Below are 124,743 nucleotides of genomic sequence, written 5' to 3'. Positions count from 1 at the left end.
CCAGGACCCTACCCCCTTCTTCTTAGCTCAGAAAGGCACCTAAGCCTCAATTGTCTGTCAGAAGCCTCTCATTGATTTTGTGGGGGTCCTATACATACGTAATTAAATTTGTTTATCTCCTATTAATCTCTCTTATGGTAATTTAACTAATAGAGCAGCCAGAAGAACCTAGAAGGGTAGAGGAAAAGTTTTCTCCCTTACAAATCTTCTGCTGAAACTTTGAGATAACAGGAAAAGTTCATTTAATATCCAATTCCCAAGGTATATTATAATATTAAATAAACTTTAAAAATGAATATTTTCTCTCAGAGATTCCTAAATACTACTTCCAGGGGCAGTGCCCATCCCCCATGTAGTTGAGGAAGATCACTGTTTGTTTTTGTTTTTGTTTTTGTTTTAGCTGTGCCAAGGCTTGTGGTATCTTAGTTCCCCGACCAGGGATAGAACCCCTGGGCTCTGCACTGAAGCGTGGAGTCTTAACCACTGGATGGCCAGGGAAGTCCAGAACACTGTTTTATACATAAAAAATATTAAATCTTCTTGAGCTTTTTCTTGGGGCCCCAGGCATCTTTGAATCCACCCAAATTTGGTACCTGGGATCAAGGATCTGTAGGGACCTCTACCCAGATAGAGGTAGATTACTTTTAATTTGTAAATTTATTTGGACATTTGGACATTCCTTTTTTGCCTGTATATATACGTGGTTTTTTTTTGTAACTTCGGTGAGTTCTAACTGGTGGTTGCATTTGACAAGGTTTACAGCAAAAACTGAAAATGCTGAGACTCTTCGGCCATGCTACAGTTACAGTTCCCTAGGTCATTAGAACTGGAAAGGCTCTGTCTGTCTAAGGGGTCAATATGACCTGAGCTTTGAGAGATCATTTCAGCCACTTGTTTGCTTTCCTTATGATCAGGAGCAGCTTGGGGTTGGAATGCTCATATAAGGCCACGAAGTAGAGTCAAAATGACTGCACCCTGGAGATCTGAACATACAACTTTAGCCTCACTGGCCCTATTCTCATGGCAACTGAGCTCACATTGCAGAGAGCAGTGAGTAATACAGTAGCTGTCCCTAGAATGCTGTTTCTCCCTTTGCCGAGAATGGTTCTAAAATATTTGCAGCTCTCCTCTTGACTAGATCATCAATCTAAGAGTCTGGATTTTCCCATAAAGTCTATATCAATATGATTCTGGGTTTTAAAAGGATTTTAAAGGCCCAAGGAGATATATAAAGGAAAAAATATTCTACCAAGAAGGCTGTAACTCTCAGAGTACCACTCCACAGGACATGATGCTATCAAAGTGTTTTGTTACCAAGGTATCTCTGCTAACCCCAGGTGGCAGCCCAGTAATAGAATAGACACAGTAGATGTGGCATTTCCTCATTGGAGGAATCAGTTCATTTCCCAGATCTTAACAAGTCCTGATGGATTTGGGAATTGGTTTGAAATCTCCTCTAGGAGTTTCTACAAAATTCTACTCTGGATAGGAGCATGTATGAAGTGGTTTCTATTTCTTAAAAGCCCTGAAGAGCAGGAGCAGCATTAATTCTGTGAGTTACGGCTCCTATTAGAGCAGTGCTCTTAATCTTCCAAGGTGGTTGTCAACCGGGAGAAGAGGTAGTATCTCCTTCTGAGACGCTAAATGCCACAGTGCAGCAACTCTTTGTCTTAAGGTTGTACATCTCAGAGTCTGGCCACAGAGAGGGGGCACAGGATTCATGAAAATGCAAATGAGACTTCTTTTGATCAGAGGTTAAGGGTGGGTGATAAATGAAAATGATTTCTATTGCCTAACCTGTAATGATAAGTAATTTGGAGATGATTAATCTATTTTTCTTTCCTATTCTTAGGTAAGTCTCATCACTCCTGGCTGCCCCCCCCAAACTCCAAAACACACACACACACACAGTTAATGGCTATTTACAAGTGAATGTCAACCTCAAGTCATGTATGCCCTAGATTGCACTCCACCATGTTGCCTACGAAGATAATAGACCTAAGAGTGGAAGCAAATCTGATTGTCTCAAGTATTATTCAACTTGAGCCCTGACAAGTACAGAGTGTCAGTGTAACAGCAGCTGAACTTTGAAAAATTCACGTTTTTCTCTTTTGCCTTTCCTAGTCATAACCTTCTCTTTAAAGAGTTAAAGCACCCATCTTTGGGGAAGGGTGGTAATTAGGAATGAAAGAAATAACAGGCAGCTTCTGACATGTAAACTAGGATTTTACAACGAGAAACAGTCAAGGGGAAGGAGATTTATTTTCTACATCTCTCTGGCTCCCACTTAACATGTTAGGAGCTAGACTTGGCAAACAAAATCATAGAGCTTTTCCTCTTTCACTTAAACACTATGCCAAGAAACTTCCTACTCTGTAGGTGTGTAGAAAGAGGATGGATAGAGAAGTAAAAGAAAACCTTCCTCTGTGGTCTCTGGGATGGTGAGAAGGAAAAGAGGGATCAGAGGAAGGGAAAGTGGACAATGAAAAACTCATGCTCCGGGCTTCCCTGGTGGCGCAGTGGTTGGGAGTCCGCCTGCCGATGCAGGGGACGCGGGTTCGTGTCCTGGTCTGGGAAGATCCCACATGCCGCGGGGTGGCTGGGTCCATGAGCCATGGCCGCTGAGCCTTGCGCGTCCGGAGCCTGTGCTCCGCAACGGGAGAGGCCACAACAGTGAGAGGCCCGCGTACCACCAAAAAAAAAAAAAAAAAAAAAAAAAAAACCTCATGCTCCAAGGTAGTCATCTTGTCCTTGTGGGATTCCGGGAGACTTATGCTGAGTGGCTTCACTTCACCATGTAATGCCCTAGTATGATTAGAAGACTGCAGTGCTGAGGTCCCTCCCTGAGAGAAAGAGAGAGAGAATGAGAGAGAGAACATAATTTGCACTCCAAAGCCTACCTTGGTACCCATGTAACATGGACACAGAATTGGCAGCCAGAAGCTTGCCATGGGACCTGTTGTGGCAATGGAAGAGATGATCCCACTGTGTTTTCAGGATGGACAGCCTGGCCGGGGGCTGGACGGGGGAGAGAACCAGAGGGTCTGCAGCCAGAGAGAGTTGAAGGAGGGCCAAGGAAACAAGGAAGGCATGACCAAGCCCTGATTAAAGCAGGAAAAAATAGACAACTTTAGGAGCAACTGAAGTCTGTAGCCAAAACTTGGATGAACTGACCAGTGCAAAATCAAAAGCCAGTACAGACAAGTCCATATGGACCCCCTCTCCCAACCCCATACCATAAGAATACAAGAAACTATACCCTTCCCCATGTATTTTCAGATAGGAGGGCAGTGAGAAGTGAAAATGTGGGAAATCTCAGAACCTGAGAAGTATCTAATGAGGTGGTTTAAATTACTGGATCGGAATACATTGAAACCAGATCAAATCAACTTAGTTTTGTTTTGTTTTTTCTTTCCCACCACCTACCATTTATAAACAAAATAAAGAAACTAAATTTTTTCTAAATTTCTGTTATCATGAGTAATTTTGCAATCCTGCTACAAAAACACTGAAATCAAATAATAAGTTCACATTCTACTGCATTTGACCCCACAAAAATAGTCTTTTATTCCTCAGAACTTTGTTACTGATAAAGTTTTTCCTTTATGAGAGGCTTTTGTGCATGAAGAATGATCACTACTATTTGTGCTTTGGTTATTATCCAATATTTTTATCTCGTGGATGTATTAAATGTGGTAGACTACATTATTTGCCCACAATTCTTCCTTCCCTCCCCTTTTCGCCATGGTTCACTGCAGGCAGACCATTCTTCCTTACCCCTTTGATGTTGGCCGTGGCCATGTGACATGCTTTAGACAATGGAATATGGGTAGAAAAGAGAGCCTGTCAGTTTTGAGCCAAGGTATTAAGGTCGTTACCTGTTTCTACTCTTCTCTTGCACTTCTGCCATCTAGCTTGAAAAGACCCTTGAGTAGCCACTGGTCCCACAATAGAAACACATGGAACACACCTAAACTCAACACACAACCTGAAAGAGATCCTCACCAGCCCCCAACTACAGGCCGTGAACATGAAATAAGCGATTTGGGTGTTACACTTTACACATCAATGTTGCAGAAGAAACCTGACTGATGCATTAAGCAATTCGCATTTCTTTAAATAGTAAACAATCAACATTATCCTAAATATTCATACAACATTCATACTGCTGATAAATCAAATCACAGATTTACAAGTCAAACTTCTCAGATATTCAAACATTGATTATAAACTTATTTAATTATACTCTCTAGATAATGACTTAGGGACTTCCCTGGCAGTCCAGTGGTTCAGACTCCACGCTTCCAAGTCAGGGGGCGCAGGTTTGATCCCTGGTCAGGAAACTAAAATCCCACGTGCCTCACAGCCAAAAAATTTTAAAATAAAAATAAAATAAATAAATAATGAATTTAAATCACAAATTAACATAGGTTCTTATAAATGTTTTAAACAACTTATAATAAAGACAATACACACACACAATATTATACTGATTAGTAGCACTAAAGGGTCTGGGTAGGGCTTCCCTGGTGGCGCAGTGGTTGAGAGTCTGCCTGCCGATGCAGGGAACACGGGTTCATGCCCCAGTATGGGAAGATCCCACATGCCGCGAAGCGGCTGGGCCCCTGAGCCATGGCCGCTGAGCCTGCGCGTCCGGAGCCTGTGCTCCGCAATGGGAGAGGCCGCAGCAGTGAGAGGCCCGCTTACCGCAAAAAAAAAAGGGTTTGGGTAGACAAATGACTGCTTCTCAATTGGATTTGGAATCCAATCACACAGTTCTACCCCAAACCACTGATTCTACCCCAAACCACTGGTTACTAAATTAAACCTCTATTATAGTGAACACTCACTCTTACTTTTAATTAATTGCCTTTCTTATAGATTTTAATTTTTTGACACATGGTTTCTCTCTACAAAATGATATGTTCTTTCATGTTTTCTATGTCTGGCAGTATATAACCAAATAGCTTACCACTCTGACTTAATAGTCTAACCTGAAGGTTTAATTGACGACTTCTGTTTCATGAGTACCTCATTATAATTAGCAGAATATCTAGATCAGGGTTTTGTAAACTTTAAGGTACATGCAAATCACCTGCGAATCTTGTTAAACTACAGACTTTGATTCAGTAGGTTTGGAATAGGACCTGAGATTCTGCATTTCTAACAAGCTCCCAAGTGATGCTGATGCTACTGGTCCTTGAAACATACTTTGCATAACAAAGATATAGAGATGTCTTCTCCTGGGTGGTTAAGGATTATGTCTATGTAGCCAATTCTCTTCTTTGGGATAACTGGCTCTTTTATTTTCTTGGAATACATTATCTTCTTGCGCGGCTATTGTATGCGCTGAATAGTTGTCATACCCCCATTCTATTGGTTACTTCATGTGGCTGCTGGTGTTGAAGAGTTTCTTGGAACAATATCTACTTCTTCTGTTGTTCCCTGTGTATATTCTTTCCTGTATACAGACATAAAAATAAGGACTTTTATATACTTCATAAACAGACTGCGAGGAAAAATTGTGAAAGACTTTGAAATCAGAAAAAAAAAATTATTAACTCTTCTGTCTAGCACAATTTTCCACAGTTCACTGATGGGGTTCAGGACACACTACCACAAAATACGGCAACTTGGCATATTGAATATATTAAGCTGAAAAAATTTGAGAGATGGCGTGTGCAGGAAGGACTTTCTGACCTTACTCTGAAGCAGTTTATGAAACCCTTATGTGAGAAGTGCCTTCCCTGTACTTGGAGGAAAAGAACATCCTTACCTCCAAGACTCTGAGAGGAATCTGAACAGGCCTTGCTGTTTACCTCAGTTTTCTATACTTAGCTCATATCCCTTTTTTGTCCTATCACATTTTTCCGCCACTCTCTACTCTTTATCAAACCTAGCATTAAAACACTCAGGTATGGGACTTCCCTGGTGGCACAGTGGTTGGGAATTTGCCTGACAATGCAGGGGACACGCATTCGAGCCCTGGTCTGGGAAGATCCCACATGCCCTAGAACAACTAAGCCCGTGCGCCACGACAACCAAGCCTGTGCTCTAGAGCCCGCGAGCCACAACTACTGAGCCCATGTGCCACAACTACTGAAGCCCTCTTGCCTAGAGCCAGTGCTCCCCAACAAGAGAAGCCACCACCATGAGAAGCCTGCGCTCCACAATGAAGAGTAGCCCCCGCTCGCCACAACAAGAGAAAGCCCGCACGCAGAAACGGAGACTTAATGCAGCCAAAAAATAAATTAATTAATAAATTAGAAAAAAAAAACAAGCACTCAGGTGTAACCACTTCAGGTCTTCATTTTCTTATGAAGTGTCTTGTGTCACATAGAACTTATATTAAACAAATTCATATGTTTTTCTCTTGTGAATCTGTCGTGTTCTTGTCCCAGCCAAGAACTTAGAAAGGTAGAAGAAAACCATATTTTTCCTCCACTGTAAACTATTTTACAACTCTGTAAGCTGTAGTGAACTAATAATAGTACAAAGGATTTTTGTCTATAGAAATGCAAATTAACAGTTGAATACAATTTATTATTGCTTGTGGATATATGCATTTTCATCTATTTGTAAATTTATTTGGACATTCCTTTTTTGCCTGTATATATATGTGTTTTTTGTTTGTTTGTTTGTTTGTTTGTTTTGCGGTACACGGGCCTCTCACTGTTGTGGCCTCTCCCGTTGTGGAGCACAGGCTCCGGGTGCGCAGGCTCAGTGACCATGGCTCACGGGCCCAGCCGCTCCGCGGCATGTGGGATCTTCCCAGACCGGGGCACGAACCTGCATCCCCTGAATCGGCAGGCGGACTCTCAACCACTGAGCCACCAGGGAAGCCCCATATATACGTGTTTTTAAAATTTTCCTTTGACCAAGTAGTAACATAGGGCTGGTACCCTCATTAATTAATGAGTCACATGGATTTATTTTATGTCTACATAAGAATGTCATATAGAAATAATGCCCGCTTTTAAAAATTATTCTTTAGCAAGACATAGAAATTGAAAAGAAAAAAACTACTTACTGTCTTATTCACTATTTAATATCATTAATAAGTAAAAATTAAACAAATCTATTCATCTTCACCATTTTTTTGTCTTATATCCACCTTTTTTCTTACATTTTATTATTTTAACTTTTTTCTTTTGAGTATTATTGTGAACTTAAAAAATAAAAATAATCATTTGATTCTTAATTTTTCAAAATTTAGAATATGGGAATGCCTTTAATTTATACCTACGCCCTTTCAGCACTGACTCTAATGTTTTTTTTTAAAGAATCTTTGTCTTCTGTCAATAGAAGGATATTTCCTGACCCGTTTCCATTTTTTTTCCTGTCATCTGGGAAACTGCTACCGTCCAAGGAGTCCAGGCTCCTTTTGGTGGAGAAAAGTATCAAAGACCCAAATATGGGCATTATAAGTACACATGAGAGTTGGTGGTGAGTGAATGCTACTGCTGTTGAGGCATTGGAGAAGTCACAGAGTTGGAAAATATAAGTCTTTTTGGTGTCTTGAGTTCATACTCATTTTCCCAAGTATATTAAATTGCTATGTCTTACTTTTCTCATAGGCTGGGGTTTTACTGACCTCTGAGAATTTTTCCCATGCTTCTGCTAAAGAAAACATGCTAAACCCATAGAAAAACACAAGAGACATAGGTTTCCAGATACAAAGGAGAATGCTTGGGGGACAGCTGCAAAACAAAGTTTTCTATCTTAATTCTAACTTATTTCTTTCCCTAATCTTGTATGGATAGTTATTTACATATGACAAGAGGAGGGAAGAGAGTTGGAAACCGCGAAGATTTGGGAAAATCACTTAGGGACATAATGAGGACAAGATATGAACCATGAACAAGAACTCAAATATTCTGTCTTAAACAATCTCCGTTCCTCTGGGTTCGAACTAGATTCCTAAATTGGATGAAGTAATATATTCATCTTAACCTCCCCCTTGGTAGCGACAGAGAGTCAGTGTTCTCCAAGACCACTGTAACTGTGGCTTATGATCCCCTGGAGCTTTCTCTAAAGCAGGAAATACAATTTTTTTTCCACTGTGAGGTTTTTCACTTGGGCTATGAAAACCAAGTACCACTTGATTCTAAAGAGTTTTCCTCTTACCAGCTAATTCCCCACTGAGTTTCCTCCCCTTAGCTGCACTTTTCATCAGAACAAATTGCATCTTGCCCCACCCAGAGAACTGGAACCGTGACTAATGTCAGATTCTTGGATCTAAGCATTAAATACAGCCACGTCTGAGTTAGAGGGCTCAGGCATCCTCTCAGTTCCCATGTGAGGCAGCCAGAGGGTGGAGAGAGAGTACAGCTCCTGTCCCCATGGATTGGCTGTGCTTTAGCACGGAGCTCATGTGACTTGGGGCCAACCTCTCTCTTAAAATCTAGATTGTTTATCAAAGACAATCAAATCAAAATTCAAGTGCCCCCCCTTCACACAGACATACACACACACACACACTCAAAGAATGAAATGTTGTTGTATTACAATAAGATTCTTCCTAAAACTGTATCACAGATTACCAGGTAAAGAATAGACTTGAATGATTTGTATGCACTTTGTGGGAATACTGTAGGGTCTGTCAACTAATATTATATTTCCATCTTGAAAATGACTTCCTCTCTGCTTGTCTGAAGCAAGCAGCAGTTAATGTTGAGTACGAAGCAACAAAGTGCTCTGTTCATTTCTAATCACTGGGAAGTTAATATTACCCCCAAATAAGAGAAGTTATCCTTTTAAAATCACAAATGAGGGACTTCCCTGGTGGTCCAATGGGTAAGGCTCCACGTTCCTAATGCAGGGGGCGCCGGTTCGATCCCTGGTCTGGGAACTAGATCCCGCATGCCACAACTAAGACCAGGCACAGCCTACATAAATAAATAAATAGTTTAAAAATAAATAAAAGTGATCACTTAATCATTCAAAAAAATCACAAATGAACCAAATTTGGGGATACATTTAAGTTACTATCTCTTTGAATCATTTGTAAGAGACAAAATTTGGGGTACCTAGCCTCACAAATGGAGGAGGATGAAGTAATGTATAAAAGATTTTCCATAATCCATGATTATGGATGATTTTCCATAATCGAAGTAATGTATGAAAGATTTTCCAAACCTCATGAGGGTGAGGATAACAGGAGACCTTATTGCCTTACTTTCTGAAAAGATGCTGAAATTTGAACAGGCAATTCACAAACTCCATTTATCCAGTTTTATCACATTCCAGTACTAGGTAAAGTTTATAGACAATAAGTATTCATAGTCTAATTAAATTTGTATATGCTTACTTTATTTACTGAATGTCTACTATGTGCCAGCCCTTATGTTAGGACTAATGATACAAAGGTAAGGAGGAAAAACAAATCCCTGACACCAGAATTTCTTTTGGTCCTGATTTTATAAGCAGTTCTTTGACTCTTGCATTTAAAAGAAGCAGCATTGGTTGTGAAGGCAGCTAGAAAGGAACAGTCATTTTGCCTAAATATTGAACTCAGTGGGGAATTAACTGGTGGGTAATAGACGTTTCTGAGCAGCCAAAACCAATTTCCCACATTCCAAATACTGAAAGTCATAAGTTGAATCCCTAGACATGCCTCCTGGAGCCTTTATTCCTATTTTATACACAATTTTAGCCATGGTGGTACAGGAAAATACTGGCTCCCTTACAAAGACATACTGTGAGAACTTTCAATGGAGGAAGGGAGAGTCTCCAGCGGGGAAACAGAGTGAAACTGTGCAGTCCTGGTTTACCTTCATCTGATTCTAGTAGCTTTGTTTTCAAAGTATGTTTGACAAACAGCCCACAACTCATAAAAGGGCAAATGGTGCCACAGCCCTATAAAGCTGGAGGTTACCCTGAGGGATTTGATAAGGTGTTATGATTTTATAGCCTTCAGAGAAAGTAACCCAGAAGATGTTATGGTTTTATTGCCCTGTAGCATGTTATCCAGTTTTGTATCTCAATTAGCCACAATTTTTTTTTGTGAACAGTATACACATCTGTGTGTGTGTGAAAGCATTCAAGGAAACCAACTCTTTTGTCTAATTGCCTAATTCCTGATTCCCTCACTAATAAAAAGTAGATACATTCGAACAAATACACTTGTTCAAGAATTTTGTTTTTAAAGCTCTGTATTGTTCCACACATTATCTGAGATACTTACCTGCCCTTCAAATACTGACATAAATTCACAGGTATCTCATCTATCTTGCTTTCTTCTTAGCTCCTATCCTGTCTACAGAAAGAGGAAGCCATCTAAACATTCATTCCAGAGTATGTTTTATTGATAGTTTTGATGGCTTTGTGGTTGGGACCAAGAGAGATGTATTCTTAGCTCACAGCAGCTCCCCAGACCTCTCCTTCCCAGCCTTTCATCAGCTGACTGCACCATGAAGGACCTGACCTGGACTTTTTAGGTACATCAATGTAACCATCTGACTATAATAAAATACCAAAGCTCTGTGCCAAGAGAAATGTACCCGGGTCATTTTCTCAAAGAACTTTGCAGTATGTGTAACTCCCATATATTTGCTCTTTCTGTTACTCCTTATTTGTTTCCCTAAAATAAGTGGTAAAACTTAAAATAAGAAGAGCCTATGTTGAGGGATTTTGAGAATAAACTTTTCCTTTTTTATTTCTGTTCAAATATCTCTCATCCCCTATATATAAGCACTGTTAGCAATTTGGTTTATAATTTGGTTTCCAGACAGTTTTTCTATGTATTTTCAATGTGTTCTGCTATCTTTCCATATCAAAGCCTGTCTTTTTGAATAATTTCCTCACAATTCTGAAAGATTTTCCCAAAAGACTTTGAATGTTGGTACAGCAATGGAATACTTGGAAACTGTGCTCAACCTATTTGGGGATTTAGAAAATTGCTTGTAATTTTTCTGTTTTGTCTATTGTTGGAAAGACTTGTGGCGTATGGGGAAAGGTAGGTGGAAATGTGCAGAAGACGATAGACGAGAAGCTTAGAGGGCTTCCCTGGTGGCTCAGGGGTTAAGAATCCGCCTACCAATGTAGGGGACACGGGTTCACGGGTTCAATCCCTGGCCTGGGAAGATCCCACATGCCACGGAGGAACTAAGCCCGTGAACCACAACTACAGAGCCTGCGCTCTAGAGCCCGTGAGGCAAAACGACTGAGCCCGCATGCCTAGAGCCCGTGCTCTGCAACAAGAGAAGCCACCACAATGAGAAGCCCACGCACTGCAATGAAGAGTAGCCCCCGCTTGCTGCAACTAGAGAAAGCCCGCGCGCAGCAACAAAGACCCAACGCAGCCAAAAATAAATTAATTAATTTTTTAAAAAAAGCAGGGTGGTCTTAGGCATGGGAAATGTGACTGGAGGTAGGGAAAAGGTGAGGTAATCAGTGTTCTGCAGAGGCATATCTGCGTTACATGCCTCTTCATGGGATACATGTTGAAAAATGGTGCAGTTTTTAGTCTTCTGATGTCAAAAGGTCATTTACGGAACACCTGGGCAGGCCCAGTTTGGGAGTCAGTGGTCCCAACCACTCTTGGCCAGTTTGAACTGGGCGAGAGTCAACTCCAGGTCCGTGGGAAACAACTTAAGTCCACCTGTTACTATAGTGACCCATACCTCAGAGGTGTTATCTGTAGGGGTGGTTAAGGAGTCCTGTAATATATTATCTAGGCTATGTGAAGCTTGGAGGGTAGGCAATTAAAGAAAAACAACAACTCAAGCAGGTTAATTAGTAAAGGCAGGTTACAAACAGAGGGGGTAGTGCATTTCTCCTCTGTACAAGGAGGAACAACCATAGCCTGGGCTAGGACCTGTGGTGGAACTAGAGCCACCGTTGTTTAGGTTGGCATGGGTCAGCAGACAGCAGTCCTGAGGTTCAGTGTCAGCAACAGCAGTGCCAGTGCAGATGGTCACTGGGCATCAGCAGCCTGGCCTGGTCAGGGCCTGCCTTCAGACTGCTCAGGTTTCAGGAGGCAGTGTACCAGGCACCTTAGTCAACACTGCGTCAGCAGCAAATTCTGGAGTTACAGCGTCAGGGCTGCTCTGTGGAATCCTCTGGCCTCAAGGGGGCACACTGAGTTTGGGGTTTGCGAATTAAAAATAGCTGGAAGGACGAACATTTGGACATGAACCAGCTTCTTGGATATACAGTATTTGGGGAGGAAAACTAAAAAAATACTGGACTTCCTGCAGTCATGCGTGCCACACTAAATTGTATTAAAAAAGGAAGCATGGCTTGTGAGGATCATATGAGGACATGCTTTTCCACATCACTCTTCAGAGTACTTCTTTTTTGCCTCTGCTGGATCCTTTTCCTCCACGAGTTCTAAATCAGTATTCTACTTTCCCTCATTTGTATTCTTTTATTGGCGTCCTCATCCTGAGTCTTCAATGACTTACTGGATATTTTACACATATATTATCTCACAGTTTACCTAAAACCCACCTTAACAAAGAATGCTTGTAGGTGAAATTCAGCCTCTGTACCCTGGTACCGAACTGAATCTCAGAGACAGAGTTTTGGGTGAAGTAGAAAAGAATAGCTCTATTGCTTTGCCAGGCAAAGGGGGCCATAGAGGACTAATGCCCTCAAAACTATGTGTCCACCTGGAGGAGGTAATGAGGAGTTGTTTTTTTGTTGTTGTTTTTTTTTTTTTTTGCGGTACGCGGGCCTCTCACTGTTGTGGCTTCTCCCGTTGCGGAGCACAGGCTCCGGACGCGCAGGCTGAGCGGCCATGGCTCATGGGCCCAGCTGCTCCGCGGCACGTGGGATCCTCCCGGACTGGGGTACGAACCTGTGTCCGCTGCATCGGCAGGCAGACTCTCAACCACTGCGCCACCAGGGAAGCCCTAAAGCTCTTTTTAAAATGGTGATCCCAACGCCTCCAAGCTTGCAGTCAGTTTCCTTTTCCACTTGGGACTCTTCCCTCCAGGTGAATGATCCCTCCATTCGTTAGATATCTTTACAAAAGGAACAAAGGAGGTCTTCTGACATTTAGAAAAGCTAAGAAACCTCAAAAGGTACCCTACTACAGCAAAGTAGGCCTAATCAAGGTTCAAGCAATAGGTACAGCAAGTCTTCTCCAAACACTTAATATGCAAATATATTTGAGATTTTCTCTGAGAATGACATGTTAACTTATTTCACAAAGTTGTATTCCCAGGGATACTATTTCAGGAGAGGAGAGAGGAGAGGGGGATGGTTCACAGCACTAGTATTCTGAAGAACACGTTTGGGGAAATGCTGGATTAAATAATAATAGTTAATATTATTAGCTCAATAAAGTAATACTGTTTGTCTTGCTCTGGCACCAATCTAAGCATTTTTGTAAACCTTATAACAGTTCCATGGAAGGTTCTAGTTTTACAGGTAAGGAGAGTGAGACACAAGAGATGTTAAGCAATTTGCCCAAAGTTGAACAACTAGAGAGTGGCGAGTTTGACTTTGCATCCAGGCAAAGCCTAGTGCCTAACCTCTGTGCTATATAACCTCCATGGTCTCTTTAAGCTCTGAATCCTAAGGCTCTTCTGTTTGGTGTTCTATATTCTGTAATACATGAAAGGACTATTCCAACATCAGGTAGAAAGGATGCTGCTCCTTGATTCCTTTGCCGTGTTACAGAATAGCACTCCATCTCATCACCAACATTTCTGCCTTTGAATCATGGATCCTTAGTGTCTGCCAAGGCCTTAGAGTAAGAAGACAGATTTCCACTTCATTTCAATTTAAAAATATTTAAATACATTCACTCTTCAGTATCCTAGGTCATTTAATAAGTAAATGAAATTTTCCTCATTTCTAATTCCATTAGGAACAAATGGCTTCCATTGCCAGGGTCCGCTCTAAAGCCTCAAATTAGAGCTTACTCTTGAACAACAGGGGTTTGAACTGCACAGTTCCACTTACACATGGATTTTTTTCAATAAATACATGTAGTACTACACGATCCATTGTTGGTTGAATCACCTGATGCAGAAATATGGATATAGAGGGCTCATTATGGGACTTGGAACATTCATGGATTTTGGTGTCCCCGACAGGTCCCGGAACCAACTCCCCTGCAAATACCCAGCGATGACTGTATTGACTAATTAAAATAGAAGATCTGAGAACCTTTAGATGAAAAGAAAAAAGAAAAGGCGCACAAAAACATAAATGTCTTATTCTTTTGTAGAAATGTAGGCTTATATGCCACTTGCTCTTTCATTTGAGTTATACTATATTGTTTTGTTCTCATCAGGAGAAAGCATAATGCTTTGATAGTGTCAATTATTTTACTTAAAACGTTTCTATGTATTCCTATATGGACTTAGGTAGCAAATTAAAGAGGTATGTATAAGTTTTCAAAATGTAAAATATACAATTTCAAATAATCTTCTATATTATCATATACTAGAAAGAATAAATTATTATAGTTACAAAAAGCATGCTCCTGAGTTCTGTGACTAAGTTCCGTGTTTCTGTAGAACACTTGGGGAAGCCTAATTGAAGATTTCTGGACCTGACACCTGATCTTAGTCTCAAACATTGAGGAGTAAAACAGCCTAAGCAAGCAGGCATTCTACATCAAGGAGACATCAGTGGGGATTGTGTGTTCTTGCCTTATGAATCCCAAGCAAATAAATCTTGTACTCCATGCAATAAACCTTTAACTTTCAGTATGTGATAGCCTTTCCTCATTTCATAAATATTTATTGAGCGCCTGCAATATGCCAGTCTCTGATACAGCAGTTAAGAAAACACCAACCCTGCTCCTACGGAGCTTACATTAATGGGAGACTCTTTAATGTGTTCTGCCACCCAATTATCAAAAAAAGATAATCTAGCCACGTAATCCAATTGTGTAAAATCTGTCTTGGGCAAAGGGAACGGCACACGAACCCTCGGACCACCTTGAAATGAAAACTCAGCCTGTGCAGGAAGGACGCAGGGCGCCAAACGCAAGAGGGCGCCCTTGCCTCGCGCCGCTCGGAGCGGCGCGCCGCTGTGACGCGTAGGCTCCGCCCCCTGCTCCCTTCATAGCGCCCCCGCCCCCTTGAGCGAAGTGCGCAGACTCCCCCTCCGGGCTCTGCTTCTGCAGGAGACGCAGCCGAGTAGCAGGCGTCGCCTCCCCGCGTTCTTCTGAGGGTGGCTGCCGGGCCTTGTCCTACCGCAGTGGCCGCCTCGCGCGGTTCGGGAGCAGGGCGCTGCAGCCGCGGTCCCAGCCTCGGTGTTCAGTAAACAGAAGCCCCAGCGTGCCGGGAGCGTGCAGCCCCTCGCCCGGCCCGGCGAGCCCCGGGCGTGAACCGCGTTGACGGAGGATGGCAGCCTCCGGGGTGGAGAAGAGCAGCAAGAAGAAGACCGAGAAGAAACTTGCTGCTCGAGAGGAAGCTAAACTGTTGGCGGGCTTCATGGGCGTCATGAATAACATGCGGAAACAGGTACCGCCTCTGTGGGAGTGACCGACGGCGTCGGGGAGGTGGTCCGGGACTCGGGCCCCTGTCAGCCGCGGCTGAAACCCGCGCCCCGGGGATCGCGACCCTCTTCTTCCTCTGTCCTCGCCCTTCCTTGCATTTTCGCACGCCAGCGAAGCCGCTGTCGGTGGAGGGTCGCGTTAAACAGTTCTCGAGCAAAAGTGCCTCGTCGTCCGCCGATGCTGTGGCTCCTGACTCCTATGGGGCCCCGTGGGCCGGCATTCAGCGTTGGGTATCGGTTGTATAACAGCTGTGCCCTAGTTATCTCTTTGTGAGGCGAGGATCCCTCCATTGGCCAGCCGTTTTAAGGTGTCGTGAGATCTCGGGCGATAGAACCCCATTGGCACAGCCCAAACTGAAGCCCCCCAAGGAAGGGAGAAGCATTGCTGGCCTGACATCAGCTCCTCTAAAATAAGGATCCCCGCCCCCCTTCTGTGTTACCAGGGTGGAGCTAGTAGAAGACAGATCCTCCTGTACGTGTTAATTTAGAGCAGAAACAGTCGTGGATAAATACCGTGCCGCCTTTTAAGGGCACCGTGCGCCTCTGTTAAGAGGAGTTCTTTGTTCTTTGATGTGTGGCGTATTAGTGAAAGTCTTCAGCACGTCGGCGAAAGGTGGGTTATGAAAAGAATGGGTTTTAACGCCAGAGATTGTAGACTAGAGAATCTATTTGTTTTTAAATTCCATAGCATCTTATACCAGTAGGCGTAGAAAAGTCACTTGGTTATTTTCTCGTCCTGGAAGTGGAAGCTTTATTTCTAGAAATATGCATCCAGGAAGATTTGTGGGAATGTTTCAGTTTTGTGACCGTGGTCCTGTTTTTCATGACAAAAGCAGGACATGAGTATAAGTAACTGCAAAACCTAGTTTGCTCATCTGGTGGTGCTGAAACCACACAACCCAGGCAGGGACTTGAACCCACCGTCTTTTAATTGAGATCACACACCTGGTCTCAGGACTTTAATGAAGCTCAGGTTCTTTTTTTGTTTGGGGGGTTTTTTTGGCTGCGCAGTGTGGCTTGTGAGATCTTAGTTCCCCGACCAGGGATTGAACCTGCGCCCTCGGCGGTGAAAGCGCAGAGTCCTAACCACTGGGCCGCCAGGGAGTTCCCAAAGCTCAGGTAGTTTATGTCTCAAGGCAGAAGGAATTCAGTGAAAGACAAGGTGATAGGTAAGAAGTGGATTTATTTATAGAGATATACATTCCATAGACAGAATGCAGTCTGTGTGAAAAGGCGAGAACGGCCTTGGGAGAAACACACTCCACAGACGAGTGCGGGCCATCTCAGAAGGCAAGAGGCCCCAAAATATGGGGTGGTTCGTTTTTATGGGCTGCGTAATTTCATAGACTAATGAGTGGGAGGATTATTCCAACCATTTGGGGGGGGGGAAGAGGCGGAGATTTCCAGGAACTGGGCCACCACCCATTTGTTGGCCTTTTATGGTTAACCTCAGAACAGGCAGGGCACGGGTGGGTGTGTCATTTAGCATATGCTAATACATCACAGTGAGCGTGTAATGAGGAAAAAGGTCCACTGGAAGTCAGATCTTCCACCATTTTGGACCTAGTTGGTTCTAACCAGTTTTTGTCATGTTCTATGGCTAGGTCATTCTTTTAAAGGTTGTGTCCTGCCCCCTTTCCTCCTGTTTCAGTTCTGATGGGACTATGGACAACAGTAGAGGAATTTAAGAGCTTTATGAAGATATTAACTTTGGTTTCTTTAAGCAAACTCTGCTGGGGTCTTGTCTTTGTTCATCAGCTCCTGACATTGTGCATGAATGCAGTAGATATTTGTGGGAGTGCCTTTAAATCTTGCCTGGTCTTTGGGCTGAAGTAGCTGTGAATGCCTGAATGCAATATTCTATGTGACTTTCATGTATCTATTTCCATGTATACATTCATGTTCCTTTCCTGTGAACCTTTCTTACATTTAGGACACCACCGACTTTGCATTGCTGGTGCATTTAACTAGTGTCTGCCTCTGAAAGGTAATTGCACTGCAGTTCACCAGTGCCCACATTTGTTTCCAACAACCCTCCCACTCCCCCAAATATGTGTTTTCATACGCAGACTATAGCATTGTAAAGCATTGCCTCATTTCCTATGTACATGGGGTGCAACTGGGTTGCAGCATCAGATGTTTACTTGAGGAGAAGGGGATTGTCTGAGACTGTATGTTTAGCTTTGGGGGTTTAAAAATTGATTCATATCCTTTCTTAGACTTGGCTTTAAACAATATTAGCATCTACTTATTTACTGTTAAAACAGAAATAAAGTTACTGAAATACCAGGTTTCTGTTACTGAGTAGGAAGGGGAAAATGGATGCTGGGTGAGACATCAGGAATTTCTTCGACAGTGGTTAACTGGCCTTAATCTGGAGTTTCTCCTTTTGTCATTGGCTTTGCTTTGTTATTCAGACTGTTCTCTAGTAACACTTTTACCAACTTAATGGAATCCTGCATCTTTTGTAAGATGGGCAGCTTCACTTTGCAGTGGATTTACATTATACATGTATCGTTCTGTTTAACATAACACAGAAGAGGCTCACCAAGAATGACTGACAAGGGCAGTTGATGGGAAGTGGCAGAAATAGAAGCTGGTCTGAGCCAGAGGAGGAATGTTTTGAGTGAGGACCAGTTTTAAAAGTGTTCTTCTATGGTGAATACTTTTGTGTTATTACTATTTTTGCTTTCCCTTATGATCTCATTACTTTGGGATCAGGATAATGAGTGCCTGGATGACAAGGGCCCCCAGAAACATCCCTATACAAATTTAAGAACACTTAAATTCCTGAATCCCAATTCCTGCTCTATCATTAATTAGTTTTGTGATATTAGAAAAAGATATAGGTCATTTCATGTCTCTGTAGCATTGCAACCAGTCTATACGTAGTGGTGAAAGGGGGTTCTGCTGAGCCCACAGCCTCAGCTTCCTGTGGAGCCTTTTCCTCCATTATCCTTTCAGTCATTTCCAGCCTTTTGTTTTTAAGTAAACTTTACAATGAAGTATAGGATTCACGAAAAGGATCCAAATCATAAATGTGCAGCTCAAAGAATTATTGCAAAACGAACACACCCCCTCCAAGAAAAAGAACTTGGCTAGTACACCAGGAAGTCTCCACCTTAAGCCCTTCTCAATTGCTACCCCCTCAAAGGTAACCACTATTCTAATTTCTACTACCATAGATTTGTTTGTCCTGTTTTTGAACTTGTATACGTGGAATCATACAGTATACACGTGTGTGTCTTGCTTTCTTAAAGCTAGCATTTTTTTGAATTTTATTTTATTTTTTTATACAGCAGGTTCTTATTAGTCATCCATTTTATACATATTACTGTATAGATGTCAATCCCAATCTCCCAGTTCATCCCACCGCCACCCCCCACCGCCACTTTCCCCCCTTGATGTCCAAGTCTAGAAACTGTCATACAGAGTGAAGTAAATCAGAAACAGAAAAACAAATATCGTATATTAACGCATATATGTGGAGCCTAGAAAAATGGTACAGAAGAACCGGTTTGCAGGGCAGAAATAGAGACACAGATGTAGAGAACAAACTTACGGGCACTAAAGCTAGCATTTTGTTTGTGAGATTTATCTATATTGTTGTGTGTTGCTCTAGTCCATCTTCATTGTATGTAATATCCCATTGTATGAATACACCACAATTTATCCATTCTATCATGTTGGGTATTTGGGACTATTAAAAGTAGCACTACTTTGAATATTTTTGTACATTTTGTACATGACTTTTGATTTGTATATGTATGCATTTCTGCATTTTTGTTGGGAAATACCCAAGCATGGAGTTGTTGAGTCATAGGTTAGGCTACATTCAGTTTTAATAGATCCTGTGGTACAGTTTCCAAAGTTGTGCCAGTTCACACTTTGGCCAGCTCTGTATGAGAGAGGCTTTTTTGCTCTACATCTTTGCTAACACTTGATATTGTCAGTCTTTGTAACATTAGCCATTCTAGTGGATGTATAGTGGCATCTTCTTTAATTTGGTTGAGCACCTTTTCATTCATTTTTCCAACTTTTTTTTAGAGTACTGTTATTATCTGTTACACTAGAAAGGGGCTCTACAAAGTAGGGCAGGGTCATAGTCACTCCTGCAGGTACCCAGTGCTGTTGCTTTTGTGTTAATGAAGTCCAGAAGACCTTAACAATTGAGAGATGTTTTGAGAACTTTCTGAGTACCACTGCAGTTCACAGTTTCCTCAGGTTAAATGAATTAAAACATAATTAGAATTTAAAAGCTTATGTTAAAGCCCCATTGAGAGTTAAATGAGAGAACCACAAAGCTGATTTGAGGATCGGATGCTGGGCAGTCACCTGGACTCACTTACTAACTAAAATGACTCAGCTTCTGTATACTCACCTCTCCAAGACTGTCAGTTACTACATGTCATTAATCTTTAGGGTCTCTTGTGAATAATCTAAACCTTCTGCATTAAATCCTCAATAATAGAAATACTTCTCGAGCACTTATTCTGTACCAGCCGTTCTCCAAAGTGTTTTATATGATTGTCTCATTTAATTTTCATAACGACTCCCAATGACAACTCCCATTATCCAGACCTTCCTATTCTTAACTCTCTTCTGTTTTCTCTTTTTGTCTGTCCAGTTTAGGAGATATATCTCTCTCTTCACTCTCTCTTCAATGTCCTAAGCTTTCTTGGCCCTCAGTCCTTTTTTCACATCCTTTGGGCAAAAAGCATTGATGACTGTTTACCTTCTTTGTGCAACACTTCTAAGCACAGCTGAAGAATATCCCATTACTGGGCAGTCCTCTGCCAGATGAGTCCTAACTTCAGCTGGGCTGGCAGTACTACTGGTGAGCAGTTCTACTTACTATTTATTTTACTATTTTCCTGTAACCCAAGCCCTTACTCTGTATCCTCACTTTCAGTACATCATCCCTCTTTTGACGTCACAAATAAATAGAAGTCATTAGTCTGGAACTATCTAACTTTTAACTTTCCACCACCAAATCTATAAACCTGTTTTGGCACTTTTTAAAAATTCTGCTACAATGGATAAAGCCATTTAAAGCCAGTACTTTCACCTGGGCTTTGACTTTCTCAGTACTAGTGTAGTCAGAAAAGTTACACCATTGGTTATTCTTTCTTTGTTAGGCATCTTTAACTTCTCCTTCTCTTCTGGATTCTAGCCATTAGCATTTAGGCATTTTTTGTTTGTTTGTTTTTTTGCGGTACGCGGGCCTCTCACTGTTGTGGCCTCTCCCGTTGCGGAGCACAGGCTCCGGACGCGCAGGCTCAGCGGCCATGCCTCACGGGCCCAGCCGCTCCGCGGCATGTGGGATCCTCCCGGACCGGGGCACGAACCTGTATCCCCTGCATCAGCAGGCGGACTCTCAACCACTGCGCCACCAAGGAAACCCCTTTAGGCATGTTTTAATCTCTCTAGCTTTTAAACCAACCAACAAACCAATACACTTAGTCTCAATATTTCCCTGTAAATAATATCGCTCTCCCCCTTGTTAAAACCAAGAGGGTGGGTAGAATCACTGCCTCTTGGCTCACTGTTTATCTATTCCCCTATTTCAGTTTGTTTTTCTCACTTATCCATTTAGATGAATACTTGTTGAGAACCCATTGTGTGAGACCTACTTACCATAAAATGGCAGGTACAAGAGACTAATAAAAGGCCAGTGTGACTGGAGCACAGAACATAAGGGGAGGATGGTGCAAGATGAAATTGGAGAAGTAGCTAAAGATCTGCCCGTGTATAGCCTCATAAGTCAAGTTAGGGGGTTTTGCTTGTATTCTAAAACCCTTTCAAATATATATATATGTGTATGAGAGGCGGAATAGGTGTGTCAGTTTTTCTTTTGAAAAAGATGATTGACTGCTCTACGGTGAGTGCATTAGCTCTCAGAGTAGATGCTGGCAGACCAAACAGGAAGTTGTTACAGTAGCGCAGTGAGATGGTCCTTTGGACGAAGGTGATAGCAGCAACAGCAATATCAATGAAGAAAAGATGACATATTCAAGAGATTTAGGAGGTACGATCAACAGAACTTAGTGATGGTAACGATATGTGGTTTTGATGACTAAATTAGAAAACCAAATTAAGATAACTTAAAACAGAACCTGATAATGAGTAAGCTCTCAATAAATGTTGGCTATTTTTGCTGTTGTTGTGATGGTGGTGGTTGACCGGATGCTGAGGGGTTCTGTACAAGATGTCATTTATGACCTCCAGGGTTCTGAAATGCATAACTAGATGGATGATGACACAGTTCTCTGAGAGGGGAGATACTGGAAATGGATCAAGACTTTGAGGAAAGGATTATAGTTTGTGTTTTAGATAGTTTAGTTTGCAGTGCCCCTGAGACATTAAGGTATCTGATGAGTTGACAGGTCTGGAGAGTTGTGGGTTAAAAGTATAAATTTTTGAGTTATCTGCATATAGAAGATAAACTTCATTGAAGCTCTGGACAGTTAAGAATCTAGGCTAAAGGCTGGGTAGGGAATGAGCCTGTAAAGAAGACAAAAAAGTAATGGCCAGAAGAGTAGGAGGAAAATGAGAGTTTTGAGGATCGGAGAAGAAATTGTTTCAGAAGGGAGATGACAAATTTTGAAGCCTAAGAGAAGTCAGAGTAAGATTAGAGCTAGAAATGTTCAGAGGATGTAGCAACAAAGAGGGGTTTATTGACTGTGATGAGAGTTGTTTTGATGGGGAGACGGATGGAAGTCAGATTAGTGTGAGTAGGATATGAGAAGATTGAGACAGTTCATTTGAGATTTGGCCCTGAAGGGAGTGAGGGAATCAAATAAAGCCTTTTTAAATGGAAGATGTATGTGTGTTTAAAAACTAGTAGGAAGAATTCATTTGAAATGGTGAGGTTTAATATATGTGAAACAGAATGGGTGATTGATAGATGATTCCTGAGATGAAGTCCAAAAGTAAAGGTGGGTAATCTCCTATGGGAGGAGGATCGTTCCTCTTCTATAGGAGTGGGAAGGAGGAGAGGGTTGGTAGGTACATAGGTGGGTGTGTTTGGAATCAAGAGAATGAAGGAGTTCCTATCTAGAGGCTTTTGTTTTCTCTGAAAAGTAGGAGATGAGATCATCTGCTAAAATGAAGGAGGAAGAAGATGAAGCTGGAGGTTGAGGAAAGTTGTTTTTGTGAAGAATAGAAATGGTATGATGGCTGGCAGTGTGGTTTGGTTTTGTTGCTGTTTTGGCTGCACCGTGTGGCGTGTGGGATCTTAGTTACCCGACCAACCAGGAATCAAACCCATACCCCCTGTAGGAGTACTAACCACTGGACCGCCAGTGAATTCCCAATATCTAAGTCATCGTCATCTTTTTTTTTTTTTTCCACACCGCATAGCTTGTGGGATCTTAGTTCCCTGACCAGGGTTTGACAGCAGTATTTTTTGAGGTTAATTATCATGAACTTATAATGAATATTTATCCTTAACTTGGCCTTCAAAGCCCTGTCATAAAGGTTCTATGACTCGGTTCCCTTCCTACTCATGCTTCAGTTCTTTATTTTTTTTTTTTAAGATTTTTTCATGTGGACCATTTTTAAAGTCTTTATTGAATTTGTTACAGTACTGCTTCTGTTGTATGTTTATGGGCTTTTTTTGGCCCCGAAGCATGGGGGATCTTAGCTTCCCCGACCAGGGATTGAACTCGCACCCTCTGCATTGGAAGGCAAAGTCTTAACCCCCAGGGAAGTTCCTCAGTTCTTACTTTAAAAGCCACTTCTTCCCTGAATGCCCTAGATTATGTCAATCCCCTCTATTACATATGTTCTTACAGCACTCTATTCCTTTCTTTCGTGCATTTATCAGCTCTATAAAGGCAATAAACACTATTTAGTTTAATGCATGTCTTTGCTACTAGGCTCTAAGCTCCATGAGGGCAGGGACTGTGTTTGGCTTGTTCAGCTATATTGCCAGCATCTACCACATAGGTGCTTCAATATTTGTTAATACAATAGTTGACATCATATGTATGGTTGATAACACCTAGAGGATGAGTGGACAGAGGATCTGGGTAGCATCAACATTTTAAAGGATAGGCAGAAAAGTGCATTGGAGATTAAGGTGTGGGAGGAAGGAAGACAGCAGGGAATAATGTCATTGAAACCAAGCTTAAGTTACAAAGGAGAGCCAGTCGGGAGTATCCAATGCTATAGGGAGGTCAAAAAAGAGATTGTCCAGTGGATTTGAAAATTGGTGGTTTTAGCAAGTAAAGTTTTAATGGCATAGTGGGGGAAAATGCAAATTTTAGAGGACAAAGCAGGGACAGAGTGGGGAGTACATGGAGAGCAAATTGCCCCCTTTGTGGCCCAAGCTTTCCCAGATGGTATCAATGTTCTGCTAAACTCTATAGTATCCAGTGCATACTGTCATCATGACACTATATGTGTGTTGAATAAATGAGCACAGAAGCACATCTTAAGAGAGACATGATTGTATTAAAATTACCTTCTGAGAAGAAGGGGGACAGTCAAGATTTGGGAGATGCAAGGACCAGGGTAGCCCCAAAAGCCTCTGGCCTTTTTCTAGGACACTGCCTTCATTGCACCTCAGCTCTGACTACTTGCAGTCTGTTTCTCTTTTAGAATTTCAGATCTTGGAGAGAGAGGATCTGATAGACGTAGTCTGGGTTAAATGTTAATCCTGTGAATAAATTATCCTAAGCAGAATAGGGCCATGTAACACAAACATGATCTTGAAAGGCCCATGTACTGAGGCCATTTCCCGAGAAGGAGGAATTGTAAGTCAGGTGGCTACTCCAGTTGGCATCTACTACAAAGATTCATATTAGTGAAATCACTGATAAATTTTTTAGTACATAATAATATAGCATATAATTTAGTTACATTCTGTTGAGCTGTCAAAAAATGTGGTTGATTAACGTTTAAGAGAGACACTCTTAAGAATATGCCATCTTAAAGATGTTTAAAAAAAAAGAATATGCCATCTTATTTCAGGTTAGCTTACTGGAAAATGGTATGCCAGGATTAAATGAGTACTGCCTTAGACCTTCTCTTTGAGTTGCAATTAAATTGAATCACAATTTAATATTACACTTTAAGTTATTACTGTGAAAAATTATTTTAAAATGGTTTTGTGTCTTCTGTAAAACTTCTTTTAGCAATTTTGCCTTTAGTCACTCATTGCTTTAGGAAGCAGCACGCTATAGTGGAAGTAACATGGACATTGGATTCAAACAGATTTCTGGTTTTGAATTCTCTGCCTTCTTACTAATTGTGTGACGTTGAACAGGTCGATTCTTCAGCCTTTTATGTTCTTATGTGCACAGTGATCATAATATCATACTAAACCTACCTTACTGATGTTGGGACTAATGAGAGAAAGAATGTGAAAACTCTTGATAAATTATACACTGTTACACAGATATTGTTGGTATTGTTATTATCACAGTGAATCTGCTGGGATTCTTGGTTACCAGCAAGAGAAACCATTCTGTCTTAAGTAAAAGTAATTTATTGCAAGGGTATTGGGAACTTACACCATTCACCGTAGGCTGGAAGATGAGCAGTCCTGGCAAACAAGCCCAGGGATTCTTTGGTAGCTAGGCTGCAGAAACCCTGGAGTCAAGGTTACAATGCAGGAATAGTCTTGACGACTTGCTGGTGCCACCATAAAGACATCCCGTCGTCCCCCACACACTACCCCATCTTACTGTCATTCACCCAAGATTCAAAATCCTGGAAGTAGGTATCTGATTGGTTGGCCTTAGATTGTTTGCCAGATTAGGGCTCTGCTAAGGAGTGAATAGAAGAATTATCTGATTTACTGGTTCCATAACGAGAGGCAGGCTCTGAGAATTGCCCTCTCCCCAAGATAGTTCATAATGAGGATTTTTTCCAGAAATGAGAGTTTGGGGTTCTAGGAGGCAGGGGAAATTGGATGCTAGATTGCCAGAATCCACAAATATCCACAATGACCTATACCTTAGGTTGTCCAATGCAAACATGCATGCTCTTATTCTGTCCTATAATTTAAAAAAAATTTATATATATATATATATATATATATCACCAATTAACTTTTTTCACTTACCATATCTAACTCCAGGATCACTTGGTGATATCCATTCCTTCTATAGGCATTTTAAGACCCTAAGGATATATGTAATAATAGATTCTTTATATGATCGTGGAGGGGAAAGGAAACTAGTTAAAACTTAGGTAAATATAAAAGCAAAGATGAAAATAAAAGTAGAAGCCACATTCATTGTTTTTTATTTTTTCATTGTTGTATTTGTGACTTCTTCCTTCACTGGCTATTCCTGTTCCTTGTCTTTAGCCGACCCCTTAAGGTTCTTTATCTGATGGGGTGACCTGGTCTTTTATTCCTAGGTATCTTGAACCTTCGGTCTTGCCTGTATAGGGTTACTTTCGTCTTACATTAACATTTACCACTGCAGTGGGCAGTACTAGTGTTGGGTCTGGGATTTGATTTTATGCTACTTAAAAGCTGATTAGTTAGCCTGTTGCTGTTTAATGGATGCTGGCAGAAGACATGAGGCTCCTAGGTCAGAGACAACAAACTTGGTTGTTCACAGCATCACCAGAATAAACATGTATGCATCAGTTCCCCTTTTGCCCCACGAGTATTATGAGGGTGACATGGTGGGACCCAGATGGATGTTAGGGTTTGTGTTACAGCTAAGGAATAAACAGTAAGGAACCTGCCACTTTTATAGCAAATGATAGGCAAGCTTGCTGTTTATCCTGGAGGGGAGACATTATCTCACCCTTATGGTCGCTTTCTGCCAACAAAACCCTGAGAAATGATGGCCTGGGTAAAAAGTGGTAGATCCTTGCATTCTTGGCATGTCCAGGAAGATATGCAGGAACTCGAGACCCATAGAGAACTGTCTCTCCCAACAACCAGGAGGTATCCAAGGGGGTCCCCCGAGTTCCAGTCATCTTCTGTCCCATGGAGGAAGAGCAACAACTTTTTTCTTGATGGCCAGGATCAGGCGCCTACCCAAATGTAATAACTTTTTACCCAGTGGCATGAGGAGGCCAAAATGGCCAGGTCACAGTCTTAACTGTCAATTCTGTGGAAATGTTGTTATATCGCTTGATTAAATGATTCTTCTTTTGGGTCCCCAAATCTCTAAACTGCTGGCAGAACCCACCTCCAGAAAGACTAATTGCTGGGATCAGAAACAAAATGTTTGTAAATGAATCCTTAAGCATATTAGTGAGGGGAGCCTCTTCCATGCCTTGGTTGCCGGGCTAATTCTGGCTAGAACCCATTCTATCTATACAAATTAAGTGAAATCCACTTAATTTATATAGATAGAATGAAAATGGATTCAGCTACTTAAAGAAAAAGGTTTGAAAACCACTGATCTGAGGCTTTTCCCTGAAAAGAGAATAAACTGTGTGTGTCTTTCTGTGTCTAAGCGGTGTTGAGAACAGAGGATTTGCAGGGGTGGTCTTAAGCAAAGCCTCATCTTCCAACTTTATTTTACTAGAGAAGCACTGCATATGGGGGATTGCCAGGTAGTTGCCCATCTGTCAATAGGGTGTTCTATTATGTCACAGTTGGCTATTGATCTTTACATAAACTCCCTGAGTTGAGAATCTCAGAGAGCTGAATGGTAGAATTCAGGCACCAAATCCCCTCACAAAAGTTGGCTGGACAAAGTACTGTGAGTTCGAATTCCCAGGTTTGCTTTGTCTTTTAATTGTTCTGTTTTCTTACTGGCACAGGGAGTGCTTTGTTCTATCTTAAAGGCTGACAAGGCAGCCTCTATCAATGGCTGTTCCTTTTTGTAGCCTCTGAAGAACAGTTGAAGAGGTTATTTAAATTTTTACTCCAGAAAGCTCTGGAATGGGTCGATACCTCTTAAGTTAACTCTAGACTGGAAGGTCATTTCCATTTCTCATCTCAAATTTTTCTCAGCCAAGATGTCATTCATAGCTCTCCGGATTGTCTGCAGTGAACCGAATGACAGCACTCCATCTAATTCCATACTAGCAACAGAAAGTCCTCCAAATTTGTCTGTTATGAACCCTCTTATTATTAAATTCCCACATCTGTAATCTCCGTGTAAATTAAAATTAAAGCAATTAAAAGGCAAAAGTCTGCTCTCCCTGGTTTCTTAAACTGCTCAGTCTCAGCCAGAAGGCGTTCACTTAAGTGTTTGGGTCAAGTCAGGGTAACTTCTTCAGCAGCTTCAGTGTAGGCTGTCTTCCATTGGAATAGATTAAGTTAGTTTAGCACCTCCAAAGCCGAACATCTCCAATTTCAAGGTAGTTTGTGTCACATGTTTTCAGTATGTCAAAGGGTCTCTGGGACTTCTAAGATTAGCATAGTGTCACCCCCACCCCTACAAACCTGAAAAGATACAAGCACATGTCCTCTCTCTACAATAAATAGTGCAGATGTTGACACATTATTATACAGTCCTAACCCACCTTATTGTTCCCAGCCAAAAACAGAAACTTCCTTTCTGGAGGAGCAGGGTTCTCAAAGTAAGAAAATCTTGGCTTTTGGTTTTGACAGATTGCCAGTCTGTGTCAGCTCTCTGTAATTGATAGACCCTAAGTAAGACTAAACTCAGCTGGGAGGAATCACTTAGCAAGAGGCTAATAGGGACACTATGTGTACTGGATAGGGAAGGAATTTCACATATGCATAATAATGTTTCATTGGCATATGATACATTGTTTCTCATGGGCAAAATATTAGGTATTTGCCAGGGGGATTTCTCAGCTGCTCAGTCTCTTAGAGTTTCTTTTTTCCCCTTGTTGTCCATCCTGCATGTTTAAAGATTAATTTTCATTTCTTTTTTGAACCCTGTGGTCCTGGCTACTCAGTGCAGAAAGGATTGAGTTTTGTCTAGTGACAAACTCTTCCCTCCCTTTTGGGAGGAGAGTGATCCACATTTGTAACAGGCAGTTGTGCAGAGCACAGTTTGTGGCCTTGAATTCTCTACAGTTCTAATCCTTCTGGTTGTTCTGCACCTTTGTGTCCTCATTAGAAGCCTCACCTCCTGTGAAATTCCTTATATATATACATATACATGTATATATTTAAAATATATTGAAGTATAGTTAATTTACAATGTTGTGTTAGTTTCAAGTGTACAGCAAAGTGATTCAGTTTCTTTATATACATTAATCCTGTCTCTTGGAAGAGCCTTTTCTTTTTTCCCCTCCATTTGTCTCAGCTGGAGTGTAACCTTTAACAGATTCCTCTAAGGCCTGTGGCCCTTTACAGTGTGCTCCTCAAAACCTTGCCTTTCTTCATTTTTTGTTTTCCAGGCCTTGGAAACTTGGTGGTAGCAGACACATTCCTTTCTGTTACCTATTTGTGTCAAAATAGGCTGTCTTTGTGTCTGTTCCTTCCACACAGCCCAAGCTGAGTTATTAACCTGTTTTTAAGTTGAATACTTTCCTATCCTGTAGAGCTAACATTGTTTAGATCAAATGCCTCTTTTCCTTTTCTTTTTGGGCCCAGATGTTTTGCTAACCTACTTCTACTAGTGCCTTTCAAAGTCTATAGATTTTGCCATGGTGGAAAATAAGAGGTCTGTGTGTTCATGATTACTGCCAACCCTTACCACCCTCAGTAAGGTAATTTTAATTATGGGGAAGCCCAGCATCTAACTTAGGTCTGGACTATGTCTGAATTATTTGGCTTCCCTTAAGGTGACCTAGTACTCTCCCTTAGTCTTATCTCCACAAACTTCCCATATACGTTGCACTAGAGCGTATACCATTCCTGTCTTCCCACCAGATCACCTTGCAGATTATTTAACAATGCATGAAATACTCTATTGCTGCTCTTCCTTTTCCCTTTTCAGATCAATCTGAACTTACTGTAATCACCTACTATAATTGTCCCAGGCTTTTGAGGGCAGTCCTTTAATTATGTGTTTGATTTCTTACCTTTAGCTTTAAAAGAAATCTTATTAAAAAAATTCCAGGACCAAGCTTCTTTCTGAGAGAAACGATTTAGTCTGCTCCTGAATTCTTTCTTCCTTCATTATATCTCTTTGGTCCATATTGCTTTTGTATAAATAACAATAAAAATAACTTTTTTTTGTTTCCTAATTTCGTCTTTTAAAGAACAGTTATACCAAAGTTTATCTCCTTTCCCTTTCAAAGCTGTTTGGCCTAGCTTGTCATACATATGTTTCCCTTAAAGAAGGAAATCCCCTTTTCCTTTATTAATCTAGGTGTGTTCCTTTGTTTTTCTTTAACTTTCCCACTTGCCTTATTGTGATTATACATGTGTTTAAGCCCAGTGCTGTTTTTCTTGCTTTTCTGAACAAGGATGATTTCTGAAGAGGCCTTTTAAATTTTTTCTCTTAACCTTTGGGTTTATTATGGCTTTGTTGAGACTTTTCTAGTATCTCAATCCAACATGATGATTTACCCTATATAATAAGGGTTCCATTTTCGTTTATCCTTTCAGTGATTTAAATCTACCACCCAACTATAGTTGAATCTACAGTCTACCCAGGGATTTGTACCCAGGGTCAACTTGAAATCACGCTGGGAGGGACTGATTGCAGAACCTTGTTGACAAGCTACATAAATCCAAAGGTTAGTCATTCCTCAGTCCTCTCCTTGGGATACAATAAAGAATAGAATTTGGGACAGCTGCTTGCATGCCTCCTACTAACGCCAGCACATATTGTTAAAAGCTAGAACCTCATGCAATGCTGTGGAGCTTTCAGGAACCTAAAGTGCCTTTTGCAGTCCTGTCTGGCAAATACATACAGAGAGCAAAAGGTTATTGCACTAATGCATGCCTAAAATGCTTGCCTGTTTTGAGGTCTTTCCAAACCAAAGGAGTCTTCCCTCAAAAGTGTCTAATACTTGCAAACACTAAAGTAGCACCAAAGTTTCTGTTTGCCTCTGTTTGAGTGTCTCTGCATATGGATTTGAGGGGCCCTCTTCTTCTGCTTCTAAATATTTGAGAAGTAGAGGTAGGAGACAGATAAATTAATGGTGATGACAGACTGGTGAACATGGCGTTGAGTTGAGCATAAAACGGGCTTCCTCTTCTTTATCCCCTTAACTAAAACCTTACCCAGTCTGAGGCAGAGCAGCTGAGGCATGGGAACAGTCCTCTCCTGCCATAGTTGGGGGCAAGCCTCCCAATGAATTGCGTTCTACTTTGGGGGCAGGTTAATGGAAGAAGAGTGAGCCAGGGGGCCTGGCTGTGTGTGGTCAGTGACCTGTACCGTGCTCTTGCTCATCCTGTAGTCACTCTTCGACAAGCGACAGTTGGAGAAAAGGACTGAAACTTCCTTCCCAGTACTTACCTTCCCCAGAGGAAGAGAGAGTACTTCATGACAGAGAAATCTGTTGTTTCTCAAAGTGATATGTTATCCCATTTTTTCAATGATCAAATCTCTCACCACATTTTTTAAATTAAACTTTTTTTTTTTAGAGCAGTTTTAGGTTTAACAGAAAAATGGAGCAGAAAGTGCAGTTTTCATTTACCCCCTTTGCCCCTCCCCCTCGCCTCAGTTTCCCCTATTATTAACATCTTGTCTAAGTGTGGGGCATTTGTTACAATGGATGAGCCATTGTTACATTATTGGTTCACTCTTTGTGTTGTACATTCTGTGGGTTTTGACAGGTGTATAATGACATATATCCACTGTTAGAGTATCATACACAATAATTTCACTGCCTTAAACATTACCTGTGCTCCACCTTCGCACCACATATGTGAAATGGTATCTTTATTATATCCAAATGCCCATTAATGTGGATCCCTCACATTTCTTAGGTTTATTTCTCAACATTTAATTATTTTGTTGCTGCTATGACTGGGATTTTTATTTCTCTCATTTATGTGTTTTCTAATGGCATATTACTCACATCTAATTGCTTTTTCATGTTTATCTTATTTGTCTAGCCACCTTACTAACTTTTCATATTAGTTCTACAAGTGTTAAATTGATTTATCTTTATTTCCTTAGCGATATGGTTAAAATTTCCAGAACAATGTGACAGGGTGTGTGTGTGTGTGTGTGTGTGTGTGTGTATTTCAAACTTGAATGAGAATGTCTCTCCTGCTTCACTAGTTTGCTATTGATTCTGATGAATGACCTTCAACATACAGATACATCATTTTCTTTATTAAAGAATCTCAGGAAATAAATTTTTAATTTTATCAAACACGCTTTTGCCCATATATTGAAGTTTTTCTTTTTTTTTTTTTTTTTTTTTTTTTTTGGCCAAGCCTCACGGCATGCAGGATCTTAGTTCCCTGACCAGGGATCAAACCCGTGCTCCCTGCAATGGAAGCGTGGAGTCCTAACCACTGGACCACCAGGGAATTCCCTGAAGTCCTTCTACATGAAAATTTTCTCTTTTAACCTGTCAGTATGATGAATTACATTTATAGAATTATCATTCTTGAACCCTTCTTGCGTTCCTGGAACAATACCCTGCTGGATTCAGTTTGCAAATACTAAATACTTGACAGATCTGTAAATGAGACACGTAAAGGAGGAAAAAGTCCAAAGAAAATGTGACCGAAATAGCAACCGACAGTTTAAAAAAAAAAAAAAAAGAAGACAGCAAGGAAACAGAATAAATAGTATTTAAAAAGATGGCATATGTAAGGTAAAACATAAGTTATCAGTAATAAATAGAGATTCAACTAAACCTACTAAAAATAATCCTTAGATGGTGAGAACTTCAGACTAAGTTACACAAAAATCTATGCTGTTTATAAGAGGCTAAAGATTCACAAGCTGAAAATAATAAATACAAAGATATAATTTTGGGAGGACATAAACAGAAATTGCAAAGCTTTTTGGTTTGTTTAATCCAGTGAAGATGTATTGTTCAGAAGGTAGTTTTGTTTGTTCTGTTTCTCTTCCATTCACCTAGGACTTGTTACCTCTCATTCTCCAGATCACCTGAATCTCTGTCTCTTCCCATTTCCTGTCTTTGCATACTCCTCTTCCCCAGAGGATTGATAGCAGGAGGGACCCCTGCCTTTAGGTCGGTCTCATTTCTTGTTGAATAGGACCTATTAATCTATTGTAGTCCAGTCAAATAAATGCACCATTTGGATATAAAAGATTGCTCCCATTTCACCTCCTCCTACTCGCCACACACAACGTTAATATCTGGCTAGAGATTAATCTTTGGCTAAGACTAAATTGTACAAAGATCCCTCTGATTTCTCTAACTTCCTTCAGTGCCTGTAAATTCACTACACTAACATTCCCCATTCCTGAGTATGCCTTGGAAAGGTTTTTTGCTACATTTCAGTTTAGCTTTACATTTTCTGGAACTTCCCATCAGCAGCCATAGGTCCCTCCCCTATCTAATTTGCTTGCTATTCTGTCAGTATTCTTTCTTCCTCTCCCTCCTTTTTTCCTTCCTTCCCTCCCTCCCTTCTCCCTTTCTCTTTCTTTATCTTCAGCAACTTGATCAGCTTATTTTGATAGTAACCAAATAGTTGGCTTGGTTTTGCTACCTGGTATTTTTGGGTGTGGCAAAATCACCTGAGAGCTATGCCTATTCTGTACCCCCTCCCCAAGTAAAAGGAAATTAAAATTTAAAACACTGTTGGAATAACAGTAGCTTTAACTATAATCTGCATATAATTTCTAAGCAATAGTCTATAGGCCTTATAAAAAAATATTTAAGTAGGGCCTCCCTGGTGGCGCAGTGGTTGAGAGTCCGCCTGCCGATGCAGGGGATACGGGTTCGTGCCCCGGTCTGGGAGGATCCCATATGCCGCGGAGCGGCTGGGCCCGTGAGCCATGGCCGCTGGGCCTGCGCGTCCGGAGCCTGTGCTCCGCAACGGGAGAGGCCACAACAGTGAGAGGCCCGCATACCGCAAAAAAAAAAAAAAAAAGAAAAAAGAAAAAAAATATTTAAGTAAGCTGCAAGAGTGAAATGTACATCCCTTAGCCCATTAGTTGGGACCCATTTCTTTTCTCATTCTAAGCATTACCGTCTTATTTGGGTTTTTTATTCATGAAGTAATAAAGTAGGAAATAGCAGTGATTTATCTATCAGAAACTATATCAGTAGTTTCAGTAAAATACTTAAAATTGGGAAAACGCCATATCCTCTGAGCTCTTGAGCCATTATTCAGTTTTGTGAGTGAAATTACTCTGAAAATATTATTTACCTCATATTCCCAGTGCCTAAGAGGGTGCTTTACAAAATTTTTTCTGAGCCCAAGCTGTACATTGTCTTTAACTTCATTAAAAAATTGAAATTTTATTTGATAAAAAGGACATTTCTTTTTCCTTGAAATTCATCTTTAAGGGTTCCAGTGAATCTTAAATTTTTCCTTAATGTACCCCATTTTTCCAACATTTTAAGTCTATAATCTAGATCTGCTTCTTTCAGTAACCTAGAGTGACACATTTTGGCGTAGGTCAGAAATCACAATTTAAAAGTGGCTGCTATCCAGGTCCCATCAGAAGTGCATTTTAGAGAGATGTTATTTAAGGAAAGAGTGCTGAATGGACATTTGGTTCATCCACTCTGTATATTCTGAGTTGTTTCTGTTGCAGGTTAGATCTATGAAGGCAACTTTCTTGGAAAATGCAGTGTGCACCTGCATTTTATCAAGAACAATTTTTAAAAAGCAGATTGTTATATTTGAGAAACCATCAAGGACATTGCCATTAGGTCATTTAACGTCCCCATAATATCTCACCATGAGAAATATCTTAGAATTTGTGTCAGAAAAAAAAATTTGGCTTCCCCTAAAGATTAGTAGACTACTTTTTTTCTGATTATAAAGATTTTTTTTTTTTTTCTGACTGTTGGGAAGCTAAGTGCCAAATTTTGATACAGCACACTCATGACAGCAACTCTGTAAGTCCTTCCTAAATAGGTTTTACATTAAAAACAAAATCTGTGCTGGAAAAAGACTGGATTTAAATACAAAATAGAGATAAAGCATTTGGCAAGCGCCTGTTTTATATCTTTGCTAAGCCATGCCCATTGAACCCCTTTTAATTTTATTTATTTCTCTCTTGATTAGAAAACATTGTGTGATGTGATCCTTATGGTCCAGGAAAGAAAGATACCTGCTCATCGTGTTGTCCTTGCTGCAGCGAGTCATTTTTTTAACTTAATGTTCACAAGTAAGTATCTTAAGATAAAACATAATATTTTTTCTATGAGAATTAGGTGTGGGGTCTAATTGAAAATATGCCATTTTTCCCAGGTTTAAAAGCACTTAAGTTAAGGCCACAGAACAGTGAAGAGATTAAAGAGTGGTCATGGTGATGACTGATCAAAGGAAAACTGTCCTTTCGTTAGCCCTAAAGGCCTGAAGTCTTTATTAATGGAGATATAGCTTCTGCTTGAATACCAGGTTTTTTTCTTAACCTCCGGTGGAAAGGCAAAGGAGCAGATAAGTCTTATGGCATTTTATCTAGCAAGTTAAACTAAATAAAAATGAAACATATTATACTAGAAAGAACCCTAGTTTGGAGTTGAGAATTGGGTCCAAGTCCTGGTTCTACTTAGTGCTGCTTGTGAGCTTGATCAGGTTATATAATATATCTGCCTCAAGTTTTCTCTTTAGTGCTCTGGCTACCTACCAGGGTTTGGGGGAAGAATGAGAGCTTTGCTAGTGAAAGCTGACTATATATATAATTGTCATTGTTCTTGTAGGTTTGTTCTGGCTACATCAGAGGCATTTTCCCCATAATAATTTAAGAGAATGCTACCAAATTAATTTAGGAGTTGGGGAAATATTAAATGCAGTTTTATGTCTCTCTGTTCACTTGGGCTTTTTTTTTTTTAGAAGTACACTAATTCACTAATTTCTTAAATTATTTTAAGGCACATGTCAAGTATGGAGAATGAATTTGCATTTATTATAGGAATGTGTTGGGCTTTCTGAGGTATTTTCTTTCAGAGAGGTCTCTGTCCTGTTATTTTTCTCCAACATTTAACACAGCCTAGAATGATCGGGTTCTTCAGTTAAACTCAGGGTAGTACTCATGCCATTTGTGTTTCTTCTCTTTGTATTAGCTAACATGCTTGAATCAAAGTCCTTTGAAGTGGAACTCAAAGATGCTGAACCTGACATTATTGAACAACTTGTGGAATTCGCTTATACTGCTAGGTAAGTTAAGGATCGTTTCTGTTGTGGAGGAGTAAGGTCAGGATCTGCCATGACAAAGCGTTGTTGTAACAAATTGGTGTGCTCCAGAGTCTTCAGAATGAAAAACTACACGGGCAGTAGGGGCGGGGTTTGAGGATCCTATGCCGTACTAATTCAAGGGCTGAAGAGTTTAATTTTTTGTTTAATTTCTGGGGCTAGAAGCATACATTCTATGGTAGCATTATTTAAATAATAAATTGTAGAAAATTAACATTCACTTTAACTTACTTACAGAATTTCTGTGAATAGCAACAATGTTCAGTCTTTGTTAGATGCAGCAAACCAGTACCAGATTGAACCTGTGAAGAAAATGTGTGTTGATTTTTTGAAAGAACAAGTTGATGCTTCAAATTGTCTTGGTAAGAAATGAGATTCCTATTTTTTAAAAAAACAAAAAACACCATTAATGTGTATTTTAATAAAGAAAAAAGCATGGTTATAAGTGTCCTCATTTAATCTTTTTTTTACCCTCATTTAATCTTTTTTTTTTTTTTTTAGTTTCTGCTTTATAACAAAGTGAGTCAGACATACATATACATCTGTTCCCACATACCCTCATTTAATCTTAAAGATGTTGTCCACTACAAAATTTTCTAGTAATATATTTTATTTTATTTTATTTATTTATTTTTAACATCTTTATTGGAGTATAATTGCTTTATAATGTTGTGTTAGTTTCTGCTGTATAACAAAGTGAATCAGCTATATGTGTATATATATCCCCGTATCCCCTCCCTCTTGTGTCTCCCTCACACCCTCCCTATCCCACGGCTATAGGTGGTCATCTAGTAATATATTTTAAGAGGAGGTTAGGGAGGTACATATTAACCTGGGCAGAAACAAGCCATAAAATACCGTATCAACATTTTCCAAAATAAAAAATAGCCTCAGTAATGAGTTTTTGTGTGTTTAGGAAAAGGAGTAATGATTTACTTCAGAAATGACAGAATGATTCAGTATTAAAAAACCAAACATAATATACTATACTAACATGCTATAGGAAAAAAATACTTAAAATCATAGCAACAGATGCTGAAGGCACTCTTATGTTTTCAGTACCCATTCCTAATGTTTAAAAAAAGCTCTTAAACTAGAAATAAAATACCTATGTTAACCTGTATGTGTCTGAAACCTAAAGCTAATATTCTTTGCATGGAAGCATGCTACCGTTCAGCTTCGTGCTGAAAATTTCCACCAATGTAGTCAATCAAAAAAAATAAATAAGGTAACAATAAAAGTTTCCTTATCAGGCATAATCATAGCAGTTGTTTGTTGGCTAATTTAAAATTTCATTAACGCAGTGAGTGGTTAAACAAGATTATATCTGCCGTAAAGGTGTTATTTTAGTGTAACATAAAAATACACCAATCTGCCAATCTGTGACTGTAAGACCAAGTCTATGATTTGAATACTGATCCATTGTCTGTCTTGCCTAAATCACATCAATAATATATTATCTATGATTTTTTATTTTTAGTTTCCTTAAAATGAATTGATAACTGAGCAAGACGGTCTGATTACAGAATCCCTCTAGAATTTTGCAGTGTTTTCCCAGATTTTATCAGGTGTCCTGGTCATGCTTAATTTGAGCTGTTTTCAAGTCTGTTGTAAACCTTTGAATTAGTTTTCATAGAAGCAACTGCTTTCTTTTCACATTCATATTTTATTGATCTGCATGATATTTAATTGAGTTGCATAATTACAACAAATTCAACTGCCAAAAGTTAGTTAAAAAACAAATACTGGTTCTTGGTGTAAATATCATTCCCCTGGTGGGAACATAAATGTTCAGATGTAGCAGACTGAGCACACAGCGTGCCATGGCATTGGTCAGTACAGTTAGAAAATGGCAACTAGTCTAAGTCACTAGCAGGCATCAGTTATGAGAACCTTTATGGTTATAAATATGAAAGTGTCAAAACTATCTGAAGACAGCATGAAGTTGAAACATGGAAAGTCAAAGCTAATAAACTAAAAAAATTCAACTGATGACTTTGAATGGAGGCCTGCCACAAGATCATATACAGTAATCAGTGGTTTTATTTAGCAGAGGTTGACAAACTTCCTATAAGGGCCAAATAGCCAATATTTTAGGCTTTGTGGGCCACGTGTCACATGTGGTCCTTGTTGCTCCTCTTCCTACTTCTCCCTCTTCTGCTTCTCCTCTCCTTCCCCTCCCCCCTTTTCTCCCCCACTCCCCCTTTTTTCACAACCCTTCAAAAATATGAAAAACGTTCTTAGCTGCTGACTCTACGGCTAGATGTGGGCTGGATTTGGCTCATGGACAGTATTTTGCAGACTCCTGATACAGAGCATTAATAATCAGTTAGGGGGGATCTTCCCTCCTAAAGAGAAAATAAAATAGCTGAATGGAAAATATATGGGGTTTCTATGAAGAAAACTGTTAATTACATTGAAGATCATTAAAAAATGTAAGTGGAGATCTATGTCATGTTCCTAAGTGGAACTCCTCCATGTTGCAGAACAGGCAACTGTCCCTAATGTAATCCAAAAATTCAGCAATCCTAATTGAAGTCATATCAGGATTTTTTAAAAGTAGAATGTTATAAGCTTATTTTAAATTTATTTGAAAGAGAAAATGTTATACCTGTAGCCAAGAAAAGTTTGAAAAAACACTGAAGGGGGCCTGTCCTACAAAGTACCAAATTCAGCCACCCATAAGAGAGTATATTGGCATAACAATAGACAAATCAGTGGAAAAGAAAAGGATCCAGATTTATGAAATTTACTGTCTCATTTTCCTGGAGTCATACTTAATCTTTCACGTATATTTGTTTGTTTGTTAACGCATTCATTGTTTCTTCGTTTGTTTTCTTTCTGTGTTCAGGTATAAGTGTGCTAGCAGAGTGTCTAGACTGTCCTGAATTGAAAGCAACTGCAGATGACTTTATTCATCAGCATTTTACTGAAGTTTATAAAACTGATGAATTTCTGCAACTCGATGTCAAGCGAGTTACACATCTCCTCAACCAGGACACTCTGACTGTGAGGGCAGAGGATCAGGTGACTAAATTGGCTTCTCACATTTTTCTTAGTAAAAATGTCCCTATGGATTTCTTATGCTTCATTTTTGGATACATGACAAAGAAAAGAATCATATTAGGAGAGAGTGTGTTCTTTACACTAATTCCAAATTCTGTTTCATAGGAAAAAATAAGTTTTGGGTGCTCGTAGAGGCTGGCTCTTTGAGAGACAGGGCACTTGTAGAGATGCTGTTGTGTAGGTAAAACAATGCCTCCCCCAAAGTTGTCCACATCCTAATCCTTGGAATCTGTGAATGTGTTACCTTACATAGCAGTTGAGACTCAGCAGATGTGGTTAAGGATCATGAGAGGAGGAGATTATTGGGTGGGTCCAGTGTAATCACAAGGTGCTTAAATATGGAAGGGGGACAGAAGAGTCAGTGTCAGAGTGACGTGATATGAATTAGACTTGGTTGGCCATTGCTGGCTTTGAAGATGGAGAAAGGGCCGCAAGCCAAGGAATGCAGATGGCTGCTAGATGTTAGAAAAAGCAAGGAAATGGTTTCTCCTCTAGGCCTTCAGGCAGCCCTGCTGACACCTTGATTTTTGCCCAGTGTGTGACCCATTTTGGACTCTGACCTCCAGAACTGTCAGATAAACAGTCAGAGGTGTAAGCTGGGTACAGGTGTTGGGAACTGGATGGGGTAACTCTTTGATATGCAGACATTCACTTAAACCCTGTTTTCAGTTCCCCATCCTTCTCTGTATTTTAAGTCAATAAGTTTGTAATAATGTGTTATAGCAGCAATAGGAAACTAATAGAGGTACAGTAAGATCGCATGCTTTGAGTTACTTTTGTTCTAGAGATAAAAGGTTTGCACTGAGCCGTATTCTTTCTCCCAATCTTCATGGCCCAGAGTATTAGTTACCAAGTTGACAGGTTGGACCCGGAGAACCCAAGTAGGCATAAAGAAAAAACAGTTATATGAGCAAAATTGACTGACTTATATATAGTATAGAAAGGAACGAATAAGTAATTTTAGACTGAAGAAACCTGACAAACTTGATGAACACTACCTACAGGTTAATATCATCAGTGATATCATGTACTCTTGTGTAATGAGGATGGCATGTTACCTCTGTGTCTTCCTCCCAAAAAAACTATAACCCCAGCCTAATCATGAGAAAAACATCAGACAAACCCAGATTGAGGGACAGTCTATAAAATACCTGATCAGAACTCAAAGCTGTCAAAAAGTCCTCAGAAACAAGGAGGGTCTGAGAAACGGTCATAGTCTAGAAGAGCCTAAGGTGACATAACCACTAAATGTAATGTGGTATCTTTTATGGGATTGTGGAACAGAAAAAGAACATTAGACAAAAAGTAAGGATTTTTTTTTTTAAGTATGGACCTTAGTTAATAATAATGTATCAGTATTGGTTCATTAGTTATAATAAGAGTTTCATACTAATATACTATTTTAACAACTGAGTGCAGGGTGTATGGGAACTCTGCACTATCTTTGCAACTTTTCTGTAAATCAAAAAGTGTTCCAGGGCCTCCCTGGTGGCGCAGTGGTTGAGAGTCCGCCTGCCGATGCAGGGGATACGGGTTCGTGCCCCGGTCTGGGAGGATCCCATATGCCGCGGAGCGGCTGGGCCCGTGAGCCATGGCCGCTGGGCCTGCGCATCCGGAGCCTGTGCTCCGCAACGGGAGAGGCCACAACAGTGAGAGGCCTGCATACCGCAAAAAGAAAAAAAAAAAAAAAAAAAAAAAAGTGTTCCAATAAATAGTTTATTTAAAAAAACGGACCAATTCCCATAAAAAATTAACTGTCTCAGACTTAGGGCTTATTAACACCAACCCAAAATAACTAAAGTAACTAACTCAAATGTGTGTGGTAGATGTGTATGTATATGAAATAATGGGTTTGTTTTCAGTGTATTTAAACTAGTGATTTATAAATCCAATTATGTTACTAAACTTGGGCTTGTTTGGTACAGTTAAATGAATGCTACCATATTATTTTGGAAAGCAATTCTTATGTAAATATCCTGTAATTTATTTTTTATATATAGAATTTTTATATCATAAAGTTTCCGGAAAGTAAGTCTGTCAATTCATAATTCAGGAATAAAATCATAGATGACCTTCATATCTCTTGGGGTAGAAGGCCTCTGAGAAAATTAACCTGTTTTCCTGGTACCATATGAACACATTGAAACTCTCTTTGACCAATAGATTGTTTTCAATGGAAATGTACATCATATCTCCTTCCAAAAAGGAAGCTATATTTTGTTTAAAAACAATTATAGATTCAGCATCCTACCTGTCATTACATTATGTAGTAGTAATTAGTTCTAAAACATATTACCTAGAAGAATCACTAGAGCATTGTGTAAACTGTTCTGAAGTACAGATGGTGTTTGGGGATGAAAGCAAATATCTGAATAAAATATTGGGAATAAGAAGTTGTGTCTTCATGAGACTCTCCCCCTTCAACGTGAGAGTAAACACAGGTAATTGGAAGTGCTGCTGCCTTCTAAGAACTTTACTATGCTGTTTTTCTCCCCTTAGGTTTATGATGCTGCAGTCAGGTGGTTGAAATATGATGAACCTAACCGCCAACCATTTATGGTTGACATCCTTGCTAAAGTCAGGTTTCCTCTTATATCAAAGAATTTCTTAAGTAAAACAGTACAAGCTGAACCACTTATTCAAGACAATCCTGAATGCCTTAAGATGGTGATAAGTAAGTTGCCTTAATATCCATTTATAACTTATCGTGTAGCCAGTTTCTCATGGGCTTAAAACCCTTCAGAATGGATCAGACTCGGTAGCCAGGGAGAAACACTCAAGACTTTGCCCTTCTGGATAATTAATCTATTGGGGTTCTCAGCTGTCTATCCGGAGGGAACTTAGCCTCAGCCCTTATTTTACAGGAACATGTGTGATAGAAGTTTAAAAATTACTTATGCTTTGTCTCCTTTTGTGTACAATAACTTTCATTCACTTTGTTTTTTGTGTTTCCTTTTTCAAATAATTTAACCAAGTAGTGTACTGTGATCACATTTTCTTTCTTAAAGAAAAAGGTTTGTTTGTTGCACGTGGAGCACCTTTTTTGCCACATTTTTTTTTCATTTACTTAATTTTTCTTGACTTGCAGGCTAAGTTCCAAGCCCTCTGTAAAATGCCTCTTAGTAAAATTGTCTGTACAATTAAACAATCTGTTGCTTTTATTTTTTGGAAACACATTTATAGAGCCTTCCTTCTGCCTATTCCAGTATGGAGTGTTTGCCTTTTAGGCTTAAGGCACAGTTCTTGTCCTGGGACTTCCTTTCTCTGCCATGCTGGGATGTTCTTTCACTCCTAAGTTAGATTCACTATCTTCCTCAATCTCAGGTCTTCACCTTTCTTAATTCTGTTTGATTGAACATATCCTTAAAAGGTTCCTGAGAAAGGATATATGATCAATAAATATTTGGAGATTTGACAAATCTCATATCTTTATCATAAAATGTTGAAGGATAGTTAAACTGGGTATAGAATTATGTTGAAAATCATAGGCATTCTCCATTATTTGCTAGCTTTCATTGTTGCTTTTGAGAAATCTGATGCCAGTTTATTTATTCTTCCTTGTAAGCATTTAAAATCTTTTTTTTTTTAATCCCTGGTGTTTTGAAAGTTCACAGTAATGTACCTTGGTGTGCATCTTTTCTTTCTTTTTTCTTTTTTTTTAAGTTATCATATTGGGCATTTTCTATCTTTTCAGCCACAGATTTCTCAGTTCTTTATTATTGATATTGTGATTCTTTAGGCATTGAGTCTCTAATCTTAAATCTCTCTTGTTATCCACCTTTGCCTCTTTGTTCTATCTTCTTGGAGATAGGCTTAATTTTTCCTTCAGCACTTTGGCATGTGTGGCATGCAGGATTGTAGTTCCCTGACAAGGGATCGAACCTGTGCCCCCTGCAGTGGAATTTGAGTCTTGACCACTGGACCACCAGGGAAGTCCCATTAAATACAGTAATTTTATATTCTGTGTTTGATAATAGCAATATCTGAAGTCTTTGAAGACCAAATGCTGCTGTTTTTTCATTGACTTATTCCTGGTGGCTTAATTCTTTGTGTTTTATAATTTTGGATTGTGAGCTTTTATATATATATATTTTTTTTAATTTTATTATTATTTTAAATTTATTTTTGGCTGCGTTGGGCTTTCGTTGGTGCGCGCGCGCGCTTTCTCTAGTTGCGGCTTGCGGCGAGCAGGGGCTACTCTCTGTTGCTGTGCGCGGGCTTCTCATTGCAGTGGCTTCTCTTGTTGTGGAGCACGGGCTCTAGGTGCACGGGCTTCAGTAGTTGTGGCTCGTGGGCTCTAGAGCGCAGGCTCAGTAGTTGTGGCACACGGGCTTAGTTGCTCCGTGGCATGTGGGATCTTCCCGGACCAGGCCTCGAACCTGTGTCCCCTGCATTGGCAGGCAGATTCTTAACTGCTGTGCCACCAGGGAATTCCCGATATATATATTTTTTAATATTTATTTATTTGGCTGCTTCCGGTCTTCCTTGCGCCGTGCAGGATCTTTAGTTGCAGCATGTGGGATCTAGATCCCTGACCAGGGATCGAACCTGGGCCCCCTGCATTGGGAGTGCAAAGTCTTAGCCACTATACCACCAGGGAAGTCCCATGAGCTTATATTTGATCGATCTTAATCTCCAGAAATATTGGGAGGTGTGGTTTGTATTCCTCCAGGTTTTCCCTGTTTTCCTTAAGAGGAGAATAGTGTTTGCTTTTGCCAAGTGCCCTGGGCCACAACAATCCAGGACTACTTTGAATTTTTCTCGGCTTACGGGTTTCTAGACTTGTAGACAGGTAAATTCAAACCTCAAACCTGTATCAGCTGTCATTATAAATTCTCAAAAGAGGGAGACTTTACCTCTGCCTGGAGGTGAAATTGCAATAGGCAGATTACTAGTTTTCCTTTGTGCTATTAGACAGTTTTCTTAGCTTATCTTCATTAAAAGTATAACCAATACAAGTGATCCAGCTTTAGATAGAGCTCTCAGTTCTAACACTTGTGCAAATCTAAGACCTAATCTTATTTCCCTCATGCAGCCAATAATATCAATTTCTAGGTTTTAAGTATTATTGAAAGCTCTCAGAGTAGCTCCAGGGTCTCTTAATGCTCACTCTTCTGGTGTTTAGTTCACTCTCCATTTTTGGCCCTCTGCTCTTAGCTATGCACTTAAAAGAACGTTTGTTTTATTCTTTCCAGCATTATAGTAATTTTGTAGCAGAAAATTATTTCTGAAAGTCTCAACTGTCGTACTGCTGTAAGTGGAAGTTCAGCTTGTCTTTAAACGGGCCTGAAATGTGTAGTGTATGACTGTGATATGCTGAGATAAGTATGCTCCTGCTAACTCTACCAGGCTCTTCTTGAGTTCCCATTCATCTTAAACCAAAACCACATGGACAGTATCCACACATGGGATAGCAGTATAGGTTTCAATTAATATGTAATGAGCAAGAAAGCCTCTCCTAGAAGGTATTTAGAAACCTACTTTGAAACCTTAAGTTGTTTTTGGCATTCATTTGCACATTTCATTTAAGGTATAGCTGGTTTCAGACACAAAATTAAGGAAGGAAATAAAAGAGAAATGAGAACTTTCATTCCTGCCTAAGATACCCTTCTCAAGAGTGGCAATAAGTTTGAGTGCCCTGGTTATTAAATAGTAATTAATAATTATTAATTACTTTAATTAAAAATTACTTTACTTGAATTAATAATTATTACTTCCAATTATTAAATTGGAAGTAAAGTAAAATTTCTATCAAACTTATCACATAGCTACTACTTAATATTGTTGTGGTTTTAGGTAAGTTGACCCAATACTGTCCCCTAGTTTGGAAAAGTATTACAATATATCCATACAATGGAATGCTCTATATTTACTAAAAATATTTTAGATGAATATCTAATAATATAAAAATTTTTCATGAGTGGCAAAAGCATAAGACAGTGCATGGTATAATACCTTTTGGTTACAGTTATGGTGTCAAGGGAAAAAAGAAGAGGGTATGAATCAAGGATACATCCTTGTGAATATCTACATTTAAGGGGTGGTAGACAAAGAACCGGGAAAGGAGAGTTCACCAAGCTACTTGAACCACAGGCTGGTATCTTTTTTTTTTTTTTTTTAACATCTTTATTGGAGTATAATTGCTTTACAATGGTGTGTTAGTTTCTGCTTTATAACAAAGTGAATCAGCTATACATATACATATATCCCCATATCCCCTCCCTCTTGCATCTCCCTCCCACCCTCCCTATCCCACCCTTCTAGGTGGTCACAAAGCACCGATCTGATCTCCCTGTGCTATGCAGCTGCTTCCCACTAGCTATCTGTTTTACAATTGGTAGTGTATATAAGTCCATGCCACTCTCACTTCGTCCCAGCTTACCCTTCCCAGGCTGGTATCTTGATAACCAAGATGTAGGGAGTTTTAAGAAGCACAGCATAGGTTGCCACTAGTTTCTTGAAGTACAGGGACGTGAAAGAAAATCAGGACCAAGAAGATGCCTTTAGATTAGGACTTTCATCTTTTGGATTTCACAATATCAGATTTTTTGTTATGCCTCTATTTGCAAACTCTGTTATATTTCTAGTTTCATTGGGTAGAGAACTGCACCTGTTTCTTCATACATGGTGTAAGCTGTTGAAGATAAATTAGCCAGTCTCAGTGAAGTATTTAGTTCTTATGTGGATTCTGAATTGATTTAGAAACAGGATACCAGGATTATTCAAGAAATCCAAACGTGTGGGGATTAGGGTCTTGAGCAGGAATCTATGTTTTTTGTTACATTTTTTTCTTTTTCTTTTCCTTTTTTGTTTTGTCTTTTTCTAATAAAGAACTATGAGTTCTAAAATTCCTTGACCAGGCACAAGCAGCTGAGACTCTTTCAGGCTTTGGAGCTTGGGTAGAGCTCAGTGGAGGAAAGAAGGCCTCCCTTCCTCAGATCATCAGTTACCTTCCTACCGTCTGATTTAGGGTCTGCCTTTTGAGAGAAGAAGAAAAACAAAAGATGATAGGAATATAGAATAAAACTAAACTGAAAGAATTTACAACTAAAAGAAAACAAGTCATAAAAACAAAATGAAGAACACAGTCAAAACCCTAACAAAGGGGCTTCCCTGGTGGTGCAGTGGTTAAGAATCCGCCTGCCAATGCAGGGGACATGGGTTTGAGCCCTGGTCTGGGAAGATCCCACATGCTGCGGAGCAACTAAGCCTGTGCACCGCAACTACTGAGCTTGCACTCTAGAGCCTGCGTGCCACAACTACTGAGCCCACGTGCCACAACTACTGAAGCCTGCGCGCCTAGAGCCTGTGCTCTGCAGCAATGAGAAGCCCGCGCACCACAACGAAGAGTAGCCCCCGCTCGCCACAACTAGAGAAAGCCCACACGCAGCAACAAAGACCCAACACAGCTAAAAATAAATAAATAAATAAATTTATATTTTAAAAAAATAACAAAGGGTCAGACTAAGCTCTTATTCAAAATTTGCAAATGACAGTACCTGACTCTCAAAGGAATAACTCCCAAAGGAATAAGCCTAAGGAGCAAGGCGTTTCTCAGGAAAAGGTGCCAGAGAGTTTGTCCCCAACCCTGTCCTGGGAGAGAAACAGCCCATCAGTGAAGGAGCCACAGTTTGTGCTTCCTCCAGGGTTGACCTGGTTAGCCACAGTCAGCCACTTTTAACCAGTGGCCTGTTGCCTGGAACAGTTCCGTCCTGTTTCTCTCCTTCCCTGCTGCCTTCTCTTGTTGGGAGTATTGTGTTCATAGATTCCACAGTACACCTCTGACCTGTGTGGAGCCCTCACTAGAGCAGCAGCTCTCAAACCCCATAAGATCTGTTCAGGTGTAGTGTTCAATCATTTGGATTTCTAACACGTTTCCAAGTGATGCTGCTAGTCAGGGAACTATATACCTTAAGAACTACAGTCTTAGACCTAGAGTGAGAGAGGAGGGAATGTGGAAAAGTGGTTTTTGTAATTGTAAAGGATTGTAAAAAGCAAACAAATGAAGAATATATGATAGAAACCATATGTGTCCTGCAGAGCCTAAAATATTTGCTGTCTGGCCCTTTACAGAGAAAGTTTTTTGACCCCTGACCTAGAGCAGGCTGCTGAGTGTTCCAGCTGTTCTAATGCACAGTGCTTCTACTCATACTCTGAAATGGAAGGAGATGCTAGAAATATTGATACTGATTTTCATTCATTCACAACCTGTTTTCCAAACGTGTCTTCTCTATCTCTTATAAAGGCCCAACACAGCCTCATGAACAGAAGTGTTTTCTGCATGTATTGAGAATTGCTTACATTATCTTATTTTTGGATCAGTAATACTGCACATCATCTACAATTCAAAAAGGTATAAAAGGGTATATGGTGAAAAGTAAGTCTCACTGGAGGTAACCATTATTATCTTGTATATCCTTCCAAAGGTAGTCTTGAGTTTGTGCATATACAGTAATTTACTGACATGTATAAATTATGTATAAAACTATATATGAATAAAGATATAAATTTTTAAAACAAATGGTATCACACTCTGTGTACTCTTTTATGTCTTGCTTTTTTTATTTCTTTTTTTTCTTTTGGCTGCGCCTCATGGCTTGTAGGATCTTAGTTCCCCAACCAGGGATGGAACCTGGGCCCTTGGCAGTGGAAACCCTGAGTCCTAACCACTGGACCACCAGGAAGTTTCCCATCTTGCTTTTTTTCATTCCACATTATTTCTTGGAAATCGTCCCATGTGTACATGTTACCCTTCCTCGTGTTTCTCAACAGCCACATACAGTATTCCATTATGTGGATATACCGTAATTTTTAACCACTTGCCTGACAGTGAACTTTAGGTTGCTAAAATCCTAAAAGGGGAATTACTGGCTAAAGGGTGTGTGCATTTGTAATTTTCACAGATCATCCTGTATTGCCTTCCAGATAATTTGTACCCATCCACATCCCCACCAGCAGTGTAGGAGCGTGCTGCTTCCTTTATCATACCCTGTGTTCCAGATAGTTTGATCTTGTAAAATCTGATGAGTGAGAAAGTATGATTTTAATTTGTATTTCTCTAACTAGAGCAGTTGGGCATCTCTTCATATGTTTGAGAGTTATTTGTAATTAGTTCTTCTTCTGTGAACTTTGTTCAGATTATTAATCTAATTTTCTGTTAGTTGATCGTCTTAATATTATTAAGAATATCTTAAGGTCTTTTATATGATTTATGAATACTTTCCTAGTTTGTCATTGTCTTTTGATTTTGTTTTTTCTTTTTGCCATGAACTAGTTTAACTTAAAATTTTATGTGGTTCTGCATATTTTTTTCATAGTTTCTGTGTTTGTCTTTTCTTAGGCTTCCTCGTTCTGGGTCTTTTTTTTTTTTTTTTAACTATCCGATTTTTCCTATAGTTGATTTGTGAGGTTTTTTACATTTTAAAATATTCTATTGATTTGGAATTTGCTTTAGAGTAAAATATGAGGTAGCGGTACAAATATTTTCTCCATATCATTGTCTAACATCACTTATTGAACAATCTACCTTTCCCACACTGATTTGAAATGACATCTTAAAAGTTTTTAACTGTTGAGTGTCCCCTGACTTGACAAAATTAAGGAATTGCTTAAAGGAAAAGGGTCATGTTAGATCACAGTCGTTCTGAATCCTCACTGCATTTTAGAATTGTCTAAGCAGTAAGTACTTCTCACAGTTTTATGTGCATCTGATTTACCTTAGGATTTTGTTAAATATGCGGATTCTGATTCAGTAGGTCTGGGATTCAGTATTTCTAACAAGCTCCCAGGTGCTGAGGCGGCTGATCTTTTAACCACATTTAAGTGGCGATACCAGTGCCTCAGCCCTACCACCAGAGATTTTGATTTAACTGGCCTGTGGTAGGGCCCAGGTATAGATAGTTTCTGAGATTTTCTAAGTGATTCTAATGTACAGTGAAGATTGAGAACAGCTGGGTTGGGAGATCTGAATTTCAGTAATTAGTATTATGGCAGCTGTTGCTTGAAAAGCTAGATAATTCCCTGGTATTTAGTAAGTGGGTGGGACAATCTTAGCATTAATGGTGATTGCTGAGAATAATAAATTGATTAGGACTCAGATTATTATTCATTTCTCCTGCCTCTTCTTCCTCATTCCTTCCTTAAATGCTATAGAGGGATGATTAAAAAAAAAAAAAGTTCCAGAAATAAAAACACTATTTTGTTAGGGTATTTCCTTTTCAAAGTATTAAAGTGCCTGAAGTTCTTGAAGAGTTGCCATGTATTTTTCTACAGGTGGAATGAGGTATCATCTCCTGTCTCCAGAGGATCGAGAAGAACTGGTAGAAGGCACAAGGCCCAGAAGAAAGAAACATGACTACCGCATAGCGCTATTTGGAGGCTCCCAACCACAGTCTTGTAGATATTTTAACCCAAAGGTAACTAATTTTTATTCTTGTTTTTGTTTTTAAAAGCACTGAGCACATAGACACGCACCTACCACCGGTAGTAATAACTCATATAGGAGACGTTATAGTTTATGGTGTTCTTTCAGAGACCTTACAAGATACATAGTTATCACCTTCATTTTACAAATAAGGAAACTGAGGCTCAGTCTGATTTCAGATGTTTCCATGATTGATCTGGAGTGCTACATAGTAGCCATTATCAAAGAAAACGGGAAACAGTTCTGTCTTTTGTTAGGAGCTCCTTGCTTTCCTTATGTGCGATTTTCATTGAAAATCTGCTTCTAGAGCTATGTGGGTTTTTTTTTTCCCCCTTAGTAATTATGTTTGAATATAAAATAATACACAGTCATTCTAGAAAATGTGGAAAATCTAGACCATCATGAAGAAAAAAAGATAAAATTACCTTTAATCCAATCATCTAAAAATATAATTTTATTTATTTTTGGCTGCATTGGGTCTTCGTTGCTGCACACGGGCTTTATCTAGTTGCAGTGAGTGGGGGCTACTCTTCGTTGCGGTGCGCAGGCTTCTTATTGCGGTGGCTTCTCTTGTTGTGGAGCACGGGCTCGAGGCACGCAGGCTCAGTAGTTGTGGTGCGTGGGTTCAGTAGTTGTAGCTCGGGCTCTAGAGCTCAGGCTCAGTAGTTGTGGCGCATGGGCTTAGTTGCTCCGCGTCATGTGGGATCTTACCAGACCAGGGCTCAAACCTGTGTCCCTTGCATTAGTAGGCGGATTCTTAACCACTGCGTCACCAGGGAAGCCTCAACCATCTAGAAATTATTACCGATTTTAATGTGTTTTCCATTATGTGTTATGCCAGTTGGACAGCAGAGCCTGAGTCATAGGTCTAGGAACACAATTTTTAAAAACAGATCATGAGAAAATGCGCTCCTGTTTCTATGCCTTGTTTCTTAGCACTGTGTTTTTTGGCTGTGGGGGAGATAATACCATATTTTGCTGTTACTACATGTATTGCCCAAGCAGAGCAGTTACCATAATCCTAAAATATAGCACCCCGACCTTGCAAGGTGGTACCCATAACTGAGGTTGAATCTCAGCACTTAATGGTCTCTTTCAACATCTCATAGGCCCATTTTTTGTTGATGATAGATAACCTGGTGAGTCCAGAACATCCTTTCTACATCAGGATACTTCTGTCTCTGAAAAGTGGGTCCTTGGAGGCCTTCTGTGTAATACTGTAGTGGTGATATACAAGGCATTTATAAAAACACATATGATGGTGTTGTCAAGAGTGCAAAAGACAGCAAAGGCCAATCCACATCCAGAATAAGTATCAATTCCAATGAGGACAGAGCTTTGTCCCTTCAACAATGGAAGGGTTCCAGTGTAGTTAGCTTGGTATTAGGTAACTAACTGGTTCCCTCAAGGTGTGATAACAAATCAAGTTCTTAGAATCGGTCAATATTGCCAACAAAGTGGGTGCTAGCCAGTAGTGGATAGCCACATTGGCCCAGGGAGGGAAAGTCCATTAGCTTCTGTAGCCACTGACTTAGGCAGTTACTGCATGCATATCTATCACTGCCACTGGAGTCACTCATAAGTCACTCATAAGCCCATTGAGCAAGCATCGGATTGGGGTGGAAAGATATAGATGCAGTCCTGTCCACATGATTATTAAGAGACTTTGCTGCAGTTGTGGGCACTGGTAAGAATTCATGTGGGACCCAAATTTGTTTCCTTTCTGGAGTGCATTCTACATTATCCTTCCTCACATCTCCTTGTCAGCAGTCTTTCGTGCTTGCTTGTTTTAAGTCTGTATCCATCTGGGAAAACCATTAGTCACCATCCGAGAATGGATAAAAACTGACCTGAGGCTTTCTCTACTGAGAGGTGTAATGGACAATAAAAGGAGCTGCTTGAAAATCTGCCATATCAGGATATGTCTCTTCTGTATTATCCTTCAGTACCATTCCTGAAGGGAGTATAATGCTTAAGCAGTCCACTTTTGGCTAGTACTATCACAAATGAACCAAGCTCAGGTCTCTCAATTTTGTCAGCTGATCTGTAGGGACCACCTCCATGAAGACGTAACCCTGGGTGAGGGAGAAGGCCTACTGAGTAAGGGTTGTGATTATCCCATTTGGGTATTCTGTGCCTTTGGGACCTCCATATGCCCAGTTTTATGTATAAATACTAGATCATGGGTTGAAAGCATGCTATTTGTGATTTGGTAGGTCAGGTAAAACTGTTCAAAATGGGTTAATGATATGGTCACCTGGTGTCCCTTGGTGTCAGACATTTGCTGTCTGTCAGACCCTAGCAGCCAGCCAGGAGCTATTTACTGAAAAAATGGTACCTGCTTAAAGTAGGTTGGCCTTGCTCCAGAATCCTACACATGTGCTCTCTGGTCATATTGAGACATGCCTGAAGTTATATGCAGCATCTCAATCAGCATCCCAATGCCCTAGGATCACAGGATAGCCTGAGCAGCTGAGCCATATGATTATAGCCTGTCCCACTTAGAAAGCTTACCCAGTAAAAGTATAAATGTAGGACACCCAAACACAGGATATGTGTCATCTGTAAAATGTTAGAAGATGGTTGGGGCAGCAAGCTGTCCTTCCTTTCCAAGGGGCTATGCCAACATGCTGTAGATCAGGGCTTGGCAAACTTTTTCTATACCAGACCAAAGAATGTTTTTAACTTTTTAGGCTACACATTCTCTGCCATAACTGCTTAACTCTGATGCTGTAGCAGGAAAGCAGCCATAGATAATACATAAACAAGTGGGCATGACTGTATTCCAGTCAGATTTTTTTTTTAAACCGTGTGATGAGGTTTTTTTTTTTTTAATTAGTTTATTTATTTGTTTTTGGCTATGTTGGGTCTTCGATGCTGTGCACGAGCTTTCTCTGGTTGCGGCGAGCAGGGGCTACTCTTCGTTGCAGTGCACGGGCTACTCATTGCAGTGACTTCTCTTGTTGCAGAGCACGGGATCTAGGCGCGCAGGCTTCAGTAGTTGGGGCACGTGGGCTCAGTAGTTGGGGCTTGTGGGCTCTAGAGCGCAGGCTCAGTTGTGGCGCACGGGCTTAGTTGCTTAGCGGTATGTGGGATCGTCCTGAACCAGGGCTTGAACGCGTGTCCCCTGCATTGGCAGGTGGATTCTTAACCACTGCGCCACCAGGGAAATCCCTCCAATCAAATTTTATTTACAGAAACAGTCATTGGGTTGGATTTAGCCTGCAGGCCATAGTTTGCCAACCCCTGCTGCAGACCTGTGGACATCTAGGGACTCTGAAGTGACCAACTCTGTACTCTAGGATAACTTCTGTCCTGTGAAGCACTTGTCTCACCAAGACATATGGGATCCTTTCCATTTTCTGTTCAGTTCTGTTTCCAGGACTGATCAGTATTATAGGCATCAATATAGGAGACCTTTGGCAAGGTGAGATAGACCAGGGCTCCTGCAGCTGAGATTATAGCAGAGAGTTAGTCTAGAGATCTTGAGGTCAGACTATGAAATTGTTTTATTTTCCCTGCCAGTTGAAATTCCATGTAATGATCTGGGTAAATAGTAGCAGAAATACACATTAGCCAGAGTGTTAACTACAGACCAAGTTTTAGTCAATCTGGTCCAGTTAAGGAGACCACATCTGGCCCTGCTACAATAGTTAGAGTCACCAGTGTGAGTCATATAACTCATAGAGTATATATGCTGCCAGATATCAAAAAGACCTCCAAGGAAAGAGTATCAGATTAGATTGGTTAAATACCATCATATTTGGACTGTCCCTGTGGGCTGCTCTCAGGTCATATATCTATCTCTGGTCCATTCCTCCATCTCCAATATATAGGCTGATTTTTTACTAAAGACGTCTAGCTTCCTTTCTTAGTAGAAGGCTGAGTGACTGGCAGGTACCATGAGGTTTCATGGCCTGTGCAATATAGTTCAATAAGCACAATGTCAGTGTGCTTAACAGGTTGATACACCTACACATCTGTTTCACACCAGGTAAGTTTTAAGACTACTAACATTTCAGTGGCTATTTAATTTCACTGTTTTTTAATTTTTCAGGATCCTTTTGAGTCAACAGCAGGAAATTTATAAATGAACTTTTTTTTTTCCAAGGAAAATCTGAAGTCATAGGAGCTTAAATCTATGAACCACAGCTTTCAGGTGTTGATAATAGTTACACCCCTCTTATTTCCCAAAGCCTAACTTTGGTGTTGATGTTGACAGTTAAGAAGCAATAAAGTATATTTTGGTAGAAAATACTTTATCTTAAAGTAGATGTCTGCTTTGATGTACAGTGGGGACAAGGAGAATCCTGATTTCATTTGGGAGACAGCACTGTTTTCAGAATAAGGCTAATATGGAATGACTACTAGCACTTTGTTTTTGGTCTGTAGTTGTAACACTTTCCTTAGTTTTTTTTTTTTAATTGGACAGATGAAAAACAAAAAGACGGATATTCTGCACGAGGCTGGAAATGAGACTGTAACTTCAGAATTCTCATTTGATGTTTTACTTTGCTCTTATAAATGGCACGTTCCTAGTGCTCTTTTGTATACTCAGTCACAAGTTTTTAGACTTTCAGTGGAAAAATTTAAATAACTGAGGATATAACTACCAATAAAAATATCCTCGGGCCTCCCTGGTGGCGCAGTGGTTGAGAGTCCGCCTGCCGATGCAGGGGATGCGGGTTCGTGCCCCGGTCTGGGAGGATCCCGTATGCCGCGGAGCGGCTGGGCCCGTGAGCCATGGCCGCTGGGCCTGCGCGTCCGGAGCCTGTGCTCCGCAGCGGGAGAGGCCACAACAGTGAGAGGCCCGCATACCGCAAAAAGAAAAAAAAAAAAAAAATCCTCATTCCATCAGTTATTACTTTATTCCCTAATGCTGACACCATTAGAATCCCATTACAATATTTATTAAATATTTCTATTAGAAGTACCAACCTCTCCTTTCTTTCTGCTAAAAACTTGATCTTGAAAATATCACCATTTACTATTATTTATAATATTTTAATATAAGTTGGTTGTCTTTATTATTTCTAATATTAAAACAATTGGGAAGGCTGATTTCATTATAAGTTATTATTATTTACCTTGAATCTCCCAAGGTGAACATTATTTCATTATTTCAGTAGACTGCTTAATAATAAGTACTGTATAGGAATTGTTTTAAAATTCTTGAACTTAATATTTTCAGAGATGCTAAAATGGTTTTAACTGTCATTAAATGGAACCCACTGATGTGTGTCCTATACCAACCCAAAATGATTATTTTCACTGAATTGATCTTCAGAGAGACAACTTAAGCAGTACTACTTAATTGAATTATCTAGCATTAAGCCAACTTCCCTATAAACAATTATCTTTAGATATTCCTTGGATATTGCCCATGAGAGGCGGCAAATATTTGTATTAACTGCTGACTGAAAAAGGATAAGAAAGAAAATCTTAACATTTTTTCTAGTAGATAAGTAGATAAAGGAGTAGATAAAGAAATCTTGGGTTGCTGTATTGAATTGAAATGATACTCTGCTTGTCAGGGCCCTTTCACGAAGCCTGCTGAGTCTCCCCTTCCCCGCCTGTACCTGTTTTTAAAGTTTTCAAGTGCTTGTTGATTTACTAAAAGCTATTTTTCTGAATCCAGTGCTCTGTTCTCTTAGAATTGGTGTTCTCAACTTGTAGTATGGGAACGTTCTATGATATCGATGCCAAATAAAAGTTGACTTAATTGACCAGATTATTTGGACTATTCTTGTCAGTGAAATGATCAGCTTTGAGGGCTTAAAACTTTGTAGGGGTCTTGGCTCACCACTTTCATATGGTGGAGAAATAGGAGACTATGGGACTTCCCTGGCGGTGCAGTGGTTAAGAATCTGCCTGCCAATACAGGTTCGATCCCCGGTCTGGGAAGATCCCACATGTCACGGAGCAGCTAAACCCGTGCACCACAACTACTAAGCCCACGTGCTGCAACTACTGAAGCCCGAGCACCTAGAGCCCATGCTCTGCAACAAGAGAAGCCACCACAGTGAAGAGTAGCCCCTGCTCGCTGCAAATAGAGAAAGCCTGTGGCCAGCAACAAAGACCCAATGCAACCAAAAAAAAAAAAAAATAGGAGACTATGCTCTAGAGAAAAAGGGATTCTGCATATTCCCTGCCAAAACCAAACAAGGAGTAAGACCAGCAGAGTGAGGACTAGACCCTGTAAATTGCAAAGGCAGAAAACCATATGGTGCCATATTTTATGGAACCATCAGGTTCAAAGGTTTACCCTGAGTACCTTTTCTTCTTTTTTTTTTTTTTTTTTTTGTCTCACCGCTGGGGCTTGTGGGATTTTAGTTCCCTGACCAGGGATTGAACCCAGCCCTTGGCAATGAGAGCAGAGTCCTAACCACTGGACCACCAGGGAATTTCCTCTTAGTACCTTTTCCTACTTAAAACTCTGAAGTAGACTCATCACTGAGCTTAGTGTCTGGCCCAATGTGGGTAGTCAAGTTTGTGAGGATGAATGAACCAGTATAACTTCATATAATATTTCATAAGCAATTTTGTCAGTTGGTTTTATAGGACTGGATTTAAATATAGGTGGGCCCGAAATCAAAATAAGTGAAGTTACTTTCAACACAAAACACATTTTCCTCTTGGAAATATTGTTTACTAAAGGTATCACAGTGCCTTTTCTCACAGTATCATAGCTACCTTCCCTCTTAAGCAGGCCTTCACTAAGGAGACACTGTCATCAGGGTGGAAACTGGCAGTTATACGTTGCATGTGATTTTAAAAGACCTGTGTGTAAAAGAAGTGTAAACCTTGTAGGAAAATGGTGTTACATTAAAAAATTAATGAAGCTTTTGTAAGAGTGCATCAGTAGTGTTTGTCACCAGCAAAAGAGTGTTGTAGGAACAGGGTGCTGGAGTCAAAGAGTGAGTGCTGCTAAAATGATCAGGGGCACCTATAAGAAAAAAATATCCAAAATGGACAGCAGTAATCCCAGGTGGTTTGGACCTATAGCTGTGTCCCGCAGGGACTGACGTTGCTGGAATGCAAGTGTGGGTCAACATGGGTATCCCTTAAGCTTCCTTACTGGTCAGTATAACAGGCGCTGATGGTAAAAATCAATGTTCTTTACCACTTATGCACAATAAGTATTTCTCATACCTGATTGTTTGCAGGCAGTTTGGTCCTCACATTCAAGTAGAAGAGATCGGAACACATTCTGAGGTATATTCTCAGTAGAGTGCCTTCCTAGAATGTCTTCCAAAATAGGAGTATTGAGGACCTCTGTTTTGTTTTGTTTTCACGCATCTCCATAACACACTTTTGTAGTTTTGTTGTAAAGTCAACCTCACAGCCCTTGTACCCTACAAAGGTGCAGTACCTGAAGTTCCCACCTTCAGGGATCAGTTTCCTTTTGTGTTTAGTCACTGTGCCTGCAAAAAACCCCAGTAAAAATACGACTCACCAAGAGAGGGATGACTTCAGACTCTCTGTAAGCCACAGCCAGCCATAATTATTATAAATTAACAGATCAGTCCCCTTAAAGGACAGAGAGAGCAGAAACAAAGCTGTAGGTATTTGATTGAGGGCCACAGGTGGGAAGGGATAAGGAGACTAGGGATGATAAATCTGTGTGGTGGTGTTTTAATTTAAAGGACTCTCCTCATCCTGGAATTAGCTGGAGGGTAGTGGCTACATAAATGCAGGGCTAGAGGGTAAGAGGCTGAGGGAAACCAACAGGAAATGAAATAAATATTTACTATACCATGTCATTGAAAAATTACTGTTGGCTACCTTTGGTGATTGTTCATATGATGACCCAAAGGCACAGTAAGATCTTTTATCCTAGAAGTATTAAATCATGTTCAGATAGGTTTCTTGTGATATTCTTTGAAAATTGGTGATCAGTATAAGAGAAAGCTAACCTCAGTTGCTATAAACAACAGCAGATTGTACCATAGCATATTGTACAGTTAGCTGGTTATAAACTGCAGTTTGAACAAATATTTTGTCATATATTACCAGTATGACAATTCATCTAGAATTTGAAATTTTGGGGTTGGGCTGCAGCAAGGATTATGAAGGAGTCAAACTCAAAGTGTATGAGATGTATACAAGCTTGAAGCAATGAGAGAATACAGAGGCTGAGGTTGGTGAAGCTGCCACTGAATGTAGCCAATTAAAAGTCCCAGTATGGGATAGGTAATGACAGCCTTGGTGGTCTAAAAAGAAGAGATTCCCCTGGGTTGAATTTGTCCATGGAAGCTTCATGGAAGTTTTCTTGAGGGACACATATTGGTAGAGTTTAGATAGGAAGAAAGAGAAAGAAAAGAATATATTGAGTCCTAAGTATGAATATATCTTTTTGGTTTGATAAGTATGAGTATTAAAAGTTTTCATAAAATGCATACAAAGTATTATTTAACTGAATGGAGTCTAACTTTTTGCTTTTAAAAAAAAGAATTTAGATATAGGTGGAAGAACTGAAGGGCTCAGCCATTGGTCTTTTTTCTTTTGTGAGACCTTTTTTTGGTCCCTTGTCTTCCTTCCTCCCTCCTTTCCTTCCTTCTTTCCTTCCTTCCTTCCTTTATTTCTAAAAGAAAGAAGCTGTTTTGGAGAAAGAGCGTTTCAAGTCTAGGTATCGGAGCTTAGGCAAGTCAGCCTTTCTGAACTTCAGTTTTCTGGTCTATTAACAGAAGGTTTAAATCTTAGGATTTGCGTGAATATCAATTATGTTCATTTGACTCTTGAATCTTCGTTCACTGAGCCTCTTTCTCCCTGCCATCCTTAAGTTTTTCTCATTTTCCCATATTTAAATGTAAAAAGTGGGGCTTCCCTGGTGGCGCAGTGGTTGAGAGTCCGCCTACCGATGCAGGGGACACGGGTTCGTGCCCCGGTCCGGGAGGATCCCACATGCCGCGGAGCGGCTGGGTCCGTGAGCCATGGCTGCTGAGCCTGTGTGTCCGGAGCCTGTGCTCCGCAATGGGAAAGCCCACGACAGTGAGAGGCCCACGTACCACAAAAAAAAAAAAAAAAAAAAAAATGTAAAAAGGCTTACCATCTCCATTTTGGTTTTTTTCTTTACCCTGCCTAACTCTTCCAAACCTCCTGACTGGGTGCATTATCCCCTATACTCCACACATCTGAGACAGAGTTGATGTTTGTCCCATTGGTGAGAACATTTTATTAAATGGGTATGTTACTGCATTTTGAGATTTGAGATAATCATTTAAAGTATAATATGCCTTCCTGTGCCAAGATAAAAAATTACACGTCAAAGTTCATCTAAAGGCAAATCTTGTCATTGAGATATCTGGCAAGGTGCTAGTGCAGAGATGCTCCCCTGCTATTTCATGTATTTTTCTACTGAAAGGACAAGAGCTGATATTGAGCATAATACTCATATCAGGTTTTACTTTTGAACTGAGTTTCATCTCACTTAAATTTCTGAGTAGATTTGAGTTGTGTGTCTTGGTGGTATGGTTTTAGTTTGAGAGTGGAGGCGGGAGAACATGTTGTGACTTTATAAAACAGTCGTGATTCTTAATTAGTAATTCCCTTTGAGCTGGTGTCTGGCCTCACTTCCCACTCCTTGCTAGTTTTAACTGATCAGTAGCTGGGAACTGCCGGTTATATGTTCACTGTTCCTGAGTTTATCTAGCAGCTTACAGTAGCACAGTCACGCCCTGCCCACCCACCCACCCCCCAATTGTGGAAGCCTTTTTTCTAGCTGTGATGCTATGTTTTATGAAGAACTTAAGTTACAAGAGTATTTTCTTCCAATAGCTGATTATTAAATCACTTTCTGGACTTTGGGAGGTTAATATGTTTACAGAAATATCTGTGTGATCCCATTGAAAATGAGTGCATTTCAAAGTGGGTGCAGCCTAGGAAATTAAGCACAATCGAGTGTTCACTTCTAAAATACTAGAGTGCCCTAACAGTGTGCTATTTGGAAGGAAAGCAAAGACTGTTTCTGATCCATCTTGTAGTTGAAATTCAGCCGTATAGTATAATAGCTATTTAAGTGTTTAAATTTTTAAAGCCTTAACTTAAATTACTTTTAAGTCCACATTTCTGTTAAAACATTTAGTACTATTATAAGCATCTGATGTGAGAAGTTGTTTTCTTTGTACCATACTTTTGGTACTACTTGCCTAGTTGTTGTATTTACTTTTTCTGTTTAAAAAAAATAATATATGCTCATTGTAGAAAATTCAAACATAGCAAGATAAAAAGGAGAAAGCCAAAGTGCTCCCAGCATAACAGACAGTCATCAGTAGTTGGTGAACATCATTCCAGTCCTCTCGTTTTTTTTTAATTTGGAATTTTTTATTTTTTTAATTTTATTTTTTATTTATTTTTCTGTTTTGGCCACATCTCGTGGCATGCAGAGAGCTTCCCTGACCAGGGATCAAACCCATGCCCTCGGCAGTGGAAGCATGGAGTCTTAACCACTGGACTGCCAGGGAAGTCCCCAGTGTTCTCACTTTATAAATGTGGGATCATGCCATACGTGCTATTTTACAAAAACTTTTTTTTACTCTCAGCATTTATATTGTGGTGGTATTTTCATGTCAATGAAAATACCATCCTTTTGAAGGGCTGTGGAGTATTCCTCATAAGGATATATAATATTTTGACTTATTTGTAATAGTGACTGTTTCTGTTTTGTAAGTAAGTTCATTTGTACCATTTTTTTAGATTCTACATTATATGTGGATATCATATATTTGTGATATCATATATTTGTCTTTCTCTGTCTCACTTCACTCAGTATGACAATCTCTGGGTCCATCCATGTTGCTGTAAATGGCATTATTTTGTCCTTTTTTATAAGCCACAGTGTTTTGATGTACTTTTCATGACACTGCTTCTAGGAATGTTGTGGCATCTGGCATATACCTCCTCTCTCCCCTAGCTTTGCTTGATTTTTCTCTCAGAATGATACAAAATAAAGTCCTCAAGTCTTAAAAAGTTTCTTTCATTTTGCATTTTGGTTGTCCTGATTATTATTAAAATTTACATATGTAGTGTTTCTATTATTTGAGGATTCATGTGTTTTCAGAATAAAGATTATATAAAATCAATCCTTACTCTCAAGGAAAATAGCAGGCTGATGTTTTTACCCTAAGGCATTTGGAGAAAAATATTACAGCCCTTCAACTCGGGAAGGGCTTTCACTTTCACTTCCTGTAGCAGTGTCCTACAGCTGAAAAGTCACACAAGACAAGATGTAATGGCATACTCAGTCATCAACTGCAGACTTCAGTGTGGTGGGGATTCAGAAAAAGGAAATCAGGGAAGCTTGCAAAAAGAAAAGGAGTCTTGAGCTTGAAAAAAGTCTAGAATGTGATATATCACAGCAGAGGCAAGAAAGACTGACTGGGACCAGGAAAGACAGGACTTTATACATGGGTATGTCTGCATATATATGTGTGGATGCATACATGGCTGATGTGTCAGAACTTAAGAAATCCTTCTACCTGTGTTTTTTCTAAGCTTTCCGGTTTTCTCATTTTCATATCTTTTCAGCAGCTAAGCATAGAACCTTGCCTGGAATAGGTACTCAATAAAAACTGCATTAAATTATATTTTTAGGGTAACAATTTCCTGCCCACACACATACACTGTGACTCTAGTGCTATTCATCCATCTGTTGCTAACATGAAAGCTCCATGCCCCTCTAGCTTTGCCTTGTAGCCTGTGAGTGCTGGGAGCCATAAGTAATTCTTCCTCCACCTACAGGCCCCAGGTTGGGAGTGGTCCCATGACTAGAATAAAACCTGGCAAAGATATCCACTGAGCTGACAAGCCTGACTTCCCATCTGTTTTTTTCCCCTCTCTGCTTGCTTCTTCAACTGCACACATCTCCTAGGTAGTATAACAAGTTATTAAAGGGCAAACGTTAAATCACATTCTCAGTACTTTATTTTGGATGGGGGGTAGATTGAGGGAATTGAGTAGATTTCCAAGGGAGGTTGGCCCATACACACACAGAAAAAAAAGACCATAAGCTCCCCTGTGTACAACCAAAGGCAGATATGCTCAAACATAGGTGCATTTAACACCTGACAGGTATATTTAATGAGCCCAAATGTAAAGCATTACATTTTATCTGAAATGAAGTCTATTTTGCATTCCAGGTAAAAAGAAAGATATTTCACTTACCTGTGTAGAAGATGAACTGTTAGGCAGAATATTATATATAGCTAGTATTTATCAAGCATAGTGTTTAACATATACGGTGACCAATGACAGTATTGGGAGAGTTGGAAAAGATTTAAAAACTTGAGGACTTCTAGAGGAATGAGAGCCCACATTGCAAGTAGATAGAAACATGTGCCTATTCCCGTGTTACACACACACACACACTGCAGACACACAAGCTAATCAGTTTTCCCTTGGGCTTAGAGTTCCGAGAGAGCAGTGCATTTTAATTCTTAAATATGAAGTATAACCAAGTCCTGTATGACTTATGATCATCTGTTCCCTGCTCAGACCCTTGAGTAGTATTGGAAAGTTAGAATTATTCTGTTACCAAGCTCTTTGAAATTATTTCATTCTTTGGAACCTCATGATCTTAGTATCTAAGTGTTTAAGCTCATCTAGCTAAAAGAAGTAGTATATTTTTTTTTTTTAGTTCCAGCTTCTACCGGGGCAGTTCTTTTTAATTTGAAGAGTATCAGGTCTTGGAGACCATTTCAAAGAATATCTGACCAACTTTCTCATCCTGAAATTAAGGAAGAGTTTAGAAAGATAATGTTCTTAAGGATGTCTTTAGAAATTATGGGAAATTTTGCATATTTCTAATAATATCAAATTAATTGGGTGTAAGAGTGGCAAGACTTGAGATTCACTAAGTTAATGTACCTTATTAATGAAATTGTATTTCTCTGCTAATGAACCTGGTCAGGTAGGAGCTATGAGTAGATTTGCATAATATGTAAGAGAGTAATTTTGTTTACTTTTGAGGTATTGCTCCCTGTAGGATATTTTATCACTTACTTTTTTTCATTCTGTGGTACACAGTTTCCCCAAGAAAACACATTTTTAAAATATTCTTCCTCAGTTTTTCAAATCCATTGAGTAAAACCGAAGCTTCAGGAAGATGTTACATTTATCCTGCAGTTTTGTGTGCCTACCAATAAAAATACCACTGAGTAACCCAGGGGGCTTCATAGACCCTAATCTGAGAAGAAGAAAGGGATTAAGGCTCTGTTTCTCTGGTCACCTAAAAGGCAGAATGTTTATCATCACTAGAAGTCAAGATATTCTCAATCAGGGACTCTTCTTTTTCCTAAGAGACCATTTCTTACGTTCTATGATGCTTTGATCTAATTCAGTGCATGCCTGAAAAACAGGACATTAGCATGATAGATATCAAATTTTCCCAAAGGGAAATCCACATTAATAAATCACACACAGTGCTTTGATTGATGAGATTGGGACTTGTTTGGATTTCTGTCTGACCCTAATTATTTTCAACCATTTTCAGAAAACAGCAGGAACACTGTAACTTCCTTGCTTTAAAAGGGGGAGGATCCAACAAGCTATAACTTTGGGAGCACTCCCCCACATATTTACATAGAAGAAGGGCACAGGTGTCCTTGGATGTCATCAAACATAGGAATCAGTGGTGCTGTGAACAGCCTTTATTGTGAAGTACTGATAGGTGCCCATTGCTTCTCATTGAGAAGAAAAAAGTTGTTTCCAGACTACTCAGGTTATTCAAGTATTTCATAATATCACAGCTTTAAGAGTCTGGCTGACTATACTGGCTCACCTGAATATTTACATAAAATTAATATCTCTCAGAAGTCTACAAAATGCCTTCTGGCTTTACACATTAGTAGGTTAATGGCAGTTAAAGCTTCAAATTATCCATTGATTCTTCATATCCCTATACATCCGGCAAAGAAGGGATGCACATATTTACATTTGAAAAAAAAATCTTTCTTTAATTAACAAAACTGCTTATTTTAGTATTTTCTTGTATTGTTATCCTCAATAACAGAAGGAATAGAAGACTGGGTGGTGGTGATACATATAAATGTATTAAAGTTTACTTTAAAGCCAGAAAAGACCCAAAGCCGTCACTGTCTTCCTCTTGCCTTCTGCCACGACTAACCAACATTCTGAAGAAATCACGCAAGATTAAATAATAGTCTAAAGCCAAACATTCTTATATGTACTCTGATAAATTTAACATATTCTTATGTTTTATATGTTCTCAATTATATCTTTGCTTCATCCTTTTCTATTATAGTTTTCCATTACTGAAATCTTCCTGTCCTTTCCTGTTACAGGATTATAGCTGGACAGACATCCGCTGCCCCTTTGAAAAACGAAGAGACGCAGCATGCGTGTTTTGGGACAATGTAGTTTACATTTTGGGTGGCTCTCAGCTTTTCCCCATAAAACGAATGGACTGCTATAATGTCGTTAAAGATAGCTGGTATTCCAAACTGGGCCCTCCAACACCTCGAGACAGCCTTGCTGCCTGCGCTGCAGAAGGCAAAATTTATACATCTGGAGGTTCCGAAGTTGGTAAGGACTTATTCAGTATTTGTGTGTGCTTTAAAGCTGAGGGTCTTGGCTTTCATATTTAAACAAAATTGGTATTATTTGTCCAGATACTTTTTGACAAATTTAAATACATATCTGTCATATTTTAGAGCACATTTCCTGGAAGGTTTAGCTTACTCTTTATAAGTCATTAATTTACGAGAACTTCAACTTCCTAGATAATGTTAACTGTCCATTTTTTGTCATGACAGCGGTTTCATTGACGTCATCTGGATTTTAGCTTCTCTGTTGCCATCTGGATTAGTTATTTGATATATGTAATATTATTTGCTTTAAAGATTTTGGAGTTTGGCTTACTCATAGACCCACATTCAGGCTTTTAAAATCTGTATTATCTTTGCTTTCTTTGTATCAGAAAAAAGTAAGAATAATCTTTTTCATTTGCTTTATTCTTTAACTTTGTTTTTTGCTTTTGGGTGCGTCGGGTCTTCGTTGTGGCATGCGGGATCTTCGTTGCGGCGCGTGGGCTTCTCTCGAGTTGTGGAGTGCAGGTTTTCTGTCTCTAGTCGTGGCACGTGGGCTCTGTAGTTAGCAGCACTCGGGCTGTCTAGTTGAAGCGCTTGGGCCTAGTTGCCCAACCAGGGGTTGAACCTGTGTCCACTGCATTGGAAGGCAGATTATTTACCACTGGACCTCCAGAGAACTCGCTATTCTTTAACTTTTTAGTGTAATGATTGGTAGTGGTATCTTAAGCTTATTGGTCAGAACAGGGTGTGGGTATGGGTATAAAAACCTTTCTCATTGACAGATAATTTGTAAGTGTCCACTAGTGTTCATTTATTAAATGAATAATTTTTCTAAATGAATATTGTAGGTGCAGACTAGCTTTTATATGCTTTCTTCTTTTCAAGTAATTTCTTTAGCTAAATAATGGGCTTATAAAGAAAACTAGGAAAACCAAGTAAATCTAAAGTGTGGAATTTAAACGTTGTCTTTTTGTTTTCTTTTATGATTTTTATATTAGCCCAAAGACTGTTTTACTTTTGGTCCACATATTTATTTGTTTTAAGTTTCTACCCCCACTCCCACTAAATGCAAAATGAATACAAGAAAGATTATGATTTTCTAAATGTGACTTAAGAGGTGACCTTTCCCCCTTTTTTAAAGCAGTCTCACAGAATGTCTAATACAGCATATTTCAAATACAATAAATTCTAAATATAGTAGGAATTGTTTTATAGATATCCTTTTTTTGTGGAAAGTATAGTAGATAACTTCATTTCTTTAGCATTTACTAAGTCAGTTTTTCACTTAAATAGTAACTTTTTTTAATCTGCTATATACTGTATATTTCCCTTTAGTGTCAACCGACTGAATCAAATTTGAAATGTTTAAAAAGTTAAAAAGAAGTTACTGTTAGTCATGACTATTACTTCTTCTGTTTGTTACTCTTTGAACTTTGCTCTTCATAGGCTTTGGTTTTGATAGAGACTTATAAGGGTGTTATTGCTTTTAAGCGTTAGAAAAGTCCAGAAAAGTGGGAGGGGAGCAATAATTTGATAAAGTTCTAGCTTCGTTCTTCTTGGGAAAGAAAAAAAGCACTTGATCTTTTTTTTTTTTTTTTTTTTTTTTTTTTTTGCTGTACTCGGGCCTCTCACTGTTGTGGCCTCTCCCGTTGCGGAGCACAGGCTCCGGACTCGCAGGCTTAGCGGCCATGGATCACGGGCCCAGCCGCTCCACGGCATGTGGGATCCTCCCAGACAGGGGCACGAACCCGTGTCCTCTGCATCGGCAGGCAGACTCTCAACCACTGCACCACCAGGGAAGCCCAGCACTTGATCTTTAATGGTATCATTTCTAAAACTCTTTATTGAGCTCCTAAAATGTGCAGAAGTTGCAAAACAGGAGGGATGTGTTTTGCCGTTAAAATGTATAATCAAAGTACACCAGAAATACATAACGATACTTTGAGTGTATATTCAAGAATGGACTGGCATGACTTCAGGGCCTACCCACACAACTGCTGAGAGCAGTCAGGAAGAACAGTTTTGTTAATGATGCAGTGGCTGTTGTAGAACATTAAATGACAAGCCTGAGGATACTCTCAGATAGTAGTCTTCATATTTTAAGGTATAGACTTACCATCTATAAACAGCTGTGTTTTTCCCCCTCTCTATAAACTTTTGAGGTTCAATTAATTCCCATCATGCATAACTGGGCTGGAAGACATACATAATGTTTCTTATTTAATTTGAAAATCTTTTGAAATCAAACCAATTTCTTTTTTTTTTTGTTTAATTACCGATTAATAAGTCTCTCCAACAGATCCTTTTCTGAATATTTTCCAAGGTCTATACAAACAGGGGTAGCTTTTTCTGAAACTATTTCTACGTTTTGTTGTTGTTGTTGATTGAGTAGAGAAAAGACTCTACAACCCTAAATTCTTTCCTCCAGTAATTAATGATTCAACTCTACAGTCAACTCACTCCAGGCCCACATACACACTAAGTTAAGCAAGATGGGGTCCTTTTCTTTTACAGGAAACTCGGCTCTGTATTTATTTGAGTGCTATGATACAAGAACTGAAAGCTGGCACACAAAGCCCAGCATGCTGACCCAGCGCTGCAGCCATGGGATGGTGGAAGCCAACGGCCTGATCTATGTTTGTGGTGGAAGTTTAGGGAACAATGTTTCTGGGCGTGTACTGAATTCCTGTGAAGTCTATGATCCTGCCACAGAAACGTATGTATCAGTTTAAAACTCTTACTACACAATTAATTGTATTCTATAAGCTCAATAGAAGAAGATGTCAAAAGGCAGAAGGAACCCAGCAGAAGGATTTTTGAATGTACTAGGGTCAGGGGCATGTTTATAGCCTTGACCCTTCCTCTACACCTTAAGAAATAGCTTGACCTTATACCCCATGGGAGCCCCTCTCTTTCTATTCCTGCTTGTGCAATAAATAAATGTGAATAAGAAAATATGACTGATTCATCAAACTCAAAATATTTTTGTTTGAGAGATCAGGAAGTGTAGAGAGGGGGAAACAATTTATGACCAGCAGTAAATTTGCCTTCAATTAGAAATATTATGTATTGGTTCCTGGCATTAATGAATCATACCCCTAGGTATAATGTCTTTTTTGAGTTTGTGCTTACTAAAGTATGTTTGGATTTATATTTATTAAATAAAATTATTCTTTTTAAAAAATATTTATTTACTTATTTATTGGGCTGCTCCATGTCTTAGTTGCGGTATGTAGGATCTAGTTCCCTGACCAGGGATCAAACCCGGGCCCCCTGCATTGAGAGCGCAGAGACTTAACCACTGGACCACCAGGGAAGTCCCTAAATAAAATATTCTTAAGTCAACTGGGAAGTAAAATAACTGCTTTTAAAAGGCAAAATACAAAGAAATAAATGGTTAGCCTGTTTTTCTGATCTTGTAATTAATGATGGAACCCATTCAATACAGCCAAAGGATATGAGCCAGTTATTGATAGTGGGGGGTGGTAAGTATAGTGTAATTAACTAACAGGAAAATAAACACAGGTGATGTTCCAGTCAGACCTTTTGTTGATAATCAGAAACATCCAAAGATCTTCAATAAGAAAATTAACTTGCTCGTTTGAAAGGATTGTTCTTCCTTTAGGAGAACAAGTTATTGGGCAAATATGTTCAACTTAAGTGTTATGCCAAAGAGCCGCACCAAAACTCTTGTGCTCAATTTTTGTATTTAGGAAATATTTCCAGGCTACAAAACATAGAAGTCTTCTACTCCAGCTATTGCTTTTATTAAATTAAGAGTAAAGATTTAATTATAAAATATGATTGCCATTTGCAGTTATTTATGCTTCCCACCTATTTTTGAAGGATTTAAGGAAGCAAAATCAGTAACTCCTTTCCCAAAGAAAAGTGCAATTACAATTGTTCTTTTCTCATTTTTTGCTTAACTAGTCACCCATGTTAGGGATAGAATTGAAAGAAGCTTATCTTGAAACTTATCTTTTGCTAAGTGTCTAGACTAGGAAATCTCTTGAGATCATCAAACTTAATACTTCCCAATGTTTTTTTAAACTGTACCTTTGTACTTGCCAGGGCACACTGGGGATACACCTTATCCTAATCCCATCATCCATCCATCCAGCTATCTATCCATCCCCTCTTGTCCTAAACCATAGGAGCAGGGTATATACCAACTGTCCTCCCTCCTATATCAGTCTCTACTTTACCTCCCATAAATCCTATACTCAAAAAGCATTACAGCATACTAGTTGGAAAGCTGTAATCTCATTCATTCTGCTGCCTAATTATTGTTTCGTTTCTAAAAAAAATATCTTAGAGTAGAACCCATCCCATATGAACTCCAGGCTTCTAAATTCTGAGATCTTTATTCAGGCAGTATCAGTGTAAATCAATATATTCTTGTTTATAGTAGCAGAGAAAGAGTATAAAGGGATTCTACAACTTCAATATTTTTTAAAACTAGGTGAATATAATCAGTTTGGGGAATATTTTAAAACTTACACAACTTAGCATTTCTTTTGTATATATTGAGCTTATGTATTAAATTTGAATTCTCTATATTCTCTAAATTTTCCTAAGTGAAAAGCTAGTGTGAATATAATTATCCAAATCTCAAAATGAAAGATGTTATATACTACTATGATTTCCTTTCTAATATGTTGTGTCCATCCAACGTATTTTTTGTAAAACTGTTTCTTGCCAATTTTGACAATTTTTAAAGTGTTTTTTAACTAGAATATGTTCGATTGGAAGCTAAGAAATGAAACCTATGGAAACAACACAACACAGTTTCCACAGTTAGAATTTTGAGGAAAGCTACTGAACACTAAACTCAGGTTGGAGAGGGCAGAGACCTAGTGCATACTCTGCATGTGAATTATAGGAGGAAGGAAGCGTGTTTCACAAAGTTCCTTAATTCTAAACCTTGAGGAGACTTACATATACATAAAACATTCTCTTATTTTATATCATAGACATATTTAGAGAAGAAAGGGGTATGTATATTGAATTTTTCCAAGTCAGATACTCTGTTTAACACACTTTGACAGCTCACTGTGTGGAGAGGCTGTGGAGGTCGAGTACTGGCTCTCCCACTTTCGAGCTGAATGCTGGTCTTTTCACCTGGAGGAGCACGTGTGTTCGTCCTGAAAAACAGGAGGACTTACTTTAACTGAATGCTCAGAAAATGAGAGTGGTGACTGTCAAACCATTTTTAAAACAAACCAAAAGTATGTAAATATAAGGCAACAAGTTGTTGATATTTCAGAGTTCATCATTATGCTCTAATTATGTTTTGAAAAGTTAAATGTATTAAAGTATTTAAAAGAAGAGTTATAAATAACCATATTAGAGCATTACACTTATGCCACATTGCCCTTTTTTTGTTTTTGTTTGGAGTCTTTGGATTTATATCAGCTGTTAAGAGCTGTGTGCTGATACCACCTTCACAATCACAAATGTCAGTTACCTGTATGGGAGTACATGCAAAAGAAGAGATGAATCTCATAGAAAACAATAACAAAATTGTGTGTTTAATGCTGCTACCTGTGAATTAGTATCCTTCAACACTTGTGTCCACATTTATATTCTCAATCTCTTTCTTTATAGTAGTGCCTGTGATCACAGCAACGTGCTAATAAGTTATTAAACGTGACAAAATGATAGGAGCTGCCTGAAGTTCTAAGTGTATATTTAAAGATGTATGTGTGAATAGTAACAGATATGCTAATTTGCTGATTGCTAGAGGCCCATGACAAATTTGTTTTACTTACCCTATGTAAATATTAATTAAAACCACATGTGACTAAAACCATATTAGTACCTTATATTTTCTTACATATCTTCCCTGTTTTGTTTGTTACTGTTTTACAAGTTATTGTGAACTATAGGAAATGGATGTCTTCCAGAGACATGTTAATAGTCTCCAGTTATCCTGTTTCCCATATCCTATTGGAGTTGAAAGGAATAAAATCCCTATTTACCCCACCTATAAATTACTGAAAACCACTGTTAAACTTTTGTTTTCTAGCTTTCCAGACGTGCATGCGCACATTTGTTTGTGTGTGTGTGCATGTGTACACATATGTGAGTGGTAAATGAGCGCTTACTTGGGATAACAGACCTTTCTTATAAATTCGTATGAGTCCTTTTACTTCTTGTGAACATGTATACTAAAAACTTTCCTTTGTTTTTCAGATGGACTGAGCTGTGTCCAATGATCGAAGCCAGGAAGAATCATGGACTGGTATTTGTAAAAGACAAGATATTTGCTGTGGGTGGTCAGAATGGCTTAGGTATGTGAAGTTAGTTCATTTTTCAACTTTTGCAATGAATTTGCTGATATTTCCTTATCTTAAGTTATGAAAATGTTTCTTGATCACATACATCATTAGACTTTTTTTATATAGTTTCTGTGAACTAACGGTTTATGAAACATTTTAATATACGTTTAACATTTCTGTCCATGAATGTAGGTAATAGCCACCAGTCATTGTGACAGTCTCAGGTGCCTTTAGCACATTTCCAAATACCCTCTGGGGAATGGTATCACATTAGCTTAAGAACTGTTGAGTGGGGACTTCCCTGGTGGTCCAGTGGCTAAGACTCCATGCTCCAAATGCGGGGGGCCCGGGTTCGATTCCTGGTCTGGGAACTAGATCCCACATGCTGTAACTAAGAGTTCACGTACCGCAACTAAAGATCCCACATGCCATGACTAAGACCTGACACAGCCAAATAAATAAATATTTTTAAAAAAACAAAAAAACTATTGAGTGACAGAAACATTTGAACTTTAATATAACTTTTAAAACTTTTTAACTTAACTTTTAGGACTTGTATCCAGACTCTGAATGGCAGTGTTTCCTAAACATTTTTAAACGTTGCATGAAAATATCAGTACTACTTTTTTAAATGAGTAAATTTGATCTTTTTATTTTCTTAAATAATGTACTAAAGAATCTTTTTTTTTATTAGTTTCTGCTTTATAACAAAGTGAATCAGTTATACATATACATCTGTTCCCACATCCCTTCCCTCTTGCGTCTCCCTCCCTCCCACCCTCCCTATCCCACCCCTCGAGGCGGTCACAAAGCACCGAGCTGATCTCCCTGTGCTATGCGGCTGTTTCCCACTATCTATCTACCTTACGTTTGGTAGTGTATATATGTCCATGCCTCTCTTTCGCTTTGTCACAGCTTACCCTTCCCCCTCCCCATATCCTCAAGTCCATTCTCAAGTAGGTCTGTGCTTTTAATAATGTAGAATTTGGACTGAATCTATAGATAAGATTCCACAAAGCTTATTTTAGTCAATACCTTTAATCATTACTTAAGTATAACAAAGAAATAGCTTTATTTTCTTCTTCTGTCTCTATCCATTGCTGTTTTTCATAAGCTGCTGACAGATAAATGGTAGAAGGAAAAAGAAGGACAGTTGAATGATTATAATCAAACTTAATCAGAAGGAAACGTCACTGGTCTACTTTTTAATTTTTCCAGAGCAGATAGAACATCTTTAATTTTATAGAATAAATATAAGTATTTATGATTCTAAAATGACAAATGAAAATTAAGTTAAATTTCTGTTGTGTTCAAGTAAGAATAGGGATTTAAATGGTAGATATGTGAGGATTCATTGTAAAATTCTTACAACTCTTCTGCATGTTTGCAGTTTTTCATAATAAAAGGTTTGGAAAAAATACAAAGAATTATTACTTTAAGAGATCTTAGAATTGTTCATATAGCTGTTCACGTTTTATTCTTTTGAAGGTGGTCTGGACAATGTGGAATATTACGATATTAAATTAAACGAATGGAAGATGGTCTCACCAATGCCATGGAAGGGTGTAACAGTCAAGTGTGCAGCAGTCGGCTCTGTAGTTTATGTCTTGGCTGGTTTTCAAGGTGTGGGTCGATTAGGACACATCCTTGAATATAACACTGAAACAGACAAATGGATCGCCAACTCCAAAGTCCGAGCTTTTCCAGTAACAAGTTGTTTAATTTGTGTTGTTGATACTTGTGGAGCAAATGAAGAAACCCTTGAAACATGAAAAATGAGTGAACTTCAAGACTCACTGGAGACTCAAACGTATGGCCACCAGTGCTTTGTTCCAAGAGTTTGGTTACAAAGTTTTAGTTTGGTGTTCTTTTCAAGGAAGTTTCAAGTAAAGTAAGATTCCTATAAAATAGATTTTCTTTTATATGGGATTTCTTACTTCATTCAAAGACCATATTTCAGCTGACCACATAACCAAGAACATATCTAGCAAGAAAACTTGTAAAGTTATAAGCATTTGGTGAAAGTATGAATTCTTAAATGAATTTCACATTTGTAACTATGATTATGGCAGAATGGGGGATTGACTCACCATAGAAGCAACCTCATCTTAGCTCTAGATTCTATTTTCATACATCATAGAATTGCTATGTAGTTAGGTCTGTTTGTTTCTGTTCAGTCAAGAACTAAGAAATAGTATGAACTGTAAGTCAAAGATAGGCAGTTCTGATGGAGCAGCTTAGTCTCACGTAATTTTGCTTGTCTTCATTTGTTCCATTTAGTGCCAAATGTATTGCATTTTAAAAGCAAGCCAGAGTGAGTCAAAGCATACACTTATATCTCACAAAACTTCATAAACACATTGTGAGAGTTAAAAACGTACCCAACTCCTCATGAAATATATTCTATCCAATTAAATAATTCCATCTTTTTAACACAAAATGTCAAGCCTAGCACCCATTACTAATTTATATCACTTTTTCTCCCAGGGGTTAAAAAAGGATTATGCGTCTTCAGTGCTCACTCTGTTAAATAAAATCCAATCATTATAAGAATTATTACCTAGCAAAAGAAAGCTACTTATAGCAAATTTCTAGGTCACTAGAATAGCACTGATCGTTATACATTTTGAACTTCTTACAGATTAGAAAGGTACATGATTTCTCTTCCTTAGCAGAGCACATCATTGATATTTGACCCAGTTGTCTCTAAAAGTTTTTTAGTTGAGTTAAATATTTGTCATCTTGTATTAATTGCTTATATGTGATCAGTAAATCTTTTACAAACCCAACTATTCATTTCTTTCCTAGTAATGTTTTGCCCTTTTACATTATGAAATGTATGGAGTGAGCCATGTAAAACTGTCACCATCCATGTTTTTACCTGGTAATATTAAATATTTTTAAACTTCAAGTAGACCACTAAGTTCATTCTTCATTTTAAATGTGTTAGGTAATGGTTGTTTTTGAACTTGTGAAACAGTGTTTCTCTTTAAATTTTTATTGTTTTCTTTATAATGGTTATAAGCTTAAAACCTAAAAATGTTTAAATGAAAAAGGAATTATAAAAAGATTATGGTAGATATATTTCTATTTATGTAAGGTTTTATGTACATAACAGCTTTATTAAGATATAATTTACATGTCGTACAGTTCACTGATTTAAAGTGTACTATTCAATGGTCTTTAATATATTCAGAGTTATGCAACCATCACCATAATTTTGGAACACTTTCTTCACCACAAAAAGAAACCCCATCCTCATTAGCAGTCACTCCCCATTTTCCCTGTATTACCTTCTTATGGCTCCTGTAACAAATTACCATAAACTTTGTTGTTTAAAACAACAGAAATGTATTCTTTCACAATTTGGGAGACCAGAAATCCTAAATCAAGGTGCTTTTAGGGTTGAGTCCTTCTGGAGGCTCTGAGGCAAAAACTTCCCATGTAGCTACTTCCTGTAGCTTCTGATGGCTGCCAGCAAATGTCAGCGTTTCTTGGCTTATAACTACATCACTTCAGTCACTGCCCCAGTCTTCACATGGCCTTCTTCCCTGTGTGTCTCGTCTCTCTGCATCTTCATGTGGTGTTATAAGAACAACAGTCATTGGATTTAGCTTACCCTCCTCATAATCCATTGTGACCATATCTTAACCAATGACATCTGTAAAGACCCTGTCTCCAAATAAGGTCACATTTTGGAGTTTGGGGGAGACATTATTCAACCCAGTTGCATCTCCCAAACACCCCATTCCTAGGTAACCATTAATCTTTCTGTCTCTAGATTTGCCCATTCTGAACATTTTTATGTTGGATTTTGAATTTTCCTCTCCGTTGAAAAAAATGTGTCAATGTTTTCTGAGGGTAGAATATCCATTTATTATATTACAATGGTTATATTACTTAATTTGATACAATAATTTCCCATATGGGAATATGCAGCTGTTTAAGGTATTTTAAATAACTACCCTTTTCTTTAGGCTGTATCTGCTGACTAGAGCACACTATGATAAGTTATGTAGACAGCTTTGATGTAGGTTATAATGAAGTGTGTGTGGTTTTTTTCCTTAGTAATCTTAGTAATTCTAATTAGTGTCTGTTTTCTGTCCTGGAAATAGTCTATGATATTGTCAATATCATGATAATGAGTAAAAGTACAGTATGTTGGCGAGTATATTTTCTATTACTCCCCCACCCAAAATTCCTATCCTGTATAGTGCTCTACGTTCTTTTTAGTAGATACGTGATTGTCAATGTTATATTTTTTGCAGTGACACGACTTTGATGACATAGCAGTTTAGCTTTTACTTTTGAAAATCACAATGTGAACATGAAATTTTAATGTCTTGAAAAAAATTGTTGCTGTCAAAAAACAGTCATTAATTACAATTGTGACCTAGCTTTCAAAAATGTGACATAGAGTGTCATGGAAAATTTAGAGTCATGAAAAGGAGACATTTTTTAAAACCAGCAGTCTGTTTTCCTTTTGCCTCATATACTGTTAATGGCAAATATTTTGGATTTGCTGCAGAGGCCAGGGTAAAGGAGATATTTGAAGGAAATTTTGCTTTTTAAGGGTGGTAGTGTTAACACACACCAACAACTTCAAAAATTCAATCCACTCAAACATGGCACCAAAACAGCTCTCACTAAGTCCCCGTAATTTGTTAATATGAAAGAATATTTTACAGGTTACATCATTCAGCACTTGATAAATCATTCCTTTAAATAACCCCTTTCTCCTTACAGTTGCCTCAAAAGACTTTTAAAAGCTTGAATCTACTTTCATCTTCCTAACTTTCCTCCTTCCCAAGGTGATTCAAACTACTTTAGGAGAAAATCTGTACTGGGAAATTGTCTGAAATGTCATCCTTACTAACTAGAAAGCTTTTTTACTTTCCAGAGCTTTAAACCTATTCTGATAACGAAGCTGTAAAATGGGGTTCAAGGTCTGGTTCATTCAGTTCTTTTTTTTTTTTCTTAACATCTTCATTGGAGTATAATTTATTCAGTTCTTATAGGGGATTTCCCTGACTTTATTTTCCAACCATCCATTGAATTTGTTTCCACTATCCATGTTTAATTTCCAAGAGCATTTTCTTTTTAGAATTGTCCTTTTATATAGCATGCTGGTCTTGTTTCATGTTGCCCTGTCTGAGGATATTTTAGTTTCCTTAACATTACTTATATTTTTGGTGTGTTTCTCTTTCCTCTGACTTCTTTTTAGATTGCTTTGCTCTTTCCTGTTGGAGTCTTTCCTCAAATATCTGGTGCCTGGCCATGCATTTATATTTAAAATTAGACATTAAAAAGTTGTGAACTTTTGTTTACAAATGTGAGCTGAATTGTCAGTGAATCTCATCATATGTTAAGGAAATGGCTGCCTGTTTTTTAATAAATTTATTTATTTATTTATTTATTTATTTATTTATTTATTTATGGCTGTGTTGGGTCTTCGTTGCTGCACGCGGGCTTTCTCTAGTTGTGGTGAGTGGGGACTACTCTTCGTTGCGGTGCACGGGCTTCTCATTGTTGTGGCTTCTTGTTGCAGAGCACGGGCTCTAGGCGCACAGCCTTCAGTAGTTGTGGCACGTGGGCTCAGTAGTTGTGGCTCGCGGGCTCTAGAGCTCAGGCTCAGTAGTTGTGGCGCATGGGCTTAGTTGCTCCACGCATGTGGGATCTTCCCGGGCCAGGGCTCAAACCCATGTCCCTTGCATTGGCAGGCAGATTCTTAACCACTGCGCCACTATGGAAGCCCCTGCCTGCCTGTTTTTGTTGGAGATCCTTAAGAGATCCACAGATCTTTTTCTGGGATGTTTGATTCTCCAGAATATAAACTTACAAACTCCTGCCCCTTGGGTGGGGGAGAGCAAGCTGGGAAGAGACTGACAATAAGCCTGGCTGCAGGATTTCTGGAGCTCAGGCAAAGCGCCATTCAACAGGCAGAGTTCGGTTCCTCGTTTGTCAGTACCATAACTTGACCCTCTATAATTACATCCTGGACTCTAAAGCCTCTCGTTCCCTTTTTTTCAAGAAAAAAACCTATCTCCCAACAGGTAAGGATAGTCATCTAATGGATTTCTAACTGAACCTCATACAGATTTTCAAACAGTCCACCGTTCTATGATACCTGGTGGTTCTTAATTCTTGTGGCTTTTCAGCCTTCTCTGGGGACATCAGTTGTCCATCTTACAGGAATATGATTCTTCCTCTAAGTAATTTACTATGTACTCTTCTATGTGCATTCAGTCTTCATAAATTGTGGTTTGAAATTACGGTTATCTCCTAGTATAATCAAAGACGATGTTTTTGCTTGTTTTCCCCCTCATTTTGAGATATTTTCAAGAGGAAAGGGTGGCAGAGGCATTTTTACTCTGCCACCTTGAAACCAGACGTTTCCTTCTCATGACCTCACTCTCCTGATTTCCACCTACCCCTCCCCTATCACTACTGAGTCCTACATGCCTCAGCCCTAGGCTGTCATCATCTCACAGCACTTTATCCAGATGATTTCAGTCAGGATTCTGGCTTTGCCCACCTCTCCACCTTCACGGAGCACCATACACACCCTCGTTTAAGCTTCAGCCTAACTGGTATTATTTTAGGTCTTTGATGCCGGCAGAGTCCTTACACATGCTGGCATTTGCATGGATGAAAAGTCAGTGAACACAGTGAGAGATTCATTACTACTAGGGGACTGCTGAAAATAAGATATGTTAAGAATGATGGGAGCCAAGTTTCTCACTATGAAAGAAAAAAATACAGAGGGCAAATAAAATGAATTCTGTGATCTTGGGTTGAAATTGGAGGTTATCAGTGTGAAGTCATAGTTTTTAATAGACATATAGGAATATGTATTAATGTAAATGTGTGTCTGTCTATAATATGTATTCTCTAGCAATGCCCATGAAAGGATTTGGGAACAAAGATACCACAATAGCAATGAGCAAATTTAGAGCTCAGGTCTTGGCTTCTAAGTGCCACCAAAAAAGACCCAGGGCTCCTTGGAGAACAGGCTGATTCCAGGACTGAAGCAGGGAAAGTGTCAGATGACCTTGGAGCATCTTTTAGGCCAGGAAGTGAAGTGCTCAAAGAATCATGGGATGTGTCAACTGGAAATGATTTGAGCATCACAATAAATGATAGTAACAAATTATAACCCAATGAATAAAATTGGAAACCATAAGTCATACTGATAGGAATAAATAAATGAGTGAACTAAAAGTTTGGTGAGGAATGAGGTTTTTATATACTTTCAAAGTCTCTCCCTACAAAATCCTTATTACTAACAGGAAAAGAGTAATTTTACAGTGGAGCAGCTTGCCAGACAACACCTGAAGTGATCAAAGTGAACGTGACAATGTGACAAACAAATTGTGCACAACTTGACAGATACATTGTGAAGACCATGTATGCCAAAGATGCATAATCTAAATCTAATTAATAGAAAACAGATAAGTCTGCATTAAGGAAATTGTACAAAATAACTAGCTGTAATGTTTGTGTCAAGGTCATGAAAGTCAGGGAGAGACTGAGAAAATGTTACAGAATGAAGCCGGAAGAAATATGAGTAAGGCAACAATGATTCCGAACTGCATCCTTGTCCTTTAAAGGACATTACTGGGACATTAGGCAAAATATGAATAGAATCTAAGGATTAGATAGTAGTATGCAGCAATATTCATGTCCTGATTTTGGTGATTATTGTGGTTTAGAATGTCCTTGTCTGTAGGAAATACAATAAATAATTGGGTGTTGGGGCATGAGGTCTGCAATATAGTCTCAAATGGTTCAGGAAAAAGATCTTTGTACTATATATACATGTAACTCCTCCATAAATTTTTTTCAAAATAAATGAATTAAACTGATTTAAAAAAAAATAAACTAGGTTGCACCAGTTATTCCCAGTGCTCCTGTAGGTTCTGCTGTCATCAAAATCCAAACAAAGTATATGAGCAAGAACAATGGCTAGTCATCTTAAACCACCGGGGACGAACCTGTAATCCAACAAAGTCAGACTTATTGACGCATTGCAACCAAGGAGACTGCACACTAGAGGAAGTGTAGGGTGTCTCACCACACAATGGAAAAGGTAGATGTAGGATTTGTGGGAAAGGTGGAGTTCAGATAAAATCTAAATGAAACAGTTTTGATAGTCTCAAAGCAAAGCAGAGCGGTGTAAAGAGGCATCAACATCACATCTGGGGTGAGAAGTGGGTGTAGGGTCATGTTCTCTTGGAAACCACAAAGTTAAGAGAATAAGTAATGTTCTTTTCAGGAACCCCTTGTCTGCAGTTCTGCACCTGATTAGAAATAGAAGCTGCTTCTCTGTGTCAAAGTGTCTTAGATCCTCCAGGCAAGAGTGGAATGTTTCATTCTTACTGATAAAATTTCAAATAGCAACGTTTACATGGACTTTAAAGAACAAGGTTTCTCCGTGTAAGAATGTAGTACTCATCCAAAGACGCGGGTTGTTATGATACTTTTTAGTTGCAGTTTGTCCTTAAAAGAAACTTTCCTGTAAACGTTACAACTGGCTTTATCTTATACTGTTACCCATCCTGATGAATGGCTGGGCAGATTTTTACTTTCTCAGCAGTTACAAATGAAAAATACGACTCGGTTTCTCAAACCACAGCTGATCCTCCTCTCAGGGCCTTGCTGAAGTTATGGGTTTGCCTGACCAACTTTATTTCCTCTCATTTTGGACCTCAAGTTTCCCCTGATGAACGAGACGCTGCACCACGGTCGTCAGCGCCTTTCTCCGCATAACCCTTCAATCATCCTGCCTTCGCAGGTCACGCTCAGTGCGTGGGGGGGCGGTCCCACTCTTCTCAAATCATATTAGATAAAATCCACGCCTCTCCGCACTGGGGGCGGGACAAGAGAGAAAGGGCCTTTCCCAGGCGCGAGAAGATGACGTCACAGCAGCGGAGCCGCGACCTCTGGCTGCTTTCGGCTCTGCTAGGTGAGGGTGTCGACTGAAAACAGTTCCGTCCGCGATGCCGTCGCCATGACCATTTGTCAGTTCTTCCTTCAAGGCCGGTGTCGCTTCGGAGATCGGTGCTGGAACGAACATCCCGGCGCCAGAGGTGCGGGCGAAGGACGGCAGCAGCAGCTCTCAGGTAACGTTCTCCTCCATCCTTCGCCCCTAGCCGAGCTGGGGAAGGCCTGGCGTGGGGCTGGGCCCACGAGGAACGGCCGTCCCTCGTGGACCCAGCCGCTGGGCACAGCGCCGTGGCGCACCAGTCAAGTGACGCGGACGTGCCCGCGTCGTCCCCTCGCCCGCCCCGCCCACCGGCTTTTTTATTCATTTATTAGGAACTCGGTTGGCTTTTGTTGAGCGGTTGGAGGCATGGGCTTGGTCTTGGTTACTAATGAAAAACAGTTAATTTTTAAATAGGAATACGTGTCAGAACTTACCTTGTCTTTGGGCGGCAGTGGTCGCAGAATTGGCATAGGTCGACCCAGACGCCTCCGTTCTTTACTACTTTACTACCCTTCTGCGTACTTGTTTTTTCTCCTTGATGCCCTGAATATAATTTTTTCTAAACTTTTTTCTAGGGAGAGGCTAGCAACTGGGGTCAAAGTCAGGATTCTTAACTTTGGGAAACTCCTTTGAAGATCTAATAAAAGCTACAGAGCCATTGACCTCAGATAAATGCACATGCTCATAAAATTCGGGGTAAAATCGAGAGTGGGATGCTCAGTTAAGAACTCTGGGCTATGAGGGAAGGGGGTGCAGGACTACGTTGACCTGCTTCCTGGCCTAAGTCATTGTCGAAGCTTTTGGAATATTTCACTAAACCAATTGTGGATTTTGCAAAAGGATTGACTGTCTTCGAGGAGAGGAGGGGTCCGAAATGAAACCATAGTACAATGCAAGGTTTTAGAGGTCAGATGAATAGTTAGGTTTTCTTAGGACTGAAACTTAGTCCTTAAAGGTACCACAAGATGCTGACCACCTCTACCTTCTCTTTCCTCCTTTAGGGCTATTCATCTGACCCTTAAACCTTGTGTTACATTGTGGTTTCACGTCTGATTCCCCTTCTTGGAGACAGTCTTTTTGCATCACCCACAATTGGTCTAGTGAAATATTCCAAACCAAAAATTAAGACTCAGGATCTGATAAATGTACGAGTGTTTCCAGGAACAACAAAACGTAATATTCGGCATTCTGTTGAGACTCACTCTTAATGCAGTAATTAGAGAATAAATGTTGACTGGATAAATGTTAATGGATTTTAAAAGTGGAGATAAAACTAGTCAAGTAAACAGTGTATTTAATGCCCAGAAACAAATAAATGCTTATGGAATTAGTAAGTATGAAGACCAAAAGCTGTATACAAAAGATGGAATGAATTTCTTCAGTTGTGTCATCCCCGCGAAGGATTTGAAACTCTGGGAAAATAAAGTATCGTTAACCCATACTTGAGGGATCTGGTCTAGCAATCTGCCCCCTTTCCTCTTAGGTTTCGTTAAGCAGTTTTAGAATTGGGAGGTGAATTTTCATAAAGGAATGTATCTCCCATCACTCGAGTTTTTAATATACATATTTAATGGCATATCTCCTAATTCAGTCAGAAACAAGGTGAATTATCTTGACCCCAACTAAGAAGTGATGAATAAATGAGACAGTAGAAGTGAAAAAATTTTGTAAAATATAGAGACAGAGAGGAGAAAAATGTTGGCTTATTTTGATAATTGTAGAATACTAGAAATCTGCTCATAATAGAGGAACTCAGTGCACTTTATTCATATGTAAATTACCTCTATAATCTCTCTATGGAAGGTAGGTAGGTAGGTGTTGTTTTCTCAGAGAGAATACTGAGTCAAATGGATTTACCTATCTGTTCAAGGACAGAAGGTAGAATCTAATCTTTTATATTGAATACACTTCTCAATACATTGTCTGTTTTTCAGATTTTACTACTATATAGGGCCCAGTTGGGGAGCAAAGAATGATACAGACACATCTTTTTATCATGAAGGAGCTTATGATTTCAGATACGTGCCTTCTGTCCACTCCATTATCGAACAGTTGTTTACCTAATAAACTTAGGTCAGCTGAATTTAGTTATATATCATTATTGTTCTGTGGATTTACAGTCTTCTCAATCTTGTTAAGTTAGACCATTATGTGATTTGTTGATACTACACTTACCTATATAAATTGAAAATGAAGAGTTTTGTAATTTAAAATGAGTGGAAATGTAGTGCTTGTTGAATCTTTACATAATGTGTGCACATAATAAGACAGACTACAGTGAAATTTTAAGAGATTTTAAAAATGAGTTGCTAGTAAAATTGTTTATTTTGTTGTTTATTTCAGGTAGTAACAGACGAGGATGGAATACCACCAGCCAGAGATATTCCAGTGTTATCCAGCCATCCAGTTTCTCCAAATCCACACCATGGGGGGGCAGCAAAGATCAAGAAAAGCCATCTTTTGCTTCTGGAGCGTCAGCTAGCAGGAACAGGGGGTTTGGATTGTCTCAGAACCCATTTGCTTCACCTAGCTCTGATGGGCAGAAAGATGAAAAGAAACTTCTGTAAGTGAAAGCCTTCAGAAAAATTCCTGCCCATTTGCTTATTTTTTTCAAAAGTACCTACAGCACTTTCCTTAAAAAAGACGTAATGTTATTATTACTTTATTAAATTATTAAAAAATCAGAATAAGCAAAAAGCAGAAAAAACATCCATGATCAGAGATAACTACTATTTTGCAGGTATCATACTAGACTTTATTTCACTTAAAAATGTCATTCTTCTTTATCAATACAGTGAGTTCTTGGGGATAATTATGCTTTTTCCACTTTTCTATTGATAACACTGTACTGTGAATATCTTTCTAATGTAGTCCTGCTTATATTAAATTATGAGTTCTTTACAAAGTATGAGGTGATTTAAAGCAACTTGTGATCTTGGAGGTCACTTACAGCATCTTGTATTCTTCTTTCTAAAACTTTTACTTCAGTAAGCCCATGCAAACATTTCATTTGATTTCCTTCATTATTGTGGAGTAGATTTCTTACCATTTATTGAGAACATTCATAATAGAATTTATGATTCCTACCGAAACAGTGCCTGGCTGTGTATAACTGTTCCGTCAGCCCCCAGCAACTAGGACAGAACTTAAATATACTCATTAGTCTTTTACATCCCATAACTAAATTAGACTAGTTGTAAACATTTTGAACCATGTACCATATATAATTAATTAAAATAAATAAATAAAGTAAAAAACCAAATTAAAATTAAAAAAGAAACCCTCCTTCCTATATTTGATGTTGTCATAAAAATCCTAAATTTTATTATTATTTTATTATCAGTTATTCTTATTTGATTAATTCCATTCTGGATAAGGGGAAAATATTTAATTTAGACCCAGATATATCCATGACTTTGCCAACAAGTTAACCATGGACATGGGTCTGTTCCCTTTTTGCAAAATGTGAGAATTAGACAAAATGATCTCTGAAGTCCTAACCACTTAAATATTTTATGGTTCTTTATTACTTACTGGTTGTTTCTTTCCCAGTTAAATGATCATTGATGTTAATGATAATGAACAAAGAAAGATTAAACTTAGTATTGTGTATTTTATTATATTTCAGTTCTTTAAGATATGTATGGTATGATAGTTGAGTTCTCAGTAAATGTATCAGCTAATGGTTCAGTGTATTGGAAAACCAAAATTCCGAACTTCTTTGATATTATAATATTTATAATCATGAAATGTAGCTCATATTTCTATAAGCTTCTGCTTTAAAGAACACTCCTCAGAAAATATAATGGAAAAATCTAAAATTACATATTTACTACAATTTAAAATTTCAATCATTGAAAATTATAAATGATAAATTTTAACAATCAGAAGAAAAAGATCTTTTGCCCTTTTTTTTTTTTTTCAGGGAAGGAATTGTAAAAGATATGGAGGTTTGGGAATCATCAGGGCAGTGGATGTTTTCTGTTTATTCACCAGTGAAAAAGAAACCTAATATTTCAGGTAACTAGAAATTATGTATTTTTAAAATGTGTTTTACAACTATTGTTTTCTAAAACCAAGACTATGTCCAATAAAGAAATCGACCACAAACTTAGCTACAGTTAGAAGAGTTTGGACATTGTTTAAAGTATCCGAGTATTCTAGCAGAACTTCATAATTCAGAGACTGAGGTTGGAAGATATAGTTCAAGATATATAGATCCCTTGGGAAAAATAGTAGAATCAGGACCCACCACATTTCCAATTCTGTAAGCCCAAGAAGAGGCTCTGCTTCCTTGGTTTCCTGTAGATACAACTTCAGAACCCTTTAGCTGCTTGCAGTGAATAGAAGAGTCCCATTATGCCAAGGCTTTGGCTGCCTAATTCTGTTCTCTTTCTCCCCTATCTTTTTTTCTAAGGATAGTTATTTTTCATAAAGCATGTTGAGATCTATTCTGGGGGTAATATTTGAAGGTAAGGAGCCTTAGCTGGGCTACAGAGATAGCATTTCTGTAGAATACTCCTTTCCTTCCCATTTTCCTTTGTCCATAGCCCTTTTTGGGCTGAAAGCTAGACCACCACAGTTGTTTTTGTTTTGTTTTTTTGACATCTTTATTGGAGTATAATTGCTTTACAATGGTGTGTTAGTTTCTGCTGTATAACAAAGTGAATCAGCTATATGCTTAGACCACCTCAGTTTTCTAAGCCTACGCTGGGTGGTTCTGGGCCCTATTAAGTTGAACAGCAAGTGCCTAGAAGATGAGAGCCCTTTCAGTCTCTCAGAACTCTGGGATTTCTGTCTGTCTCTGCTCTATCTGCTCATTCTCTGTGAACATTTGTGTCACACCACTCCTTAGTCGTTTATTTACTTAATCATTCAACAAATACTTAATGAATTTCTTTTGTGCCAGGCCTCATTCTAGGTGCTAGAGATATAGCAATGAGTAAGATAGATAGGATCCATCCCTTATGAAGTTTATGTTCTTGAGGGATGGAGGCCATAAGTAATACAAATAAATAAGATAATTTTAATACTTTTTTTTTTTTTTTTTTTTGTGGTACGCGGGCCTCTCACTGTTGTGGCCTCTCCCGTTGTGGAGCACAGGCTCCAGACGTGCAGGCTCAGAAGCCATGGCTCACGGGCCCAGCCGCTCCACGGCATGTGGGATCTTCCCGGACCAGGGCACGAACCCGCGTCCCCTGCATCGGCAGGTGGACTCTTAACCACTGCGCCACCAGGGAAGCCCAATAAGATAATTTTAGATACTGATTTTTCTGTAAAGAAAATAAGTGTTAAGCCTTTTTTAAAAAGTTCAGAATTGAACATAATGCCTAATGCCCTAGAGCAGTGGTTCTCAGTGTGAAATGTAGATCCATAAGCAGGGTTGTAAGATAAAATATGGGACATCGAGTTAAATTTAAATTTCAGATAAACAATATTTTTAGTATATGAATATCCCATGTAGTATTTGGAACATACTTATACTTTTTTTTTTTTTTGGCTGTGCCGTGCAGCTTGTGGGATCTTAGCTCCCCAACCAGGGATTGAACCCGGGCCCACGGAAAGCGCCAAGTCCTAACCACTACACCACCAGGGAATTCCCGGGACATACTTATACTTTTAAAGTATTTGTTGTTTGTCAAATATTCAAATTTAACTGGGCATCCTCTTTTTTTTGCCTAAATGTGGCAACCCTATTACTGAAATCCTTTTAGGGCTGTACAAGTTTAGAAATATTTTCATAATAATACTAAGACATTAATTGCCATTTTCACTGTGTTGACATTTGCACTGTTCGTACAAAAGCTTTGATGAAGCACAGGCAACAAACTGTACTAGCAGGTTATAATAGTCAATAAAAAAAAAATTTAACGCCATTTTCACTTAAGAATGTCCTTGATGAAGAGGTAAAAATTATTAATTTTATTAAATATTGACCCTTAAGTGTACACCTTTTAAATATTCTATGTGACAAAATGGGAAGCACACACAAAATAACATTAACAAATTTTTTGATATTGTAAGATGACATGTGCCAACATTTGGAGGTTCTGGATAACTCAGTGAACCAATATTTTCCAGATGACCAATGTGTGATGTTACAAAATTATGCATGTTTGAAAAACCCTTTCTAAGTGCAAGATAAAACAATTAATAGTTTTGGTTTATTAATATGATTTCATTCATATGATTTGAGTCCACATTATAGCTAACCTTTAAGAAACTACTGTCTGTCAAGTTTTGGTATAGTATCAAGAAGGATATCCACAATTATCTGAAAAGGCCATTAAAGTCATCCTTTTCCAGCTACACATCTGTGTGAGAACAGTTTTTCTTCATATACTTGAACCAGGCAATTCACTGAAACAGGTTGGAACAGATTGAACAGCAGAAGCAGATATAATAATCCAACAGTCTTCTATGAAGCCATACATTAAAGAGATTTACAAACATAAGACAATGCCACTTATATCACTAAATTTTTATTTTTTGTTTTGGAAAATAGTTTTTTCATTTATGTTGATATATTTCTTATTTTAAGTAAATTAATATTTTCTACATTTTTTCAGTTTTCATTTCAAATATGGTAGATATTGATGTATGTAACCCATGTGAGCAAAAGGTCTGGCATCCTTATTTATTTTTAAGAATGTAAATGGGTCCTGAAACCAGAAAGTTGGAGAATCACTGTCTGTAGGCATCCATTATAATGAATTAATTTTTCCTGTGCAGCTAGAATGATACTAAGTTTGTACCACCCTTGAAAGAATTAAGGAAATAGTCACTCAAATCATTTCCTGTCTTCATGGTTCAGATGAGTAACAGATGGAAGGAGGAGAAAGTAACCAGAGGGATAGTGTTTCTTCACAGAGAGTGGTTATCTATTCTTAGGAAGCAGTATTGGAGCTGAGTCCTGAATGAAGAGAAGATGTCACTTACGGGAAGATTTGGGGGAAAATGTTCCTTACAGTACAATAGCTAGTGCAGAGGCCCTTGTGGAAACAAGGTTGGCATGTATTTAGTCTAGCAAGGCCTGAATTGCCAGAGGAGAGTAAATAAGAGAAAGAGTAATATGACATAAGGCCAGAGAGAGGCAGCCAGGGGCCAGATTATGTTGGGCCTAATTGCACTAGGAAGCCAGAAAGAGCTTTGAGCAGGAGGAGGGATATGATCTGATTAGAAAAAGCTCACTTAAGGACTTCCTTCGTGGCACAGTGGTTAGGAATCCGCCTGCCAACACAGGGGACATGGGTTCGAGCCCTGGTCCCGGAAGATCCCACATGCTGCGGAGCAACTAAGCCCCTGCACCACAACTACTGAGCCAGCGCTCTACAGCCCGTGAGCCACAACTGCTGAGCCCGCGTGCCACAACCGCTGAGCCCGCGTGCCACAGCTAATGAAGCCCGCGCGCCTAGAGCCCGTGCTCTGCAACAAGAGAAGCCACCGCACTGAGAAGCCTGCACACCGCAGCGAAGAGTAACCCCTGCTCACTGCAACTTGAGAAAGCCCGCGCACAAGCACCAAAGACTCAATGCAGCCAAAAATAAATAATTAAAATAAATAAATTAATTAATTTTTAAAAAGCTCACTTAGACTGTTGTATGAAAAGAAATGGTCTGTTGGGGGCAAAATAGCATCAGGGCAATGAGTTAGGAGACAACTGCTGATGACTGAGAGTTAACTAGCAGTGGAGATAGAATAGGTCAGAATTCGTGTTCTGTTTTGGAGCTAGAACTGGCAAGAGCCTTATTAATTAGATATAGGGAAAGAGAGAAATGCAGCTTATTAATTAGATATGGGGAAAGAGAGAAATGCAAAGTGATTATAGGTTTTGTGGTCTGAGCAGTTAATAAAGGTGGTAAAGACAAGTTGTTAGAGAGCCTCCAGGATTCTGATTTGAATGTTTAGTCTTTTCTTTATTCTGAGGTAAGGGTCTTTGAAGTTAATGGTGTCTGGTTATAAATAATTCTCTGTAGAAAAATATCCTGAACTTTTTTTCCCTTTCTTAAAAAGTTTTCCTGATTATGAAAGTTACAGCTATTGCCATAGAAAATTTGGAAAATACAGGAATATGTGAATAAAATCAACTGATCTCAGAGATAACAACTGTAACATTTTAGTGTATTTCTTTCAAAACATGCACACACACAATTTCTTATTTATATGTATAATTAGGAATCATAACCTAGTGTTGTATTCTGCTTTGTTTTCAGTGTCTCTATTACTAAAAATACTAGAATGAACATCTTTTTATGTAACACCCTTTGTTTATACATTTAATTATTTCCTGAGGTTAAATCCTAGAAATTCTAAGATCAAAAGGTATGAGCATTTTTAAGTCATTTGACATTTATTGACAGTTTTCCTCCCAGAAAAGTTTTACCTTTTTGATTTCCATAATGGCAACTTAGGAGAATGTCCATTTCACCACATCCTTAATAACAATTATTCATTATTAATTTTTGTCAGTCTGATAAATAAAGCATTGTATCTCTATTTAAGTTGTATTTTTAAATTGAACTTTTTTTTTGGCGTAAACTTTTTAATTTCATTTATTTACTGGCTATTTGAATTGTTTTGTGAATTGCCCATTCATTATCTTTGCCCATACTAACTTATTTTTCTTACTGATTTGTAATAGCTATTTATACATTGATGTTAGCTCTTCTCCTGTCATAGCGCTTCTTCTCATGTTGCAATTATGGTTTTCCCAGTTTACTGTTGCCTTTCAATTTTGCTATTGTAGTTTCTGACTTACAGAATATTTTTTTTAGAAGTATGAATGTACATGTAGTCAACTCTTTCTTGTTTCTTTTGTTTATTCCTTCCACTCCATTTATCTTTAGAAAATTTTTCCCCTTCAAAGATCAAATAACCAACTATATTTTATTCTAATTTTATACTTTATTAAATAGAGTATAGGCTTTGAATTTTTTCCTTATGATTATGAAATTTTTCTAATGATCAAGATTAGCATATTTTCCTGTCTAGCACCTCTTATTTTACTATACTATCAAAAGTATTGGTATTTAAAGATTCCAATTGATTCCTCACTTCAGGTTTTACAGATATTTCACCAGAGGAGTTGAGACTTGAATACCATAACTTCTTAACCAGCAATAACTTACAGAGTTATGTAAGTTTGTTTCCTATTCATCTACCTAACAGATTAGCTGTGAATTATTGTCTTCTCTGTAGTAGCTTGTTTGTGTGTTGGCAAAGCGGATGAGGTCTATAATTTTTTTTTCAGAACAAGGCTAGTTTTATATTCTAAATAAAAATTTAGAATTTCTTTGAAATTGGTTGGTTATCTAAAATGGTGATAATATACTTTGACTGTAGTAACTAGGAATGTCATTATTTTTATTACGGGTTATCCAGCAGTCAGTCCCAGAAATCATACCTTTCATTATTTGGCAAACATCTATGGAGTGAGTATCTCTTAGGTGCAGACACCACAATGAATGCTAGAAAAACAAACTTAAATAAAATGCAGTGTTGTATATAGATTAACATTCTCATATATCAAATATCAAAAAATTGAAAAGCTGGGCTTGAATAAGGTCAGTGCCTAAAGGAAATGACATAAATCCTGTGTTTTTCTATTGTCTACAGTCAATATCATGTGTTTCAACTAGTACACATGTTTGTCTCTGTACTGCCAGGTACTTATGATTTTAACTAGGTGATACAAGGAGTTGGAGAACAGGGAAAGGGGTCTACAGCTGGAGTATCTTGGGCAAGTAGGGGTAGGTCAATGCAAATTTTACAAGTTATGGGCCGTAAAAATGTTTTATAAATTTATTGTGACTTTGGAAATACAGACATGAAGTTGTTGGAGAGATTATCTTAAACACTCAATATTGACTCATTATTTTTCTGTCTTCTCTCCAGCTACATTCCATCCAACAGTTAATAAATCAGTGGAGGAACAGGGTAAATGAACTGAAAAGTCTAAATACATCAACTACAATAGCTTTGGTGAGTATTGGAGAATTTTCTACAGGGAAATGTCTTACCTATTGCTTTTTTGCAGAATTTCACTTTGGATTTGGAAAGCAAAGCTAAAATTCTCTGTCAAGAATTGTGATACACACATTCTCAAGAACTATATTATTATTTAGAGTCACGGTCCTGGAGTTGTTTTCTCTCTGTTCCTTAGTCAGAAAAGCACAGATAATTATGCTTTTCTAAAACCATTTTTAGGATAAGGTTTTTAACTTTGGTGGTACTAGTTTTAAAAATTGGAAAATGTTACATAAATTCAAGTATTCCAGGTTATCAGCATTTAAAAAGAAATTGCTTTGAAAAATATGAATGCATATTTAGACTAATGTATACTTTTGTGACTGAAGGACCATATGTTCCTTGTCTTATACAGAAATGCCTTTAGGAGATATATGCCCACTTGTCCCCAAAGATACATGATCCTACTGCAGCATATTCATTATCTCTGTCAATAAAGTTTATTTTGCTACCCGCATAAGAAGTTCTTAAGAATATTATTTTTAAATAAGATTATTTACATTTAGAATTTGATACTTCCAGTCTCCTAGGTGGTTTTTCTTTGTACTTTCTGAAAAAGGCTATGAGAGTAGTAGCTGCCTAAAGTTAGTGAATGACTGTTTGAAAGTCCCGACACCCTACTCCTTTCTTTTTTTTTTTTTTTAATTTATTTATTTATTTATTTTTGGTTGTGTTGGGTCTTCGTTGCTGCGCATGGGCTTTCTCTAGTTGTGGCGAGAGGGGGCTACTCTTCGTTGCAGTGCGCGGACATCTCATTGCGGTGGCTTCTCTTGTTGTGGAGCACGGGCTCTAGGCACGTGGGCTTTAGTAGTTGTGGCATGCGGGCTCAGTAGTTGTGGCTCACGGGCTCTAGAGCTCAGGCTCAGTAGTTGTGGCACACGGGCTTAGTTGCTCCGCGGCATGTGGGATCTTCCCGGACCAGCGCTCGAACCCATGTACTCTGCATTGGCAGGTGGATTCTCAGCCACTGCGCCACCAGAGAAGTCCCCCTACTCTTTTCTTAAATATGTGCTTCTAAATGACTAGTCTCTTTTTTTTGGCATTGCATTTTTTTTGTTTAATTAATTTTTATTGGAGTATAGTTGCTTTACAAAAAAATGTTGTGTTAGTTTCTACTGTACAGCAAAATGAATCAGCTGTACATATACATATATCCCCTCTTTTTTGGATTTCCTTACCATTTAAGTCACCACAGTGTATTAAGTAGACTTTTCTGTGCTATACAGTATGGTCTCATTAGTTGTCTATTTTATGCATAGTATCAATAGTGTATATGTGTCAACCCCAATGTCCCAATTCCTCACACCCCCCCAAATGACTAGACTCTTGTGCAAGCTAATTTCTTCTACCTTTCAATTGTTGTAATGCCATTTAAATTCAGTAGGACTCCTCGGAAGTATTTTTTCTCTAGATGAGAGGTAGCCCGCCATCACCATTGCTGATATAGAAGGGATAACTGAGTCCAGAGAACTACAGAGCTTCCTTCAAGGTTGGAAGTTCCATGTTCTTTGCCACCTTCCTAGGGGCCCTTCTGTAGGTGAGAATCTTGGACAGCCTACCTACAACTGGCTTACCATATGTCAATTCTTTATGCCAAGTGATTGGGGTTTTTTAAATATTTATTTATTTATTTTATTTTTGGCTGTGTTGGGTCTTAGTTGCGGTTAGCGGGATCTTCATCGCGGCATGCAGGATCCTCCACCGCGGCACCCAGGCTCCTCATTGCAGGGCGCGAGCTTCTCTCTAGTTGTGGCCCGCGTGCTCAGTAGTTGTGGTGTGCGGGGTTAGCTGCCTCGCGGCATGTGGGATCTTAGTTCCCCAACCAGGGATCAAACCCACGTCCCCTGCATTGGAAGGCGATTCTTAACCACTGGACCACCAGGGAAGTCCCTGCCAAGTGGTTTATTCTTTATTCTTTTAATCTATTATATGGATATAATTTGTTTATCCACATACCTGTTAATGACTGAGGGAGAGAAGCTAGAAGAAAAAAAGAAAAAGTACATACTAAATGATTCCATTTATATGACACTCTAGAAAAGACAAACCTCATCTCTAGTAATAGAAAGTAGGTGAATGGTTCACTGGGGCCAGAGGTTGGGAGAGTGTTGACTGGAAAGGGACACAAGGGAACTTTTATGGGTGATGGAAATATTCTAAATCTTGATTGTAGTGGTGGTTATAAGTTTGTCAAAACTCATCAAAATATAGATAGATTGTTTTAATGGATGCATTTTATTTTATGTAAACTGTACCTCAGTAAAGTTGATTTTTTTTTTTAAAGAAAAAATGCCAATAGGGGTTTTTTTCTTTTTTTTTTTTTTGCGGTACGCGGGCTCACTGCCGTGGCCTCTTCCGTTGCAGAGCACAGGCTCCGGATGCGCAGGCCCAGCGGCCATGGCTCACGGGCCCAGCCGCTCCACGGCACGTGGGATCCTCCCGGACCGGGGCACGAACCCGTGTCCCCTGCATCGGCAGGCAGACTCTCAACCACTGTGCCACCAGGGAAGCCTGCCAATAGGGTTTTAAAATGAGAGAAATCTTATATGCTTAGGTTGATGAGGGAAGACTTCTTAGAGGTAAGGATTAAGTGAAAAGTTCCTTGAAAAGGAGATTAAGATTTCAGTAAGCAGACACGAAAGACATTTCTAGAGCAGAAAATAGCAAGAACATAAAATATTTTCAGGGAAAAGGAAATGTTTAATAGATTTTAGTGGTAAGCTTTTAATAATGTAATTGTGAATTAACTTCAGTTCAAACATTTGAGTAAGTAGACTGGGTATCCTCTAAAGACCCTTTACCTAATATCTAGGTTTTTTGATAAATGCAGATCAACCAGTAGAAACTAAAATCTAGAATTAAAAAGTATTTTCCTGATTTTAATATGTGTTCATTGAAGAAATTTAGAAAGTGTTTTAAAAGCATAAGTAAAATAAAAATAATTCATAATTCATCAGCCACACAATCACTTCAAACTCATTGAGGTTTGCCCATTTTTTTCTATGAACATTCACTTGTAGGCATTTTTCTATGTTAAACAAAATGAAGAGGTTTTTAAGTGCACATATTAAAAATTGAATTTGGCTATAAAGTGTATAGAAAAGGTACTTGAGAATTATTCACTTGCCTACCTTTTTTTTTAATAGCTCTCTGATATAAAGGGTGGAGTAAATCAAGCAGCACCTGCATTTGGATTTGGCAGTAGGCCATCAGTAACATTTGGGTCACCAGGTAAGTGACAAAGTAATGAAGGACTTCACTGATTCAGAAAAATAGGATTTTATAGGTTTCAAATATAAAGCCTGAAGTTTTGTTTAGTGCCATTTTAAGTCACCCTTGCAAATTCTACCACCTTCCATAATAGAGCTTCAAAGAATTTGGCTCATCAAGCATTTGCGAAATGGGGTTCAGAATGGGCATGTTCTTTGCAAGACCCTATGGCTCAGGCTTTAGAAGTATATTTTAGGAATGTTTTTTCAAGACTTCCATAGGAATACGTAGTTAGAGTAGCAGCACCTTTGAGGACTTTGTTGTCCCTGTATATAACAGCATAGTATTGTCCTCAAATGACAGCTCCGATGAGATGAGGGGACAGGTGAAGTGAAGGTTCACTCCCTAATCCATGAGGTTTCTCAAGAGCTGCCTCCTTGAGTATAAATTATGGTGCAAAGGAGATCAATGTAGCAGAAAGACAGGGACAACAGGGTTTAGTGGGTTTGTCCTAGCTTCTCATTTTCACTTTTCTCTTCTTCCTTCCAATAAGTTAATTATCATCTAAATATCACAGAAATAAGAAAAAAAAAGGGCGGGTGGGGAGTAGTAATATAGCTACATTTTCTGACTAATAGATTCTTTTATTCTTTTTCTGGTTTTTGTAGGTTTTCCAGTGAATAACAACAGCAGCATTAATGCTCAGAATTTTAGTTTTAAAGCAAGCTCTGGATTTGCTACTGCCCCTTCTGGAAGCCCTTCTGTGTTTGGGAATACTCCAGCATTTGGAGCTGTACCCTCCGCCAGTTCTGCCATCACTGCTTCTACTCCAGCTTTTGGACTTGGGAAACCCCAAATCACATCTGCTGCTTCATTTTCATTTAAAACCCCTGCAGCTTCTGGTTTGGGATCATCCGGATTTTCAGGATTTCCAGCTTCTATGGCAGCAGGCTCTGTTGGAGCTCCAAAGGCCCCAGCCTTCGGAAGCGGCAGTTCTTCAGCTGGTTTTGGTAGTCCAGGCTCACAGTCTCACACTGCTTTTTCCAAGTCATCCAGTGGCACCTGTGGAAACAGCAGCATATCCACCTCTCTCTCATTCTCAAATGGCAGCACCAAGACAGATAATGTATTATTCACACCCAGGGATCAACTAACAGCAGAAGAACTGGAACAATTTCAATCCAAGAAATTTACTCTGGGAAAAATTCCATTAAAGCCGCCACCTGTGGAATTTCTAAATATTTAAACAAGTAATTTTAAATACAGAAAAGAACAGCTTTTAAAATTCTTTTGAGTGGTTCATATGAAAGGGCAGATATATAGATATATAGATATATAGATATACACACACACATATATAAGAAGTATAAATTTTCAATAATAGGAGTTTTTATATTTAGCATTTTCTTCCTGAGTGTAACTATTTAAGTAAAACATAACAAAAACTCAGCAGCGGATTTTTTTTTTGCTATAATTATGAATGGAACTGAAAAAAGTGTCAGGGTGCACTGAATAAAGTACTTTTCTTATTCTACATCACTTTACTCTCTTACCATTTAAAATTTTACCTTTAGGGGCTTCCCTGGTGGCGCAGTGGTTGAGAGTCCGCCTGCCGATGCAGGGGACAAGTGTTAGTGCCCCGGTCCGGGAAGATCCCACATGCCGCGGAGTGGCTGGGCCCGTGAGCCATGGCCGCTGAGCCTGTGCCTCCGGAGCCTGTGCGTCCGGAGCCTGTGCTCCGCAACGGGAGAGGCCACAACAGTGAGAGGCCCACATACTGAAAAAAAAAAAAAAAAAAAAAAAATTTTACCTTTAAACATTTTTTTTTAAAGGAAGGAGATAATTTCTAGACCCAGCAGAGAAAAAATGCTTAAATGTTTAGCCTACTTACCAAATAAACATCAGTAGCATGACTTTCCTTCATGTTAAAGAAGATTCTCTTAAAGAAAGAAATAACAATTTTTAAAGGGTGAAAACGTTTTAGGACCTAAGAAGCATTCTCCTCTCATATTTTTTCCTCCTCAGTTTTGGCTCTCTCATGGACCATTTGAGTTTTCTTCAACAATTTTGGGCTAATTTTTATCTTGGCCTAATTTTTATGTAATTCTATTTTTTCCTCACATTATCCCGTCAAGCGGATGGATTGTAAGAGGAGTAGAAATTATGATCTCGTGTGAATAAATAGTGTATATATATCCTTTGTAGTTGCATAAAACATTTCTGGAAGAATATGTAAGAAACTTGCTAACAATGATTACCTCTGGGAAAAGAATTGGTGTCTGGATTAGGAGAAATACTTTATATACCATTTTGTACTGTTTGAATATCTTACCATGTACATGCATTACTTTGTTTTTTAATTAAAAGAAAATCAGGAAAATTAAAAAAGGATTAGGAAGCTTTTTTCAACTATAAACAGCAACATTATTGGAAAGTTTAATGATACTTATGATCAAGCTAGTTTTTCTAGCTGCATTTTTGGAAAGCATTTTTTTAATATAAATTTATTATTTATATATTTGTTTTTGGCTGTGTTGGGTCTTTGTTGCAGTGCACGGGCTTCTCATTGCCATGGCTTCTCTTGTTGCAGAGCACAGGATCTGGGCGTGCAGGCTTCAGTAGCTGTGGCACAGGCGCTCAGTAGTTGTGGCTTGTGGGCTCTAGAGCTCAGGCGCAGTAGTGGCGCACAGGCTCAGTTGCTCCGCGGCATGCGGGATCCTCCCAGACCAGGGCTTGAAACTGTGTCCCTTGCATTGCCAGGCAGATTCTTAACCACTGCGCCACCAGGGAAGCCCAAAAAGTATTTTTTTAAAACTAACAAATAACTCTTTATTCAAGATGCATCTTCTATAGACTTTTTTTTTAAGTAACAAAGAAGGGACTTTATAACTGGAAAAAGTTTTTGAACAAATCTAGGCTGCTTTCTTCCACCTCCATTTACATTATTAAGGTATGCTCTTATTCCTTTATGGTATATTTCTTAAAACACTTTTTTATAAAATATGTTTATTATAATTTTGGAAATTTCCAACAAGGAAGTTAAAATTATCGGCAATCTTCTCCCCGCTTCCCCCAAATAGTTTATGTAGAGCGGTGAGGATTCACCAGCTGTTTCTAGAGTTTCTGTTAGACTTCTCAGACATGTTTGGTTCTCCCTGTGTCCTCAGATTGAGGGAGTAGTATCTTGTATATCTTACATATGGTTGATCCGAATACCCAGAGACCTGTCATGAGTTGAAGCATATGGGTCAGAGTTCTGTGTTCCTTTCTCGAGCCTCAGAAATTACACAGCTAGCACTGCGAGGACAGTTGCCTGACAGACCTGGCACTGAAGTCATTTTTTTAAGTGGAAATGAAAACCATCAAAAGGTACGCACTCCATGTGACTGTAGCATACGTGCAAAGGGTTTAATCCTCGGGATCCAAATCCTCTGTTACAGTTTTTGAAGAACTGTATGACTCTAACAGTTTTGGAACCCCAGCATTTAGAATAAAATCTACTCAAAGGGGTGTATGTTTGAAACCGTCCTTGGTATAGACGTGATAAATAGACCCTAAGTTCCTGCTTTGGTCGTAAGCTCTAAAGACTTGCCAATGTTTTTTTCAACTTACAGTTGACTCCTAGAGTTGTCCTACCCTGATGGAATGAACGCTGTGCTACCGTTAGGTTGGTTACAGGCTTACCAGGCTCCCTTGGGTCCCAGTTGAACTTCCCAATGTCCTGGAAGCTCTGAGGGTGCAGATTAAGGGCCCAGTGTTTCTAAATCTGCCTGACTATAAGGATCACCTGGGGTACTGATTAAATAATATATCCATTGGGCTAGGCCTGGGAATGTGTTTTTTTTTTACCAAGTGACCCATGAGATCCTTCAGGCAAGTTTGGGAAACTAGCCTATCCAACTACATTTAGGCTACTTAGTAATATGCAATTTGGGAGTTGTAATTGTTGGAAGTCTATTTTCTGTGCTCACACACACACACAAAAATGAGATCCAAAGTTGTCAGATAGTGCACTTGTCAAAAGTACAAATAGGTGCTATGAGTCCCTTAAAAGTGTGAGAAACTAGGGCTTCCCTGGTGGCGCAGTGGTTGAGAGTCCGCCTGCCGATGCAGGGGACACAGGTTTGTGCCCCGGTCGGGGAAGATCCCACATGCCGCGGAGCGGCTAAGCCCGTGAGCCATGGCCGCTGAGCCTGCGCGTCCGGAGCCTGTGCTCCGCAACGGGAGAGGCCACAACAGTGAGAGGCCCACGTATCGCGCAAAAAAAAAAAAAAAAAAAAAAAAAAGTGTGAGAAACTAAAGCAAAGAAGTCCACAAAGTAGAAGTCAGCAGTATGCATGCATACTGGTATCGGAGTCCAAGGAGGCCAGGAACTCCTAGACAGGCCCTAAGGAGCAGCAGGGCTTCAGAAAATCAGAAACAGGTAACACTGAGGTGGTGGTGGCCAGGCATAAAGGTAGATTGAGTTTCAAGACCCTAAGAGAGAGTGGAAGGGAAAAGGCAACCACAAGGCACAAGAGCAAGTGCCACCATCTGGGTTTATTCAGTGAGGCAAGAACCGATTCTAGCAGAGTTGGTCGAACCGAAAGTACACCCAAAATAAGCACAAACAGCCTTCCTTCACAGCTTCTACAACAGCTGTCCCTTTTACCTAGGACTTAGAGCAAGAGACAGAATTGTATATAAGGTTTTATTACAAGTAAACTGATTTAACTAGGTTGATTATCTGATCACAGATTAGAAGGGGAGAAGTGTAACAGCTGAGAGCTGACTAGAAGGGGAGAGAGAAGCTGATATTAAAACTATTTAAAAGGCCTAACATGATTTTGCTACATAGTATTGTTCATAAGAGTAAAATAATTCAATCCAGTGTCCAACAACAGGAAATTGGTTAATGTGGTAGGTGCCCATATTGGAATACTAAACAGCCTTTCTAAATGACCTAGAAGAATAGGGAATAAACTTGGAAAGTTTTCACTCTGTAGTCAATGGGCAAAACCTGTTATAAAACAGCATGTACAATGTGGTCCAGTTTGGGGGGAAAGTGTATATTCATGGGAGGAAAAAACCTAAAATTAATAATAGCTCAGATATGTTTGGTTTTTTTATTGTGGTTAAAAAAAAACACATAACATTAAATTTACCATCTTAAACATTTTTAAGTTCAGCGGCATTAAGTTACATTCACATTGTTGTACAACAGATCTCTGGAACTATTTCATCTTGCCAAACTGAAACTGTATACCCACTAAACATTAATTCTCCCTCCCTCCTTTCTCCAGTGCTTGGCAATCACATTTCTACTTTCTGTTTCTAAGATTTGACTACTTTAGATACCTCATATAAGTAGAATCATACAGTAATTGTCCCTTTATGCTGGCTTATTTCACTTAGCATAACGTCCTTCAGGCTCATCCTTGTAGAATGTGATCGAATTTTCTTCTTTTTTTAAGTTTGCTTAATATTCCATTGTATGTATTGTATGAACCACATTTCGATTATCCATTCAGCTGTTAATGGAATTTGGGTTGCTTCTACCTCTTGGCTACTGTAAATAATGTTTTAATGAACATCTCGTAAAGATCCTGCTTTGAATTCTTTTGGATATATACCCAGAAATGGGTTTGCTGGATCATATGGCAGCTCTGTGTTTAGTTTTTTGAGAAACCGTTACACTGCCCTTCATAGGAGTTACACCATTTTACATTCTCAGCAGCAGGGTTTCAGTTTCTCCACATCCACCCCAACACTTAGTTTCTTGTTTTGATAGTGGCCTTCCTAATAGGTGTGAGGTGATATCTTGTGATTTTGATTTGCATTTCTCTTATGATTAGTGCTGTTGAGTATCTTTTCATATGCTTGTTGGCCATTTGTATATCTTCTTTGGAGCACTATCTATCTATTGAACCCCTTTGCCCATTTTTTAATAGGGTTATTTGTTTTCTTGTTGAGTTTTAGAAATTCCCTATGTATTCTGAATGTTAACCCTTTATCATACATATGATTTGCAAATATTTTCACCCATTCCATAGATTGCCTTTTCACACTGTGGATTGTTTCCTTTGACACACATAAGTTTTGAAGTTTGATATAGTCCCATTTGTCTATTTTTGCTTCTATTGTCTGTGTTTTTGGTATCACATTCAAGAAATCATTGCCAAATCCAATGTCCTGAAGCTTTTCTCCTATGTTTTCCTCTAGTAGTTTTATACTTTTAGGTCTTACATTTAGGTCTTTAACCTATTTTAATTTTGGTCCATGGTATAAGGTAAGTGTCCAACTTCATTCTTTTGCATGTAAATATACAGGTTTCCTAGTACCATTTGTTGAAAAGACTATCTTTCCCTATTTTGTAGTTTTGACATCTTTGCCAAAAATTATTTGGCTATATAGGCAAGGGTTTATTTCTAGGCTCTAGGCTCTGTTTTATTGGTCTGTATATCTGCCTTTATGCCAGTACCAGACTGTCTCAGTTGGTGTTGCACTGTAGCTGGTTTTGGAATAAGGAAATGTGAGGCCTCCAACTTTGATCTTTTTCAAGATTATTTTGGCTATTCAGGGTACCTTGAAATTTCGTATGAGTTTTAGGATTTTTTTTTCTACTCCTGCAAAAAAATGACATTGGGTTTTTGATGTGAATTGCATTGAATCTTAACATTGCTTTATGTAGTATGCACATTTTACCAATATTAAGTCTCCCAAACCATAAGCACAGGATGTCTCCATTTATTTGTGTCTTCTTTGATTTCTTTTAACAATGTTTTATAGTTTTCAGTGTACAAGTCTTTCACCTCCTTGGTTAAGCTTATTCCTATGTATTTTATCCATTTTGATGCCATAGTAAATGTGATTGTTTTCTTAATTTTCTTTTCACATTAGCCATTATTAGTGTATAGAAATACACCTGATTTTTGTGTGTTGATTTTGTATCCTGCTACTTTGCTGAAATTACTTATTAATTGTAACAGGGTTTTTGTGTGTGTGTGCGTGAAGTCTTTAGGGTTTTCTACATATACGATCATGGAATCTGTGAAAAGAGATCATTTTACTTCTTCCTTTCCGAATTGGGTACCTTTTATTTCTTTTTCTTGTCTAATTGCTCTGGCTAGGACACTCGGTACTAAGTTGAATACAAGTGGTGAGAGGGGGCATCTTTGCCTTGTTTCTTTTTTTTTTTTTTAATGGACACTTTTAATCCTAATTGCTTTTTTTTTAATTCATTTATTTAATTTTAATTTTTTGGCTGCGTTGGGTCTTCATTGCTGCGCACGGGCTTTCTCTAGTTGCAACAAGTGGGGGCTACTCTTCGTTGCAGTGTGCAGGCTTCTCATTGTGGTGGCTTCTCGTTGCGGAGCATGGGCTCTAGGCATGCAGGCTTCAGTAGTTGTGGCACATCAGCTCAGTAGTTGTGGCTCACAGGCTGTAGAGCACAGGCTCAGTAGTTGTGGTACACAGGCTTAGTTGCTCCATTTTGCCTTGTTTCTGACCTTAAAGGAAAAACTCAGTCTTTCGTGGTTGAATATGATGTTAGCTGTAGCCTTTTCATATATGGCTTTTATCATGTTGAGGTAGTTTCCTCTTTTCCCAGTTTGTTGATTGTTTTTATCATGAAAAAGTGTTGACTTTGTCAAATGCTTTTTCTGCATCATTTGAGATGATCATATGGATTTTGTCCTTCATTTTGTTAATGTAGTGTATTATATTGACTGATTTTGTGTGTTGAACCATCCTTGCATTCCAGGTACAAATCCCACTCAATCATGTGTATTATCCTTTTAATGTGCCGTTGAATTCAGTTTACTAGTATTTTATTGAGGGTTTATGTATCGTTATTCATCAGGAATATTTGTCTGTAGCTTTCTTGTGTCTTTTTCCAGTTTTGGTATCAGAATAATGCTGGCTTTGTACAATGAGTTTGGAAGTGTTCCCTCCTCTTCAGTTCTCTGGAAGGGTGTGAGAAGGATTGGTATTTTAATCATTTAATTGTTTGGTAAAACCCCTCAGTGAAGTTATCTTGTCCTGGTTGGGAGGCGTTTGATTACTGCTTCAATCTCCTTATTAGTTATAAGTCTGTTCAGATTCTTTATGATTTACTTTTGGTAGGTTGTATGTTTCTAGGAATTAATCCATTTCTTCTAGGTTATCCAGTTTGTTGATACATAATTGTTCACAGTAGTCTTTTTTTTTTTTTTTTCAGCTGCACTGCACAGTTTGAAGGATCTAAATTCCCCAACCAGAGATCAAACCCATGCCCTCTGCAGTGGAAGCACAGAGCCCTAACCACTGGACTGCCAGGGAATTCCCCACAGTAGTCTTTTATAATGCTTTTTTATTTCTGTGACATTAGTTATACTATCTACTCTTTCAATTCTAATTTTAGTTATTTGAATCTTCTAGCTCTTTTTCTTAGCTAATCTAGATAAGGGTTTGTTGATTTTGATGATCTTTTTAAAAGACCATGTCTTAGTCTGCTTGGGCTGCCAAAATAAAACATCATAGAATGGATGGCTTAAAAAACAGATATTTATTTCTCACAGTTTTGGAGCCTGAAAGTCCATGTCAGGGTGCCAGCATAGTCAGGTTCTGGTGAGAACCCTTTTCCTAGCTTGCAGATAGCTGCCTTCTTCTTGGGTGCTAAGGTGGCCTTTTGTCATGCATGTGCATGAAGAAATAGATTTCTCTCTCCCTCTTCTTACGAGGGCACTAGTCCCATCATGAGGTTCCCACCTTCATGACCTAATTTAAACCTAATTATCTCTCAAAGGCCCCACCTCCAAATACCATCACTTTGGTGGTCAGGGCTTCAACATATGAATTTAGGTGAGGGGACACAAACATTCAGTTGGTTTTATTGGTTTTATTGATAATACCAACTCTTGGATTTATTGATTTTTTCTATTGTTTTTCTATTCTTTATTTCATTTACCTCTCCTTTAATCTTTATTGTTTCCTTCTGCTAAATTTATGTTTAGTTTGTTCTTTTTCTATTTCTTCAAGGTATAAAATTAGATTATTGATTTAAGATCTTTCTTCTTTTTAATGCAAGCATTTATGTCTATAAGGTTCCCTCTTATCACTGCTTTTGCTGCATCCCATAAGTTTTGGTATGTTGTATTTTTCACTTGTCTCTAAGTGTTTTCTAAATTCACTTGTGATTTATTCTTTGACCCATTTGTTGTTTAAGAGTATGTTGTTTAATTTTCACATACTTGTGCTTTTTCCTTCTGCTGTTGATTTCTAATTTCATTCCATTGTGGTCAGAGATACTTTGTATGATTTCAGTCTTCTTAAATTTGCTAAGACTTGTTTTGTGACCTAACATATGGACTACCTTGGAGAATGTCCATGTGCACTTGAGAAGAACGTGTATTCTGCTATTGTTGGGTGAAGTGTTCTGTATATGTTTGGTTCAATTATTCTATAGTGTTAAGTCCTCTGTTTTCTTATTGATCTTCTGTTTGGCTGTTCTATCCATAACTGAAAGTGGAATATTGAAGTATCCTACTATTATTGTGTTGCTGTCTTTTTCTCCCTTCAGTTCTGTCAATGTTTGCTTCATACATTTGGGAGTTCTAATGTTAAGTGCATGTATATTATAACTGTTATATCTTCCTGGTGAATTGACCCTGTTATCATCATGCAGTGTCCTTCTTTGTCTCATATGATAGTTTTGGTATTAAAGTCTATTTTATATAAGTATGGCCACCTCTGCTCTCTTTAGGTTCCTGTTTGCATGGAATATTTTTTCCATCCTTTCGCTTTTAGCCTATGTGTGTCTTTAGATCTATAGCATGTCTCTGTAGACAGCATATTAGTTGGTTCTTGTTTTTTATCCATTCAACCAATCTGTGTCTTTTAATTGGTACATTTAATCCATTTACATATAAATTAATTATAGGCAGGAAAGGACTTATATTGTCATTTTGTTTTCTGTATATCTTATAAATATTTTGTCCCTCTCTCCATCCTGCTGCCTTATTTTGCGTTTTGCTGATTTTTTGATAGTGACATATTTTGATTCCCTTCTCATTTCCCTTTTTGTGTATTCTATAATTTCTCTGTGGTTATCACTGTAATTACATAAAATATTTTAAAGTTATAATCATATGTTTTAAACTGATAACAACTTTAATCACATATAAAAACTCTGCTCCTTTACAGTTCTGCCTCACCCACTTTATGTTATTGAGACATAAATTATCTCTTGTAACACTGCATATTTATTAACATAAATTTATAATTACTTTTCATGCTTGCTTTTGTTTTTTTAAAATCTGTATCAGATTTAAAAGTGATTTATGCACTTACATTACAATACTACATAATTCTAAATTTATCTATATGTTTACCTTTACCAAGGAGTTTTATATTTTTGTATGTTTTTTGTTGCTCTTTATCATCCTTCTGCTTTAACTTGAAGGACTCCCTTCAGTATTTCCTTTTTTTCTTCCTAGCCAGTTTGTTTTCTATTGACACCACAATGCTCAGGTCTCGACCATGTACTTTGATGGTGTTCTCAACCATTACTTCCATTGCTGCTGCTTGATCTTCAGGTTCTCCTCACGCTTGTTGAGCTGGCAGTGCATAGTACATATTTTCCTGGGCTGCAGTTCCAGGGGTTTGTACTTCTTGCCCTTGTAGAATTTCCTGAGGTTCTCTTTCTGAGTCTGGTTAATGGCAGCGAGAACACAGGCAATAGATTTGCAAACAACTCGAATCTTATAGAGCTTGGATGCTGCACTGCCTGTCACTTTGGAGACATGCAGCTGGGACAGCTCCACTTTCAGGTCATCCATCTGTTTCAGCAGCTCATCCTTCTTCTAGCCTGAAAGTCTCAAGACAATCTTGGCCATGGCTGCACAAGGATGCTTTAAAGTATGAAACAGATGAATGAAGACATCTTCTTTACCCAAAACATTAGTTTATGTTAAAAATTATTGCAGGGCTTCCCTGGTGGTGCAGTGGTTGAGAGTCCGCCTGGCGATGCAGGGGACGCGGGTTCGTGCCCCGGTCCAGGAAGATCCCACATGCCGCGGAGCAGCTGGGCCGGTGAGCCATGGCCGCTGAGCCTGCGCGTCCGGAGACTGTGCTCCGCAACTGGAGAGGCCACAACAGTGAGAGACCCGCGTACCGCAAAAAAAAGAATTATTGCAGGAGAAGAAACTCAAGGGGTCTGACTTCAATAATACTCATCAAAGGTAAATTAATATAACAAAATACCACTTCATGACCATCAAATTGGCAAAAATCAAAGTCTTACAATAACAGTGTTAATGAAAATGTAACATCGTGGAGACTGGTGAGCTGCTGATAGGAGTGTGGATTGGTGCAAGCACTTCAGAGAGCCATTTGGCAATATCTAGTAACTTTGAAGATGATCATCCTCGACAACCTAGAAGTTTTACTCCTCTGCAAGGCCCTTGCTCCTCAAAGCGTGGTCCTAGGACCAACAACATCAACACCAACTGGAAACGATGCAGAATCTCAGGCCCCATCCCAAACCTACCAAAACTGAGTCTGCATTTTAACAAGATTCACCAGATGATTATATGCACATGAATATATGAGAAACTACTGCATGTGGGAAAAGGAGATGTATAAAACTTTAAATTGTATTGTTTGTAGTAGCAAAACATTGGAAACAACCAGAAGTCCATGCGCATGATAACAGATACACTTTGGTATAATGGGATACATCTGTACAACAACTTGAATTACATGTATAAACAGCCAAAAAAGCACAGGTGCAGAATGATATGTATAATATACCACTGAAAGTACAAAGTACAAAACAATATTATATATTGTTTATGGATTTATAAACATAGTAAAGGAATAACAGCATGAGAATAATAAGCACCAAATTCAGAATAGAGTTTGTTCAGGGCAGGGAAAAAAAAGAATGAGATTTAGGAGGCATACACAGGGGGCTTTTTATCTGTGACTTTTTAAAAATTTAAACTTAATACGACAATAGTAAAATTTTATAGAGTGGGTGACGAGTACATAATTATTCATTATATTTTTTCTGTACTTTTCCATATACTTGAAATAAGTTTACAAATTTTTAAAGGTTTAATTTAGAAAAACAAAAAAAGGAATGCCTTCTTTCCCACCCTAAATTTTGTATTATCGAGTAGCTTTTAGATTTCTGAAGTGATCAATATGAATCAACTAGTTTTTCAAATTGTTTCCAAGTCTTGAATTAAATATTCCACTCTGAATATTCCATTCATTCAAGTACTGAAGTACAAGGAGTAAAACTAGTCTAAAGAACAACTGACTGTGGATGTAGACCATGTTATTTTTGCTGCTAATGAAATGTTAAAGGTACACATTCAAATATTTGTGGAGCAAAATGGAAATTACATTTGATTCACTTATTTGGGTAAGAATATATGTTTGTCTCTCTACTTACACCAGACAAGGAAGATAATCTAGAATCAATATGATAACCTTGAGGCTCTTTTCTTAACCATATGTTATCAACCAACTGGAAGTCTAGTCTTGTTTCCTTGGTCATTTATAATGTAAACAGCATTTAGTCCTGTCAGCATTGAAGCTGAGAAATAGAGGAATTCTCTGCCACTGATATTTTTTTATCACAATGGTTGTCAAGCTTTTCCATTTGGAAACCTTCTATTGATTCTATATGATTCACATCTCCCCTACACCAAGAAAAAAAAACCAAAAGAGGACATGACTTTACTGGAATTATCTATTAATTTAGAAGCTATTCAACTGAGGGACATTTACATAATTCAGTAGAGAAAACATACAGTGCTGTGTAAGAAAAAGATTGCCTGGTTTATAGGAACTGTTGATCATCAATATTAAGGACCCACCAAATGCAAATGTTACACTAAGGATACAGTCCTAAGACATACTGAGAAAGTTTGGAAACAGGCTCTGAAGGATTATGGGAAGTTCTAAACAAAGTGGCAAGTCTATCAAGGAGCTCATCATCAAAGATGAAGATGGAGGAGAATAGAATCATATGCAAATTCAAACGGTAACATATATACAAAAGCACTGCAGTGAGTACATCAAAATGCTACAGAGTAAGGTTAATGGAGTCATGAGGAGCCATGAGCCTGTGGTAACTTCCCAGAGGAAATGAATTTTAATAGTTTTGAGAGGGAAGTGAAATCATAATGGGAAGGAGAAATAGCTCAAAGGGCCAGAAGTGAGCTTCTAAAGCGAGATAAGCTGAGCCTGGGAAGACTATATTCACTTTATGATATAGAGTTTGAAAAGATTATCTCTTTAGATGATCTAAATGTGAGCTTGGGCAGGTTAACTTTTCTAATCCTCTTATCTGTAGAATTGGTAACATTCACCACCCAGAGATTGTGTGATTAATAATGAATGTAACGGGCTTCCCTGGTGGTGCAGTGGTTGAGAGTCCGCCTGCCAATGCAGGGGACACGGGTTCGTGCCCCGGTCCGGGAAGATCCCACATGCCGCGGAGCAGCTGGGCCCATGAGCCATGGCCGCTGAGCCTGTGTGTCTGGAGCCTGTGCTCTGCAATGGGAGAGGCCACAACAGTGAGAGGCCCGCGCACCACAAAAAAAAAAAAGAGAATGTAATATGCTTAGGAGAGAAATTATATTCAGTAATTCCATTATTCACTAAAATTATGCTTGTTCATTATAGAGAATTCAGACCACATAGAAATACATAAAATGAAAATTATACTCCACGTTCCCATTAACATTGTCTTTAACATTTTTTTTTTTTTTTTTTTTTTTTTTTTTTTGCGGTATGCGGGCCTCTCACTGCTGTGGCCTCCCCCGTTGCGGAGCACAGGCTCCGGATGCGCAGGCCCAGCGGCCATGGCTCACGGGCCCAGCCGCTCCGCGGCATATGGGATCCTCCCAGACCGGGGCACGAACCCGTATCCCCTGCATCGGCAGGCGGACTCTCAACCACTGCGCCACCAGGGAGGCCCTTGTCTTTAACATTTTTATGTGCATTTCTTCAATCTTTATTCCTTTTACATACTAATAGTTATTATCATTATCGATGCTATCATACTATTTTGCATCTTGTCACTGAACAGAATGTCTTGAAGAACCTTCCATGTCAGTACATATAGATTTACCTCACTGTTTTTTGTTTTTTTAGATAAGTAGATCTATTAATATAGGATGCTTATGAAGGATAGAAGCAGGCAAGCAAGAGAGCTCTGCCCCGAGAACTAAGTGGGCTACACATTTATAGTCAAAGGAAAAGTGGAGAGGGAGAAAAGACCACCTTCTTCCTCTTCCTTTGTAAAGTTATTGCAGGAAACTTGGGCACAAGAGGATGGTCATGTCCCAGGTGAGTCCCTGGGATGGGCCACCAAGTGAGGATCCTTGGCTTCACACAGGAAAGAATTCAAGAGTGAGCCATAATAAACTGAAAGCAGAGATAAACATTCCATGGGCAGAATGCAGTCTGTCCCAAAAGGCGAGAGTGACCCCAGCAGAAACATGCTCCACATACAGGGTGTGGGCCATCTCAAAAGGCGAGAGCGGCTGACCTCACTGTTTTCAAAGTCCATATAGTATTCCACTGTGTGTCCATTGCTTAATTTACTTAACCAGGCCCCTATTTATGGGCCAACAATCCTTCACTAGGACATTCTAGAACATATATCTTTGCATTGTGGTAGTGTTTTGTAAGAAGCAAAAATGCTGAGTTGAAAGTACGAAAAGTTTTCATTTTAATAGAGTTTGTTAAATTGTTCTTTGAAAAGTCTTTTTGATTTATCCCTCCCCACTTTCCTCCCCACCATGTAGGTGCTGAAAACGGAAGACATAACCTACTCGTATTTCAAAGGATAATAGATGATGAATTTTTTGTCTTTGAAAATATACAGCAATAATAGCCATGAAGACTGGGAGACTGATCAGCAGTGTTTCCGTAAGTCCCTTCCAATGAAGCCCCTGGACCAGTCTTGCATGGACATTGCCTCAGGTCTTATGTGCTTTTTTTCATCAAAACCAGAGATCCGTATATATATAATACATCCATATGCATACATAATCAGATACATTGTTGCTATTATTATTTTGCTATTATTATTTTGAACAGACTGATATTTGTTAGATCAATTAACAGTAAGAAAAATAAAACTTTTATTTTACCTTCAAAAAAACAAAAAGAACAATCCAGAGACCCAGAGTGACAGGATTCCCAACTGCTCTGAAGATGCCATCTGCCCTGCAGACCAGTTTTTGTGCTTGACCAAACAGCAGAATCTCATCAAAACAGAAGGGAAAAAAAAATTTCTTGGCAGAAAGTACCACCTTAGGCAGCTCACTGGTGAGGGCAGAATTGGACAGGGATGGCTTTAAGAAACCCTAGCCTTCTAACTGGCCAAGCAGCTTCTCACAATCTGCTAAAGGAAGAGGAAAATGAAACTCTAGGGGAGAGAGAACTATCCCCAAGTGACTGAGGCACCTCCTGACCTCACATGCTTCCTTATCTAGCTTAGACCCCATGGCCCATCAGTCAATCACTCTTAAAGATACGTAACTGCAACTCTTCTGCACGCCCTTCCTCCAGGTACTTGCCTGGCCAACCTGAAACCCAGGGAGGCTGTCTCCTGTGACCAACACACCTGCAGGGCAGAGTGCTGCTACAGACAGCTGCGTTGTAAGTCATGATCTACGATCTCGGTGACACTGCCCAGAAATCCACACAGTTCCTCCAGGGGGCTCGGCACCTGTTCCCAACTAAGCCGTTCTCCACTGTCGCCTAATCTATCTTCTCTCTGAAAGAATGACCCCTCCTCATACTTCACAGAGAATTCGAAGCCATCCAAGAAGACATTGGTCATTCTCTTCTGCACTCCAAGTCCAGCCCTCACACATGTTATATGACACCACCAGTTATCCACTCCCCCTTCACCGGGTCTCCCATAAATGTCACACATGCTGTAGCATCTCCCTGCTTGGGGGGTGGAGACACAAATGCAAAATGCTCTCCATCTCATCTTCTCGCCACCACTCCAGCTCTCTACTCCCTGTAAAAGCCATGTGTCTTTAAATGTTAGCTTCACTTGATGGCTCCCCTCCTCTGCCCAGTCTCTTCTCACTCTTCAACCCATTTTTCTCCCACCTGCCATTCATCTGAAACTGTCCTTGGTAAGGGCTCACTACCAGTTAGGCTTCTTTTCAGGCTCCCTTTTCATCTGACAACATTCCTGCCACAGCTCCAGACTCTACATCTTCTCTGAAAGTCAGTGAAGAAAAAAAGATTCCAAGCAAAATTCTCACAGCCTCTCTGGCTCTGCTCAGGGCTATGTGCCCATCCTGGATCAGTCATGGGATACACAGAGGCTCTTCTGATGTCCTGACCAAACTCTGATACAAAGGTCTCCTTTTTAATGGCTGCATAGTATTCCATTGCATGAATGTATCATTATTTATTTAACCTCTCCTTTGCTAATGGACATTTGGGTTTTTCTAGCAATTTACTAACATAAATAATACCAGGATGCACTTTCTTGGACCTTGCCCACCAACATACACACTCATACTCACACAGTTCTTTCTTCACCAAACTCATAGAGCTCATGACTGCCGAATTGTGCTTTTTGTGTTTTTGAGGATCTTTCCATCACACCACCAACATGTCACATTGTATGTTCCTGTGACCACTATGAGGAAGAGAAGGGGGGAGGGGACACTGGAGGCTGCAATGTCTAGACTTTGTCTTCATTGTCTTCAGTTCACTAAATGTAGTCCAGCTGTCAAGAAAGGAGCTCTATGAAGTTTAACCTAAAATTAGAAGAAAAGAAAGCTTCAAATTTCTATGGAAGTCTCATTTGCCTTCTAATTTCTCTTGGTGACCTGGGGGTGCAGGGGGAGGCAACTTTCTCCTCATCTGTTCTGCCTTGTAGCCTCTGTTTCCACCATAACAGTTCACAGGAACTGTTATAAACCTTGAAATTTCCCATTTCCCTTCTTTTGCCATTGTCTAAGAGCTGCTATGACCCAAGCTGCAGAGAGAGCCTCTACCACATTCCTCCAACCTCCATCCTCAACGAAGTGACAGCACCCCCAGACCAATGCCTGACTTCTTAGCCCTTGTCTTGGTCCCCTGGTTTGTGGTACTGGCCTTGCCTGTCCCACAATGCCCTTATCCTGCCAACCCATCACTCTGAAGCTATAAATCAGCACTTCTGGTTAACTAAATGCAGCATCTCTCAGAATGTCATGTGTTCTTTTTGCTTCTGATGCCTGATTTTTAAAAAAATAATGTCTTTACAACCCTCTCTGGGCTAGCTTCAGTTTAGAAGCCCTAGAACTCAGCTCTAACACTACCCAGATCTGAAGTTAATACTTGATTACACTTCCTGTCTTTTTTTTTTTTTTGCAGTACGCGGGCCTCTCACTGTTGTGGCCTCTCCCGTTGTGGAGCACAGGCTCTGGACGCGCAGGCTCAGCGGCCATGGCTCATGGGCCCAGCCGCTCTGCGGCATGTGGGATCTTCCCGGACCAGGGCACGAGCCCGCGTCCACTGCATCGGCAGGCGGACTCTCAACCACTGTGCCACCAGGGAAGACCCTTCCTGTCCTTTTATTGTTGATAAATAAGCTTTCTCTTCCTTGACTTGCGGGAAATTTTTTTTGCATTTTTTTCTCTTGTGCCTTCACATGCTCAGTGCCATGACCAAACACCACCAACCCCATTCTCCTGTCCTCACAACAAAAGTCCTCTTCGCCCTCCTTCTCCCCCCATGCCCAGCAGGGAGTGAAAACACAGACTGAAAATATTCTCTCTCCTACCCCTTTCTGATGGGATCCCTGCCCCTCTCCATCAGCATCCGCAACTCCACAGGGGTTCCCAGTGAAAATCCCAGCCCCCTTTGGAATACAGTCTTCCCTCAGGTCACATTTGCTGATATTTTATAAACAAAACTTTCTTTTACTGGCACTTAGTAAACTGAATGAACAAGTATCAGTACTACTCATAGGGACTTCGCTCGTGGTCCAGTGGCTAAGACTCCGTGCTCCCAATGCAGGGGGCCCAGGTTCAATCCCTGGTCAGGGAACTAGATCCCATATGGTGCAACCAAGAGTTCACATGCCACAACTAAAGACCCGGCACAACCAAATAAATAAATAAATATATATTTTAAAGTACTACTCATAAAATGTAGAGAGAACTTACAACTGCCAGCGTTGTTTCTAAAGGGTGTTACAAACGCTGCACTGCTGACATTAGTTAACACATTTGTTTTAAAGACTCAGTTTTATCAGAAGCTTCAAAACAGAACCAGGAATGGTGTACAAGATACAGTCCCTACCTTGTGATTATTTTGGTTTTCCAAAGCCTGATTTTTTTTCTAGATCTGCATACATGAGTGACTCTTTATCCTGTGAAAGTAGCACTTTATCACTGTATAGCTCCCTAATTCCCATTTACTCACAAGATTTAGAAGAGAGGAGCTCAAAAGGAAAGTTATTCAACTTGAAACAAAATTTCTACTAAGAAAATAACTAAGCAGGCTTCCCTGGTGGCGCAGTGGTTAAGAATCTGCCTGCCAATGCAGGGGACATGGGTTCAAGCCGTGGATCAGGAAGATACCACGTGCTGCGGAGCAACTAAGCCCGTGCACCACAACTCCTGAGCCTGCGCTCTAGAGCCCGCGAGCCACAACTACTGAGCCCTCGTGCCACAATTACTGAAGCCCGCATGCCTAGATCCCGTGCTCTGAAACGAGAAGCCAGCGCAATGAGAAGCCTGCGTACCGCAACAAAGAGTAACCCCTGCTCGTTGCAGCTAGAGAAAGCCCATGTGCAGCAATGAAGACCCAACGCAGCCAAAACTAAATTAAAAAAATATATAAGAAAATAAGAAAATAACTAACGCTTGAAGCAGAAGAAACCCCAGATGGCCTATTTCCATTACCTAATTAAGAAGGTAAATCAAGGGACTGCCGTGGTGGTCCAGTGGTTAAGACTCCACACTTCTAATGTAGGGGGCACAGGTTTGATCTCTGGTCGGGGAACTAAGTCCTACATGCTATGCAGCGTGGCCAAACAAAAAAGAAGGTGAATCAATATACGAATGTTTGCTGATTTGATTAATTTGGGGGGTGGTGAATTACATTTATGGTATTCAGTGTCTCAGTCTATAATAATGCACATATGTACATATGACTGTTTTTTTAGTTTCCTTCCTTTTTAAAAATTTATTTCTTTCTTTATTATTTATTTATTTATTTTGGCTGCATCGGGTCTTACTTGTGGCACACGGGCTCTTTGTTGCAGCGCATGGGCTTCTCTCTAGTTGTGGCGTGGGCTCCAGAGCACGTGAGCTCTGTAGTTGAGGAACACGGGCTTAGTTGCCCCGAGGCATGTGGGATCTTGTTCCCGTACCAGGGATCAAACCCACGTCCTCTGCATTGGAAAGGGGATTCCTAACCACGGGACCACCAGGGAAGTCCCACATATGACTCTTTTAAAGGACAGATTCTCTGATCCCCCAGGTCCCACTGGAGCCAACACTTTTCTGCAGTCCTATGAGATCCAGGATTGTTTTCCTCTGGTTTGTCCCAGAGTGTGGCACGTCTACCTCTGGAGGTAACTGAGATGACTTTTGGAGGTATGTGAACACATTTTTAAATTTCAACCGGTTTCCAATATTTATTTTACAATAGATTACTTTTCTATAGCTACAGTAGATTATTTTTCTACAGATAGAAAAAAACATAGCTAGCGTATCAAACTCCTGAATTCATGAGTACTATTGCTTAGGGTGAGATTAAAGTATCACTAGTAGATCCAAAGATAAATATTAAGTAAAAACTACAATAAAAAGTACACAGATATGACAAAAATCAGGAAGGTGGTACAAGGGTGACTGAGGTTGAGAAGACCCTGCTCTCTCTCTCATGCTGCCTGAAACATTATGGTGCTTCATCAGAATTCAATAATGTGATACCTGACCCTCATCCATCCGTTTTCCTGCAATATTTCAAATAGTCTGCCACAAGCAAGGTGAGTTAACTTAGTGGCTGGCTTTCTGTGCTTCCTGTTTCCTGCATAGCTGGTGCAGCAAAGCAGAATCCACCTGCTGAACTAACTGTGTTGAATTGGGGCATCACAGAAGATGCCGGTCATTTATCTGCTCAGTGGCTAGTGAGTTCTTTTGGATTTGTTTTACTTTTGAGAAAGAAGAAGAGGAAGGTTAATGATCTCCTCTCCAGGAGCCCTGGGCAGCTGACTCGGGGTCACAGGACTTGCTGGCCTGGAGGCATTTCAACACCGGGCTCGGGCCCTTGCAGAGCAAATCCCATGACTCCAAGGGACTGCCCGCACTCACTGTTGTGCCAGAATGCCCCTGTGAATGATACTGCTCAAGTGAGTAGGTCCTGGAAAAATCTTCTTATGTTATAAGAATTTTATGGGAAGAAGGTGCTTGATCTTGTAGGATTTAATTTATTTTAATAATTGTTATTTATTCAGGTATAACCTTATTCTAGAAAGGATATGAGATGACTTACAGAAATACTCACAGTAAGATAAAACTTTAAACAAGTAGATGAGGAAACTGGGGCAAAAGGAAAGTGAGAGCAGGAAAGATAAAATGGAGCCAAGAATGCGGACTGTCACCAACACGCATGCAGTGCGGGCTCTGCACTTTCTAGCGGTGGTGGCACAGGGGCCTCTAGGCTTCCTCACGGCGTGAAGGCAACAATGAGTGATGAACCCATAGTGACCCTGACTTTTTTCCTAAAAAGAGAACACAAACAGGGCTTCCCTGGCGGCGCAGTGGTTGAGAGTCCGCCTGCCAATGCAGGGGACACGGGTTCGTGCCCCGGTCCGGGAAGATCCCACATGCCGCGGAGCCCATGAGCCATGGCTGCCGAGGCTGCGCGTCCGGAGCCTGTGCTCCACAACGGGAGAGGCCACAACAGTGAGAGGCCCGCATACTGCAAAAAAAAAAAAAGAACACAAACAAACAGCTGCTCAGGACAAGGCTAACCATTCCCTGTGCTGAGATCAGAGGAGTTTCTAGTGTCCATGTGATGCCTTCAATAGCATCCTCAGTAATGTCCCTAGGATGCACCATGGTGGCTTCACAGGGCTGTTAATACCAGGTCCTTAAGCAGAGGTGGACAACTGATTTTTGACAAATATCTGAAGGCAATTCAGTGGAGAAAGGGTAGTCGTTCAACAAACAGTGCTGGAACAATTGGATATTCACATGCAAAAGATGAACTTTGAGCCATACCTCACATCATACATAAAAATTAATTCAAATGGACCATATTTTCATTTTAATATTTAATTTAATAGCTGTATTGAGGCCAAATAAATAGTATATTGCTCATATTTAACGTGTACAGTTAAATAACTTTGACACACATACATCTCCAGGAAGAATGGAATTGCTGCGGAGGGAAGGCAGACTACATCATCAGTCAAGGTTCAGCTGCAGAGAACAGAATCCACTCTAGCAGAAAATTCCACTCTAGTTGAAGCAGAAAAAGACATTTCAGAGTATAAAATGATGTAGGGGATCATTACAAGGGCAAACAATAGAGGCTCTACCCTGAGCTTCTAGGAACAACTCTCAGTCTCATGACCAAGCCAGAGTCAGCAAGCTGCTTCTGCTAAGCTAGGAAGCCACCCTGACTTCTGCAGGCCTCAGAGCTCTACCACTTCTGCTGCATTCCTCATTAGTAAAGAGGTGCATGTGCCCTGCCTCTCCTCATAAAATCAGTTCCAAATTCAGGTCTTGCAACTGACTGTCGAAACCTAACTGACATCTGGAACTCTTGCTTCAAGAAAGTCTGGGCAATGTAGTTTTTAGCTTTCCAGCCTCTGCAGTATTGGAAGGCGCTTTATTTATTTATTTATTTATTTATTTTATTTTTGGCTGCGTTGGTTCTTCGTTGCTGTGCGCGGGCTTCTCACTGCAGTGGCTTCTCTTGTTACAGAGCACGGGCTCAGTAGTTGTGGCACGTGAGCTCTAGAGAGCAGGCTCAGTAGTTGTGGCGCGTGGGCTTAGTTGCTCCGTGGCATGTGGGATCTTCCTGGAGCAGGGACGAACCCATGTCCCCTGCATTGGCAGGCAGATTCTTAACCACTGAGCCACCAGAGAAGCCCTGGAAGGTACTTTAGAAGGAGCTTGGGGTAGATGTTGAGCAAGCAAATTCACAATACCCATCACGCTGTGGAAGGAGTTGGTTTGGGGGACAAAATCAGGAGTTCAGTTTTGAGCACGGTAACTTTAAGGTATCTTTTAGATATAATAGTAGAGGTGTATAGTAGGCAGGGGAATAAAATGCTGCAGCATAATATAGTGGTACAAGCACAGATTCTGGGTCTTGGGTTGGGTTTGGGTCTGGGTCTTGAACCCAGTCTGCTGGTGTTCATATCATACCTATATTATTTATTAGCTGTCTGACATTGGAAAAGTTACTTAACATCTCTGTGCCTCAAATTTTATCACCTATAAAATGGGAATAGTAATAGCATTTGCCTAAGTAAGGTTGCTATGAAGACTTAAATGAGTTAAGTTTTGTAAAGTGTTTAAAACAGTACCTGTCACAAAAGAAGTGTGTTTGCTCTAGTAATAATTACTATTGTCTTAATTAATAATTATTGTTTAATTAATAATGCAGGTGGTCCTCCATATCATGGGTTCTGGGAAATAATGAATTTGTGCTATTTTAAGCCACTAAATGTGTTTTGTTACATAGCAACAGGTAACAAATACAGTGGCCTAAGTATGAAGTGATATTAAGGAATTATTAAGTTAGAACTGTTACAATTTGGAGTTACAAAACATGTTCTTTTTACCCTGGGGTGCTGCCTGCCTGCCTCTCCCAGAGAGCCTCAACCCCTGTGTTGGGCCCAGTGACGCTGCCTGGACAGTATGTGCTGACCAAGGCAGCCCAGCCCGATGCCACCCGCTCCTGTTCCATCCAGCCCCAGGCCCTGGTGGCTTCCACCCCTGCCTCTACCTTCTGACTGGGCTTTGCATGTTCCACTGACCCAGGGAGGTGGTGGGTGGAGGCGCCAGGCTTCAGCTGCCTTCTGGGGTAGAATGCTAACCTGACCACGGCGGGCCTGCGGTGCTCACCCCAGTGAAAGCAATTCCAACTTTAAAAAAAAAAAGGTGATTTTTTTTAGTGATACATATGGAAATATGCAGGAAGTGTCTGGGACTTATTTTAAAATAATGGTAAAGAAATAAATAGATTAAAATATATGAAGAAAACACAGTAAAATGTTAGTAATTACTAGATCCAGGTGGTGGATATACATGGGATCATTGTGCTATTCTGCTTTTAGATATGTCTGAAATTTTTCATATTAAAATGTAAATATACATACATATAGATGGGTGTGTATAGAGAGAGAATTCTGTCTTAAAGCCCCTTTCTCCTCTTTCTCCTTTATGTTGATGTTTCCTAATTGTCCCTTCCATTTGTCTCACGAGGGTATCCCCTTTGGGTGGACTGTATTTCTAAAAAGATGTCCCTATTAAAGCATACTTTTATAATCTTCTCCTCTTAAAAGTTGGATTAAGCCTGCAAACTCCAGCTCTGTGTGTCCTGCAGTCCAGTGTGAGCCCCCCCAGGGGGACAGCCACCTCCTCTCAGCAGGTCTGGTTGAGCCCCTGGGGGCTGGAACGTCCTTGAACAATGGCCCTTATTTGCTGCCTTTCAGGGGGCCTGGCGTTCTCTCCTGGTGCCAACCCCAGCTGTCTTTTTCACCATTCTGAGCTCTCCTCCTCCGGCACCTCGGCCGAGCCTTAATTCTTTCTCAGAAACCCGATTCCTTCGGCAGAAGCCATGTGTCCGCTCAGGCCCCATCTGACAGCTGTGGCCCCTGGCCTGGCCCTACAGACATTCAGTGTTCCCTTTCACAGGCCGTGGCGTGTTCCTGCCAGAAAAGTCCACTTCCTTTACGAGTCTCTTTTTCATGGTGTCGCTCTTTGTGGCCTTGAGTGTCATGCCAATTCCTTGCACACTTGATGAAAGGATTTGGGGGCAGAAAACTTGAATGAATGGGGTCTTTTTATTTTTGAACATCAGTAAACAGCACAAATCAGTTCAATGAGTTCAGACTCAGTTATTTCCATGCTTGGTGCAGTCTCTACCCAGCATTAAATCCCACTGAAAATGCCTCTTATTATCTCCAACTAATGAAGAATGTTGCTCTTTTTTCGTGGTTTGAACACACTCCAAAACACTGGCCTGAAAGATCAGTTGAACACTGGACGGCACTGAATACGAAAATCTTTAACTTTCCCTTTTCTACAGCTCACTGACATTCTAATCGTTTTCTTTCCTCTTCATTTATTCTGCTCACTGACAGTTTTTTTATCTGTTTGGTAGTGTAAAATGCAACCATTTGTTTTTGAGACTAATGAAGACATGCCAGGATCCTTTCCATTGATTCAGTTACGAATAATATAATCAGAGATTAAGAGGTCCAGTTAACCTGTTAATTTGTCATAGTTGTACCTCCATCAAAACGGCCCCTTCTCACCTGTGTCATTCTCAATATCCAAACCCAGGAAGAACACTTCACAGTATATTGTGGCACCAGCAAAGAATATGCCCCTCAATATTTTTTACTTAAAAATAATTGGTGGTATATGAATTTATTGAGAAATAAAACCACAGAACAAATATTCCTGAAAGAAGATTTTAAGGCAAAAAAATCTATATATTGTCCCCTGTAATACTGAATGCCCCCACATTTTTAAAAGGTTAAAGCTTTTATAGTTAAACCACTAATACCACGAGCATAATTTAAGTGGTACCAGTGATATAGCTTCATCAGGTACTGATAACACCTAGTGAAACCCTCAGCCCAGCAAGAGGGTTCAGTGGCAGATTCCAGAACCAGACTGCAGGGGTTCAAGTCTCAGTTCCAGTACTTACTAACTGTGTGGCCTTGGGCAAATTACTTCACCTCTCAGTGCCTTAGTCCCCTCATGTGAAAAATCAGAACAATTAGAGTACCTATTGTCTCCCCTCCTCACCTTGGTGGGTTGTTGTGAGGATGTAAACCACTTAAATTATTGTCCAACATACGCAACATAATCATTGTCATTGCCATTGTTGCTATCCTGGGTGCATGACCACTAACCCTCTCTGCTCCAGCCTCACAGCCCTACCAGAATGTTCCTCCTGCAGTGTTGCTGCCATCTTTTCTCACACTAGCCCACACTTGACAAAACCTCTGGCATTATTTCACTCATCAAGTGATCTGCCACTCCCCCTTGGGGGAAGTTTCATTTCTATGGCAGGATAAATCACCAGGCTTTCACTCAGAAGGCAGGAATGATCAGGAAACCCCAGGTCACAACATGAAACAGATCTGGTTTTTCAAGATCCTCATTAACTTAAAAAACTTAAAAAAAATGTTAACCTAGATGGAAAGTTGAGTTAATTTTACTCCTCTGTTTGAAGCACATTCTCATTAGTCTCCACATAAGTCTGTTCCCTTGTTTTATATTTTACTTATTCACTTTCCTCACTCCCATCTTCCCCCACCCCAGCATTCTATGTTTAAGGTGACTCTCTGTTTCGGGCTTTGTGAAAAGGCGGTGTGGCAGTGGTGAATGCATGTGTCTTTAAGTCACACATGTGTTATGTGTGATGTTCCCCCTACAGTCTTAAGGTCCACGCGGCTGTGAGGACTTCTAGGCTTCTCTTCTCCCTGATGCCTGGTACCCCAGAGCACCAGTCCTTACATCTGACTCTCCTGGTCCCCAGGTGACAGACACCCAAGTTGCTCCTAAACATCCTTTACAACAAGCCAGGGAAAAGAGGGGTTCTCGGAAGATGGTCTTGGGAAATCTTGCTACTACATGGATGAAAATAAAATTGGATCCCCACCTACCACTATGTATGAAGTGAACTCTAGATCGATTAAAGACCAATGTCCGAAAACTGAAACAATGGGCTTAATAGAAGTAGGTGTGGGTGACTATCTAAGTGACCTGGGGGAGTAGAGAACACCTTAAACTAAACCTCAAAAGCATGAAAGTCCTTGAACATTTCTTCCATTCACCTTGGTTTTCCAATCCTCCCTCACCTCTTGGTCAGCCCTTCTCAATTGCCGAGAGGTTATCTTTTGTTTAAAAACAAAAGTGGAACAACAAAACTTTCAATTCGCCCTTCCTGTAAATCAAAGAGTTGGTCTTTTTTCTAGGGTTTTCCTTCGTCCAGCTCAGGAGTCAGTAATTTATGGCCCAGGAGCCAAGTCTAGCCTACCTCACAGTTTGGTACAGTGTGCTCAAAAAGGTTTTTACATTTTCAAATGGTTGAGGAAAAAACAGAAGAAGAATATTTTGTGACACTTGAACAACCTATGAAATGTCAGTGTCCATAAATAAAGTTCTGTTGGAACGCAGCCAAAATCACTTATTTCCATCTTGTCTACACCTGCTTTCTCACCGCAGCTGCAGGGCTGAGTAGTTGTGACAGAGACTGTACAACTCACAGAGTCTGAATTTTTTTTTTTTTTTTTTTTTTTTTTTTTTGCGGTAAGCGGGCCTCTCACTGCTGTGGCCTCTCCCGTTGCGGAGCACAGGCTCCGGACGCACAGGCTCAGCAGCCATGGCTCATGGGCCCAGCCGCTCCACGGCATGTGGGATCCTCCCGGACCGGGGCACGAACCCGTGTCCCCTGCATCGGCAGGCGGACTTTCAACCACTGCGCCACCAGGGAAGCCCACAGAGCCTGAATATTGACTCTCTGGCCCTTAACTGGAAAATGTCTGACAACTGGATTGCATGCCCCTTGAGGATGGGAGTCGTATCCAATAGGTCTTTTATTTCCGTGATGTCTTAGCACAGAGCCTTGCAGGTAACCAGTGCTATTTATAACACATAGGACTACTTTTGGCTTCAAGTAACAGTATACCCTACCGATAGGGTTTTTAATTCTAACGTAACAAGGAATCCAGAGATAGGGCTGGCACTGATTCAACAGCTCAAGTTCTCTTCCCCTGTCCCCTCGGGGTTGCAAGAGAATAGAGACAGCTCCTCAGAGAGTTTCTTCAAGTGACCATGTTCAAAGGCAGAAAACTGGCAGCAACAAGGGCAAAGAAATGACCTGGTATACCCTTCTCTTATAAGAGAAGAAAATATTCCCTGAGCCACCCCCATCCCAGCAGACTTCCCCCCTTGGTATTAGCCAGAAGTGGATCATGTGCTCACTCAGGCCAGGGGCTGGATCCCTCTTCCTTGAGAGCTAGAGATCTCCACCCAAAACTCAAACGGCATCAGAGAATGAGGAATAAGGCATGGCTTTGGAGTAGGCAAAGAATAGCGTCTGCCTAAGTATTAACTAATGATGAGGCTGATTTTTGAACTTAGAAAGGCAACCCAAAAATTTGAACTATTTTTTTCTGAGTGGAACCAAGCAATAGCTTGATTCCAACCTTCCCTATGATTGATAATTCATTTTAAAAGAGAATAAACTTTTCAAATAGCTTCAGATGGTTTTCAAACTGTAGAAGCACCAAAATTGACTGAGTAGCTTTTACAAGTTCTGCATGGTCTTTTCTAATGAAATTTAACGGTCCACAGTCAGACCCCTCAGCTGCACAGAGTCACATGGTGGGAGACCATAAATTGAATAGCATCCCACAGCCTGCCCTCTTACAGTCAAAACTCTTATATGCATAATGGCTGGTCCATCAGGATCACGGGAGTGATCTTTCACAATGGTTAAACAAGCAATCAAACAGAACGATAGTAATGGCTTCCAACCAAAGCATGCTGCTGCGTGTAGGAAAGAAAGGCCAGGATGTGAACACACAGGTTCCAGAGAGATGTGAAGCCAATGCCCAGCATGTGATCTGGGCCCCTGTGATTCAGAGCCGCCGGCTCTGGCAGCCTGCCCCAACAGGTGGCCCCTTTGATTCTCCCGACTCACGTGTTTCACATTCTGTTTTTGAACCTCTGCACACTCAGTTCAGCAGATGAGCAAATGAAGACACAATCAAACAAGGACAAGTAATAGCAAGAAAAATAATATAACTTTTTTTTTTTTTTTTTTTTTGCAGTATGCGGGCCTCTCACTGTTGTGGCCTCTCCCGTTGCGGAGCACAGGCTCTGGACGCACAGGCTCAGCGACCATGGCTCACGGGCCCAGCCGCTCTGCGGCATGTGGGATCTTCCCGGACCGGGGCACGAACCTGTGTCCCCTGCATCGGCAGGCGGACTCTCAACCACTGCGCCACCAGGAAAGCCCCTACTATAACTTTTAAACCTAGAAATCTCGAAATGCCAGCTCTGTAAAGAGAGTGTTATGATGTGGTGGGTTTTATATACTTTTAGAAGATTTGGCTGCTCTTCTTCCTCAATATCAGTGTTTCCCAAATCTTTTTCAGTCTATGACTTTGTGGGATCTGTCCCCACACTCTTGTCCTATTCTGACAGTCCCACCTGCCTTTAAGACCCAGGCGTGAACATAATCCACACAGTCCTGCCCCACAAAAACTTGGGGGAAATAGGTCAGGGGTAGAAATTACAAATTTATATGTAGCGAATAAAACACTTTGTTTCACAAAGGCAACTTCCTTGACCACTTCAGTGCATAGCCTTAACTTTGTAGATCAATGTTTCCTAATGCCAGAAGAAGGTCAGGAAGTGGTCAAAAGAACAACAACAAAACATATTTAAAAATTTAAACTTTAAAGCATTGACTCCTGCCATGAACCATAGTCTACCCAAACTTCTCCCAGAAATTCAAATACAGCTATGGAGTTGCTCTCTCTGCTTCAGTCAGACATTACACTTTTTATGACCTGTTGTCAATATTATCGGCACCCCCAATACACACACACACACACACTCAAAAATTGTAATAGAATTTGCATTCTGTGGCGAATGGGTGAAAAGAAAGGGATCCATGAGAATTGGTGTCAGCTTCCAACTCTATCCCCTTCTCCTGGGTCCCTGGGAGAAGCAGGGGGTGAGGCCTGTGATGCTGGGCCCTAAACCTGACTCCACTCACAGGTCTCGGCTCTGGAACAGAGCATGCAGCTGGGCACACTCTTCACTGAACTGGAGTTCTTTTGCATTTCCGTATTTAGTTCCAAGTATTGAGAAAACCCCTGTTTCATTTTCAGTCATTTTGTGTAAAGGATTAGTGAATAGATACCATTTAGCTCTAAAACTACATAAGCTTTAGAATTCACATGATTCATAAAAGAAAGATAAATAAATGTGCAAGAAAGTTTTTGTCCAAACCCACCAAATTAAGGAAATGCTGAAGATAGAGAGCAAGATGGAATGTAGCCTCTTTATAAAAACTGATCTGCTCTAACGAGAGAGATTGTGTTATTATGTGTGTGAGCTGAGGTTTGTTTCATTATAGTTATGTATGTCTTCAATGAAATCACATTCTAAACATTTTCAGAATTTTCCCATATATACTTAAATCAGAAGCTTGCTGCTTTTTATGTGAAGGAAACTTCAATTTGTTTTATAAATTTCATGTGAGAATTGCAATAGCCCTCTCTTATTGGCATAAGGCTTCCAAACCTCAATCAATAAGAATGGTCCAGAGCCTACTCTATGCCTTGCCCTGTGCTAAGTGTTTGTATATACTTACTTTTAAGTAATAGTCTCTTCAATTTAGTGACTAGAAAAGTGTTCAAAATTTATTAGAAGATGTGATGCAATAAAAAGGAAGTAGTATTACTTATGCAGTACTCAAAATGCAGAACCTGAATGTGAGCATGAGGAAGCATGAGACAACCCTAAAATGAGGGGCATTCTGTAAAACACTGTCCAATACTCTTCAAAAATATTAATGTCTTGAAAGATAAAGTAGGCTGAGGGAATGTTCCAGATTGAAGAAGACTAAAGAGGGCTTCCTTGGTGGCGCAGTGGTTAAGAATTCGCCTGCCAATGCAGGGGACACGGGTTCGAGCCCTGGTCCGGGAAGATCCCACATGCCACGGAGCAACTAAGCCCGTGTGCCACAACTACCAAGCCTGCGCTCTAGAGCCCACGAGCCACAACTACTGAGCCCACGAGCCACAACTACTGAGCCCACGTGCCTAGAGCCCGTGCTCCGCAACAAGAGAAGCCACCGCAATGAGAAGTGCGTGCACCGCAACAAAGACCCAAGACAGCCAATAAATAAATAAATTTTCCTTTGGAAAAAAAAAAGAAAAGAATGCTGGAGACAGACAGTTGGGTGTAGGGAGTGGGCATTAAATCAATTATGTGTAATGGGAACTCGACCTCTGTTTCCTCTTCTTTATCTCCACTCCTGGGAAATAGGTCAGAGAAAACAGTACCAGATGTGCATTAAAACATCGTCCCTATTACACTCACTTTCCATAGAAATCAGGCTTGACCCTCTGCCCTGGCTGTAGGGTGAGCATGTCACCCTCATAGCTCCCCTCCAGCTGTAGCCCCCAACCCCTGACTTGGTTGCCTGGAGCAACACAAACTCCAGGCCACTGCTTAACCCATGGGGAAGCTCTTCCTGTCCTTCTGGAGCTGCTCTGTGTGACACACCAGCCACTGGCACATGTGGCCAGTGAGCACTTGCAACGTGCTGGTCTAAATTGACACATGCTGTAAGTCTAAAATACACACTGGACTTCAAAGACTTTGCATGAAAAAAATATAAAATATCTGGGCTTCCCTGGTGGCACAGTGGTTGGGAGTCCGCCTGCCGATGCAGGGGACACGGGTTCATGCCCTGGTCCGAGAGGATCCCAAATGCCGCGGAGCGGCTGGGCCCGTGAGCCATGGCCTCTGAGCCTGCGCGTCCAGAGCCTGTGCTCTGCAACGGGAGAGGCCACAACACTGAGAGGCCCGCGTACTGCAAAAAAATAAATAAATAAAATAAATAAAATAAAATAAATAAAATAAAATATCTCATTAATAATTTTACACATTGATTACATGCTGAAATGATGTTTTAGAGATATCGAGTTAAATGGAACATAGTCTTAAAAGAATTTCAACTGTTTCTCTTTAGTTTTTTAAAATGTGGCTGCCAGGAAATTTAAAGTTACACACATGGCTCACATTATGTTTGTACTGGACAGTGCTATCCAGCTGGGACTGAGCAGCCCCTTTCTTCGTGCTCTCAGTGTGCACCCTGACATGTTTCTACCATAGCTCCTGCACATGCTTCTTCACCTGGCTGCTAACTCCAACTGGACTGCCAGCGCCATAATGCTTGGTGCCTTTTTATCCTCGGTTTCTAGCATCGTGCCTGGCACACCTAACAAAGGGTGTCATGGAGTTAATCATTACTGTTCTTTTTTTTTTTTGTAATTAGAGTGAAATTCACATAACATAATATGAACCATTTTTTATAGTAAATATTTTATACTTTATTTATTTATTTATTTAACATTTTTACTGGAGTATAATTGCTTTACAATGTTGTGTTAGTTTCTGCTTTATAACAAAGTGAATCAGCTATACATATACATATATCGCTATTTCTCCTCCCTCTTGCATCTCCCTCCCACCCTCCCTATCCCACCCCTCTAGGTGGTCACAAAGGACTGAGTTAATCTCCTTGTGCTATGCGGCTGCTTCCCACTAGCTATCTATTTTACATTTGGTAGTGCATATATGTCCATGCCACTCATATGAACCATTTTAAAGTGAACAATTCAGTGGCATCTAGTACATTCACAATGTTTTCCAACCACCACCTCTATTTAGGTCCCAAACTTTTTCACCATGCCAAAATAAAACCCATACTCGCCTCCCTATAGCCCCTGGCAATCACCAATCTGTTTTCTTTCTATGGACTTGCCTATTCTGGATATTTCATATAATAGAATCATACGCCATGTGACTTTTTTGTCTGGTTTCTTTCACTTAGCAGATTGTTTTCCAGGTTCATCCATGTTGTAGCATGCATCTGTGCTTCACTCCTTTTTTAAAAAAGTGTTCCTTCTTCTATTCCTACCTGAATGCACTCTCCCCGTGCCTCCTCTGTGCTTATCCAGCTTAACTCATCACTCAAGAACTAAGTCATACTTTCCCCATAAAGATTCCTCTACATCCTCCATCTTCTCTGAACTCCTTTAGCTCTATCTACATTACTTAATTTAAATCCCACACACCAGTGATGTGTAGGATTGGTTTTTAAATAATCCAGCAGATAATGGTGTGGGGAGGGGGAGGAATAAGACAAGATTGGCCATATATTGATGATCATTGGAGCCAGTGATGCATACATGGAAGTTGATTATGTCATTCTCTCTATATTGTGTATGTTTGAAAGTCTCCAGAATAAGAATTTCAAAAGGTGTTTCATACTATTACCTGTTCTATGAGTCTCATTCTCCCCATGAGATCCTATGCTCCTCTGAGGTCAGAGATTGTCATTCATGCCTTGGTTGATGATGGCTAGTATAGAAAGGCAGACCTCCACTGGTGAATTAAATTCTATCTGAGGTGTTAAAAAATTTCATTGAGAAAAAGCTGAATTTAGACATGAGAATAAAGATCCAAGAGGGTATTCCAGCTTCAGTTTCCTGACCTTTCTTCTACAGTCAAAATCCCTTTTGATTTTTGCTCTAACTTCTTTCTTGGGCTTACAATTGATCTCCCATGAATGAGCTCAATGCA

General features: G+C 39.5%; 2 protein-coding genes and 1 long non-coding RNA gene across 4 annotated transcripts; all 3 read left to right on the top strand.

Annotated features, from left to right (window-relative positions):
- The first annotated feature begins 15,067 nt into the window (after positions 1 to 15,067).
- Positions 15,068 to 72,838, top strand: KLHL7 (kelch like family member 7). 2 transcript variants are annotated; one of them, XM_082632045.1, is made up of 12 exons: positions 15,960 to 16,075; positions 29,915 to 30,045; positions 34,481 to 34,583; positions 35,482 to 35,575; positions 35,849 to 35,973; positions 38,463 to 38,638; positions 41,177 to 41,351; positions 48,950 to 49,092; positions 63,401 to 63,641; positions 66,161 to 66,362; positions 69,842 to 69,939; positions 71,416 to 72,838. In XM_082632045.1, the coding sequence occupies exons 3-12, from the start codon at positions 34,505 to 34,507 to the stop codon at positions 71,697 to 71,699; spliced, it is 1,617 nt and encodes a 538-aa protein (XP_082488171.1). In that variant the 5' UTR covers positions 15,960 to 16,075; positions 29,915 to 30,045; positions 34,481 to 34,504; the 3' UTR covers positions 71,700 to 72,838. The 2 variants fall into 2 exon arrangements, with proteins under 2 accessions (XP_082488170.1, XP_082488171.1); XM_082632044.1 differs by lacking the exons at positions 15,960 to 16,075; positions 29,915 to 30,045 and adding an exon at positions 15,068 to 15,428.
- A 4,397-nt stretch (positions 72,839 to 77,235) lies between these two features.
- Positions 77,236 to 94,537, top strand: NUP42 (nucleoporin 42). Its single transcript, XM_082632425.1, has 7 exons — positions 77,236 to 79,049; positions 81,257 to 81,476; positions 82,839 to 82,933; positions 87,973 to 88,049; positions 88,808 to 88,894; positions 92,086 to 92,170; positions 92,818 to 94,537. The coding sequence occupies exons 1-7, from the start codon at positions 78,938 to 78,940 to the stop codon at positions 93,393 to 93,395; spliced, it is 1,254 nt and encodes a 417-aa protein (XP_082488551.1). The 5' UTR covers positions 77,236 to 78,937; the 3' UTR covers positions 93,396 to 94,537.
- A 12,405-nt stretch (positions 94,538 to 106,942) lies between these two features.
- On the top strand, positions 106,943 to 111,744 carry LOC309810518. The gene is made up of 3 exons (XR_014295010.1): positions 106,943 to 107,056; positions 107,702 to 107,791; positions 111,635 to 111,744. It is a non-coding gene; the product is annotated as an uncharacterized lncRNA (long non-coding RNA).
- The last annotated feature ends 12,999 nt before the right edge of the window (positions 111,745 to 124,743 follow it).

This window comes from Mesoplodon mirus (genome assembly GCF_964341445.2).
Source record: "Mesoplodon mirus genome assembly, chromosome: 9".
Lineage (NCBI taxonomy): Eukaryota > Metazoa > Chordata > Mammalia > Artiodactyla > Ziphiidae > Mesoplodon > Mesoplodon mirus.
Note: the sequence above shows the minus strand (reverse complement) of the source record. Positions and strands in the feature narration are given on the sequence as shown.

Bases quoted from the DNA above. Each gene is read 5' to 3' on its own strand.
- KLHL7 (XM_082632044.1), top strand. From the start codon at position 15,309: ATGGCAGCCTCCGGGGTGGAGAAGAGCAGCAAGAAGAAGACCGAGAAG. The intron at 63,642-66,160 runs GTAAGGACTTAT...TTTCTTTTACAG, and splicing joins ATCTGGAGGTTCCGAAGTTG to GAAACTCGGCTCTGTATTTA. The intron at 66,363-69,841 runs GTATGTATCAGT...TTTGTTTTTCAG, and splicing joins TATGATCCTGCCACAGAAAC to ATGGACTGAGCTGTGTCCAA.
- NUP42 (XM_082632425.1), top strand. From the start codon at position 78,938: ATGACCATTTGTCAGTTCTTCCTTCAAGGCCGGTGTCGCTTCGGAGAT. The intron at 79,050-81,256 runs GTAACGTTCTCC...TGTTTATTTCAG, and splicing joins ACGGCAGCAGCAGCTCTCAG to GTAGTAACAGACGAGGATGG. The intron at 82,934-87,972 runs GTAACTAGAAAT...TCCTCACTTCAG, and splicing joins AAAGAAACCTAATATTTCAG to GTTTTACAGATATTTCACCA.